Raw genomic sequence first — 144,179 nt, forward strand, 5'->3', positions numbered from 1 at the left:
CCCAGCTACTCATTCTTCCACCATAGTCTGGACACAGAGAAGGGCAACTCCATTTGCAATGTATATCAGTGGTTAAATGTTGTTTCTTAGTACACAGGTTTGATTCATTCGCACCTAAAAAAAATCTGAAGGGATTCACAATTCACATGTTTGACATAGAGCTGCTAGCTGAGCAGAAAAAGTACTTTGACCTGCTCCTGTGCCTTCAACTGCTACTTGTAACAGTAAGTGGAGCTTTTAATAACATGGAAATAAGCAACATCAGATGCTAATGCCTGCAGATCAAGCTATCATGAGATCAAGCTATCAAGAGACAAGAGTTTGCAGGAATAATTCCCGTACCTGAAAAATAAAATAAAACATGCATTAATTGTTTCAAAGAAAAGTACGCCAACTTCTCTGGTTTGTGGATTACAGCCAATAACATAAAACAGGTGAAGTGATGTAACATCAGCCTAGTTACAAATTGATCTTATCAAGTAATGATCTTATCATCGTCAGAAACAGGATGGGAAAAAGTATTTAACATGGGAATCAGTCCAGTGTAAAAGGCATTAGTGATACATCATTTTTTAAAAGCACCTGATAAAGATGATTGATCCCATAATTAGGTTGTTAGTCTATTACTGCAGAGGCGTAAGATGAGAAATATATGACTTTTTCATGTAACCACAAAAATATAGGACATTACACTGAATTGGCAGCTCCCACTGAAAATGGCGGCTGTGTTTAGCTCCCTCTTCCCCCTCCATAACAGAGATGGGAATCTGTGGGCCTTCAAAGGCGGTCGGACTGCAACTTGCATCATCCCTGATCATTGGTCATGCTGTCTGTGGTAGATAGAACTTAGGACAGAATGCCAATTTTCTGATACCACAACATGGTTTATTTCCTTTCCTCAGCTCCATGTTATGATGTCAGGACATTAATACAGTGGTACCTCGGGTTACAGACTCTTCAGGTTACAGACTCCAGTAACCCAGAAATAGTACCTCGGGTTAAAAATTTTGCTTCAGGATGAGAACAGAAATCGTGCTGTGGCAACGCAGCGGCAGTGGGAGGCCCCATTAGCTAAAGTGGTACCTCAGGTTAAGAACAGTTTCAGGTTAAGAACGGACCTCCGGAATGAATTAAGCTCTTAACCTGAAGTACTAACCAGAGACTATGGGAGCGGGAAGCTATGTGATGGTTGGATTTGGTGGCAGTCACAGATATAGAGTAATGTCTACTTTGGTTCCAGTGAGAATCTTTCTTCCTCAGACACGACCTCATGGGAGTATGAACTTAAAGAGTGCAGGATGCAGGGTTGAGTTACATTCTTTCTCTATGAAGCCCATGATCCTGCTCCATTTCAGCCATCCTGCTGTCTGTGTTTATTATCTAATTGCATTATACCCACCTTTCCAACAAGGAGCTCAAGGCTTTGGCCACAGTTGTTCTCCTCCTCCCCACCGCAACCCTGTGTGGTAGAGTGCATGACTGGCTCAAAGTCACCCAGTGAGCTTCATGGCTGAGTGGGACTTTGAACCATGGCCTCCAAGGTCCCTAGTCCAGCACTGTAATCATTGCACATGTTCTGTTGTGTTTTATGTTCCAAAAGGGTGTTCCTGAGTAATCAATTCCCTGCCTGTAGGGATGCCTGATGGCTGGCAGTACTGAGCCTGCTGCTGGCTGGCCCAGTGGCATAACATGGGTTGCCTGCACCCGGGGCTGCACAGAGGGGAGGTGGGGCGAGGGAGGGAAACGGATGGAGTCTGCATATGGATTCAACACCTACTGGCGTTGTCCGTGTCACCCAAATTGCAGCCACAGAGATAAGAAAAAAAAAGAGAAGCTGTTTCCAATTGAGCCCATCAAGGGAAGCGCACAGCTGTATTTAGGCAGCACTGGGTGCTTCCACTAACAATTTTGTGGCTGGAGCACACACACACACACACACACACACACCGTGGCACCCCCCCCCATACTACACCACTGGGCTGGCCCACTGGCGCTGCTGGAGTGGGGGCACAGGAGCACAGTCTTGTGTGTGTGTGGTGTTGCCAGGGGTGTTTTGGGGTCACTTCACTGTTGATGCAGGCCCATTGGCTTCTTTTGTATGTGGGCGGCATGTGGTGGCTGCAGAATTTCCAGGGCAATTGAGTGCATGTATGCTGTTTTTGTAATTCCTGGCAATGAGTGTTTCTTCCTCCTTCCTGACTTCAGAACACATTGAATATGGTGGTCCTTTGGCTGGGGAAGCTGTGGCGTACCCCCCACCCACACAGTGTGAATATTGGATAGCCCTGTTAGTTAAAAGTTAAGCATAGAATTGGGCTATAAATATTATGGCAAGTGAATGAAAATAACTTCTTTCTTCTCTTACTCCCCCCACTTATTGTAAGACAACCCTGACATTTGATAGAAGGGAATACTGAAAGTGAATAAAGGGCAACGTTTCAAGAATATATCATGCCTCATGCAAGGAACTTACTGAACTTAAGAGTAGCTAGACTTCCTTCTAAAATTTAACATGAAATCGAACAATTCAGCTTTCCATATTCTCTCTGTAGGGATTAAGCAAGGGATTTGGCTAAAGACTAAGCTACTCTGGAAATAAAAAAGATATCATTGGATGGTCATAACACTATTATGAGTGAAACTATTATAGCCTATAAAGTCCTGAGAAATTAAATCAATGACCTGGAAAACAAGATCACGTTAAGGAACATTAGATTAGCAGGGTGTCCCTTAGGGCACAGAAGAGAAGAAGCTTAAGAAAAAGAAAAGAAATAAACTCACACAATCTGGTTTCTAGTAAATGCAAGGATGAAAAATTATGCTCCCTTGCACCCAGCAGTATTTAGATATATTTTATATTATAATCTCTGAAGAAACACCATTTCCATCACATTTGGAGACTGGTAAGGGTAGTCTACCAGCATGTGGCTGGGAAACCATGTGAAAATGTATCTTCAGCTGTTATCCTGTAAATTGCATCTGTTTTAGTGCACATGAAACCAAACTGTATCAAGGCATCTTCAAATTGACAAGCCAGGAGCCTGACAGTGACCACTATGTGTGTATGTCTAACCCCCCCCCCCCCCACAACCCTTTCAATCTTGTTGTTGGTGTAGCTATTCTTGAAAAGTATGTCTATTTAGTTCCTTAAAAGCCTTCTTTGCTGGATACTTAAAAGTACCAGAGGCTGAACAAAATACCCACTGTGCTTCAAAACAACTTGTACTTGTCACATTGCTCAAATGTGAAAGCTTTTCATCCTCCCCAACAGATACCCCCGAAAGACAGAATGGGTAGCATTGTAAAAAAATAAATAAATAAAGCATATAATCAGGTAACACTCCCCAAATCTTGCCCCTCTTTAGAGATCTATATCTATCTATCAATCAGCTGAATTTTCCCAGTAGTGGTGTATGGAAGTGAGAGCTGGACCATAAATAAGGCTGACTGCTGAATTGATGCTTTTGAATTATGGTGCTGGAGGAGACTCTTGAGAGTCCCATGGACTGCAGGAAGATCAGACCTATCCATTCTTAAGGAAATCAGCCCTGAGTGCTCACTGGAAGGACAGATCCTGAAGCTGAGGCTCCAATACTTTGGCCACCTCATGAGACGAGAAGACTCCCTGGAAAAGACCCTGATGCTAGGAAAGATGGAGGGCACAATGAGAAGGGGACGACAGAGGACAAGATGGTTGGACAGTGTTCTTGGTCAACATGAGTTTGACCAAACTGTGGGAGGCAGTAGAAGACAGGAGTGCCTGGAGTGCTCTGGTCCATGAAGTCATGAAGAATCGGACACGACTAAACGACTAAACAACAACAACTTGGAATATGCCCAGTTTTAAACACATGGGCCAGTTCAGAAAAAGGTGTACCCTAAATCCTATTGCATTCTTTCTCAGAACAAGCAAGTTCAGCAGGAATTGCTTCCATTGTGTTAGAACTTTATCCATACAGCTCAGTCTGGTGACTGAGTATCTAGAATAACCATGTTTGTCTAACTCTCAAATGTGTGTGCATAGGACTGCGGTTATAGTTGCGCTTACGCCCTGTTGTCACCAAGTTAGTTGCAAATAATGTATGCCCACTGATTTCAATTGGAGAGTGGACTTTATTGTGACCAAACTTCTTGGGAACTGGGCCAAGAGCTAACGTCACCTAGCTGGGTAGGGAATTCCTCTCTCTCGCCTTCTTATAAAACCTTTATTCTGGGAGCTCGGTTCCAGACCCCATCTGTCCCCATTTTAGTTCCTTAACTGGTCATGAGTTTTTATTCCTATATTTCATGGTAGTCTTTTCCAATATAGAAAACATTTCTGTTACATTTATTTTTATCAAATACATTTGCTACTTTCCCAAGACTCCTCCAGGACACCAGAGACCATACTCATAGCCTGACGCCTGTTCTGTTGGTACCTTGTAGAGGACACTCTCCTGCTTGCTTGGGTGCATGATTTGTGCTGGCCCAAAGCATATTTTGCACAGGAGACACACCCAGTTACTTATTTTTTCCTTCATATTTTGGCTATCATTGTCTGCATGGATGCCCTTGACTGTATAGAGGACACTCTGCCATTTGTTTGGCTGCATGATTTGAGCTGAACCAAAGCATGTATCCATTCTTAAGGAAATCAGCCCTGAGTGCTCATTGGAAGGACAGATTGTGAAGCTGAGGCTCCAATACTTTGGCCATCTCATGAGAAGAGAAGACTCCCTGGAAAAGACCCTGATGTTGGGAAAGATGGAGGGCACAAGGAGACGGGGACGACAGAGGATGAGATGGTTGGATAGTGTTCTCGAAGCTACCAGCATGAGTCTGACCAAACTGCGGGAGGCAGTGGAAGACAGGAGTGCCTGTGGTGCTCTGGTCCAGGAGGTCACGAAGAGTCGGACACGACTAAACAACAACAACAACAACAAATAAGCATGTTTGGGGCTGGATGCCACCAGATACTTATTCCCCCCCCTACAGATTTCCACAAACCGACTATGCGCCAGTAGGGCACTTTGGGTTGGCATTTTGTAGAGGACCCTCTCCCATTTGCTCGGGTGTATGATTTATGCTGGCCCAAAGCATGTTTTGGGATGGGCACCCCGTTACTTAAGTTTTTTAATGGTGCTACGTTGTCATCATGCATTTAAGAGTGTTTCCGAAGCATAATTTTGATTGTTGGGATTTTTTTTTAAAAAAGAGCCCACCACCCAATCATGCACATTAATGATATTTATTTGGTGACTCAGGGGCATATGGACTTTAACGTGGGGATACAGGAGCTTCTTAGTTCTTCGAAGTTTTGAGCAAAGTAAGGAACTAGGAACTGAGGATGCAGCTTCGCTGCCATTCAGTAATATTAGCTGATTGGAAGATTACTGGAAAGCCAACCCAAGTATTTGCATTGGAGAAAAAAAAAAGCAATGCCTCATTGCAGCGTGGCCAGCGGCAAACAGAGAACTAGGGAAAGTCATGTGCAGCTGCCTGCTTCGCTCGCATCGCCCGTTATATCGAACCGAAAGGAAGGCGCAGGCGCGGGATGGCGACATTCCTTTACCTCGCCAGGCTCCTGTCACGTGACGCTCACTCCGCCGCACCGCCCTCTTTTTTCACATTTTCGGCGATTTGTGAATGGGCGCGAGCCGACAGCTCCTGCCAATGAGCTTGTAGCCCGGCCTCCCAAGCGGCCCGCCTCCTTGTTCTCCATTGGAGGGAATGGATGTTGACCGCAGGCCCCAGCCAATTGGAAGCCTATGCGCCATCGGGATGGGCGGGCCGTGGGCGGTAGGGGAAGACGGGTTCTGCCAGCGCGTGTGTGGAAGTGCGTGGTCTTTGGTCGGGTCGGTGGGTGAGTGTTGGCCGGGGCTGGTTGTCGAGCCTGGCGTTTTTCGTAGTCTTTTAGAGCGGGGATGGAGCTGTGTGGAAATGGAGGCTGTAGCCGACAGTAATACGCGTACAGACACACATGCACACACACCAACATACACAGAGACATGCGCGCACATATCCACACACTTATAAACACACACACACTTATCCATGGCTAAAGGGAGCTGGAGGGGAATTTGTAGCAGCAGCAGTCTTTTATGCCACCCTGTGTTGGGATGGCACCATGTGTGTTTAGCTCTTGGCTTTTCGACAGGCATGCCCATTGATGTGTGTGTCAGAGAGTAAGTGTGTAAAAGCAGCAGGTTGTACCTTACTGCGGACTCTTGAGTCACTCACCATTTAGAAACATGTTTGCTGTGTTCTCTGTGAAATGGAAGCAGGCTTTATTTGAGGCTCCCTATAGATGTCAGAGGCAGCAATGCCTCTGAATATATCAGTTCCTGGTGTGGGGAAGGGGAGTCGCCAATGGGGAAAGTGATATTGGGTTCATATCCTATTTGTGGAATTCACATAAAAATGTGGCTGGCGATGCTGAGGTAGGTTAGTGGTTCCAAGTTTTTTATTTGCTAAAAGATCTGAAGCACTTTAAAAAAAAAGTAAAGCTCATGTATCCCTGAACTCCCAATTAAAGTTTGTATGCTCTCATTTTGTATTTTTATGTTGTGAACATCCGTGTGATCTTTGGATGAAGGCTGGTGTATAAATTTATTCACTTAATAATAATAATAATAAATATTAGGATATCCCTTGGCTTATATATATGTACATGAACGGGTCTCCTTCCTTTGTCCCAACAATAATGTTATTCAGTTAAAATAATCGTGGTTGTGAAATGCTCATAAATGTGTGATGGCATCATAATACCATAAAAAAGTAACTGGGGGTCTGTACACTAAAATGTGCTTTCAACCAGGGCAAATCATATGCCCAGGCAAATGGGAGAGTGTCATCTGAGATTCCAGTGCATCATATGTGTCTCAGAGCTCCCTGTGGATACGTGGCACAGATGAGGGTATCTGTATACAACAAAAATAAACAAGCTGGGGGGGGGGGGGAGTAACTGTAGGTGTCCACACTGAAATGTGCTTTGGGCCGCCTCAGAGCACCCCCCAGGAATTCCTGTAGAATTGTTGATCTGTTAGGTGGACAGAGGTCTCCTATCAACTCTCTCTCACCACCTTTAACTAAATACAGTTCCCAGGATTCTTTGGGGGAAGCCATGACTCTTTGAAGTGGTGTGATATTGCTTTAAATGTATAGTGCAGATGGGAACTACTATACTAAATGTGCTTGAACACGGGTGTATTGTACTGCTTCCTTTCTTCTTCTAGCTCCACTGTCTCACCAGCTGCTCCAGAGCCTGATTGAACATCTCCAACTCATGAACACTCTTGATAACATCATCTGTTTCTGCAGTGTGCCCTACTTTCCTTCATCTTTGGCAAATAGGCCTGTCATCATAAAATCTATCCTGCGCCCAGTGGCTCTTTCCACTCTGTCATGTGCTGTGACTCCATTCCCTAGGTCTCATAAACTCTTGTTTCATATGTGCTTGAACTTTTGCATCTCCCTCTGTATCTTTTTTTCCAACATACTTTCATTGATTACTCATATCAGTCATGTCAGCATTTTCCATCTAGTGTCTTCTTCAAGGTATTAGCTTCCAATCTTCCCATCCGGAAGGCTGTGATGCAGTCATGCTCATGACAACATTGCTGTGTAAAAGCTGTATTTTGTTTATGATTTCTCAGAAGCTTGATGGCATTCTCCTTAAAACCCTAGGAAAGTGTTTTCCCATTTTGCCAAAGAGGCAATTTTAATTCCCTATGAATAGCAGCATCCTACACTCTTTCCATAGACCTTTTCTTGAGCAACTGCTCTTTGTCCTCAGTCCTACTTACTTCCAGTCATTTAACCGCTCCTAAGCCTCAAAGCATATTCCCTCAAACTTTCAGTAAAGTCCCAAAATCTTGAATAAACCCTTTGCTTTAATTCACACAGGATACACACTTCAAGCATTAACCCCAGCCCATTGAAAGATCTATTCTACCATCTCCTTTTGATCTGATAGTCATTAATGTCTCTGCTTTCTGCCACTTGCACAACTCATGTAACCCAAAAATGGATTGCCAAATAGCTTTACATCTCCCCAAAGTTACTGTTTCCTTGTGTATTTTCCTCTGAAAAGGTAGAGCAGCCTGGGAGGGTGCTCCAAAGACATTGGGTAGTGTTTATGAGATTTGGACCATGATGGCTGGGCCTGTACCATGCTGCTTCATCACCAGCATTATTACAAGTGGTGTTCTTGATGTCTCTGAGATGGTTGCCCTGTGCTTTAGACTCCTCAGGCCTTTTCATGGTGCCAGATATGATGTCTCAGGGTCCTACAATTTTAGGATGAGGGGTGGGCCCCACTGCAGTCACCCTGGAGTCAAAGCGGGGGGGGGGATCTCTCCCTCATAAAATTTACAAAACTATTTCAGACTGCCAGTAAATGGACAATTAGAAAAATTAATTAACAGAAATCCATTTATCATACTCAGGTGTTCATATGTCACTGATATTCTCTTACGTTTGCTCAGATGGTGATTCTTTTATTTCCATGACATAATTTTTCAGGCAGCACCTTTGGCTTGTGAACAGTATTCAGCATGATAACTCCAGCGTTTGAACTGAGTCAGGATCCAGATTTTCTTACAATAACAATCAAAGTACCATATGCACGAGTTTCAGAGTTTGAGGTCTATTTTGAAGGGAAGGAGTTCAAGTTTTATGCGAAACCGTACTTTCTCAGGTAAGTAACATCACTTCATTAGGTTGAGTTTAATTGCTTATGTATTGTTTGTCACATTGTGTTAATAAGCGCTTCCCCACTGTGTTTCTGGGGGCAAGTTTGCTCATTTGTGTGTGAGACAGAAAATCCTTAATATAGGATACATTCTGGAATCACATATTGGCTGAATTCAGTCTGTGGTTTGTTTTGAGAATTATCCTGGGACCCACAGTGGTACAACCCTGGCTTATTAATCTAGCTGCTTTGTGCAAACTACAATAGCCTGTATTCAAATGAGATGAGAAACTGGTTTGTTCCAAACCATTAATGAACACTTCAGATTTCCTCCTTATTTGTGCAGAAGAGGGAGAAATAGAATGTATGAGCCCAAGGCTTGCTGTAGTACGTTGTTTTGTTTCAGCCGTGTGCATACACTTCACCCTGAAGACTTTCTGTGAATGTGTTCTATACACACATTGTAAATGACACCTCTGGCGTTTATATTGTGTTATTTTGAATGTTAAAAACACCTGGCATACATACTCAGTATATTCTTGCAATAGCTCCTTAAGAGGCACCAGTATTATTTCTATTATAGAGGGTAGGGTGAGACTTATCACTTTGTGATTTCATGGCTGAGGTGGGATGTGAACTAGCTCTTGTTTCTGAATTTTATTTTTTTTCTCCTGGGTTTTCTCCTATATTAGATACCAGCATGGGCATCTGGAGTAACACTCATGCTTGTTGAGCAAGTCTTCTCAGTGGACAATTAGTATTTATTAAAATATTGAGAAAGCAGGAAAGACTCTAGGCAGGACTTGAGAGGGGATAGGGCCTTAAGGTCATGCATTCACCATTCTGCAAGGCACACGGCAGTTACTAGTGTGGTGTAGTGGTTAAGAGCGGTAGACTTGTAATCTGTGGAACCGGGTTCGCTTCCCCGCTCCTCCACATGCAGCTGCTGGGTGACCTTGGGCTAGTCACACTTCTCTGAAGTCTCTCAGCCCCACTCACCTCACAGAGTGTTTGTTGTGGGGAAGGAAGGGAAAGGAGAATGTTAGCCGCTTTGAGACTCCTTCAGGTAGTGATAAAGCGGGATATCAAATCCAAACTCCTCTTACCTAATCTGTCCTTTTCTGCCTTACTCAAATCGCACAGCTTCCAATTGGGCTTTCTTTTGCATTGAAGTGTACATGGAAGGAGGTTTTCTAAAGCCTTGAACCAGTCCCTGATTTCCTATTATCCTTACCCCTGCATCAGATATGTAATTAAACGCCTTTAATTCCACCTCTCCCAGATTGGCTCTTCCAGGAAGAATTGTAGAGGATGGGAGAGAGAAAGCATCGTATGATGACACAGGTTTGTAATTCTTTTTAATTAAATATCTTCATTTTGAGGAAAGCGTGATATGCAAGATTCCTCTGCTGTTACATTTGCTTCCACTTCTAGCAGTAGTATAAAATGAAGCTAGCTGTCCTGGTTGTTTCAGAATGTTTTGCTTCGTAGAGATAAGTGGGGTGGTTTAGGTTTGCTAGACGGAAAACACGATGCTTCCCATGTCACAATTTTCTTTGTGCAGAGAGCGTCAAGCACAGCCTTATCTAGTGGAATGTGTTGCATGACAAATTATGAATTTGGGAAGAATGTTTTGTGTCTGTTCCCCATCTTCTTAGCTTGGGTTTTTGGACTGATCGAGCAAGACATGTAGTAGATGTGTTTAATTTGTGCCTCTCTCTTGCAATATGGGAAGTGGTAGAAGAAAGCAAAAGCCACTTGCCCTCGTTCTGTTTGAAGAGGGGCATTTTTGAGATATATGAGGCCTAGATGTGGAACTGCGTCTTGTGTGACTTCCAAATCTTTCCACTGGGAGGGTGTGCAGATCCTCCTTTTGTAAGTTAGGATGGGAGCTGAAAATGAGCTGTAATCACCCGTGCTCCTCTTTTTCTGCTTTATGAATGTGTGAAATCATTAATGAATGGGGGCGCTGCACTTGCAGGCCTCTGTCCCTGGAGTAATGCAAGCAAAAATGAGAGCAGGCAGGGTTTTGTTTTTGGTTTTTTAGTATAGTCTGGCCAGCAGTTTTGCTATTGCTTTTCGAAACACTCTAGTGGTAGCTTATCCGGATAAATGGGGAAATGCCTTTTGTTAACTCAATCCTTTTCTTTCAAGGGGTTTTTACAATCCATCTTCCCAAGGAAGTTCCCGGAGAGAATTTTGATGGGCTAGACATGTTGACAGCTCTGTTAGCGCCAAAGAAATCCAGATCTGCAAAACCTTTAGTCGAAGAACTGGGTTTGTATAATTTTAATTTAAAAAATGGCTCACGGGTTCATTCTCTCTCCCTCCCTCCCTCTCTAAGTTCAGAGAAAGATGAATTTATGTGCTAGATGTTTTACTTGCACTGCTTCCTGCAAATAGGAATTTAATGCTTTACATAGGCTGATAATGCTTCTGGTTGTTCATAGAAACACAGGAAGCTGCCTTTTATGCCTTCTTGGTAATTGCACCTGCCCTGTGGGAACCCGCCCCCGCCATCAGATGTCAAGGAAATAAACAACTTTTTTGACTTTTAGAAGACATCTGAAGGCAGCCCTGTTTAGGGAAGTTTTTAATGTTTGATGTTTTATCATGTTTTTAATATTCTGGTGGGAGCCGCCCAGAGTGGCTGGGGAGGCCCAGTCAGATGGGCAGCATAGAAATAATAAAATTATTATTACAGTGGTACCTCTGGTTAAGAACTTAATTCGTTCCGGAGGTCCGTTCTTAACCTGAAACTATTCTTAACCTGAGGTACCACTTTAGCTAATGGGGCCTCCCGCTGCCGCTGCGTGATTTCTGTTCTCATCCTGAGGCAAAGTTCTCAACCCCAGGTACTATTTCTGGGTATACGGAGTCTGTAATCTGAAGCGTCTGTAACCCGAGGTACCACTGTATTGCCTTCCCCAGTCAAGTGCTGCCCAGATGTTTTGGCTGCTCCCTTTATGCCTATTGGCTATGCTGGCTGGGGGCTGCTGGGAGTTGTAGTCCAACCATGCCTGGAGATCATTGAGATCGAGGGAGCCAGATCAACACTAACACACTAAGGAATGTGTTTAGTGTTAACTCTGGAGTCGTACCTTGGTTCTCAAATTTAATCCATTCTGGGATTCTGTTCAACTCCCGAAATGGTTTGAAAACCAAGGTGCGGCTTCCAATTGGCTGCAGGAGCTTCCTGCAGCCAATTGGAAGCTGTGTAAGCTGCGTCAGATGTTCGGCTTCCAAAAAAACGTTTGCAAACCTGAACACCCACTTGCGACGTTCGGGAGCTGATTTGTTCTACAACTAAGGCGTTCTACTACCAAGGTACCACTGTACTTGACCAAACTCCATCTGAAACCAAAGGGACACATTGGTTGCCGGATGTGAAATGGCATTATTTTCAGCCCCCCTACTCCACTATTAATTTCCCCATATATTGCCCAACACACTCTTTGATCTCGCCATTGAGAACTAACCTCACTTGTCATTTCCGGGCACCACTTCTGGGTCCCCGGTGTGTGTGTGCAGTCGCATGAAAATAGAAGACGCATGAGTGGGGAGTTGGGAGTATATACACATACTTCATCATAAACCTAAAAGTAGAATTCGTTATAGTGAACTGGGCAGAATTATGGGATGTTGGCCAAGTACTAATCCTGTCTTTTGCTCAATATCAGTTTTTCTGGTTCTTAGGTTTATATCTCTTTCTTTTCACACAACAAATGTAGCGTATGTACCCCAAGTGAAGGTGCACATGTTCCCGCAGTATTAAATGACATGGTTAGGGCCTCCACCCCACAGGCCTCATGAATCTTGTCCCTCTTAATCAGAGTGGCTTCCACTGTGTGGATGATCTGGGAGGCAGGGTGAAGCAGCACGATTCCAGTTTCCAAACTGGGGGCTCTGGTGGTGCCTTGTGGAGTTTGAGAAGAAATTTTCTGATAGATTTGTTACCTTTTTGTTCCCCCACCCCCCACCTGACCTCAAAACTTCAGGTGCTGAAAATCAAGAAGAGGAGGAGGAGGAGGAAGAAGAGGAAGAATTTGACTGGGAAATTGAACAGACTCCTTATGTGGAAAGGAAAGACAGCCCCTTATGTTCGCCTTGCACCTATGGATTTGGAAATATGAAATCGGGAGTTTTCAGACGTCTTCAGGTATGTTTAAGTATTTAAAAACAAACAACAAACCCCTCAACTCTTCTAATAGGCACAGCTTCTTCCCTCAGTCCCCAATCCAGAATGAAATTTGAAACGCATTACGTATCAGTGTGAAGGAAACCCTCATGGTGTTGCTATTGAAATGGAATAAACCCAACATACAAACATTGATATCTGGGTGGCTTCCACAAATAAATGTGTGATGTCAAGGCAACATAGCTGTTCACATTCATTGGGTAGCATTCAACGAAGTTTTACTCATAGGAGACCCGTTGAAGTTGGGGCCAGCTTAGTCACACTCATTAAAATCAATGGTTTGAAACTTAGTTGAATCCCATCCATTCTTATAAGCAAACAATATGTTCGGAACCACCTTGAGGTTGGGCAGTGGCCCATTTGAAACAACCCATACAATGTGAGCCTTCACCTATAAAGCGAAATCCTCTGTCCTTAACTTTGGCAGTAGGTCCCATGGAATAAGGCAAAGGGAGGCTGCTTCCATTGTTTTCTGCTGCGTTCTCTCCCATAGCCTAGAACCCTGTGGAGCAGCTTTTCAGAGAGCAAGACACCGCAGGAGGCAGTGAAAAATGCCTTCCCACTCTAGTTGTCTAGCAGGAAGACTCTGAGCTGGAGTTCCGTTTGTGAGAACTTTGAATCCGAACGCTTGCAATGATTAAGTGGCAATCATTACAAAAGGTTGTGCGTTCTGATCGTAAGTGCCCATTTTTGCTGACGCCATGGAATTTCTGTATAAAGCCCCACGTGAGTGCCCCTGGGGTTCATGATGCTTAATTGTGCATGATTTTGCATTGCGGAATTGGCCTGATGCAAAATTTTCACATTTAGGGGAAGGTAGCCCATCTAGGTGAAGGAAAACTCTGATCCTAAACCTCCATTGCCTTATAGGCAGGGGGTCCAGCTCCTGGGAGCCGAGCCCTTTTGCATCCCCCAATACCTTTGGGGTGGGAGCCACCCCCACCCCCCCATGGGGAAGGTTGAAGTAGCCTCCTGGTGGTGGCGGCGCTAGCATAAGGAGGCTCCGGCCAGCCAGCAGGCTTGCACCTTGGGGAGGTCGCTTTGGTGCTGATAATGCAGCGATTTGACTTCACCCCCAAATACTCACTCCATTGTCTCTCTAGACAGATGGATGCCAATGTTCAGGGGATTTCCATGGTCTGAGATAGTGTGTCTTCAGTTGAAATTTGTGGAAGATGCTTAGCAGCCTGTAACGATGAAAAATGACAGTTAAATATAAATCTTAGAATTGTGTTGTCTCTTCCTAGGTGCTGCAGGCTTGCTTGTGTGTTTTTTTTTGGGGGGGGGGGAAATACATGATTTGTATGAAGAATACAATACAACAAAGTTCTGTGTGAAGAATACAATGCAGGAAATGGAAGTATTGTGTTAAATGAACTGTTCAGCTTTCTTCATTATGGAAGCAGTGGGGTTCTGTAAATACTTGTTCTCAGGCTCCTGTTTTCAAACTTGTTTAGGAGTATTGTGAAGGTGCTTCTTGCGGGAGCTTGCAATATTTTCAAATAGGCTATAACCACGGGTGGGCAGATACCAGCAGAGGTGGTTCCCTCGGACCTCAAGCTCCTTGACCATTTTCAGTAGCAGCCTCATGTAGAGCTCGTTGCATAAATTCAATCAAAGTTTACTTGGAATGCAAGCGACTGAGGCCAGGCAAACTCAGTCCATAGCTGGGCATAGTGCTATTGCTGGGTGTAGACTCCCTTTACCCCGATACCATCTGAGTCTCCGTTGTCAGCTTTGATTTGAGATGAACCTCGCAAGTTTTCTGCCTAAACCTTTAACAAAGTCAAACCCCCCCCCACCTTTACAGGTTTGCTTATTCTTTTGTGGTTGTCTTTGCAGGATGAACTTAATGATGTTATCGATATAAAAAATCCAGACGTGACCTCTGCAGCTGAACGCAGAGAGAAAAGGCTGGCAGCAGAAGATGCCAAATTCGATCCTGATCATTACCTGTAAGTCCTTGCATATGGCGTGTTTCTGCAATATCTGGTTGACCATCTTGTCATCATTTAATAGAAAGTGGATCGAAGAGGCCTATTTTTTAAATAGGAAATGAGTGGTTTCCGTATCTCCTACTATTTTGCCTTATGCTGCATTTTAGACTCTCTTTATGTATAATTGCCACGGAAGCTGATGACTGATATGATTCAGGTTTGGTTTTTCTGAGACACTGTTAGAGCCAAAGGCCAGCTGAAATTCAAGCTGAGTAGACACAACGACTGCAGAACGTCGTCAACATAAGGAACCCCACGACTCCCTGAAATTACCTTTCTTACTCCACATAATAGAGTATAATAATCTTGAGTATAGTACTCTAAAGTGTAATAGGTGCAATTGATACACTCTGGCCAAGAGAAAGAAACATGGTTTTTGCTGCATATTTAAGCTGTTCGCCCTTGAGAAATGGGATAATAACTTACATAAGGGTTGCCTCTATATCAAGTCCACTGGTCCATTTATTCCAGTATAGTGGTACCTCGGGTTACATACGCGTCAGGTTACATACGCTTCAGGTTACAGACTCCGCTAACCCAGAAATATTACCTTGGGTTAAGAACTTTGCTTCAGGATGAGAACAGAAATAGTGCTCCGGTGGCATGGTGGCAGCAGGAGGCCCCATTAGCTAAAGTGTTAAGAACAGTTTCAGGTTAAGAACAGACCTCCAGAACGAATTAAGTATTTAACTGAGGTACCACTGTATTGTCAAAAATACTGGCAGTAGAGATTGCTTCATTAAGACAAATGAGGCACTGCCCCACCAACCTTAGTCCCTCCCCCTCAGCCAGCTCCCACCTGTCTGCCTTCTTACTTAAAAGCAGCTCAGGGTGACACTGCCTGCTTGTTTCCTCCCCCTTTGTCCCAGTGTACCCGCGCCTTGCATGACATCTTTGGGAGGAGAAAAGGCTGAGGAGTAAACCCTTCCTTAGTGGAGTCCCTAAGACGGTTGGATGGTGCCTGGTATGCCTGCTTCCAGCAACTCCTGCAGCCAAGCTGGTGCCAAACGTATTGCTCTGATTTATTTTGGACCACATCAGTGAGGCCAAGAGGGAAGTCTTGTCATCTGGGCAACCCAGGACCTCCATACAGACCGCCCAGGCTGCACCCAGAGAGTTCACTTCATTGCTGCTAATGCAGCAGAAACAACGCAGGAGGCAGCAGTTATGAATCACAGCCACAGCTGTGATTCTCCAGTGGTTTGACTTCACCCCGTGAGGCACACTCCATTGTGTCTCGCAATAGATGGAGAGTCCCAATGTTGCTCTTGTAGAACTTGGCAGGGAGGATGATGGGGATGAAACTAGGATTAGTGGACTGCATCTGTTCTGTCTGCCTGCATTGTGTCCTACTCGTCTCAATGAACTGCAGTCACCACTGCTACCTGGCGATTGAACCTGGGTCCTTTTCCAGGCAAAGCATGTGGTCTACAGCTACAGCCCTTCTCCCATATCTCACTGTGTTACGCTATTTAGTTGCACGGACAAGGGGTGGGTGGAACAACAGATGTGACTCTCTAACTTTCTAAGGTGGGGTACATTTAAACCTGCACAAAAGTCTATACCTTCCCTTCTCTCCATCCTCCATTCCGGTGAACTCACTTGCATCATCCCTGTATCAAGATACACAAATCTCAGGTGGGTCTGGGAGTCCTGCACCTCTAGGTCTGTAAACCTTTGCATGCTACTGAGAAGCTTAAGGAAATGATGATTACGTATTATGATTATTTGGCAACATACACGAACGCCTAATTTTGGACCGTGATGCAGGAATCCTTTTATCTTTCCAGTGCTGACTTCTTTGAAGATGAGACTATTCACCATCTGTTGAAATATGAGCCTTGGTGGGTTAAAGCCTCTAGAAAGAAGATGGATTCCCAAGAAAGCCATCCTTTGAATGAGAGCGGACAGGCAGTAATTGGTAAGACCCCACTTTCCAGATCTTCTGTCGATGTTGATGGACAGCTGCAGGCCTCTTTAGTGGGTATTTTTCAACCAGGTATTTGGTCTCCTTTGCAAAAAAGGAGGGACCACCCCTTCTTTTTGAAAGGACTGTCAAAAGTTTGCTTGAGATTTTATGGCACAAAAATAACAGAGAAAAGAACCTGCTTTGCTCTTCCTGTTTTCCCAGAACCCTTCCTTTCACTCTCCCAGGCCAAACAAGAAGCCTGAGAACCCTTAGAAAGGATCCTAAATATAGGCAACGTTTTCATGCTTTTTGGTTTCTCAGTCTTGGAGCTGGTCTCATATACTGTGTGGTGTGACTGGCGTTGTTTCTGCACAACACTGGACCAGTCCCACAGTCTGCCTAGCAACAAAGTGAGAATATCGTAAGCGGAGAAGGGTCAGTGCACAACACTCTTAATAGGGGCAAGAACCCATTTTCACTGTATTTTCCTAGTGTGCCCAAGCAGCCTGTTAAGACCACTGCGCATTTATGAACATATAAAGTTAATGAAATCTATTTGCAAATTCAAATTTTTGTTTGACATTTGTCTTAGCGGTTGAGTCAAACAGCGACTGTGGTTTCATTTTGTTGCTGCTGTGCTTTGACTAAAAGCCGTTTTCAGATTGGGTGATACTGATGAATGTGTCTTTTTGATGTCTTCCCTTGGTTATCTGTACTGAACGACAGTGTTAAGGACTGCTTTATCTGCCCTTCTATAGTTGAACCATTGACAGTAGAAGTACTTTCTGTTCTTGCCAGATATCTCGTGGTGAGGAAAATTAAACTTGTACTATTTAAAGAAATCTTAAAAGCAAACCGTTACTAGCTTTTCTTTGTAAAGGCATTTTGGGTTGCAAAATCTGAATAAGAAGCACACATTAGAAAGTTGTTGTTGTTGTTGCTGCTGCTACTGTTGTTAAAATCTGTATATGGCCTATACCTGCAGGTCTCAGGATGGTTCACAAGATAAAATTACAATATAAACACATAAAATACATAATAAAAATAAGAACAAAAACAACCCAATAACATTCCCTCAACGCATTTTGTTAGAGGGAGTGTTTACCAATGGAAGTCATGGATCGTTCTTCCATGGAGACTCTAGAGAGGAAATGGATGAGCGTTTAACTTCTGGCAGTTAAATAAGTTGAAACAGGGCTTGTGAGGTCCCCCATAATTCTTACAGTGTGTAACCTTGATGCAGGTAAAATCTGAAGAAGGGCTGTTAAGAATAAGGGGGCTTTAAAAATGCATGACACCTGTCTTCCCTGCTGTATCGCAGTGCTTCATCATAAAATGAATCTGAGCCTGACTCATTTTATAATAGATGAAATTCTTACTGTAATGCTGTGTGGTGAGATTTACTCTTCAGAAGAGGTATTGCACCCATGTCATGTAATACAGTTGTATAGGTGACATTTTGAATGGTTATCTGCGGTGCTTAAATAAAGCAAATGGCATTTTAAAAAAAATTTGATTGTTTTTGTAAATTCTCTTTATTGACAACAGTCACTGTAACTGCAGAGGCTTTAAAATTTCCAGAAAGAAATGCAAGGGCTGATTATATCAGATTAACAACATCCCCACCCCCCCTTGGAACCTGCAGCCAAAAGCCTGAGGCCACTTGCATTAGATTACAACACTTACAGACTTTTTTATAAGTCATATTCAAAACAAAAATAAAATAGCTTATCTTTGATTTTTTTATTATTATTATTCCCTTTTTTGGTTTGCTTGATTTGCTGTACTTTATGTCCAAGTTCTGGGACAGGGTGTGTGCGTATCACAGCTCTTAGCTGTTCTGCTTTAGCTTTCGTGCAATGCATCTGTTTGCTTTCTTGTCTCTTCTTCCTTTGCTTCTTTCTGCTCCAGCCTTCCTACACCAGGCTGCTGAAAAGACACCCCACCCCTCAAAAAAGTCCGCAGAAATAATAGTGTGGTGCAGGCCGCCATCATTTTTGGCTTTGTGACCAAGTATCCCTCCAGTAGAGGGCGCTTCATTCCTTTCGCTGACAGGCCGAAATTTCCTTTCCTTCCATTATGCAAAGCAAGTCAAACAAATTCTTTACATAAGCTTAACTAATTACTTGGCTTTTCTCATGGGGTTGGGGGAAGGAGATGGTTAGCCTTGCTCCCCAAACTGAAGCCTTGCTCCCCAAACGTCAGGTGAAAGGATTTAACTTCTTTTAAAAGTCACGTTTGGCTTGCCTAACAGCAGTTCATTTTTATTTGGTTTCACAATGCAGAATTCTAAAGCTCTGTTTCAGGCGACAAGCAGTCTTCATAAGCGTAGGCAGCCACATGCATTTAATATATCATTTACATGCTCTTGAGGTAATTTATTTTGTCTCCTGGTAATCTATCATGCTTACTAGCGATCAGTCTCCGATTTCCTTTTATAGGAGAAGAAAAATGATGCTTTTTTTTTCTTTTAAGGCCTCGTCTTTCCCTTTGCATCTATGGCTCCAATCCTCTGCCTGCTTTCCTGGGAGTAAGCTTCCTTGGAACTTAGTGGGAATTACTTTAGAGTAGATATGTGTGGGATTGCCGCCTAAATGAAATGTTCAAAAGACTTATTTATTAGGTCCTTGGATTTAATGAAAGGGTTAGTGTTCTGCATCCCAGACATTCAAATGTCTTTTGTGACAATGATAGGCAAAGGGATTTCGGAAAGGTCCTAAAAAGTTATGGCCACAGATTGACAGGGCCCAGACCAGGTTGCACGTGTGACTATCCTGTAAGGCTGAGGTGGTGGTCCATGTGGTACGAACTAAAGATCTAGGTATGGATTCTGCTACCTTGAGTGCCATGTTTCCACACCATTATGATTGCTTGCCTTTTTGTTGTTGCCCTAAAGTGGAAGTGGGGAAACTCTGCCCCTCCAGATATTGTTTGGACTTCAACTCCTATCACCCCCAACCTTTGGACCATGGTGGTTGAGTCTGATGGGAATTGAAGTTCAGCGGCGCCTGGAGGGAACTGATTCCTCATCCCTGATCTTGAGGAAATAGAGCACCTCATCTTTCATACCAGAGGCACTTGCTACAGTGTAGTATAAGAAAGTATAGGTTTTGTCATTGCCATTCAAGACAATTAGTTTGGGTCATTATAATTGCTTGTCGTAAAGGACAGCAAGATGAGTCTTAAAGATGGACAATTTACTACAGCAGCAGCTTCCATCTCATTTTATCAGATGCATGAATAGCAGTTCTAGGTTGGCACATACGTGGTTTGGAACGAGGCCAGGAGGAATGGAGAGGAATATGTATCTGTAAGAAACATACGAACTGTGTTTCTTCAGAATAATCTCCAAACCTAAGGGAGGAGAAACTCAATTTTTCTACCTCTTCTGGATTGATTTCTTTCTTCTGTAGTATAAATGAATCATAGGCTTGTAGAGTTGGAAGATACCCTGAGGGTCATCTAATTCAAGCCCTGCAATGCAGGAAGCTCAAAGCATCCATCACAGATGGCCATCCAACCTTTGCTTAAAAACTTCAAAAGAAGGATACTCCCACCATCTTCAAAGGGAGCCCATTCCACTGTTGAACAGCACTTGCAGTCGGAAAGTTCTTCCTGCTGTTTTGTTGGAATCTCCTTTCTTGTAACTTGAATTCATTGGTTTGAGTCCTACCCTCTGGTGCAGGAGAAAACAAGCTTCACCATCTACCATGTGACAGCTTTTTAGCTATTTGAACATAGCTATCATATCTCCTCCCAGTCTTCTCATATCCAGGCTAAACATACCCAATACCCAATTCCCTCAACTGTTCCTCACCAGGCTTGGTTTCCAGACCCTTGATCATCTTGGTTGCCTTCCTCTGCACATGTTCCTGCTTGTCAACTTCCTTCTTAAATTGTGGTGCCCAGAACTGGCAGGTGTAGTCTGAGCAAGGCAGAATAGAGTGGTACTATTACTTCCATTGATTTTTATACTATACTTCTGTTGATTCAGTCTAGAATAGCATTTGCTCCCCCCCCCCCTTTTTTCTGGTGTGGACTCATGTTAAGCTTGTGGTCCACTAAGATCCTGAGATCCTTTTCACATGTACCATTGGTAAGCCAAATGTCCCCCATTTTATATTTGTGCAGTTGGTTCTTCCTGCTTAAGTGTAGAATCTTACATTTCTCCCTTCTGAAATTCATTTTTCGTTTTGGCCCAGTTCTCTAATCTGTTAAGGTATTTATTTCATTTCATTTGAGAATGGTTTGATAATATGTTTGGACATATCTCAGTATTACTAGAGTGGCTGGGGCAACCCAGCCAGATAGGTAAAGGTAAAGGGACCCCTGACCATTAGGTCCAGTCGTGTCCGACTCTGGGGTTGTGGCGCTCATCTATCTTTATGGCCGAGGGAGCTGGCGTACAGCTTCCGGGTCATGTGGCCAGCATGACTAAGCCACTTCTGGCAAACTAGAGCAGCACACAGAAACACCGTTTACCTTCCCGCTGGAGCGGTACCTATTTATCTACTTGCACTCTGACGTGCTTTCAAACTGCTAGGTTGGCAGGAGCAGGGACCGAGCAACGGGAGCTCACCCCGTTGTGGGGATTCGAACTGCAGACCTTCTGATCGGCAAATCCTAGGCTCTAATTTTCAGCTTCTTCAGATAATTGCTATGCTGTTTCATACGTCTGTTAAAAAAAAGAAAAGAATCAGAGCTTGGTCTATGTTTTACCCCCCTCCCCCTTCACTCAACTATTGATGCCATTTACATTCAAAGGGATATACCTGAAAGTACTTGCATTGACTGTTTAAAGGGAGCAATCTTTATCCAGTCTAGATTTCAAAATAATTGACAACTACAGTAAGTTTTGAAGCGAGGGTGGAACACGTCTTGAAGGGATGTCTTTAGAATCTAAAACATTTGCATTAGTCATCTATCAAAGGTCTTGCATTAGGGAATCGACTGCTAGCCTGACTTGTTGATCACTAGCAGACTCGGATATGTTTTGTATAATGTGGTTCTGTTTCATTTGATCTAAGGCAAATGACATAGGACAGACTGACGGTCCATCTAGCTTAGTATTTTTCCCATTGACTGGCAGCTGTTTTCCAGGGTTTCAGAAAGGGAGTGCTTTTTCTAGAACTGCTAGAAAGTGCTGGGGTGCTTGAACCTGGGGAGCTTAACATGCTCTGCCATCATTGAGCCACATTCCTTGCCTGACCTAAGTGTTATATCTTCCTTGCTGCCAGAAGCTTTGCTACCACATCCTCTGCTTTTAGGCAAAACTGCCTCTGGTGCGTTCTCTCTCTCAGCTGTCACCTAGGAGCAGCCATTTTACCTGGCAATAGCAGAGGGAGAGATGGGAAGAAGGGACACTCCTTCATCTCTGCTGACCTTCGGTTCCTCCTTTCCCTCAGCTATCTCCATTTGAGCCAGTTCTTTATAAGAGTTTCTTGGGCAGTATCCAGCGAACTTGTTCCCTCAGCACAGGGATTTACCCTTCCACGGTGGGACTTTGCCCCTCTTCTCTGTCTCCCCAGGTGTGCCCTGTTCCCTCCCCAGAACTGCTCCAAAAGGTTGGGGAAACTACATAACTGGTGGGGGGTTTTTTTGGGGTGCATGATGGTGGAGGTTAACGGGAGTTGTGTTACACAAGTGGAAATCCTTGCAGTGATGGAACAAGTTAGTTGGACACCACTCTGTACCTTGAAAAACAGGTACCCGAGTTTGTTTTCAACTTCCTCCCTCCCCGTGCCCTTTTCCTCTAAGTGTTGTGCCTACCAGATTGTAAGCCTGAGTGAAGGAACTGTCTTTTAAAAATTATTATTATTATTATTATTAATTTATTATTATTTATACCCCACCCATTTGGCTGGGTTTCCCCAGCCACTCTGGGCAGCTTACAGCACATTAAAATTGCAAAACACTAGACATAAAAAATTTCCCAATACAGGGTTGCCTTCAGATGTGTTTTAAAAGTCAGATAGTTGTTTATTTCCTTGACATCTGATGGGAGGGAGGGCGCCACTACTGAGAAGACCCACTGCTCAGAGAGCCCTTTTGTCTGAAGAGTGGGTTTATTTTTTTTAAAAATCACACACTTTGAATACCTGAAGAAGTGTCTCCACCCCCATCGTTCTGCCTGGACACTGAGGTCCAGCTCTGAGGGCCTTCTGGTGGTTCTCTCACTGCGAGAAGTGAAATTGCAGGGAACCAAACAGAGGGCCTTTTCCACCAGATGTCAAAGAGTTAAACAACTGTATAAATTTAGTAGACATCTGAAGGCAGCCCTGTTTCAGGAAGCTTTTAATGTTTTATTCTTATTTTATGTTTTGCTTTGTACTTTTGTTGGAAGGCACCCAGAGTGACTGGTGCAACCCAGTCAGGTGGGCGGGGTGTAAGAAATTTATTATTATTATTATTATTATTATTATTATTATTATTATTACTACTACTACTACTACTACTACTACTACTAGATATACTGAACATAAATCAGATTGACATATGTCCCTGTATACAAGAGCAGAATGAAATAGTTGCAGCTTTTTTGACTGCATGTGTTGCAAGTTGAGAGCCAAGTCAGAAGGAAACTTCTGTTAATTCTGAATGGATGCAGGCAAGCAGGTGCTGCAGAAGCCAAATGGTTAATTCTGAACTTAACACAGGAGTAATTCTGGGGCTTGGGAAGAAGTTCTCATCAATACTGCCCTTGTTAATTCAAAGTATGTGGTTTTTAGTGCGGCTATGGATATGGTGTGTTAAAATAACCTCTGTGTGTGTGTGTGTGTGTGGTTTTTTGTGTTTTTTTTTAGTTTCCTTTACGGAAGATGAGAAAGAGCAGCTAAGAAAATTCACCAACAGAACTTTCCTGCTTGATAAAAGAACCTGTCATCAAGTATATCTGAGCTTAGTTGATATACTTCTGGCTTATTGCTATGAAGTCTGTGCCACTGAAGGAGAGAAGAATGTGAGTCCCTCCCCTCTACTCCCCTGTATGAAACTTCAGTGAAGTGGATCCGCTAGAATAGCTACAGGGCATTTCTCTGTCATCTGGGAGGCAGGGCTTTTAAAGCGGACTTTGTTCCTGGCGTTGAAAGCGCAGGACTGAAATGCTATATCACTAGGGTGGTTTGCCAGGCAGCTGTTTGAAATTAACAGTCCAAAGTGTGAGGTATTCTCTTCTCTCACTCTCTCTCTTGGATGCTGCTACGGCAACTCTGCTGAGCTGTATTTAGCAGTAGAGGAAAGGAGGAGGAAATGATTTTACAGCTAACAGCTGAGGGCTCTTCATTGTCCACATGTTGTATTATTTTTTCTTTTTTCTTTTGTGGGAGACAGGTTTTCTTGGATGCTTTCTAGACTCAGGAGCATTATTTTGTTGAAAGCAAAGATTATTTGTTGAGAATTACTGTTCTTGAGGCAAGGCACCAAGTCTTCTGTAGCATATCCTAGTCTAGCGGTTCTGTGCTTAAGAACAACATGGGCATTTCCACTGCCCGTTTGGGGAGATCTGTTGTGGGTTACCTGGGAATACAATCTTTGGAGACGGAGAGCTAGAGGTGCAGGTTTGGGTGGGAGGAGGATTGAGGAAGCACCAGGACCTAGAAAATCTGGATGTGTGTAGACAGGTAAGACTTGGAACAGAGACTCAAGCCAGAGAACTGGCTGATGGGAAATGTTCACAGTGCATAGAGGGTAAGGGGAAATAAAGGTCCAGAAATGGACATGCCTCACATGTTCAGGGAGATAGTACTGACCTAGGTGCTCTAACTCTTAATTACTCCCCCATCATGGTTCTCTAATGTCTAACACCAAAATATACAAAGGGTGGAGGGGAGAGGAATTGAAGTTGGATAGTATCTGCAAATATATGGAGATCATCTAAATGTGCTTTAATTGCAGTTTTCAGTTTCTTAGTTCCTGTGCAAATGGTTTCTTTTTACAAACACATTGTTGTGTTCTAATTTGGTTTCCTGAACCCCTCCTTAGGTTGAGTCTCCATGGAACATACGAAAGCTGAGTTCAACTCTGTGCTGGCTGGAGGTAAGATGAATTATAACAAGTTTATTGATAGGGCAATACATGTTAAACAGAGGCATATCTGGAAAAAGTTTAGCACTACCTTTCACCCTATCCCTTCTGAAGTGGATATTTCTTCTTAGGTGGCCCTTTTACTAGTAGTATTTTATTGGTTCTCCCAATGCCATGTCTACTTGTAACTTCATTTGTATTGTTGTACTATCTTTTAAATCTTTGGGAATACAGCCAGATTGAAAACAGGGATTTCCCTTCTTAAGAGGACCTCCCTAGACCAAAAGTGTTAGATGCCTAGTTATAACATCTATTGCACAGGAGTGAATATCCCCTTTGGGGACAAAGGACTTGAGAGGGCGATTCTGGTTTTAGACCTGGTCATGACACTGAAACTGCCTTGGTTGCCCTGATTGATGGCATTTGCTGGGAGAGAAAGAGTGTGTGTGAGCCTGCTCATTGTCCTTGATCTCTCAGCAGCTTTTGATACCGTTGACAGTGGTACCTTCTGGAGTGGATCTGGAAGTGATAGAATCAGAGAATTGTAGAGTTGGGAGGGACCCCAAGGGCTGTTTGGTCCAACCCTCTGCAATGCAGGAATCTCAGCTAAAGCGTCCATGACAGATGGCCATCCAACCTCTGCTTAAAAACCTCCAAGGAAGGAGAGTCCACAGCCTCCCATAGGTGACCATTCCACCATCGAATAGCTCTTACTGACAGAAAGTTTTTCCTGATGTTTAATCAGAATCTCCTTTCGGGCCACTGTATTACATTGGTTCTACTCCTACCTTCAAGGCTGTTTCAAGAAAGTACTCATCTCACAAACTTCCACCTTGTTTTCTGTACTATTTACCATCTTCACTGAAACTGCTGGGAGCTGTCATCAGGAGATTTGGAGTGGGGTGTCCTCAGTATGCAAATGATACCCAGCTCCATCTATGCATGCCATCCGAATTATGGAAGGCAATTCAGGTGCTAGACTGCTTGGGCTGGACGTGGGCCAATACATTGAAGTGGAATCCTGTTCCTTCTTCCAAGTTCTTGGATTCAAGAGTTCGGGAGATGGCCTGTTCTGGAAGGATTAGCCTCAACTTGAGATAGCTAGCTACAAAACAGTTAAGAAGATTTCTCTTCTTAGGCAGTTTGCCCAGATTTTAATTTTACTCTTAGTGGAGAATGGCAAACATATTTGCTCTTTCAAAAGGACTCTTAAGGTCTATTGCTTGTTAAAGCTGCTCCATTCTCTAATGTGTTATTCTTTTTTAATTTGAAAAGGGTATTAAGGGATAGCTGTGTTCTCTTCGAACAACGTAATTGTAGCATAGGAGTAAGGAAGACAATACCTGTATAAGTTCACCATATGAGTATCGTGCAAATGTGAATTAATCAGAGTCTCTCATAGGAGTGGGCCCATTTATGAATAAATCCCAATTGTAAAACTTAATGGATGGAAGGTATTTCTTTTCCTTTTAGGCTGCGGGGATATATTAATTCCCCGGTTAGATGACAAGAAGCCTGATATTTTAGATTTCAGGCGTATTAGTTAACATAAAATCAATAGAGGTCCTTGTGCTGAGAGCATCAGTCAAGTAAAGCGAAAGTAAGACTCTGCTCAATAAGAGCTTCCGATAATTGCTCTGCCATCGTGGCCAGAACAGAAGGGGCAGATGATTTGCTGCGTTTTACAGGACATTGGCAAATATATTCCTCCTTGACGTTTTTAGAATGTTAACTTAATAGCCGTGCTTATTTCGGTTAATCAGGGTATATGCCCTGTGGCCTGCTGAACTGTGGGGATGATGGTATGGGGCCTGTAGATGAGGCTTAGGGGCTTTCCAATGTGAAACTGAATGGGAATTTCATTGGCAAGACAACACTGCCTGTAATTTCATAGGAAAGTAACAACCTGCTGTTTCCTTTTGTCTTACAACTACTGTTGAAGTACAGTGGTACCTCGGGTTAAGAACTTAAATCGTTCTGGAGCTCCATTCTTAATCTGAAACTGTCCTTAACCTGAGATAATACTATAGCTAATGGGGCCTGCTGTGCCGCCGCCACACGATTTCTGTTCCCATCCTGAAGCAAAGTTCTTAACCCGAGGTACTATTTATGGGTTTATTTATTTTTTATTATTATTATTTTGATATCCCGCTTTATCACTTCCCGAAGGAGTCTCAAAGCGGCTAACATTCTCCTTTCCCTTCCTCCCCCACAACAAACACTCTGTGAGGTGAGTGGGGCTGAGAGACTTCAAAGAAGTGTGACTGGCCCAAGGTCACCCAGTGGCTGCATGTGGAGGAGCGGAGACGCGAACCCGGTTCACCAGATTACGAGTCTACCGCTCTTAACCACTACACCACACTGGCACTGGTTTGGAGAGTATGTAACCTGAAGCGTCTGTAACCTGAAGCGTCTGTAACCCGAGGTACCACTGCAAACATGTTTTCTCCCCTAGTAATTGTGGCCTTTAAAAATGTTTGTTCCATGCAGAGTTTTACTAGCATTTCGGAAGTTCTGATGTCCTTTGGGAGAAGAGTTATGTGTTATCCACTCTACCGACACTTCAGTTTAGTGACTCGGGCCTTAAATGACACCATTACAATATTACAACTTGGTAAGATATTTAAGTTTTATCTTTACAGTTTGGCTATGGCAAATTAGTTGGGTATTTGTGTGTGGTGAACACATTTGTTCACAAAGGCATAGTTTTACATAACTTTACAAGGAGTCTGGGTTTATTCATGGGGCATCTTTTTAGGAATTTAATGTATCATTTTATTTCTGTTTATAAACATTCTTAAGCCTGCAACATTGGCCTAGGACTAAGTTTTTTTTTTGAGTCGACACGAGTACGATTGCAGCGCAAATCTATTTTATACTGAATTGTCATAGTCTAATCAATTTTTTTATGGGGACGTGGGTGGCGCTGTGGTCTAAACCACTGAGCCTAGGTCTTGCCTTTCAGAAGGTTGGAGGTTTAAATCCCAGCGATGGGGTGAGCTCCCGTTGCTCGGTCCCTGCTCCTGCCAACCTAGTGGTTCGAAAGCACGTCAAAGTGCAAGTAGATAAATAGGTACTGCTCCGGAGGGAAGGTAAATGGTGTTTCCATGCACTGCTTTGGTTTCGCCAGAAGCGGCTTAGTCATGCTGGCCACATGACCCGGAAAAGCTGTCTGCAGACAAACGTCAGCTCCCTCGGCCAGTAAAGCGAGATGAGCGCCACAACCCCAGAGTCGTTCGCGACTGGACTTAACTATCAGGGATCCTTTACCTTTAATTGATTTTAAAAGTCAGGTTTAATTCAGTTAGCTGTTACTGTTTTATTTTCAGAAGTTATTTATGAAAATATTTCTAAGCTGCAATTTCATTTAAAAAATCAAAGCACTTTACAACAATTATAATAAAAATGCAACAGTTAAAACAGATCACCATAGTACATGTCATGGTACATGACTTGCTTGTTTAAAAAACAAGAACAAAAGCAAGGCAACCAACCAACTGTTGTCTATGGTGCAGTAGGATTTGTCCCTGTGTTGAGCTTCATGAGATCCTTTGTCTACAGATAATCCTAAATATACAATGAATGGAAATGTCTCGGACCATTTGGCTCGTAGCAAATTCTGACAGTGGGTGATAATCCATTAAGTTTTACTCAGAGTAGACCTATTGAAATTAATAAAGATGACTGTGTGAACTTCATTAATTTCAGTAGGTCTCTTCTGAGTAATGCTTAGTTGAGTGACACCCAATGTGTTGTTGAAAGCCACCTGTAACAATGAGCAAAGCCGTCTGTTGAATGAACTAGGTAGAACCAAAATATCACTGTACCCCTTTGAGTCTCCCAGTCTCTCTACTCTTCATAATGTTCAACTGTGTGTTGTGGGTTTTTTTGTGTTTTTTTTAAGCATTGTAAAAAGTCAAAAAGGAACTGATTTAATTCTTTCCATACTGGCAAATGCTTTCCTTTGATTGTGTAAAGTTACCCAGGAAACCATTGTTAAGATGAAATGTGATTGGCTCAGTTGAATGATTCTTGGAGTTGTGGTTGGAATTTAAATAACTTGGGCTTGAGTGTATAGTTGACAAAAATGAGTTCTTAACCACGTCCACTTGTACTATTTCATTGGAGAAAGGAAGAGTGCGTAGCATGATCGATAATGATTTTCCAGATGCTTTGAGAGAACTTAATGACACGTTATTTGACTAAATAAGTTGGAAGAATAGTCCTAATAATGGTGTGTAAAGATAATTACTACAAATGTAGTATTATGAGTGGAAGTGAGTAATAATTGGCATTAAAATGTCAATACTCGTGCACTGAAAGCCTGTCATATCTATAAGTAATGGGTGTAATCCTGCCCACATTTATCTACAATTAGAGGAATAAACCACTGACATTTGCAATATGCCCTAGAGTGGACAAAAATACTTAAATGAAACCTGCTTTTTAAAAGAAGTTGAGATCCTAAAAAAGATTACAAAAAAGAACCTTTTAGTTTTAACACAGACAGAAAACAATTCATCACAGTCCCAAATACTGATTTTAAAAGCTTGCAATAAGGAGGTCTTCAAAGCTTGTTTTAAAGACAGCATTGTAGGGGCCACGCATACCTTCCTAGGGAGGGTATTCCAGAAACATGGGACCACCATTCTGCAGCTATGTGGGTTAGAACTGATTTTGAATGGGACCCTAGCATTCTTAAGAGTACAAGAAGGCCTCTCTTGCTACTGAAGGTTAGGACTGTAGTGGTGGTCTGGGGTAAGAAGTGCAAGCAAGATGGGATAAATATTTTGCATTAGTCATGTTATAGAAACTGCACTTCAGTATTCTCTGATGAAAAGGCTCAAGTGGTGTCTGTTGTCTATCTGTGCTTTGGCTTAGGATGGGCGTTTGAATTGACTAACCTATGAGAAGCATTCTGGCACGGTATTGAGAGTGGATGACCCTGTAAACTTCAGGCCAAGTAGCAAACATGAGTAGCAAAAGCAGTGGCTATATGGGAGGCAGTATGCCTTTCACAGCAGCTCTAGTGCCAGAGCTCTAAATTACTATTTAAACTTGGAATTTTAAAAGTTTCACTGTTGCTAGGGAAACACTACAAAAGAATCCAGGTCCCTGAGCATGTGGTTGCCTTTGTGTGTGTGTGTGTGTGTGTGTGTGTGTGTGCAGACTTTTGTCTTGGGAACAAAATATGTTAGTGCATTACGGCTCTGTGTCCTTTGATCAGCAGGACATTGACATGTTAACACTTTTACTTCCTCTCATGTCGTGTTAGATCTAATTTTAAAAGGCAGCATGTACAAGCTCGGTTGAATTTGATAAGCATTTGATTAGCGAGTTAGTAGGACATGAAATATTAAAATGGCTTTTGACATAATTAGTAAACTAGAAGAGAGAGATGGTGTAAAAATAGATTAATTAAGTAGCTCAGATGCATTTTGTGAATTTTGCAGATGTTCTTCTGCAACCTGTATAGCTAAAACATGCTTTCAGCTATGGTAGGAAGAACGTATTTAGTTTGTTCTAAGTGTAAGGATTGTGTTTGATCTAGATAGCTAGCAGTGGCAGCTAGACTGGTGACAGGGAACAGCCGCCGAGACCACGTAACACTGGTCCTGAAAGACCTACATTGGCTCCCAGTACGTTTCTGAGCACAATTCAAAGTGTTGGTGCTGTCCTAACATGCCCTAAATGGCCTCGGCCCAATGTACCTGAAGGAGCATCTCCACCCCCATCATTCAGCCCAGACACTGAGGTCCAGCTCTGAGGGCCTTCTGGCAATTCCCTCCCTGCGAGAAGGGAGGTTACAGGGAACTAAGCAGAGGGCCTTCTCGGTGGTGGCGCCCACCCTATGGAACACCTTCCCATCAGATATCAAGGAAATAAATAACTACTGTACCTGACTTTTAGAAGACATCTGAAGGCAGCCCTGTTTAGGGAAGTTTTTAATGACTGATGTTTTAATGTATTTTTTATATTTTGTTGGACGCTGCCCAGAGTGGCTAGGGAAACTCAGCCAGATGGACAGGGTTTAAATAAATTACTACTACTACTACTACTACTACTACTACTACTTTTGATAAAAGTAGGTGATGTATGTGTTCTGGCTCACTTTCCCATTCTCCTTAGGTTCTTTGTATATCTATGCACTAGACCCAAATCCATCTTCTACGAAGCAAATCCCATTTATTTTAAAGGAGCTTGCTGCCTTGAAATACTGATTGGCTTAGGATGCCAGGCCTGGTTCATGAGCTTTCGTAGCAGGAAATGAAATCTTAGGTGTATTTGATTCTATTGTTCAGGCAACAGAATATTAAAATGTGTTTTGAGTTCCAACAGTTTACTAAAAGGGACATACCAACAGCATTTGATCTTGGCTGAACATTTGGTTCAAACTCCTGACCCAGAGATGGAATGTATCCAACCTGAAAACGTACCTCACTTGTTGCATGACTTTGTGTAGCTACCAGCCTGGCGATTCACCTCAAGCGTTTGGTATCTTACTTCTTTAAATGTGTTGATACCAAGATGGTGGTTTTGTCCCGATATCTTTTTAGAATACAGTGGTACCTCGGGTTAAGTACTTAATTCGTTCTGGAGGTCTGTTCTTAACCTGAAACTGTTCTTAACCTGAAGCACCACTTTAGCTAATGGGGCCTCCTGCTGCCGCCGCGCCGCCAAAGCACGATTTCTGTTCTCATCCTGAAGCAAAGTTCTTAACCCGAGGTACTATTTCTGGGTTAGCGGAGTCTGTAACCTGAAGCGTCTGTAACCCGAGGTACCACTGTACATCCTGTCTTGGCATAGCCAACAAGCTCCCAGCAGCACAGCTGGTGGATGAGAATTGTAGGAGTTGTAGCCTAACAACGTTTGGAACATTCATGTTGGTTGCCAATTATGATGGGATAATGAGCTGCTTGTGCGTAAAAGCTTGATCCCGCTGGGGTTTGGCCGGTCATCCAAACCCAGGCACTAACGGAGCCCCCAAAAGCATGACTCCGTCAGTCGCTGGTAGAATCTGACAGTGGGCGTCTACGTAATTTACGCCAACATAAAAGCTGTTTGACGGACATGCGCTTTCGTGACTCTCTGCGTGACAGTTTCCGGCGAAGGGAGGGAATTCCTAAAGGGGGTCTAGTTACCTCTTCACTATTCTCACTAGAAGCGTCTGAGAGCCTCCCCTCCGCTGTAACTCCTGCACTCCCCCTGCTGGTTCCTGCTTCTGCTGCAGAGTCTCTCCTACTCTGCTGGAGCCTGTCCAGCACCTCTAACTCCGATGGCAGTTCCCTGACATCCACCTCCCCCCCAGGCCCCCCTTCACCCCCTCCCGCCTCCTCTCCCACTGGCGGTGAGGGCGGAAAGCCCCTGAAAGAGCAATCCTCGTCATCAGAGGATTCAAACACTTCTAGCCACGGCGTCCCGTCTCTCTCCCCGTCTTCTTCTTCTTCGTCGGAGGCAGCTTCCTCACCCACCCCTGACTCTGGGAACCCTTCAAACTCTCCCTCCTCATCGGTGGTCCCAAAGTGTTCCCTTCTAAATCGTGCCACGGGTTGCGGTTTTCTTGGGAAACGCTGATGAAATGTTTCTATTAAGATCTCGTCATTCACTACCTCTGCTGGCACCCAAGTGTTTTCCGACTCTACTTCCCCCTCCCATTCTACCAGATATTCCACCTGATTCCCCTTCCACCTGGAATCAATGATTCCTGCCACGTTCATGTCGCGCTCTCTCTCTTCTATCACGAGCGTTTGGGTGGCCTCTCTCTCACGCTCCCCCCACTCACGTCCCTCTCGGTACGGCGACAGTAATGACCTGTGAAATACTGGGTGTAATTTCATGTGACTGGGCAGTCTGAGTTTGAATGCTACTGGGTTGACCTGCTGTATGACCTCAAAGGGTCCCAATTTCTTGGGTCTCAATTTCTTACTCCCACCCTTGAACGGTAGTCCTTGGGTGGACAACCACACTCGGTCTCCCACCCTTATGATTTCACCTTCCCTCCTATTTCTGTCTGCTTGCTTCTTATATTCTTCCTTGGCTCTCTCTAAGTTAAGTTGAAGCTGACGGTGGATCGCTTCCATCTCTTCAAAAAAATGTTCCGCTGCCGGCACGCTCCACCTCTCCCCCCCCTCTCCTGGGAATGCCCGGGGATGGCACCCATAGTTTGCCAGGAAAGGACTCATCCCTGTGGACACATTCTCCGCGTTGTTGTAGGCAAATTCGGCCAGCGGTAGCTTATCTACCCAATCATTTTCTCTGTCCTTTACATAACACCTCAGGTATTGTTGCAAAATGCCGTTTGCCCTTTCCGCTTGCCCATTAGTTTCTGGGTGTCGGGCAGTGGAGAAATTGAGTTCTACTTGCAGTAAGCTCATAAGTTTCCTCCAGAACCTGGAAGTAAATTGTTTGCCTCTGTCACTGACCACCCTCAAGGGGGCGCCATGCAACCTGAAAATATGCTCTACAAACAACTTGGCGGTCTCCTCCGCTGTAACCGCATGTGAACAGGCTATAAAATGACACATTTTGGTTAATAGATCTACCACCACCATGACAGCTGTTTTGCCTTTGGATTTTGGCAGGTCCGTCATAAAATCTATGGATACTGCCTCCCAAGGCCTTTCTGGCGTGGGTAAGGGTTGTAATAGCCCCGCTGGCGCCACCCTCTCTCCTTTTGCTCGCTGACACCTGTCGCAACCCCTAACATATTCCCGCACGTCCTCCCTCACCTTGGGCCACCAAAACTCCCTGGTAACCAACCACATGGTTTTGTGCTGTCCAAAATGTCCCGCTGTGGGGCTGTCATGCAACTGCTTGAGTACTCTGCCCCTCAGTTCCCCATCTGGTATGTACAGTGCCCCTTTGTAATACAACGCCCCGTTCTTTTCTTCAAATCCCCCTGTGTTCTCTTCTGTCCTCCTGAGTTCTCTGAGTTTCTCTTGGGCGTATTCATCGTTCTCCGTACCTTCCATCAGTTCCCTTTGCCCCACCAATGCCGCCCCACACACCCAGCGGTCTTCGGAGATTACATGCCTTGCCTCAGGCGCTCCCTCCCCCTCTAAGTACTCAGGTTTCCTGGAAAGGGCATCCGCTCTCACGTTCTCTGAACCTGGCACGTAACGAATCTCAAAGTGGAATTTGGAGAACTCCTGGGCCCATCGCACTTGTCTCTGGTTCAGGACACGGGCTGTTCTCCAATATTCCAGATTTTTGTGGTCAGTTCGGACTTGAACCTTGTGTTGCGCCCCAATCAGCAAGTGCCGCCATTTCCGGAATGCTTCATGAATGGCGAGCAGTTCTCTGTCGTACACTGTGTAGTTCCTCTCGGATTTGTTCAATTTCCGCGAAAAGAATGCACACGGTCTCCATTCCGACGTATCCTTTCCCGGCTGGAGAAGCACGGCCCCCACTGCTCGGTCTGACGCGTCAGTCTCCACTCTCATTGGTTGTTGTAGATCCACGTGCAGAAGCTGTTCTTCCGACGCAAACGCCTGCTTTAGGCGTTCGAACGCCCGCTGCGCTTCTTCCGTCCAAACAAATTTCTTTTTGCTACTAAGACAATCTGTGATGGGCGCGGTCAAATGGGCAAAGTTTTTGATGAACTTCCTATAGAAGTTTCCGAACCCCAGGAACCTTTGCACGTCCTTCTTGGTCTTTGGTGTTTTCCATTCCAGTACCGCTTGAACCTTGCTGGGATCCATGGCCAATCCCTTGTCAGACAACCGGTACCCCAGGAATTCCACCTCCCTAGTATGAAACTGACACTTCTCCAGTTTCACCCACAGCCGGTTTTCTCGCAGTTTGCTCAGTACCTCTCTTACATCTCGCACATGCTGCTCCTCATTCTCTGAGTACACCAGGACGTCATCTAAGAACGCTACGCAGTTCTTGTAGAGCAATGGCCCCAGGACGTGATTCATGAATGATTGAAAACAGGCGGAGCCTCCTTGTAATCCGAAAGGCATAACGAGGTACTCAAACGCCCCCAAGGGGGTGAACATAGTGGTCTTCCACTCATCCCCCTTCCTCACACGTATCAAGTTATATGCCCCCCTAAGGTCCAGCTTGGTAAAAATCTTCCCTTTTCTCACCTGTGTCAGAATGTCATCAATTCTAGGCATAGGGAAAGTCACTGGTTCTGACACTGCATTCAGGGACCTGAAATCACACACAAGTCTGGGCTTGCCCGTGTTTTTTTTGTCCACAAAGAACACTGGACTGCCCCCCACCGCTCGTGACTCTCTGATGAAACCTCTCTTGAGATTCTTGTCAATGAACTCCCTTAACTCCTGCATCTCACTGTCTGACATTGCATACAGCTTCCCCACTGGCAATTGTGCTCCTGGGAGTAAGGTAATTTGACAGTCAAAGGGTCTGTGCGGGGGCAATTTATCCGCTTCCTTTTCGCTGAATACGTCAATCAAGTCAGCGTATTGTGGTGGCACCTTCCCCTTGTCCATCACTTCCACCCCTGCTAGAGTGGCCCTGCTGCCTGCCTGGGCCTCTCCCTCCTTGCAGTGTTCTAGGCAATGTGCTGATCCAAAGGAAACCACGCGCTGATGCCAGCCTACTAGCGGATCATGTAGTGCCAGCCAGCTCATTCCCAAGATAATAGGGGCTCCTCCCAGGGTGGCTACGTTAAACGCTATCAGTTCTGTGTGCCGTGCCACCCTCATTATCATTGGTACAGTCTGTTGGCTCACTTCTCCTCCCAACAGCTCCCTCCCATCAATCGTGGTAACCTGCAAAGGCTTACTTAATGGGATAGTCTGTATCTGGTGTTCAGCTGCAAACTCCTTACTCATGAAATTACATGAGCTACCTGAGTCCAATAGCGCTCTTATCTTTAGTGGGTGTCCGTTTGCCAGTTCCAGCAACACCTCTATCACAAGCGCTGGTCTTGGAGGTTCCGGCGTGGGCACGTTCACTACTCCCTGGCCTGGCTGCTGTGCCCCGATGTTGGCAACCAGGCGTTGGCTTTTACTTGCTCCTTCATTTCATCCTCCTCCTTCCCCCCAACAGTTCCTGCCATCCCTTGCCATTCCTTCCTTTGCGGACAGACTCTGATAAAGTGACCTGGCTGTTGGCAGAGATAGCATCTCTTGCCGCTCTTTCCCTCCTTCTTCCGCCCTTCACTGGTGTTTGAAACTGTGCGCGCGTGCGCTGCTCCAAGTTCCATCGGCTCTGCTGGCGGGAAAGGCTGCTCCGGAATCTCTGGAATGCGGAAGTCCTTCCAACGTTCCCCCTTTCCTTCCCGCTTTTCCAAAGCTCTAGCCTCCTGGCGTGCTCCTATGGACAGCGCTGATTTAGTCAGCTGGTCCATAGACTCCGCCCTAGGCGCCCGGGAAAGTTCATCTTTCACTGCCGGAGAGAGACCTTCTTCAAACAGCATTTGAATAGGTTCACTAGCAAGGTTCCACCCCAGTCTATGAATCAGCATGGTGAACTCAGTCCAGTACTCACGTACAGATCGGCTCCCCTGTTTACAAGCCATCAACTCCCTGCGCACCATCCCCTGCTCAATCTCGCTGGAAAACATCAAGTCCATGGCGCGAAAAAACTTCATTGTGTCCTTTAAGATTTCATTATTGGCTGCCATCAGGGGGCGAACCCAGTCCCTCGCCCCTCCCTCTAGATGGCCAATCACGTACGCCACTCTAGAGTTCTCATCGGGGAAGTCATCAAACAGTAGATTGAGAGCATATTGCATCTCTGTTCTAAAGGCTTGATAGTTCCTGGGATTCCCCCCAAATTTCTGCACCAATCCAGGCACCCTTCTGGCAAGTGGGGTGGTTTTCCCCTTATCTGCATCTTGAGCCCTCCTCTCCTCCAGCCTCGCCGTTTGCAGTGCGAGCTGGACCTCCAACGCCCTGTACCTTTCTTCCAGGCTTGGATCTGCTCCAGCTCCAGCTGCCCCGGTTCCTGCTGGTTCACTCATGATGCCCTCTGCTTGCACAAACAGTTTTCGGAGACTGTCAGATTGCTATGATGGGATAATGAGCTGCTTGTGCGTAAAAGCTTGATCCCGCTGGGGTTTGGCCGGTCATCCAAACCCAGGCACTAACGGAGCCCCCAAAAGCATGACTCCGTCAGTCGCTGGTAGAATCTGACAGTGGGCGTCTACGGAATTTACGCCAACATAAAAGCTGTTTGACGGACATGCGCTTTCGTGACTCTCTGCGTGACAGTTTCCGGCGAAGGGAGGGAATTCCTAAAGGGGGTCTAGTTACCTCTTCACTATTCTCACTAGAAGCGTCTGAGAGCCTCCCCTCCGCTGTAACTCCTGCACTCCCCCTGCTGGTTCCTGCTTCTGCTGCAGAGTCTCTCCTACTCTGCTGGAGCCTGTCCAGCACCTCTAACTCCGATGGCAGTTCCCTGACACCAATCTTCTTAATCGCAAAGTCATTCTCTCTGAATCCTTCTTTAGCTAGAGCAACATCTGCGCACAAGAGGAGTGGATCACCAGGCTTGGATAAACCTTAGTGTTTGCAAAAGTACAAAAATATTTAGAGAGAAAAACATCCAGGGCGAAGGCACACCAAAAGAGAACTGAGTAGGAGAGAGGCCTTTGAGGCGGGGGGGACAGACCCTCTCTGCACACAGTGCTGATTTGGAACCAGGGTGATGGGTGGAGAGATACATTTGCATTTTTGTTAGAGACGTGTGGTAGGTTCTGGCAGCATTTTAAAAACAGCCTGTTTAACTTGCAGTGTGGCCCAGTATCTGTGGCCCAAACTTAGCTAAAGTTTGCTGTAGTGGTGCACTGCATTGCTTTCAACGGGGTTTAATCCCGATGATCTGTATCTTTACTGGGCTAGAAGCTATTTGGACTATCCTCAGCATCACTGCAAAGGCACATGGGGCAATAACTCTGCTTAAGCTGAGCAGTTCTGGGTCTGGCCAGTGCCTGGAAGGGAGGCAGTCTGGGAACCTGTTTTACAGCCTTCAGAAAAGCAGGGTGTTTCTACAAGTAAACAAATAAATCTCCCTGCTGAAAAGGATCTTGCATGAAAGACTAGAGGTTGTGTTCAGCTAACTTCTGCTTGTAGGAGACCCTTTGAAATTGATGGCCCATAATGTTAATTATGACCAATAATTTCAGCTGAGTAAATGAGGGTTGAATGCAGCCCTAGAGCACAAAGTCGTGATCGGCCGTGTTTTTAGTATATCGGTATCTGAATAGTCTTGTTCCTCCAGATTCTGCTAACGGCTGTTTCAGATGCCTCTTTGGCAATGTATCTGAAAAACCATAACTTCAAGCAGTGTGTCTAATTAGGAATAATGCCTGTGGTTCAAACAATTACTTTTTCTCATGTGAAGTATGTAGGTCAAATTTTGATTTCCACAACTTTCCAGCAGTAAGCTTTAGAGTGGAGAAGAGGGCAGGCATAATAGCTCTAACCCAACGGAGAACAAAGTTTTCTCGTTAGTTCTTAGGCCTGTAATTGACTTGCAGCTTTGTGCAGTGTTCTCTCCCTAGCTTGTTTCTTCCCCACGCTGCAGTGAGCAGGGAGCCCTGGACTTTGTTTTATAGCACATTCCTTCTCTGCAAACCTTTTACCTATTCTGTTCCGACTCAATCTCTCCCAGCTGAAGATATTCCAAGTCATGGGATCTTCGACAGCAGAGGGAGTTTTGAGTCGAATACAACCAAGGAGCATTTGATTTGTCACATCGCCCATTACTTATCCCTTTCAGACTCTGATTTGGAGTTACAAGGGAGAACAAGGCTCAAAGTCTTTGAAAGCTGCCACCCTTCCCCTCTTTCATTCAGGTGCTTATGCTGACAAATCGTAGCTTTGTATTCTCCCCACCGGCCCATGAGCATTTCATGATATATTTGAACTTTTAGCATTGTTTTTTGCGGAAGAAAAATCCTCTGGAGAACAGGAAGTGATGGTGGAGAAGTGGGTTGAAGCTGTTCGGTGCAGAGGTCTCATGCTTCAGAAATCAATTTAACGTTGCTGTATAACTGGGCTCTCATTCACTTTAAAAGCTTGCTTCGTTTTTCTGCCCACAGCAGTCTTGAGATGGTGCATTACCTGTAATAGCAGCAGTCCGCCAAATTGCAGGAACTGGTCTTGTTACCTTATGAGAAACTGAGCATTTGATTAATATCTAGGCATCTACGCTGACATGCAAAAAAAACCTCGAAACAAGATGTAGCCTTTACTCTCAATGTGTAATGGCAAAACCAAGTTTCTATTCTCCTGCCACTTTAAGGCAGGACTGGGGAGCTTTTTTCAGACTGACGGCCACATTGTCATCTGGGCAACTTGCTGGGGGACCATCTGCCAATAGTACCAATAGTGGATGTGGCCAGAGGCAAATTTTTCCTTTGTACAGTGGGCTAGTATTGGCACACACTTGCATACGTACACAGCCAAGAATTCAAGGGCATATTCCAGCCAGGCAAAAATACTCAAGGAGGGCAAGAAGTACCGTATTTTTCGCACCATAGGGCGCACCGGACCATAGGACGCACCCAGTTTTTAGGGGGGGAAATCAAGAAAAAAATTCCCCCCCAGCCCCAAAGAGCAGCGTACAGGCTGCATACAACCTCTCCCTGCCAGAGGGGTTGCGCGCAGCTATGGAAGAAGGCAAGGCAGTGAGTGGGATGGATCCCGCTCGCTGTTTTGGCTTCCCCTTTAGCCCCGTGCAGCCTCTCCTTGCCGGGAGACGCTGCGCAGGGCTAAAGAAGCCATAGCCCCGTGCAGCCTCACCCTGCCGGAGGGGTTGCGTGCGGCTATGGCACAAGCCTGCATTCGCTCCATAGGACGCACACATATTTTCCCTCAATTTTTGGAGGGGAAAAACTGCGTCTAATAGAGCGAAAAATACGGTAAGCCTCCTGTGGGAGAACAAATGGATATGAGAAGGGGGTGTGACAAGTGAAGAGTCCTAAGTGCCAGACAGAGACATCTGGGGGGCTGAATTTGCCCCCCTGCCTGGGGGCAGAGGCCTCTCACCCTCCAAGGAATTCCTTCTCTGCTTAACAGTCTCTCCTCTTTGCTAAGAAAAGAAGAGACACATCAGATTTACACATCCCATCTAATTACATTTTTGGCGAAGCCAGCTCTTTGCAGTCAGCTTACCTTCAGCCTCTCACACACACTTTCCACCCTTTTCATTGGCTCCTGTGAACTGCCCCAAGATCTTATGATGAAGGGCACTACATAAATCACATAAATAGTAATAGTAATGTTAATAATAATAATGCTGCTGACCCTTCTTGCTTACACTCCCACTCCTACAAGAACCCAACTTTAAAAGGGGAGATTTGACATGCTTGTGTAACTACTGGGATTGATTCTTATAAGGTTGATAGATTCTTCAGGTAATTCAGAAGCTCCAGGAGGCATGTAGTGCTGCTACCTGCCTCCTTTTTGGAACTGGGAACGTGCCCAGTCGTTTTGCAATTCTGCTGGTTATGCCGGCAGACAAAATTCAGCCTGCTAGTTTCTGCTTTTGCAAAGCCCTTTTTTTGAATGGCACCCACGTTTTAAAAGCTGCCTCTTCCTGTCTGACGCCCCATCACAGCACAGTTGGTCAGCGAGGTAACCCGGAACTAAATCCTCAGTTACATCCAGGGTCTGCTGCAAGTTGCAGGTAATTCTTGAAGCAATTGGGAACAGGTACACACCAGAGAGACGCTGCCTTGACCGGAGAATCTTTTACCATGTAACTTTGAGGAAGGCTTGTTGTTGTTTAGTCGTGTTCAACTCTTCGTGACCCCATGGACCAGAGCACGCCAGGCACTCCTGTCTTCCACTGCCTCCCACAGTTTGGTCAAACTCATGCTGGTAGCTTTGAGAACACTGTCCAACCATCTCGTCCTCTGTCGTCCCCTTCTCCTTGTGCCCTCCATCTTTCCCAACATCAGGGTCTTTTCCAGGGAGTCTTCTCTTCCCATGAGGTGGCCAAAGTATTGGAGCCTCAGCTCCAGGATCTGTCCTTCCAGTGAGCACTCAGGGCTGATTTCCTTAAGAATGGAGAGGTTTGATCTTCTTGCAGTCCATGGGACTCTCAAGAGTCTCCTCCAGCACCATTGAGGAAGGCTATCTTCAACCAAACCACATAGTACATTTAATTGTTTTACACCCCGCAAGGACTATTATTACTGGATGAAGATTTACCTTTGAGTACCATTTTGAGGCTTTGCCTCTTCTTTTGCTTCCTTCAGTTCCTAAACAAGCCACCTTCAAACCAGAGGTTGTTTTAAACCACTATTTCAAGTGTTTTTGCATTCTGTGTGAACCAGCCTGCTAAAGTTCCGCTCTTCTTCCTTAATTCTGACATGTAAACAGGGGTTTTACTATGCTGACAATCTGCAATCTTCTCAGGTTTTCATGAACCACTGATTTATCCTAAAGGGATAATTTGCTGCAACTAATAGCATGTTACTGATAAGGTGTTCAGTCAACTTCCATTCAAATTTTCAAGTAGGAGAGTTTTATAAGGACTGGTTGGTGGGGATAAAAAATGTAAATGTGTTCATATGGTTTCCTCTCTTACAGGCAAAAGTGCAGTTCTGAAGTGTCTGTTAGATATTCACAAGATTTTTCGAGAAAATGATCCTGCATATATTCTTAATGACCTTTATATCACAGATTACTGCGTTTGGATTCAAAAAGCCAAGTAAGTTTTATGTCTTGTCATTCTCTTGATGAAAGCATTTTGGTATGATTGATCCAGTATTCAAATTCCTTATTGCAAATGGCACTGTTTTCTTGGAAGGCAAAGCAGAAACTTTTAATTGAATTCTACATTGATGATAAGATTTGCTTTCTTCAGACAAGTTGTATATATACACACATACCTCACACACAAAGGGGGCTGTGAGTGTTAAAAAGTAGGCTGCGAGTATTAAAAAAATTCCTGTGTTGTGACAATTTTGAGAACCAGGAAAATGGCTTAACTACGTTAAACTAAAATTGCTAAGCAGCGTTTTGCAGAGTACAATACAAACTCATTCAGCTGAGGAGATATATTGTAGGCTTTCATATTGTGTACCAAAGAACTCCCAAATTCTGACCAAAAAAAGATTACACAGTGTCTTTATTTTGCATAAAGGCACCTAATCTGTAGGCATTTATTCCGAATCAAAAATCTTGATTGCTTGCAAATCTGGAAGCAAAAGAGTATTGTGGCAGAAAGGAAAGGCATGGCTAAATATGGATAAGCATATTTGTGCTGAGGGTAAGTAAAAGTGTTTGAAAAAATGATGGAAGGGATATGCTTGAACTATGGGGTCTTTCGCAAGTCTTGTCTCCATGGTTTCAAATATAATTGCCACCACTGGGCTTTGAATCTTTTTCTCACTGAGAATAATGAATTGTTGTTGTTGTTATTAAAATTTGTATACCACCCTTCATCCGAAGATCACAGGGCTGTTCACAACATAAAAATACAAAATGAGAATGCGAAATATATAATCTACATCCAATCTCTCTTATTGAGTAGTGTTCTCACTTTCTAGTTTACTGTCCAAATAGTTGCAATCAACAAATAATAATAAGTTGGTTGTCCTTCCTCCTGATTTCATCTAAATCACACTAAGGCAAACATCAGATTATATAAAGTTTAATTCATGTTATAAAATGTAGAACCATACCTTAGAAAGCTTGTGCCTTAGAGCAGTGGTTCCCAACTGGGATAGAGATATCAACATTTCCAAAAGTAAAGGGTCCATGGCTTGGCTTTCGAAAAACAGGAGGTCTGCAGCACTTAGCTTACTGGAAACCACTGCCTTAGAGCATGCCCAGCAGAGGTGTAATAAACCAGCTTTAACTAAATTGCATTCCAAATGTAAGCATTTAGAAGAAATAGTCTCTGAAGAGTTGAGTACTATTGATGGATTAGTTGCAGTTGAGTGCCCCAAGTTTTGGTGTAAAGAGAACTTACACTTCAAGTTTTCTAATATGAGATGTTTTCTGATAATAGAAATAGTCATCTGGTCTACTGACTGACTTCTGTACCTGCTAACCAGCCGAAATGGTGGTATTAGATGGTGCTTTTTGCCACCACTACAAGATTTGTCAAAAGTCCCTGTACATTTGGAATGACTCCATGTGGCAAGATTAGAGGTGTGGAGATAAGAGTAATTGCCTGTGTAGAGAAACTTTGTTTTAATGTTATGGTGGTGGAAAACCAGTTAGAAGTTTTATTTACAATTAAGCAATATATAAATTTTGTTAAATAATTTATAGAAAAATACTGTTTGGAATACATATTTAACTGCGTGAAGAAGAAAACCCTTGTCTTTTGCTCCTGGCTAGAGTCAAATAATATATACATGGTACGTAGCATATGAATTCTGCTGGCAACCTGCCATTTGGCAGTCAAACCCTCACAGTTGCCCACTGTTTATAAGGTTACAGCAATGTGCAGGCAAGGTTTCAACTTTTATGCATGGGGCAGTAGCATCTAAGTATTCAGTTTTGTAGTTTAGTTGTTTAGTCGTATCTGACTCTTCGTAACCCCATGGACCAGAGCACGCCAGGCACTTCTGTCTTCCACTACCTCCCGCAGTTTGGTCATACACATGTAGGTAGCTTCGAGAACACCGTCCAACTATCTCGTCCTCTGTCGTCCCCTTCTCCTTGTGCCCTCAATCCTTCCCAACATCAGGGCCTTTTCCAGGAAGTCTTCTCTTCTCATGAGGTGGCCAAAGTACTGGAGCCTCAGCTTCACAATCTGTCCTTCCAGTGAGCACTCAGGGCTGATTTCCTTAAGAATGGAGAGGTTTGATCTTCTTGCAGTCCATGGGACTCTCAAGTGTCTCCTCCAGCACCATAATTCAAAAGCATCAATTCTTCGGTGATCAGCCTTCTTTATGGTCCAACTCTCACTTCCATAGCGGACATTCCATTCAGATCTATTGGCCCTTAATTATAGGTTTTGAATCTAGCAGAAACATGTTGATTGGTTGGAGGTCCTGGCTGAAGGGTATATAAAGCTAAGCTCAGTGCTGTTTCAGAGCCAGTTGGGCAGTCTGAGGAAACGATCAGGAAGCCTGGAGTGAGAACCTGAACCAGCAGCATACCTCAAGAGTATGGGATCAGCCTAGAGGCTGAAATCATGGAAGACAGAAGCGAGGAAGCTCTGCAAGAGAGGAGTTGGAAGGCTCCCAGCAACAGCTTTGGGGTATAACTGAGGACAGTGTGGCTGTAGCTGTCAGTTGACTGCAGGAAGCAGCGAGTTCCTGACTGTGTAAGGCTGTGAACCCTGTCCAGAAGGAAGATGTCAAGTAAAGCCTGTTGAACAAGCCTGTGAGTTTACTGAGGTGGACTTACGAAGGGCAGCTGGTTATGGTTATCTGTGTGGCCGCAGAAACTAAAACAAGCATCCAGACATCTTAAATCAACACCATTAAGCAACAATAACATCAACTACTGAACCAAGTCTAATAAACTAGCTGTAAGGAAACATATTATAAGTAACATTTATTAATTATCTTACCTTCAGCTTTTAACTACAAATCTCTGTTTGTTCCATGCCAATACCCAGCTACGATATGTTTGAAGGATAAAAGGTGAATGAAAGTATTGAAATACATGGTATTATTGGAACTAAAAAGGAGATTAAGAGGGCAGGTAATTTATCATGGTGACACAACTGGTGGAATGAGAAAACGCCAGGACTACAGTTTCTGGCTAAGTGGAGAGGGTGGTGGGAAACTAAATAGTAGTGGGGTGCTTTTTTTAATAATTAAAAAACCCAGTTGGATCCAGTAAATTTTTGTCCCCTGTGTGCTAAGTTGTATCCCTGTAGCAGTACTAATTCATATCCTTTCCAGTTACTTCGGGTATTGCTTGCTGTGGTAAAACATGAGCAAAGATTACCGTATTTACGCCAATCTAATGCTCCATTGAATCTAACACGCACCTCAGTTTTCAAAACCAAATAACTATTTCCTGGCAAATGTAAATGCGCCATCAAATCTACTAATGTGCACCCTAATTTTCATGACGTGATTTGGCCCCCAAAAAAGTGTGCATTACTATCCCCCCTGGAAAACATCCTTAAGTCTGAGACACGGCATGTGGCTAATCTCTTCTCTTCTCTTCTCTTCTCTTCTCTTTTCTTATCTTCTCTTCTCTTCTCTTCCCTTCTCTTCTCTTCTCGGCTCCTCCCTTCAACTTATTTCAAGAAAGCATTTGGCAGTATCAGACTCAGCATATGCTGCACCATAAAGCAAATACTGCATGCCCAGTAATTTTCTAATAGTTATTGCTTTAATTATTCCCTTATATGCATTCCACATAAACCATTCTATTTGTATGCAGTGCAGCAATTAGGGGTGGGTGAGCCATATTGCACAAATCTGCAAAACACGAAAGGGGGGAGCTGTTAATAGGCTCTCCCAGGTTGCAGCGGATACGTAGAGAGCAGCCGAGGCAGCTCATACAGGCATCTCGGCAGGTGTCGTCAACATTTTATGTTGAAAAGCCAGATGCGGCCAGATGGAAAATTGCATCTTTAACCCCTGAGGTCATGCAGCGTGTCACCACTTTGCTTGATCCTCCTGCTAAGCGAGCTTATAACATCCCCTGCTGTCAACCTTGTTACTGCTTTAGTTTTCACAATAGAATTAAAATTAATTTGTCAGGGGTTTTCCCCTCCCTTTTTCTTTTTGGTCAAGTATTTAGGAAGTGGCACTAAATGCTGCTTTGGGAATGCTGGACATCTGTCATAGATAAAGAAAATCCAGCCCTTCCGTTAAGTGCTTGGTTTTTATTCCCCCTCTCCCTTCTCATTACTTACATAAATTTGTTGGGCCTCTGGAATCCCTCTTGAGTTATGAAAATCTTTGAAAGGCGGCAGGTATGCTATATAATAGACGAGCTGCAAAAAAATCGAGGTGAGGGTGCAGAGGCTGGCTTTTCATTTGCTTTGGATCAAGAAGACCACCAAAGCTGGTGCAGTGAAAGCCTTCCAGTTTCTTTCCCTCAGGAGTGATTTAAGATGACCTGGTCCCTCACTGAAGGAAAACCGTATTCCTTAGTCTAGCTCTCATGCTCCGGGGAGAAACATATCTCTCTTTTCCTGATCAGTGAGAAGAGTGCACTGACTTAAACCTTCAAAGTGGCTTTCTCTCTCTTTATGGTAGTAACGAAATTCTAATATGGCGTGGAACTAGTCTTTCCTTTCATGACGGCTGGTTACATCAATCCAGTGCATGTGTCATGTTTATTGTTCATAGACCATAGACCAGCCTGGGACCGTGTCCTTCCTCTCTTCCCTTCCCTTCCTTGCCTTCACTATTATTTAGCAGTATATGTCTCTGTTGTTAATCTAGGGTGAAATGGGACATCGAACCCTGTTTGAGAGGAAACACAACTAGTGTTTTCCATGGTTAGCTTTGGGGTCCATGTAATACTAAAATTCAGGCAGGGAAGGGAATGGGCCGTTGGATTTTCTCTTGGCAGAGGCGGAAGAAACATGTCTTCCCAAGGCTGGCTCCGTGTTTTTCCTTGGCTAGATCTGGACCTTTTCACTTTCAGTCTAGGTTTGTCTGCGTAAAACTACATAGCTTTCAGTATAAGTTGTTTCACTCAAAATAACAGCGATGTAGTAACTCTCTTATTTGAAGTCATGAATGTAGACTTAGAATCTTTTCTTCACATGTGTCTTCATGCACAGTATATTTTGTGAATGTGTGCACCAAAGGCGATTTAGTGATTTGCATGAAATCCTTTTGAGTATGCCCTTGGTGATGCCTCTGACTGTGTCACTTTTGCAGCAGCCCCAGAGTGTTGGTTTGCCTCTGAGTGACAGATATGCTTCGGATATAGTGCAATCCACGAAGGCCTCAGCTTTATCCCGTGATGGCTTTGCAGCGGCAGCTCAGCCCTCCATGACCCAAAGGCTCAATTATTGTAATTCCCTCTTAGCGCAGCTTACAAGCAGAACATCGCTGGAGCTGGCAGCACTTTCAGGACGTCGCATCACATCTGCTTATGCCTTGGAGAAGACATGCTGCGTTAAGCTTGTCCTTTATTTATTGCTTGGGTGGCCTTTAGTCATGGATAGGGTAGTTTTCAAAGCCCCTGGCTGATAGAAGGCATTGTTGCTTTTTCATCTGCCTAGCAATTGTCCTTAAGAGTGTGTTGTTAAGCTTGTGTTCTACCTGACTTGCTAGTGTACAAAGGGGCCTAGGTAAGTGCATTTCTAGGTTTTTGTGGTAGGGTTTCTCTAAACCTATCTATGAGAGCCAGTGGCCAGAGCCAGAGGAAGAGCCAGGTTCAAAACCCTTCTCAACCATGAAGTTAACTGAGTGACTTTTGGCCAGTCTGTTGACATGATCTGATCGGGCCTGTTATCAGCAGAGTCCAGGAGGATTTGGAAAGAATCCCATCTGAAAGAGAAGGAAAGCTGGCCACACCCACATGTCACAATAAGCCGGAGTTTGTAGTTTATCCTGATTTATTGTTCATGAGCAGAATGTATGCTGCCCAGTTTGCTCTTGCTTTACTCCTCCCTGAGGCATACAGAAGAAATGAACAATGAAGTTGTGGTTAAGCTCAGCCTCCCACTAGTTCTGAGCCTGGGGTTCTAAACAAGCCAGCCACAAACCATGGTTTTAAGGTTGAATAGTGATCAGGATAGGGAGAAACAAACCACAGTCGTGGATTCTGATGAAATGGCAAATCAAGGGTGAATAATGTTCTTGGTTGTTATTTTTCTACTCCTTAGTGGGCCAAATGCAGGCCTGCGAAGAGGGAGGGGCAGGAGGTATACTGGCCCTTGGGCCTCAGAGGGCTAAGCCAGCTGGGGGACCCTGCCAGGGGCATGCCAGACTTATGCTGTCATGCCAAGAACAAGACTCCTGCCCTGAGCCTCAGACAAGCTCTGCGTGGGCCTGTCCCAAATATGAGAGGTTAGTGGGACAGCTTGCCTAACTTGATGCCATAATGTATGAGATCAGGTGTTGGCTGGGTGGGAATGGCTTCCTTGAAACAGCCTTGCAGGCCACATTGGGAGGTGTGGCTGGCCAGGTTTGGTTCGTGAACCAGAAGTCCACTCACACATCCATACATAATTTTATTTGTCTGCCTCCTTTCCATAATTCAAACCGTGCTCAAGACGGCTTACGACATGAAAAAATACAAAATAACGGTGTAACAAAAGTAGTTGCAAACAATAAACAAAACATAAAAATGCACAACCAAATGGAACAATTTCCACATATTCACAACAAGATCTCAAATAAAGATACAAAAAACCAACAGCATCAACCACCCCATTACACCCAAACAGCACACTAGCCCAAGAGCAGCCTCAGCTTTTGTAGCTGGAGTCAGTCAAGGCCCCACTCTCCCAGGCCAGGTGGAAAAGGCTTGCAAGGCAGGGAGAAGGTCCCACAGGACTCACAGCCAAGATGGTCCAAATTTCACTCTGGCTTTCTGGAATGTTTATCATCTACCTCTAGACCAACCCTTGGAACAACTTAAGCACTATAGGGTTGCAGCCAGTGTTGGTCCTACTCAGAGCAGACCCATTGAAATGAATGGTCATGACTAACTTAGTTCCATTAATTGTTACGCGTCTACTGTAGGTACTGTATAACTTCACTGAATATAATACCCGCCCCCTTTTTTTAATGCCCTATCCTGACCTATCCATATTCCAACCACATTTCTTTCCCTTTTTAGTTTCCCTTTCTATCCTGAAGTACAACGCACCATATCTACACCCTGTCACCATAATATATCTGTAAAAGCAGCAACTGCACCAAGAGCATTTTGTGAGTAACGGAGGCTGTGTACAACAGCGCACAGGCTTTGAACAACAATAGAGTTTGCCCTGCAGGCTGGAAGGAGCGACAGACGAGTCTAGGATGCCAGAAAGTGCCCTTTATTATGTGCTTTAGCAACCCTGTATGACATGGCTTTTAAAGGGGGTAGATGGGAGGATTTAAGCTCCCTTCCCAGCTGTTGGCTCACATTTTCCTTTTGATGCTCCATCTCTCTCCTCTTCCTTCCCCGCTGCTCATTCCATCATCTTTCCCCCTCCCCACAGTTCCTCTTCCTTGCGGCTGTGTCTGAGCGATGCACCTTGCCACAGGTAGAGAGAGGGGATGCAAGCAAAGCTCCCTTTGGGTTCTCGCTTTGATTTCTCTGAAGTTGCGGGGCAGGCAGCCGTTTGCTATCAGCTTGCAGAAAGGGGGGTCAGCGATTTGTGTCATCTCTCTTCAGTCAGCACTTCTCCGCTGTTTCCTTCTGTTTTGACTACAGGGACGACATGTACCCTGTGTAGCTGCTGCCTTTTTAAGCAGGTGCGGCTTGCAGCTGTGATCAAAGAGGGGAAGCTTCTCTCCATGCAAATAGCATCTTTCTGTTCTGTTCGCAGCCTTGTCAGTAGCTGACACCCTTTGGCAGCGATTCTACTATCAGCCGCTTAACTGGGGTGAGCAGAAACGGAAAGGAAGGGCAAATGTTCCTTTCTCACGGTCCTTTTGATGTTATATTGAAATGATAATCTTCTAGTGGGGAACGGGGATTTTGTGCCTCCACTGTCAGCTCTTTCTGCAAGGATTCCCCATGCTGCCACGAGTCGCTGTAAGCTAATGCCCGGGACTTGAGACAGCCTGCGGATGCCCAGAGGAACGACCGTGCGATAATATATTACGATAGACAGGTTTGTGTCATTGGATGAGAGAGAACGGGGAAGAACCTCCTGCCATTTGTCATTTTGTAGGACTCCGTTTTGTAAACCCAAAAAGATCAAGATTATGCCAGGTTCGTGGAACAGAAAAAATACGTTTTTTGTTGTGGCTTCTCCCCCACCCTTCCCAGTTACCTACCATGAATGTCAGGGCATCAGTTACGGGAGCACAGCTACAATTTAAATCATGGTCAGTCTTAGAAAGGAAATAGTTTTCTTATATTTCATCAGCTGACATGCAAGCCCCAATCTTGTGTGTCATTTTGACATGATTCTTTGTCCAGAATCTACTTCAGTGCCCCTGCTGGCCAGTATTTTTTCTGGAAAGGAATTTGCAAAAGTCTCAATGGCATGATGGTGGCAATTTGAACTTCCCCTCTGTCTGAACAGAATCAGTGCCTCCTGCTCATTTCTCCTGACCTCTCCACTTAAAAGGGAGCATAAGTCAGATGATGAGTTAGCTCTTACTGCTTAGTGTCGTGACACATACCTGTGAACATATGCCTGAGAATTTAGCGCTTGTTCTCATACATGTGCTGATAGGAAAGATGTGGAATATGCTTGGGAAGTTCATGTATCTTACAAGGGGGGTATTGTCTGCACACATGCGCATAGAACCTACATGCACACTTAAGGGTCATGCTGGATGTGATGCTCAATCCAGTTTAAAGTAGAGAGTGGGATTTAAAGTGCAGCACTTTAAAACTGGAAGAGGCTGAAAGTGACTCTCACTTGGAGGAAAAGAACAGCTTTAGTAGTGTTGCTCTTTAAATCTCTCCCCACCTTTCCACTTTCCTAGGGAATTGGTGGGACCTGGCTTAGGCCTTGCCGCTGTCACAACTTAATTGCACCCTTGGTTGGATGGAACACTATTCCAAAACAAAATTTATTCCCGAAACCAATGCTCATAACTGCAGTTTAATTAGAGTTTGTACTTTTTTTGTGTCCATGTGCGCTGAATGAGTCATCTGTTTCGTTATTAATATTTTTCTGCTGCAATGCTGAAGCGTGAGACATGCTTTTTCTGGCTCAGGTGGAGGGTCCGTCTAGTCCAGCACTCCTTCCAGCAGTGGCCAGCCCACTGCCAGGAAACAGCATCACTGCCGCTGCATCCTTTGATTGGCTGCCAGGCTTTGGACTTCGTTGACATTTTTTGGGGGGGAGGGGAGGCAATATCAAGCCATTTCCAAAGCTCAAGTAAAAGCTTGCCTCTCTCTCAAAACTGGAGTGGTATGGTTTCTTTATTTAAAAAATCATTTAATATTCCAGGTCCCTCTCCCACTCCGCTCCTCTTCATAGCACACATCTGTGTGGACTATAAATTCTCAGCGGGTGTGTTTTCTTTCAGAGATTTCCTGTCCAGATTATGAAAATAAATGCCACACCTTAGCATTTTATCCTCCTTTAGCATCTTGTGTGGATGCTTTACTCGAAGCGAGCCTCTGAAGTTCTGCACATTCGGAGTTAATGGAGGAAGAGATGACGTTCAATGCCTAATCAGACTTTTGGCACCACTACCTGCATGGATACATCCCTTCCCTCTCCCTTCCTCCTCCCCATTCATTCATTCATTCATTCTCTTTTTTATATTCAGGTCCTTCCCCTCCCCCCAGCTAGCCAGTCTCCCTCTGGGTCCTCCAGCCTTTTCACTCCTCCCTTCATTCATCCATGCATCCATCTCGCCCTGTACGCAAAGGCTGCTTCAGCCAGTCAGCCTGCTGCACTCCAGCCTTCCTCCTGCCTTGTTGCAAGGAGAAAAGCCAGCTGTACCAAAGCCCTACCATATCTGCAGCTGCAGAGAGAGCCAGCGCTACTGAATGGAGGGAAATGGCAGAGAGGCAGGTATTCCTCTGTCCATGGGCTCACACCCCGGGGGGGTGAATCATGAAGGGCTGCTCAGTTTACTGTTGTTGTAGCTCTCGCAGCAAGACTCCCGCCCCCTTTAAATCTGCAAAACGTGGGGGTGATAGACTGTATTTGGCTTTGGAATTGGCATTTTAAACATTTTAAAAAAACATGTTTCACGTGTTTCATTTGAAGTAAGATCTGCCTTGGAAAGAGTGTGATGTCCTGTTGTTTTCTGCTGCCCTTTGTGAGGGGTGGGAGGGGTGTCCCTGTCACAGTATGCTGAAGAAAACTAGATTTTTCCTCTTCCATGGGCTGCTGTCACTTTAGCTCGCAGAGAAGGAGAAAATTGGCTTCCAGTGTGAACCCAGACATTTCATTTTCAGACCATAACGATAGGTTCCTCTGAAATATTCTCATTCCTGTTTACACACCTAAGTTCACTTCTAGCATTCATTTGCACCTTGTCCTTTCCTGCTATCAGTTTCTCTTCACCTTACCAACTCAAGGAAAGGAGGGGGGGAACTATAATTGGGATAAATGTCGTTTATTCATAGTCCGGACAGGAGTCTTGTATGTTCAGCTACCTCCTTGGGCGCTCTGCTCTGTTACTGCTTCTTTCTTCCTTGCAAGACCTCTTGTGTACAGTGTGGAATGGGCCGTGTCATTGTTTTGACAGCTGATAACCACCAGAGGAGGTTTCGCATCTACTGTGTTGCTTGTTATCCTGCCCTGTTGAGGAACTGTCATTTGCCCCAAGATGTGCTAGTAATTTAATTCCGGCTTCCTGTATGTAAGTAATGCTATTTGCAATTCACTGCCGTAGCCTGCACCCCCCCCCCTTCTGCTTCTGATAAGGCTGTGAATGTTCTTTTTTTAAAAAAAAAAACAAAACCATTTCCCAGAACCGGAAGAGCCAGGTCCATTAATTGGGCCATTTCAATATCCGTACCTTCTGTTTCCTGCTACTCTTTCCACTTGCTGATTAGCTTCTGTCGAAAGGAATGTTTGGTGGGTCTCTCTCTCTCTCTCTCTCTCTCTCTCTCTCTCTCTTGTACTGGCTTTGACAAACACTAGAAAGTGAATGTGCATATTTGATGGATGCATCTTTTGCGTCGGATGTCAAATACTTGGAGCTCTGCATCACTTGAACTGCAGCCTTTCCAGCACTCTCCAGTTGAACAGCCTCATGATGAGCCTCTTGGTGTGAGGAGAGCTCTCCAGGGAATGTCCTTGGTGCGTGAGGCGCACAGTGGCGTGTGGGGAAGCCGCTGGCCACGTGTTCTCTCCAGGGGTGCCTTGACAGGTGTTTTCAAGAAGCGTTGCAGCCAAGCTGCTTTGCCACATTGGAGATGGGAAGTGGGTCCCGACAGCCAGGCTGATTCAAATCGCCGATAGCATTTGGTGCAAGGCTTTCAGGATCCCCTGCTTTCTGTTGTGCCTCAATTAAAATGGCAATGTTCTAGTGACTAAATAGCAAGCATTTGTTGTTGTTGTTCTGGAAAGGTAAAAAGGTAAAGGTAAAGGGACCCCTGATAATTAGGTCCAGTTGTGACCGCCTCTGGGGTTGCGGCACTCATCTCGCTTTACTGGCCAAGGGAGCTGGCATACAGCTTCCGGGTCATGTGGCCAGCATGACTAAGCCGCTTCTGGCGAACCAGAGCAGTGCACGGAAACGCCATTTACATTCCCACCGGATTGGTACCTATTTATCTACTTGCACTTTGACGTTCTTTCGAACTGCTAGGTTGGCAGGAGCACGGACCGAGCAACGGGAGCTCACCCCATCGCAGGGATTCGAAATGCCGACCTTCTGATCGGCAAGTCCTAGGCTCTGTGGTTTAACCCACAGCGCCACCCGCGTCCCTGGAAAGGTAGTGCCGTTTAAGTGCAGCTATCAAGCTTCAGCACAGAAGTGACACTGCTAGCTTCTCCCTGTTTCCCAAAATGCTGTGGAATTCTCAGGAAAAAGAGAGAACCCATCTGCATATCCATGCATATCTCCTACCATCCGCCTTCGGCGCGCAGAGTGCCTCAGCACAGTTGTGAAGATGCTATCCTGCCCCCTTTCCCAGCTTCAGTCTCAGGAGGACGACTTTCCATGCTTCACGCAGGGTGGTAGAGCACTCATCGTGACTCATGTGGCAAGTGGAACTGTGGACCCTTGCTCGCAGAATCCAGCTTTTTTCTTGGGGCAGGAGCTCAGTATGGCTTTTTACATAGGTCTGAATGTGAGGGCCTTATGCTCACGACTGTTTGTGGCAAGGGTTGTGCCCCTGGTTTGTCACTTCTGTCATAAATCTGGTTTGCAATATAGATGGACAAATGAAGCTGCGCCACGGTTGCAGTTTATTCCCAGCACCTAAGAAGACAGGTGGCGTCAGGGCCACAGAAAGCCTGAAACAGGAGTTCTCTAGTGTTGAGAGTCTGAGGTGAGGGATGTTTCAGTAATGGGAAGGGATCAATGACACTTCTTTTTCTCACTGTGACAGTTCGCCTTCTGCTGTAAAGCTGAAGTGAGGGAGAGACAGTTCTGGATCATTTCTTTTTCTGAAACATCCCTGTATAATGCAAGACAGTTATATTCTTTACCTCCCGCCTCTCAAATTCACCCGGATGTGAGATGTCAGGGTCATGAACACATATTTTCTCTCACACCCTCCCATGATCCTTTAAAAAAATACCAATGTTCGTTACTGCCACCCTAACATTCACTGTCTTAACTGCTCTCAAATGTAGACTTAATAAGTATACCTCAAACAGTCTGCCCAACTTTTGTTTCTGTAGAGATCCACCAGTCTCCTCCTCTTCTTCTTCTTCTTCTCTCTCTCTTTCTCTCTTGGCTCAGCTGCTGTCAGCAGTACCCCAAGGGAACTCATATTGGAGTTTTCTGGATCTTTAAACTTAAAAAAAAACAAAAACATAAATGTAGGCATTTCTACAGAGTACCCAAGTATGTAGGAAACAGTACTGTATTTTTGGACGGCCCCAGTGCTTTTTTTCTGGGGGGGTACGCATACCCCTAAACATTTTTTGAATCTTTGAACTTTTGTCTATTTACTGTATTTATTTTTCCCAATTTTAACAATAAAATGGTGATTTTCTTGAGTCAAAATGAGAGTACCCCTAAACATTTTTTTTAAAGAAAAAAAAGCACTGGGTGGCCCCATTTCACCCAAGTTTGCTACTAGAGGAAATGATGTACTGTTCAGAAGTAGCTTTGCAGTGCTTGGGGGAAGCTCCCTGTGGTAAATGGCATCTGTATACCATTGACGACAGCAACGCAGCGCAGTCTGGTTTTTTGCTGATTGATCACTGCTGTTGGCATCCCCTTTAGACCAAGCCGGCATGTAGTGAGAGGGCATTGCATCACTGCGCCGAGCATAATGAACAGATGCAGGAGCCCTCCTTTCCAAGATTCCGCAGCTATGATATTTACACAGCCACTTAGCAAAAGCTGCAATTATAAAACCAGTGGTATTCAGATGGTGTATAATTTGTGTACACAATACCATGAAAGACTAATCCACCCTTTAGGCGAAGTTCCTGTTGAGTCTAGCTAATTACCATGGGACACATCATGTTGCATGTGTTCACAAGGAAGCCGGAGCCGGGTCTCAGTGCTTTTGCAGTGTGTAGTAGCCCTTGGTATTAACTGTGATTCTGACTTGTGAAATTGTAGAACAGACGGCCACACACATCTGCATTTGGGACAGAAGCATAGCTGTCAACTTTCAGATTAGAAAATAAGGGATCAGCAGCCTCAAAAATAAGGGATCAGCAGCCTCACCTGTCCCGGGGACAGTCTACGGGATATCTAACAATCCGGGATAGCAGCGGGAAACGGTGCTGGAATAAGGGAATTTCCCGCAAAAAAAGGGACGGTTGACAGCTATGGACAGAAAATCGATTTTGTTTGTGTCTTAAGTCTTCTACACTGAGCGTGCTTTCAGTTCCTAATAAGTATAGCAGAGCATACTCACACATACATGTGCATGCACACAGAGAAATGGCACATACATGTATGATCAAATTTACATCTATTATTTTTGAAGCTTGTTAATGGCAACCTCAGATGTTAATTAGAAATAACCTTGAAGCTGTGAGGAAGCACATTGAAATACAGCATATCTGCTAAGACATCTATGTTAAAAATGCAGTCACTGAAGATCTGTCTCTCCAGGCACACCTTTCAAGGCTTTTACCTTTTGAGAAGAAATGCTTCAGTAACATAGGGAGTTTTGAAGCCTGAGATATACTTACACACACACTCTCTCTCTCTCTGTGTGTGTGTGTGTTTGTCGGAACGCAGTTAAATACTCAATTGTAAAGCATTTTTGTCTTTCAAGTGCTGCTCATCAAATGGTTCTGTTGGTTCATTTATGGAGTTCTTCCCTTTAAAAAGTGGCTGAATTTTCTGTTTCATTATCTGTTATGTTGTTGACCCTGGCTGCTCCTGGATGAGAGGGGCTGCTTCAACACTCCATCTGTGGTATCGTCTATATTTTATTGAAGCATAATTGAGCTTTTCATGTATTTTAGTTCTGCACCTTCTGTAGTTAAATTGATGTCGGTCCTTGTCATCTGTCTGCAATTGCTGCCCCTAAATTATATAGAAATTTTTATTTCCAAGGTGTGTGGTCTTAACTCCCTCACCACTTAAATGTTTTCGAACTTTAGTGCAGAAATGAACACCTTGGCTCTGTCTGGATGTAAAAATGAGCTTTAATATTATTATTTTTTATCATTGGTAGCTCTTTACTTGTTCCAACAAGAGAGATTTCCCCTTCCTTGAGATCTGAAAACACTCTTTGGCGATCACTCGTAGCCAAGTAAGATTGTCTTCCATAAACACGGTTTTAACAATGAGTCCGTAAGTGACAGTGGAGGCCAATTCTGGATCCACACATCCTTCCACAGTGGGGACATTGGTTTCCAGGCAGGAGTTGATCACGGTGTGGATTTGCCAAGCGTGCCTTCCTCTTGGCAGGGTTCTCCATATGACAGCAACAATTGCAGATAACAATGGCTCTCAAAGTGAACCATTCACAGTGAGATCAGGTGTTAAACAGGGTTGTGTTATTGCCCCAATTCTATTCATTATTTTCATTGCCATGATCCTACACTTTGTCGAAGGGAAAATCCCTACTGGGGTAGAAATCATATATCAAACAGATGGAAAGCTCTTCAATCTGAGCAGGCTGAAAGCAAAGAGTAAGGTTACCATAACTTCTGTCATAGAGCTTCAGTATGCTGATGACAACGTAGTGTGTGCAAGCTGAGAGGATGACCTCCAAACCATCCTAAATATTTTCGCAGAAGCTTACAAAAACACTAGGGAAGCCTTTAACAATGGCAACTCTCAGTTTTGAAAGAGAAAGGGGTGCCTCTGTAATAATGTGTTTGATGGGAGTTGTGGTCCAAAAAGTTCAGGAGAGCACCAGGTTGAGGAAAGCTGGTTTAAATTGTGAGAGGGCAGCAAGATGCTGATGCAACAGCATTAAAACCCGAGAAGGCAGAAGACTTGCAGGCACATCCAGAAATATTGAGCAAGCATGATCTTTGCACCCAGGTGGTAAGCAGGCCAGATTCCAGGTAGATTTATTCTTCTGACATCCTTCACTGTGTATGCAAAATAATCTGTCTAGCCAGCTTTCTCTTTGTAGGTGAAGCAATTATGCTGAATTTTAAGCATCCAGCTCTGCAATTCTGATGGGTCACTTTCCAACCCTTTGTTCTGCTAAAAGCTGTTAAGTCTTTTTTGGCAGAGTAGTTAATGGAGAAGCAAAGTGATCAGGCACACCCTACAGTTCAGCATGCCAACCTTCCCTCTCTTGCTAATGCAGGAACTCCTTGGCTGGTCACCTGCAGGGTACATAGAAATTAAATAACACTTCCTTGTAAAAACCAGTGTGCTGTGCAGATGACCACAGTGTGTTGTCATTTTGTATGTGAATGCATGCTAGCCCCTGGTATACATTGAAAGGGAATAGTGTTTGTTGTCTGCTTAATCGTATGATGGCCTGAGAGTTTTGAAGAGTTTACGTGCTTTTTGGACTAAGGCTCTTTTTATTCACAGAGATTATGCACATTCTGCTAAAGACAGCAAAATCTATCCCCGTTCTCTCCTCCACCTACACAGCCCCAGTACAGTGAATCTCCAAAGGGTATCTTCCAGCTCCAGCATGGAGACTGGATACCCTTGGATTAAGTTATATCCATTTTGCAAGTGACCTTAGAAGTCAATTTAGTTGGAAGGTGAGTTAGAGTGTTTAGGATCTTGGCCTCAGCCATACCTGCAATTCAACAGGGTACAGTAATAGGAATCTTTTGCTCTGTAGGTGAATCCTGCCAATTTGTTTAACTACAGTGGAAAATGAATTTAATAGTTGTCTTTCAGTGGCATGTTACTTGGGTCTTACAATATGTATTGTTGTGTGCAGTTACATCAGTGCATGATATTAGCAGAAGTTGCCTACACTTACACACACACAAACTTTACAGATAAGGCATGATATATGTGCATAAGAAACCTTCCTAAGTAGAAGAAGAAGAAGAGTTTGGACTTGATATCCTGTCTTTCACTCCCCTTAAGGAGTCTCAAAGCGGCTAACAATCTCCTTTCCCTTCCACCCCCACAATGAACACTCTGTGAGGTGAGTGAGGCTTAGAGACTTCAGAGAAGTGTGACTGGCCCAAGGTCACCCAGCAGCTGCATGTGGAGGAGCGGGGAAGCGAATCTGGTTCACCAGATTAAGAGTCCACTGCTCTTAAACACTACACCACGCTGGGTTGCCATGATGTTGCATTCCTGTGATTAGTTTTGTAAGGAAACTTCACTTTAGTAGGATTTGCACAGCCCATCGTTGAATGCAAGGTTGTGTCTCTGGTCTGTATGTGCAAGTAACCTCTGTCTTAGACCATGCTTCTTCAGCTACACTTAAAAATAAAATTTAAAAAACTAACTCCTACAGAAATCGAGGCAATGAACCAGTATATAATACTAGGTTATCTTTCTATACAGGCAGATTCAAACATGATACTTTTTCATGCCAAACCCCCCCCCCCCAAGCTTGGGAATGGTAGCAAATGGAAAATGTTACCTGCGCATATATCTGCATTGTGACATCATTATTTGCACTTGCACTTCTTCACGGGCATCCTTCCCAAACACCACTGTGCAGTGAAGAATGTTAGATCAAAATCTGCCCTGCCTCTTTAGATGAGCTGTGCTGGGATTGTATAAAATAAGAAGAGGCACTAAATTGTTTTGCCACCTGATGTTCAAAGACTATGCAAATTATGGGGGATTAAGAACTTCTTGGACAAAATTTAGCAGAAACAACAGAAAGAAAGCAGGGTGACTACTAGGCCCGCCAGCAAAGGAACGTAGCATTCCCTATCAGTTGTCACTCCAGGTGTGTGGGCAACTTCTGAGATGCTGCCTCGCTTGCTTTGTCTGTTCCCCGAAGCTGTGTGTTAAATAAAAACATGCATACGATCAATTTAGCTTGCAATTAAACATTTTCCTTAAGCAGTTGGCACTACGACAACTGATAATTACCATGCACAACACTTTGAAAAAGCCTTATTATGCTTGTTTATGTAGGATCACTCTTGGCATAATAATAAGCTATCATTACTACAAATGTACTTACTGTACGAGCACACCTTAATGTAATCGCAAGGCTCAATTAATCACACGGGAGAATTAAAATGAGTGACTTTAATCTTCCTAAATTAAATGCTTATCAAAAGAGCTTTGAAACTTCAGGGCACGTTTACCTATGTTTTGCTTTATAGGTATCATATATATATATATATGCACGCTAAACTGCCCAGGGTCACATTCTCACTTCCCATCTTCTTGCCTTTTTTCTTCTGTGCATAATGGTTATCAAGCTGTGGTCCCGTCCCCCCCATGTCTCTCTTGGGAAGTAGCTTCCATTGTGCTTGGCTCCTTTGGCAAAGATCACAAAGGGCTTTCCTTCTAAGTTGGCAAGTATATTCCCGACACTTGGTTCATCATGCTACACAGTCAGTTTACTTAAAGGAAATAGGCGGGGGCAGGTGTGCAATAACAACACAAAAAGGCTAGATTGGCGATTCCTGTGAAACTGATCTCTGACAGCTTTGGCAGAGCCTTGGAGTGGCTGCAGCTGAATGACAGAGCATGTGCTTTGCATATAGAAAGGCCAAGGTTCCATTCTGGGAATTTCTAGTTAAAATTGTCCTTGATTAGCAGAGCTGGGGAATACACCCCCCCCCCCCACACACACTCCCTGTATGAAACCATGAAGGTGATATTAGCCACTAGGTGATAGTTATTCAACACTTCTATGTCCTGGGAGGTTATCTTAAGGAAGGGAAGACCTGATTTTTGCAGTGGTACTGAAGCTAGTAATTCTCCACTTAGTTGGACTAGCCCATTCTCTCAAAAAGCCATCAATTTCCAGAGGCAGAACTATATGTTACCAATAACATGAATTTCCACTGGAACTCCCTATGGAGGTCTCCCTTTCATGATAGATCAAAATAGATTTGCCCCTTTGCAAAGATGATGAGTAACTTGGTTTTCCAGCTGTTGGGCGAGATACTAAGCAGGGAAAGTTAGCAGTGCACAACAAACTTTTTTGAACTATGTTTTGCATATGTAAGTATTAGATCCAGAGGAAGTGGAACAAGTTTATGGGAGACTTAAGGTGTTTTCTGTTGGAGGTGAGCTTTGATATCTGTCAAGGTGGTCAGGCTTTGGCTGGGTATACGACTCAGGCTTGGGCTGAAAGCAGGGTATAGTAGGGTCTAGGCTGTGCTATGGGAGACCAGAAATCTGATGTTGCTTCAGCATGTACCAAACAGACTGAGCTCTATATAGCCGTTGCTGCTGCGGCAGGAGCAGCAGCAGCAACATCCCTGCTGTAAGCCCCAGTTCCCCAGGAAGGTGCCCTGTCAGTTAAAGGACCTCAGCTAGCTCCTTCACTCACTAACAGAGTAAGGGAGACTCTGGTCTCACTGGGTCTCCTGTGATGATGATTATCCTGTGACGCAGTCCTCCAGTTCTAAGGATGGCAGTGCTGTATCCTCAGACCATGGCACAGACACAAATGGCTCATGGGGGGGGAGGTGTTTTTGGGAATCTTCATCCCCTGAAAACCAGGAATCAGGGTCATGACATCTTATGACACAGGAGATATTTGAACAAGACTTAAGTTTCTTTATTACCACCTACTTTTTGTAAAATATCAATGTGTCTCTCCCACCCCACCCCCCAGCTACAACCACCCCTTTCTGTGAATTTACAGTATCTTAATGGACGCCAACATAAGAGCTTGTTGTCCTAAAGCAAGTATATCCAACCTTTGGCCCTCCAGATGTTTTGAACTATAATTCCCATCATCCGAGACCATTGGTCCTGTTAGCTAGGGATCATGGGAGTTGTAGGCCAAAACATCTGGAGGGCCAAAGGTTGGGGGTGCCTGTCCCTAAAGCCTTCCCCCACCCCAGAATATAGCAAAATTCTAACCATATTGTCAGGAAAGCAGTGTTCAATGTCTGGATAAAATATAAAGACTTATTGGAGAATAAGACCCCAAGGTGGTTGTCACCAATGGAGGCTAAGGCCCGGAAAAGACTCAATATGGAGACCAAATGGCCGAAATATTGGGAAATAATAGAAAAAGATGGAGATAATTGGAGGTTGCAGAGTTTGGAGAAACTAAAAGATAAAGTGCGAGATTGGTTACATTATGCTCAGATCAAAGAGGTTTTTAAGATGGATAAAAAGATAGGATTCCAGGTGGAAAAATCAAACTTGGAAACGGAATTGTTAGAACCTAAGACTAAGGTACTTTCAAGAATGTATAATTTGCTACTAAAATGGAATACACAAGATGAAACGGTTAAATCGGCTATGATAAAATGGGCAAAGGACATTGGGTACAATATCATGTTTGCTGACTGGGAAAGGTTATGGACCACCGGGTTGAAATTCACGGCATGTAATGCCTTGAAAGAAAATATTATGAAAATGATATATAGGTGGTACATGACCCCAGTCAAGCTTGCAAAAATATACCATTTGTTTGATAATAAATGTTGGAAATGTAAAGAAACTGAAGGAACGTTCTTTCACCTCTGGTGGACCTACCCTAGAGTTAAGGCTTTCTGGGAAATGATATATAATGAGTTGAAAAAGGTATTTAAGTATACCTTCCCTAAGAAACCAGAGGCCTTCCTTTTGGGCATTGCCGGCCAGAGGGTGTTAAAGAAGGATCGGACATTTTTTATGTATGCAACAACAGCAGCAAGGATACTTATCGCCAAGCATTGGAAAACCCAAGATTTGCCCACACTGGAAGAATGGCAGATGCAACTGATAGACTATATGGAATTAGCAGAAATGACTGGCAGAATCCGAGACCTGGGAGAAGAGGCTGTGGAGGAGGACTGGAAGAAATTTAAGGACTATTTACAAAAATACTGTAAATTGTATGAGTGTTAAGAAAGATGTAAGATTATTAATAATATGGCACCATTAAGATAGTTAAAAGGAGTATGAAGATAAATGAAAATATAAGAAAAGACAAATTTTGGATAAATATTATGCTAAAATTAAGCTTTTAAGGTTTGGGTAAAACTATCTAAAATTAGGGACACAATACTGGAAATTATAATATAAGAATTGAAACAAGGTGATAAATTGCTGGGTAAAGTTCGAAAAACTTAGAACGCAGGAACGAGAGATGTGAGGAAGTCCAAAGAAGTGAAGAAAATGTGGATATTGAAAAAATTATATGTTATTTTGTTTGCTTTTTTTGTTGTATTGAGAAAACCTTTAATAAAAAATTAAAAAAAAAGAATATAGCAAAATTCTGTTAATTGGTGAACAGATTTAAAGCATTTCCAAGCTGTAAGTGTTTGTTTCTCAAAGGGAGTTTGGTTGTTGGTACTTCTCTGTGGAGAGAGCAATTAAATCACTGGGGGGGGGGAGGGGGAGACAGAACTGCTTATCTTGAGAAAATTTCTAATCTTATTCAAAAGGGATGGGGGGGGGACACAGAGGAGGATTGTGGGAAGAGATATGGCAGAGGGAAGATCTCTCCAGAGGGTGCAGCTAACTAGTAGACCGGGGGCAGGGTGGGGGGAACTGAGAGTGCAGGTGCCAGTGGGAGCAGGATATGAACCCTTTTAAGCAAGAAATAAAAGGAGTTAAAAGTTTGGTGTGGGGTGTGGATGTGTGAGAGAGAAAATCAGCAGTGGTACAATTAGAGCTGAAGATTTGCCTGTAAGGGGACGAACGCTCTCGCTGTCACTGCGGGTGACTGTTTTCACTGAAGCTTTAGAAAAACAGGTACCATGAAACTGGAACAGGGAAACTTTTTCTTTGCCTGGGGAACATATTTGCTGGAAAGCATGCCCGACATCAAGAAACTCCCAGAACGTCAAGAAGCTTGTTCTGACAAGGATTCTTCTTTCCAGGGACTGCAGCCTAAAGAACAGTTCTTGACAATGTCTAACTGCCTTTGTCAGAATGTTTACTCCAGCCACTTGGCTCTGTAGTTGCACTTTTATTCTTTTTTAAACGGCAGCAGTTTCGCTTGCAGGGAAACGGATCCTTGTAGGGGATTCTTGCGCGATGAGAAGCGCTGGCTTTTTTTTTGCGTGGGCTGCACGATGCATCTCTACTTCAAATACAGCCTCGGAACTATCTCCTTCAGCCCAGTTGGGAGACAAGGAATGACTTCCATATCTTTGAAAATAAATGCCAGCGTCCTTTTTTGACTGAGTAATTTGTGTGCCTGGCTGGAAGCCAAGGCTGTGAACTGCTCTAATGCTTTGGAGTTCTGAAGCTTGTCGATCTGGCTGGTAGCCAAACACATGTAATATTCATTCTGATAACACGACTGCTTGCCTTTGAAATGTGTGGGTGTTGCTCTGTGGTTTCTTTGCGCACGCCAGAGTTTGCACCCTCTCCCACTTCGATGCCCAAGTTGCATCATCTGAGAGCTACTCTGTCAGTGGTGTGTTCGGTGTTTCTGGTGCATACAGATTGGATTTCTTTTCCTTAGATTTACGCCTAAGCTCCTATTTGAACAGAAGGTTTCTTGTCTTGGGCACAGTGGGTGGATTAACACATAACGCCAAGCAGTGGTTTGGTGCTCCTGGATGACAAGCTCTGTGCAAGCAGGCTACCACCATTCCTTGCATGCTCAGCTTAATTAGTCACTCCTAGTTTGCAGGCGAAGCACAAACGATAATTTGCCAATGTGGGGGTCACAAAATAATTAAGCGGAGCAGCAGAGTGTGCAGATGCAGGATTCATTCCCGTAGTGCTGGACCATGGCAAGATGGTCCAAGGTTTGCATTGCTTGGATCAGAGAGTGGGCTGAAGAATTAAGTGATGGTAAATGGGAATGTACCACAAGGTTTATTGCCCCTGCAACAGGCATGGCCACCCTTTTTAGGCCAGAGGGCCACATTGAGGATTGGTCAATCTTTTCAAAACCACATGCCAGTGGTGGCATGGCCAGAGCATGCACATGCATACTCTCCACACAAACAAGCCATGCACAGAGAGTACGCTTTCATCGTGTGGCTCCAACATTGTCAGTGGAGGCACAGGTGTGGCCTTAGTTGCTAGAGATGTCTGTTTTCAGCTCCAGCTAGATGAGCAGCTTACACCCCCTTTTGCAGTAAAATTACTTGGCCTTTGCACTCCATGCTCCAGTAAGTTCCAGACTGGACTATTTTAACATGCTCTTCATGGGACCTGTCCTTAACTATGACTCAGAAACTTTAACTGGTCCAAAGTGCAGCAGGGTACTGGGCAGGGTTCATTTTATAACTCATGCAATCCCTGTTTTAAAATGGCTACATTGGTTGACAGTCTGCTTCCAGGCCTGATTTGAAGGTCCTATGTCCTCCTAAAGCCCTAAACAGCTTAGGCCCCAAATATCTGGAAGACTATCTCCTTCCCTACAGTTCCTCTCAGGTGTCAAGAGATCCCTCTTGGTAGCTCCATCACCCTCAGAGCTTTGGGGCATGGTGTCCCTGGAGAGGGCACCCTCTGATGAAGCCCCCAAGCTGTGGAATTTCGTCCTCACAGGTGTGTTTAGCATCTTCATTGTATAGCTTTCATCATACCTCTTTGCCTTGTCCTTTGACACCTGAGAGAGATATTTAAGGATCCGCCCTATTCTTCTGATTGTACATTGTTTTAACTGATACAGGGTCTGTATTTTTATATCATTGTAACCTGCCCAGGGACCTTATGGTGAAGGGTGGTTAGGAAATCCAATAAAGAATAGTAACACACACACACACGCACATATATTCAGACAGCCTCTCCATTCTGTTGCTGATCAGCAGAGGGACCTCTCCTCCCAGCTCAGGACTGGGATGGAGAGGAAAGCCATCCACTTCACCTTGCAAAGGTGGCATGACACCATTGGAAGAAGGCCTTAGTGCTCAGGCAACAGGAAGGCTCTGTCCCTGTTTAATAATTATTTTTATTTTATACCCTGCCCATCTGAGCACCAAGACTTTCTTGCAGGATGCCCTGCCAGAGGGGAAAGAGGTGCCTTTGCCAGGAATAGCAGGGATGAGCTGCCTGATTTTTTTGAGGGTTGGTGAACCAATAGAAGTGGCTTGACAAGCTAGATGCAGCCTATGCTACCCATAACATATGAACACCGTCTCTCCAAATTGTCAAGAAAGAAGGCGTACAGCTACTAAAACACAGCTACTTTAAACCACAGTGCTAAAAGGTCGTAGAATTACATAGAGCTGTAGAGTTGGAAGGGACCACAAGGGTCATCTAGTCCAACCCCCTGCAATGAAGGAATCTTTTGCCCAATGTGCAACTTCAACTCATTACCTTAAGGTTTAAGAATCTGCTCCTCTACCGACGGAGCTATCATTTTGCCTGAATGCTTCCTGTTTTGAGGAAGACGGATTATTGACAGCCTCGTGCACATGTGGTTCCAACTGTCTCCAAAAGCAGGTGCTATGCCCAAATATGCCAAAGCGCCTGTGATTTAAAGGATTTGGGTCGTACTCCTTGTGGCTTTGAGGATGGCCTTCGCCAGCCAAGTGTCTTCAAGATGTTAATGGGAGTTGCATTCCAAAACATCTGGAGGGCAGCAGGTTGTCAAAGGCATCTGTATATTTCTGCCGTGAGGGTTTTGATTTTTTAAAATAACTTTGCTATGGGACAATAATTAGGAGATGTCACCTCTCCTGGGAGTTATAAATGGGGAGGTCTGAAGCTTTGCTAGAATGCCAAAAATACATCCTTTCCTAGAAGGCTCCCCCTCTTTTCTTTTTACACAATGAAGAGAACAACAAAGCAACAGAGTTGTATGAAATATGGATCAAGGAGGGAGAGAGGAAGAAAGGGAAGCCAGGTATAAATAGCAGACGTGCATCCTGTTTTTTTGGTGTGGTTTTTTTTTTTTTGCAGTAGAGCTTTGTCTCAGGCTATCAATCAACTTTTCACCACTTCCTGCAACAGCAGGTCTGCTATAAATCCTGCCGTAACTGACTGGGTTTCATTTCCTCTGCCAAACCCTGCTAACCTGCGAGGCATGACACAATGACACCAGAGCAAGCAGCTGATAATGTAATACACAACTCCTGTGAGGCAAAAGTTAAAGTGCTTGTTCTCTCAGCTGAATGATTTTAAAGATCTTTATATTCTGGTTCCCAGGGGGGATAATTACTCAGTATAACACACAGTGCATGCCTTAAAAAAAAATCCCCTATAGGAATTTTATTTTAAAGTGTGTGGTAAGGATGGGGACAAGCAGTTGCCTTAAAAAAATGCTCTAACCCTTTCCCAAATTGCTTCCATTCCAAGAAGCAAAGCAACATCTCCCCCCCCTTTTTTTAAAAGGTTCCAGGAGAATGTTTTAGCTCAACCCCAATTATAAGGCTATTAAAGGCAAGGTTGTAACTCAGCAGCAGAGCACATCCAAAAGGTCCTAGGTTCAGCTCCTGGTGCTTTGAGTTACAGAATCTCAGGTAGCAAAGCAGAGACAAACTAGTGTCTGACACCCTGGAGAGATGCTCTGCTGTGAGATGGGGAAGACTGTAACTGAATGAGCACAGCTCCGGTTCTGCGGAAAGCGGATAGTTGCATTCTGTGAAGGCCAAAATTGCAGCTCAGTTTTGCTCCGTTTGACCTCTGTAAAAGTATTGAAAAGCACTCAGCCAGCATAGAGAGCACCCTTCTCTGTTAAAAGGAAATAACACATGCAAGCGTAGCAGTAAGGTTCCCTTAATTCAAGTGTTACAGATTAGTTACTGTGCCATCATTAAATGCTTATTGAAGCCATTAATTTGTTTAAATTAATCCCCATCATTCTTTTTTCTTTTTTAAAAAGTCACATGAAACAAAGCGTCCTCCGTTTGTGGTGCAGGATTAAAGTGTTCTGACGCATTGTCTTGTTTTCTTATACGCACAGCTCACCCCGCACAAACATGCACCTGTTTCATGCCATTGATCTGCGCACTGAAAAGGATGCTAATCACTGTGTCCATAGAGGTGGGCAGGCAGCTCCTAATTCTTAATTTAACAGTATTAACTCTTATTAGTGGCCTTCGACAGTTCAGTAGCGCTATTGCAATGATATTAACGGTAATATTTATTACCGTTTCTTGAGTTATTGTTTGATTCATTAACAACAATTTACGTAAACACCAACATCTGTTACGTTATGGTGTCCCGGAGCGTATAGTTGAGATTCCGTTGCAACCTTTGAAACTTGCTTTGTCAAATGCAGCTTATTGGAGGAGTGAGAATTTACCTTTCAGACTCCCCCTTTTGCAATCTCCTAACCAAGGGGAACAAAACCATTCACCAGGCTGTACAAATTATTGCTTATTGTGATTTATTTGCATGAGGTTTACCACAGAACTGTACCAGGTTGCCTTATCCTATCATAGGCGGTGGTGGTAAAAATACATAATACAAGCACGAGAAGGTATGGGACACATTTTCCTATCCAATTAAAAATAGAGCCCACAGATATTTGTTTCCAAGCCCAAGTCACTGGCGACATACACACTTGCAAATTAATAGTTCCTACCCCACCCCAGTCTGATATTAAGCTCAAAACCAGTTTTAATAGTGGTAGGAACTCAGCAGAAGGAAGTGATCTTCTCTTTAAGCTATTTCCTTCTGTTCCATCTTCTGACATAACTTTTGCACTTTGCTAAAGTGTTGTGAATGCTCTAGGCTAGAGAGATGTACAGCTTCATGTTGTCCCAGTGACTTGAGAGATATCAGCTAATCAAATCTTCAGATAGAAGTGTTCTTTCATAATGTGGTCTGAGGGTCTGGAAAGAGTTAAATGGAACGCATGGTGAGTTTCTGCATGTTCTGGGAATTTGGGCAACCCCAGTTACAGTTTTGTCATCACTGAGGTTTGTTGGTTTTGATAATCTTTGTATCTGTCAGCCGCACAGAGTGTAACCAAAATGTATGTGCGCTCTCTCTCTCTCTCTCTCTCTCTCTCTCTCTCTCTCTCTCTTCCTTTGAAAGGTCAAAGAAGTTGGCAGCCCTTGCCGAATGCGTGCGGAAAGCAGAGCTGAGCAAGGCCAATTTAGGTTTTGAGCTTGAAGAGCTGGAAGCAGCGGCCCTTCTCGTGCAAGAGGAAGAAAAGGAGTTAAAAGCTGCTGGCACAGACGTCTCCAAGCCGCAGCAGCTGCCTCCCTCCAAAGGAGCTGCTGCGAGTGACTCTGAAGACTCAAGCAGCACTTCATCATATGAGACAGGAGACTCCGATTCAGATGAACAAGAGTCCTCAGCCAGCGAAGATGGGGAAATAAATCCTTTACAAAGCACACTCCAAGAGGAGAGGACAGCCCTGCTTATTGACTGTAATGGATTAAGGCGAGACATAGGCACTTTGACGCTAGATGCTAGTAATGAAAAATCAAAGGCTCCTTTGCAATCTACATCTGTTCCCAGGAAACTGATAGAGGAATTAGGGAAGCAAATGCAGGCGGCAATTAGGCTTACGGAGCAGCCTGAAGGTTTGCCTTCTGTAAGTGGCGGCAGCAGCAGCACTTCAGAAGAGACAGGAACAAGCTGCACGGCTCAGCCTCAAGGACTTTCGCCGGATTGTAATGGAAAGAGACATTTCTTAGAGGTGACTCCAAAGCCCAGCGCTCTTCTGCTTCTTGGCAGCACAAATGAAGCTTCTTAAGGAAATGTGGACGGGGTGGGCTAGGGGGTTGTGGGTTTTTGCAGTGCTAGCTGTTGTGGTTCATTTTAACAGCCAAAGGCCACTTCAGCAAATATTCCTCTGTCAAATACCAGTGATGCATGCAAATAAAACAAGACTGCCTAGTCTCTGGAGTTAGTTTTGAAGTGGCATCATTCAAGGTTAGTAGTATTACAAAAGGTATGATCAAACATCAGTGAAGCTTGCTGATTTGTATTCTGCAGATTGCTTATAGTTCAAATCTATATTTAAATATTGTATTTCATTATCATGGTTTCCTAGCTCCTAAATTTTCCACCCAGGATATTACTGTCCTCCTTATTTCAATTTAACCATTTTGAAGTGTCCATTGTACAGTGACTAGCAGTAGGCTTGGTCATCACAGGCACTCACATCTAATAAGTTGTGCTTCCGTAGTAGTTGCATGTGCGATATCGTCAATGCCAGTGCTGCCTGATCCTGTACTTTCTCACAAATTATGGGACTTATTGCCAGGTAAGAGTACATAGGATTGCTCTCTTCTTTTCTTTTCTTTTCAATCTGCGATACATGGCTGTATATGGTGTTTTTTCTTTCTTTTTTGAACATGTACATGGTCAGAATATATTTTGCCTTTTAAGTATGAACAACTGATTTCAGGTTATCTGTACTCCAGCTGCGCTGCTAATACGTGATTGGGATGGAGGAAAGGTGGGTTTAGTGGTTGGTGCTGGTCCAAAAGGAACAAAACATTCTTTGTAGCTGTTACTCTTAACAGTAGCTCACCAAAAGATGCACCACCATTCAGCGATGGAGCTGAGTATATTTTGTGTTTTTCTGCCTTTTAGACTTTTGCCTGAACTACCAATTTATCCTCTTGCTTTGCTCTTGGGTAGCTAAGCTTCATTAACTAACTGTAGGCAGAGCTGTATGTGTCTTCTGCATCCCTCTCCGAACGGTATGCACATCTCTTGAACTCGGCATCCTGAATTCCACTGAATCCTGTCTTTGACAATATGTTGCCACTGTGGTGGGCAGAGGCAGAATAAATTCTCCAGACTATGCCAGCACATTTTCACATGCTTGATTTGTTGTGCAGATTTGAAAAGAAGTACGTGTCTGTGTATATGATACATACATCCCAACACTGCAGCGCTCCAAAGAAACCTATATTGCAAAAGTTTATAGTGTCCCATTCTTCACACTTGCACTTCCGTTTTGTGGCTGCCAGCTGGGGAAGGGAGCCTGCCTGTTCTGTTCTCAGAACAGCTCTGTTTCTCTCTGAGAACTGACAGCTTCTGTGTTTGTGAAAGCAATCTCTTTATTCTGTCCAAAGCGTTGTCTTGCCTCCTGTGTAGGTTACTCCATTCTAACTTCGTTCTGGCAGAGTTGGAGCCTGACCTCTCCACCTTTTCTTCTCTCCGCCCTGCCCACCAAACGCTCAGGAAATTTCAGTAAGCGGAGATAAAATCCCACTTCCCCTTTAAGTGTTGGGAATATGTGGAATGCAAGAACTAGTGTGCAATGATACCCTTCAATTCAGCCTAGGTGATACGCCTGGGTGATGCATGACATAAGGTTGCCTCTAAATGGCACCCACTGTCAGGTGTGTTCCCCCACAACAATGACCAGCATGTAACCCTGTGCTGTGACATCATTGTGCGCATTCCTCCATCCCTGTCAGTGGCAGCCAACTATGTGGAGTGGGAGAAGACTGTGGTGATGTCACAACACAGCCAAGTGTTTCTAAATGTTGTGAGAGGAAAGGGAGGAACCTCTGTGTGGGGATGCAGCTTTCAGTGGCACAGGATGCCTGTAGCATGTGTTTCAACCTTCTGACGTTGTTAAGAAAGAGGAAATGCCTCCCTACACCTCACCAGCAGCTAGAAGCCAGTGCCTCACATTTGCCTCCTCCCCCCACCATTGGGAAGTCTGTATTCCTGATCTTTTTGTTCCCGGCATTCTAATCTTGCAGATATCTGTTCCTGCCCTGCTGTAGCCCCTGTTCTGTTCAGCCATCTTTATACCTGTCAAATGAACAAGCAAGGTTGGCTGTGGTGCTTTCACCAGCCAAAGCCAACAGGGGAAAAGACCAAACTGTTTCCAAAACGGTGGCTACAATAATCTATTGCAGATGTGTTTTGAGTTCAGTCGTCTGTATTTTTTTTATCATTATTATTTTATGGTTAGCTAGCCACCCTCTCTCCCAGTGCTTTAACTGTCGCACTTGAAAGCTGTTGCACTTTTGTATTTGCACTCGTAAGCGGTGTATAAATTTGTTAAACGAAAAGGGTCCCCCTCACGCATCTTCCTCACACTGTCATTCCCCATGCTTCGCTTTGTGAGGGAGGGAGTACGCTATTTCAGATCACTTCTCCTACGATAGATAAATCATATCCATTCAGGTACTCAAATTCGTATATACACTTCGGACAGCTGCATACTTTCCATAGCTGACGCATGACAGTATGTTCCTCTGTTGTTTACCTTAGTAAAACTTGTAACCTTTGAAGGAGGATGCACGCACCCAAACCTGTGTCTTCCTGATACATCTCCTCTTCATGCTGCTTTGTGGAGAAGCCAGCTCTGCTGCGACCTGTGTTTGAAGTGTGAAGCTGCTCTGTTCTGTTCCTTATGGAAAGTGACCGCCTTCTGTGTGTCCCGTTACAGTATCTGGACCTATTTTAACCATGCTGTCCATATTCTAACAGCAAAGTTTGTTTGGAGAGGTTTTTCCTTTACTTGGAACTCTGTCCAACTGAAGGCTTTTCAGAACCTCAACATCTTTTGCAAACATTGCAAGAACTTTTCTCTTTGAGATGTCGTATAGGAGCCCAGGTTAAGTCGGTGGTTAGGGCTTCCGCCTCATTTTTAATAAATGCTAACTGACGATTGATACCATTCTTTATTTCATAGCTCTTTACCCCAAACCTAAGTGATGAGGTGACCAAATAAACATTAAAATAAATGAATGTTTCCGAATTTGCATTAAGAAAAAAACTTTCGGGGAGTGTGGTTAGCCACTTCAGAATGCTGTGGGTTAATTTTAATCCGAATAATTGGAGGTTTCCCATTCCTTGCTTGGCTTGAATGTTGTAAACTGTCAATCATCTACCCGAAGCAAAAAAAATGGTACAGTTTGTCTTAGCCCTGGTTGGTGATCTTTGTACGTGTTAGCTGATTCACATAATTAGTTCACATACCTGCTTGATCTGTGCAGAAAATAGAAAAAAATAGTCAGACTGAACAGGAAGCCCCCAAAAGGATCAAATTTATGAATCCTCAAAAGGGCGATATCTTAGCAACTGTATATCAGTGTGACACAATGTAAACAGAATACTTGTTTTCAGTATTCTGATTATCAACATGTTAATCAACAGGTTTTTCACTAAATGCGCTCAGTGTGTTTATGACAGAACTGAAATTCTGAAAGAAAGTTTTCTGCCTGGTAACTCTTGAAGAGCTATACAAGGGTAATGCTGTAGATTGGCCAAAGCTTTATCTTTTATTTAAAAAAAGACAACTTCCCACCTTTGACTCCTCTCCCTGAAATATATGTAGAGTTCATTTCATATCAGATGAAGAAAGCACTGATGAACCTCTATTTACTCCAGTATATGATGAATGTACCAAAGAATTTGATTCATACCTCTGGAGTGAGTGGGCTCAGCAGCCTGCCACAGTTGACACAGCTAAATATTGTCAAAGCTGGTGTCTCAAGGCTAGAGAAAACAAACAGGGAAACACATGTCAGGCAGATAAATGGCTCTGCTGCTTAAAGCTGTCCTGGACGCCATTTGTTTCTGAGATAAGGCAGAAGGCTCTCCAGAGCAGCGAAAAGATAAGACAGAAGAGTGGAACGAATGTGGAATTGTGTCATTAGCTGGATGCTTTGCTGTCAGAAGGAAAAGGAATCTGCACCAGGAAAAGTTTGGGTTATGTGTCTACAAAATAGTATACACCTTTGGCACACTGTCTGAAACATGCCTAGACTACCCTTTTCAAACTTCACATGCGGATGTTGTGGGGTGCTTGCTTCCTCTCCACATATTCATGGAAGCAATGTGCGTGTGAGCACCCTAGACCAGGGGTCAGCAAACTTTTTCAGCTGTGGGTTGACCCACCATCCCTCAGACCATGTGGTGGGCTGGACTATTTTTTTTTGGGGGGGGGATGAATGAATTCCTATGCCCCACAAATAACCCAGAGATTCATTTTAAATAAAAGCACACATTCTACTCATGGAAAAACATGCTGATTCCTAGACCATCCGCAGGCCAGATTTAGAAGGCGATTGGGCTGGATCAGGCCCCCGGGCCTTAGTTTGCCTATCCATGCCAACTTGACTGAGTTGGGATATTCCCATCAGGTTTTTCTTTCGGCTGTCTGAGATTTGTAGTATATAATAAGCTCATTAAACCTTACTATGCATAGGTCAGGGGCTATTGTAAAAACTTAAATGTCTGTAAAAGTCTAAAGTTAACTAACCTGTAGGTTGTACTACTCTTAAGCAGGAGAAATTAACCTAAGCCCCCGTAAGATGTATCTAGAGGAGCCCAGAAGTTTGTGAGAGTCAGCGTGCAACAAACATTTTTTTGCCCTTTCTGCCCATTCCAACCAATAGCTAGAAAATATGATGGTAATGACTGTTTAAGCCTCAGACACCACTGGATGCCTAATTTTTTAAAAAGCCACTGCGCATTGTTTGAAATCTCGCAGTATCTTGAAAGCTTGTTTTTCAGTTTTGCAGTCACCAACACAGGTTACCAACACAGGCCTTTGGGCACCTTTGGATTTTTGAGCAAGTACTGCAGATATGATCTCCTCTGGTACTACTCTCTTCTCCTCGACCCCCCCCCCCCCCAGCGAGACAGAAAGAAAGCACACACATGCTGCTTTTGCAGGGGATGTAGGTAAAAATTGGATCCGGTAGTTTTAATATGGGCCTTGAAAAACATATAGAGCTGAAGTGGGGAAGAGAGTCGCTCTTGTAACTTCCAGCTTCAGCTCTATGTACTTTTCCAGGGAGGAAAGGGTAACCACGTTCACCATCTCACAACCAATCGGCAGTGTGCAAGAGGACTCAGAGGCTTTGTTAAGACCTCTGGGTATAGGGCGGTATTCAATCCTATTCAATAAATAATAATAATTGTTGGTGCCAGGGGAAGGCCTTAAGGGTAATACTGTGTCACATGATGGCAGTGATCATCATACTGCAGGCAGTAACCTGCAGTAACATATATTTTTATGCCATTTGCACATCCATGTTAGCATTCAGTTAAGTTCAGCCTTTATAAGCGAAGCCTTTAGTCACAGTAGGAAAGAAGAGGCAAGACACAAATCTAACAAGAAGCTGATCAGAATCAGCTCTGGCATACAGCAAGTGGCCCCATGAGAGGAGAGGAGGTGAAATCAGGACCTGGTGTCTGTAAAACATTTAAGACGTTAGCAAGGTGCTATGCACCATCTGGACTCCATTTCAGACTATGACCTATCTTAGGTGGGTGCTGGACTTCCAGGCAGCTTCCATTTCAAAATGTGAGAGAGTGATTTGTGGTTTTGTCATGGCACCTCCAAAACAGGAAATTCTAATATTACAGGACTGACATTTCTGCCAAGCATCCTTTGTGCTCGTATCGGAGCTGTGCAAAAACACCACTATTTATATGACCTTCAGCTAATGTAGTTTCCAGAATACTGAGCATGCTTCTCCCCAACCCAACCCCAATTCTCTGCCGTCTGAAGGAAGCTAATTGCTTTCTACTTTCCTCATTTCCCTAGTCCCGAGTTCATGTCCCTGATTTTAGGAAAACACCTTTTCACAACCACAATACTCGCCCCACATTTTTATTCTCCCACAGAACAGTGTTCTCATGGTCATAGGAAGTGGGGCTCGGAGAGAGAGAGAGAGAATAAAAGAGATCTGCAAAGCTTCAAAACCTATTGCCTCTGTGTGTGTGTGTGTGTGTGTGTGTGTGTGTGTGTGTACACCTGCTGTGGATGGGTGCTTATATTTTTGTTGAGGCACAGAGATGGGCACTGGAAGCAGGAAAGTAGCACAGCCTGAACCTTTGGAATTTCACATTGCATGACAGAACACACTCTGCTCTGTGGAAGCACTCCTGTGCTTTGGATTTATTTCCTAGCACCATTCACCCACTTCACCAATTTTAGCCTAGTATATTATGATCTATTATCTAATATTGCTCTTGTCTGTCTTGCTGTATAGACATTGACCCCCGGACCCTCCAGGACTGTAGGTTTCACAGCTTTGCAGAAAGAAAGGAGAGACGCATTCACAGCAGCAGCAAAATTGCAGCCGTGCAGAAAAGGAGATGGGTGTCCATCATCCAATGATTTACAGCTCAAGGCCTTGGCTGTCCCGGCTTCTACACTTGGACTCCAGGAAACACCAAGAGCTCAAAGTGCCAGGGGCAGCCCAATCAGATGGGTGGGGCCCAAATAATAAACGTATTGTTATAAAATTATTAAGAAGTCGGCACATAGTCTCAGCATCAGCCATGGCTCAAAAGTCCATAAGCAGAATTCTAGGATACTTGGCAAGAAGACTGAGCTTGCAAGCAAGCACTTCTATGGGGATTTGGGGACGGGGAGTGCTGGGTTCGTTTGCGCTGGCACAGGTGATAATGTGTCCTTGGCAATGGGACCTGATCCCACCCCTCCATCTCCAGTTCAGCTGGCTCCACTTATTGGCCAGCCAGCTCTTTGGCTACTCCTTGAAGCTCGTTCTCTGGAGGTGGGGTAGGGACTGACTCAACCAACTCCTCTCTCGCCAGGATGTCTGGCAACTGTGGGGCATAGCCCTATTCGCCATCACTGCCTGAACTTTCCCCACCTCCAGTGCCAGGGTCCTCCTCCTCTGTCAGATCCAGCCATTCCTATCATGTCTTGGCTGGTGTCGCAGAGCCTGTGACACCAGTGTCTGGACGTGTGAACCCCATTGAGAAGCACTGAACCATTGAATATTGAAAAGCACTGCATTTGAGAGGGTGTCAGGCTGCCCTTTTGTGTGTTCTGGGCCGTCGTGTTTCAGCCAAGCAAGCCACTGCTCTTGATGCTGCAGTTCTTGCGCGTCCATTGACTCCCAAGACGTAGCCTTCCTGGAAAGGCTGATGTTGCCCCCAGGAAGGCAGGAGCTGTGCAGTGCAACCTGTAACCGGGATAAGACGGAACAACGTGCCATCTAATTACGCAGGAGCAGCAAGACGGTTCCAGTGAGTGAGTCATAAATGTTAATGGGACTTGTAAGCATAAATCACCGGTGACCCAAGCGAGGAACTAATCCCATAAATTCCACTCTTAAATATTTCCTTGGCAGTGGCCAAGGCTGGAGAAAGACACCCTCCTGCCCCTGCTTAAGAGTGGCATAATTGGTTTCTGCCTCCTGTCCACACTCCCCCCCCCCCAGTAATTTGAGAGGAAACTGTCCCATTCACTACAGTAAATAAATTGGCCTGCCTGCTTTGCTGGCTGCAGCTCCGCCCTCTAATCTGCTGCACTGGCCATTGACTTGCCTAATTATGTGTATTACAACTGCAGAAGGCTTACAGGCAGCAGCAGGGGGGCAAACTGTGGAATGAGTGCAATGATTGTTCCATCTGTTCCTGCAGAGCTGGAAGAGGGTGGGCTCTGAGGCCAGGCGAGAGGATAGTATCCAGCACAGGTGCCGGCGGGAAGGGGAAGTCCCTCCAGCGAGGGCTTTACCAGCAAAAGAAGAAGGAGGAAGTCAGCTTTTCTCTTTGAGCATAATTACAGCATATTGAAGCATCGTAAGTTGAATTAGCACAGCCGGGATACAATGGCAGCGTTGAAATGAAACCAGGGGTTTTAATAGGGTTTTTGAGACTTGATGCTTTGTTGCGGGGTGCGGGATTCTTCAGCAAAGGGTGGGAGAGCGTTACTTACCTGCTGCTTTTCTCAGGTGCGTCCAGATGTACCTTGTCAGATGCATCTCGGGAAGCAAAGAGAAGCAGCTGCCATGCAGTAACATCAGGAAAGCCTGCTGGATCAGGCCAATGGCCCATCTCATCCAGCATCCTGTTCTCACAGTGGCCACCCAGGTGCCCTTGGGAAAACCCACAAGCAGGACCCAAACACAATGGCACTTTCCTCTCCTGGGGTTTCCAGCAACTGTTATTGTCATGGACTGGCTGGATGCAGAGGAGAGGTGGGTGGTTCCAGCTGAGGAACCCGAAAGGGAAGCCCAAGGGAAGAAGGCTCAGAGCCAGGGGATGGGTGGTGGGACGATGATGAGTGGTCAGAGGGAGAAGAGGGAGTAGACTGGGAGGAGGAGGTGTCAGAAGCTGAAGAGGCAACAGGGTTTTGTGAGTAGGAAGAGGCTGTGGCAGACAGCAGTCCAGAACCAGGAGGAGGAGAGGAGGGGGCAGGCTGCTGAAGAAGCTAGGGAGTCTCCCCCTCTTGCTGCAACCAGCTTCTCTCCCCCCCCCTTCTGTGCACTGACACAGTCTATGACTGTTGGGGGGGGGACATGGACAAGAGCACTAGCAGACAGGCTGCCGGTGAGGAATGGGTGAAGCAGCCCTCCCCTTGTCCCCTTCCCCACTGAAAATCACCTGCTCCCCAGATACCTTTCACAATATTAAATGCTGGTGTTTAAATTACTGTGCATGACATGCACCTTGAGGTGCAGTTGACTCCCAGTTTGGTGTCATCTGCATATTTGATGAGCATCCCCTCAATTCCTTCATCCAAGTTGTTTATGAAGGCACTGAATAACAATGGGCCCAGGACAGAACCCTGCAGCACCCCACTTGTCATTTTTTTCCAGGATGACAAGGAACCATTAGTGCATCCTCTTTGGGTGTGGGAACCTATCACCTACCTCATCTAGCCCACACTTTGCCAGTTCTCCACAATAATATCATGGGGGACTTTGTCAAAAGCCTTACTGAAATCAAGATACACTAAGTTTGTAACTCTGTCAAAAAAGAAAGACATGAGATTTGTCTGGCATGACTTCTTTTTGAGAAACCCATGCTGTGTCTTAGTAATCACATTCTGTCATTTGGAATACACAGTTCGAATGCTGTGTTACAGTATTCTAGATAATATTAATGATTGCAAGTCTGGAGCCACAGTGCAGTAGTGGTTACAAATTAATTAAGGAGGAGTGGGCAAGGGTATCTGCCTTTAAAAAACCTAATGTAAGTTATCTTAGGGTAAGCAAGCTCTCAGGTTACATTTATACATCTGAGCCTTGGGATTCACAGGGTCCAAGAGGAACCCAAGTGCTGATATCAGGCAACAGAACATAAAACACCTCTAATGCTAGCCAATCAATCAACCAACCACTGTATCCAATGGTATCTTCCTGTTAGTGAAAGAACATTTGTCTGCAGTGGGAATACCTCCTTCTGCACACTCGCATACACCACCAATCTCCCAAGGGTTGAGGGAGCCCAAGCACAAATTGGGGGAGGGAAGTCCCGTTGCACAGGTGGAAGTCCTTGGATTAATGGGGTGACTTCATCAGACACAATCCTATACATTTTCATATTTTGTCTTATGAACCACTTTAGGCCTGATTCACACATGCAGATACTGGTACAGTCACTGCTTGAAAACTTAACTGAAGGGAGGTTGGCACAGCAGAAAAACTCTTGTGTTATGAAGCTCCCTGTGCGATTGCATGGGGCAAGGGCAGCCCTTGAAATAATATTCATCAGTCTGCTCTGCCACCTTATGCATACCTAAAGGTAAAGGGACTCCTGACCATTAGGTCCAGTCATGGACGACTCTGGAGTTGCAGCGCTCATCTCACTTTACTGGCTGAGAGAGCCAGCGTACAGCTTCCGGGTCATGTGGCCAGCAGGACTAAGCCGCTTCTGGCGAACCAGAGCAGTGCATGGAAATGCCGTTTACCTTCCCGCCGGAGCTGTCCCTATTTCTCTACTTGCACTTTGACGTGCTTTTGAACTGCTAGGTTGGCAGGAGCAGGGACTGAGCAACAGGAGCTCACCCTGTTGTGGGATTCGGACCTTCTGATCGGCAAGTCCTAGGCTCTGTGGTTTAACCCACAGCGCCAACCGCGTCCCTAGTGCTACCCACGTCCCTATTCAGAAGTAAATCCCACTAAGTTCAGCTGGACTTGCATCACAGTAAGTGACTTCAGGATTTCAGTTAAAACTAGCCCACTTTAAGATAATGCCTTTCAAAGTAAACATAAAGGCTATGGGGGGGGGGGGGGACTTAGAAGCACTATACAGTTAAACAAACTCAAAATTATCTTAAAACCACAACAGAATATCTCTCTCTCTCTCTCTCTCTCTCTCTCTCTCTCTCTCTCTCTCTCGGTTTCTAAATAAAACAACAGTCACACTCAGTTTTAGACGGATAAATCTTGGGAGGGTGGGTTATTTCCACAGTTTTGTGTGCCAGTACCAAGAAGTCCCCTTTTTACATCTTGATGTCGTAACTTGGCGCCCACATGCGGTATCTTTGAGCAGCTGTTCCCAGTCAGCACCCAACCAAAGCAGGGGTAGTTTATCTGCATATGTGTTTGAATCACTTGAAATGGCTCCTCCGAGTGGCATGAAAACAAGAAATCTGCAGAGCCTCCACACTGTGAGGTGATTTCCCTTGGTACTGCTCAGTTCACAGTCTCAGTGCTAACTGCTTATTGTGCTAATGGCCTCCTCTCGCCAGAGAAAACATTATACTTCACATCTGAAGTGGTTGGCAGAAGCTGTAATTGAGGTGTGAAGTGACTTTCCACAGAAGAACATGGCGTTCATACTCTTCAGTGTCAGGTTCCTTGCTTGCGTTGCCACACAGAATTCTGTTATCGGAGACTCCAAATCCATTAGAGTTTATGAGATGGTCTGGTGGGGTTTTCTCTTGGGGGTGTTATTACTCCCTGCGGGTGATGTTCTAAAACCCGCATTTACAAAGGGGAATCGATACTTCCAAACATTATTTATTGTATTTAACCAAAACCACCTATAATAATTTAACATGAAAACCAGCAACATTTTGGCAGGGATGAACTCTTGCCTAAAACAGTTTAAGGTTAACATTTTTAAAAAGAAACAAACAGGGTCAAGCATGTTTGTTTTTATTGCCTTTGTCCTTACAGGCCTGGATGTAGTGTGGAAAACATCAGGATCAGGATAATGTCTCCAACTTTCTCAAGAGCAGGTAAAACTGGGTGTGGTGTGGGCACCTTTTCATCACTACTAGCACCACCATGAAAGTCAGGTTCTTATAGTGATTAGAGTGGCCTAGGACTGGGGAGAGCCTGGTTCAAGTTGTGATCTGCCATGGAGCTCATTGAATGACCTTTCGCCAGTCACTATAGGCTGCATTCAGACAGCGCTTTGTTCCTCCCCCCCCCCCCGATGTTTCATTAACTGACCATTTTCGTATCTTATGTGATCTTTCACACAACACAAAAGCCACTTCTGCATAATTCTTGATTGTTTTAATATATATTTTTCTAACTTCTCTGAGATTTTATTACGGTCAAGCATTATATAAACTCTGTGAAAGAAATAAAAACAATTTTTTTCACCCATTGCAAGGAACTAAATATCAGTATGGAGTTGGTGCATATATTCCATATCTAAAATCGTACATATTGTAGATTTGGAAATGATGGGCCAAATCCTCGCTTGTTCATCGTGTGAAATCTTGGGTAACTTGCCATATTCCTAAAAAAGGAGGTTGGGTAGTGGCCTCCTTTGTTGTGATGGTAGCTGGATTCAGTGAGTTAAGGATCACAAAACAAGCAGACGTTGCAATCCATATCAGAGAGTGAGGCAGTTATGCTAAACAATAATATAGTGGATGATGCATACTTTATGATGGCCTTTACTGATGATCAATTATCAACTGCCCGCCCTACACAACAGGACAAAGAACTATTCACTCTTCAAGGCCTTACGATGTAGATACAAGGAAGGAAAAAGTGAAGGACGGACCAAGGATGGGGCTGAGATTGGTTAACTATGAGCAGCCATTGCATAAGAACTAAACAAGAAGAGTCCCGATGGGACAGACCAAGTGTGGACAACCTTGCAAACCCCCCCCCCCACGCGCTAATGGTTCCAGCCAACATGGCTAATGGTCAGGGGTAAAGAGCACTGTCCAGCAAAATCTGCTTGATACTCTAGGATACACATTAAGTCCATACTATGTTTTCTATGTGCCCCTAAAAATGTCAGCTATGAATGCCACAAACGTGTTTGCAAATGTCAGGGTCTACTCATAGATGAAGAAACCACCCAACGGTCCCAGCAGTCCTAAGGTATTTCCTTGTGGTTGGGTTCCTCTATTCCCCACTGCTTTTAAATAATTTTTATTAACAGACCAATCAAATCAATTCACATAAATTACAAAGCCAAATTTTATTTTTGTTGTTGGGGGTACCCATATTTCAAGTTCCGAAAGGGATCCAATCCTCTTGTTGCTGCTGCTTTAATGTCCACAAATCTGTCCAAATAATGTCCACAATTCTATCCAATCCTTTCTTGCTGTTTTCCACATCTCATCTTGTTATTTTCATATATTTTTCCTTTCTCTTTATCTTTGTGACCTCTGACAGTCTCCACAGGCGGGTTGAAACAAATTTGTAATCCTGTAATCCTATTCCCCACTGTTTGTGGTAATCTATACCCAGAGCAAAAGGACTCCCTGGGCATCTAATTTATTTAATTTATCAGATTTGTATACCACCCTGTACTTATAGATCTCAGGGCAGTTCACAACATAAAATTACAATATAAAAATCTCAGAATATGTGATAAGAACAGAAACAAACCAATAATCCCACCTTCCACAACACATTTAAAAGGGCATCAGATATCAATAAGCCAAAGGCCTGGTTGAAGAGGAGCGTATTTGCCTGACGCCTAAAGGTGTATAATGAAGGCGCCAGGCGAACTTCTCTGGGGAGAGCATTCCACAGACGGTGAGCCACTGCAGAAAAAACCTGTCCTCGTTTTCCACCCTCCAGACCTCTTGTGGAGGAAACTCGTTCTCGTTTTCCACCCTCCAGACCTCTTGTGGAGGAAACTCACAAAGAAGGGCCTCGGGTCATGATCTCGGGTTCCAGGTAGGTTCATATGGAGAAAAGCGGTCCTTGAGCCATTTAAGGCTTTAAGGTTTTATATTTTATAGGTTACTGCAAGCCTTCAATGTGTGAGCTGAGTGACGGCAAGGAAAATTTTGGCATAGCGGGCCGGATTCAACTAAGCTGTTCCCCTTGAGCCAGTGTAACGTAATGGATAAGAGTGTTGGACAATGACCTGGGTGAGAAGGGTTCAAATCCCTGCTCAGCCACGAAGCTCATGAGGTGACCTTGGGCCAGTCACCATCTCTTAGCCTAGCCTGCCTCACAGGGTTGTTGTGAGGAGGAAGACTATGTACACCACCTTGAGTTCCTTGGAAGGTACAGGCAATATATAAACGTAATGAATAAATAATTATCAACAAAAGAGAGAGCCAGCACAATTCCAGCTAGCACCATGGGACTTACCCCCAATTGGCTCAGAGAAGGGGTGTTAGGGCATGTGGGGGAGGAGAGAGGAAGTCAGTCTCCTGGGCAAGAAGAAATGCTTGTGCTGATGGACTTGCTTGTTTTTGCCATAAGGTTCAATTTCTCTCATAGTCCTGATGAAAGATCGAGCTGACTCTTGTTTATCTCAAATACTGAACAGGAGAAGCAGCTGTGAGGCCTTGCATTTGCGAGCCCTGCCAGTAGGAAATTGGAAGCACTGCTGAATACTTTTCGTTACTATACTGGCATTGTCTGAATAATTAGTTAACTTTACACCGGAACCCCAGTTTGATTCTTCTGTAATATGACTCAAGCTGTGTGCGCGAACCTCCCGATTTAGAAGCACTCAGTATAAAGATATGCAAAATCTTTATATATACATACACATATATATTAGACAGCTGCAGCTATTATTTTACTGGTAAGGGAAGATGAGTCCCAGAGAAGTCTTTGGCAAACATCTGGCACACAGAAGATGATTACAAGAAGCAGGCAAGCAGCTTTCCGTGAGACTACTGGCCCTCCTTTAGTTCTAGGACAGGGGTTGGCAAGGTTTACCTTGCCTGGGTCAGTTCACTCCAGCAGAGATCCCTTCATGGGTCAGATTTTGCGCGTGAGTGCGCACGCGATTTCCGGCGCCTGCTTCTTTGCAGATGCAATTTCCAGCACCGCGGAAGCAAGTCCCCGTGCCACACTGTGCCGTGCTGGTTTAGCACAATGCGTGGGGACTCGCTGAGGGGGCGGCTCGGGGGCCGGTTAAACAACCCCCGTGGGCCACTTATGTTCTAGGACATATTGCTACACACACCCCAATTCTTCCAGTGGATAAAAACACCAGGAGTGCAGAGTTTACCTAAGCCGCTTACTTTTGAAATGAGATCCCCAGCATTTTAGTGGTGTTTTATCATATATGATTTATTTACACAGGTATAGCAATTGATCATAGATGGAGATTCACCAGATTAAGCACCCCAAGAGATGTCCCAGAGTTGGCTGATTTCTTTGGGGGAAGGGGCATGGCCAGCACCTTTTCCTACAAGGAGGAACTTGGTGCTCTGTGTCTTTCTGGTGTGTATTTTTGGTCTTTGTTGGAATCCACCCAGAGTGGCTGGGGAAACTCAGCCATATTATTATTATTATTATTATTATTATTATTATTATTATTATTATTTCTCTCACCCATCCAGGTGCTCAGGCGGAGGATGAATGAATGGATGAGTCATCTTCTTAGCTTTCTAGCCCATTCAAATCTCTTCCTGCTATTGGAAAAGACAGCCACCACTGCCATCTCCCTAACGTGAGAAAACCTGCCAGGATAAACCGGTCCAACCAGCCTGACCATTTTAGCGAGCTCACCTTACCATCGAAATGGCTGGGCTAGAGGAGTCCCCATAAGATCTTTTAGACCCACCCCAACAATACAAATAATGTGCCCACGAGGACTTCATCACCGAAGGACGGCAGGTAGCTTCCAAAAACCTAAGTATAGGAGACGGGACTCCCCAGAGGCTTCTATTTCAGATATTTAGGTGCTTCTGATAATCACAGACAAACACAAGCATTCCAGCAGCAAATCTGTAGATTGCATCAAATATTCCTGCTAGCGTGGAAGAGGCGTGTGTGTGTGTGTGTGTGTGTGTGTGTGTGTGTGTGTGTGTGCTAGCACTAAAGTTACTGGGATATTGGTCTTCCTTGTACTGAACAGCCCCTGGTTTTCTTTGCAAAACGTTGATCTGCAGTTAAAAACCAGAAGGCGCCTGCGATTGATTGGCCAAGTCCTGAAGACTAAGAGCATAGGGGTTGTATTAGCCTATGTTCTCCTCAGAGTAAACCCACTGAAATAAATTGAATCTAAGCTAGTTGTGTCCTTTACTTTCAACAGAGCTGAGCAAGACTAGCAGTGGATGCAACTCGCAACAGCCTTCTGTCCTTCTCTGTCCTGATATTAAATCCAAACTCTTCTTCTTCTTCTTCTTCTGATTGTGGGGGCAATAGAAGAAGAAGAGTTTGGATTTGATATCCCGCTTTATCACTACCCTAAGGAGTCTCAAAGAGGCTAACATTCTCCTTTCCCTTCCTCCCCCACAACAAACACTGTGAGGTGAGTGGGGCTGAGAGACTTCAGAGAAGGGTGACTAGCCCAAGGTCACCCAGCAGCTGCATGTGGAGGAGCAGGGAAGCGAACCCAGTTCACCAGATTACGAGTCCACCTTTCTTAACCACCACACCATACTAGGTTGGAGTATGCGCGTGCACACACGCACATGTACACACACACACACCCCGGGTTAGTTCTAGGTATTTTTGCCCATGGCCATAGCCTGGCCCTAAATGATACAGGGATTACTTGGCACTTTACATGTTCGGAAGGCCTCTGCCAATAATTAGCAACAATTATTTGCATTTATTATTTGCTGCTTGATATTCTCCGGGGAGAATCTCTAAACGCATTTCAAATTGATAGAGGGGGGATTTCAGCATCCACAAACTTGTCCAGAGTTATAGGAAGCAAATTCTGGTTATTATTTTTTCCTGTGTTCCTTTTGCCCTATTACTAGAACAATTAATTAAAAATGGTAGCACTGAGCCCTATTGATTCATTTAGCACTTGGAAGCTTAATGAGGTGTAAATCCTACAGGCAGCTGCATGGTGGAGCTGACAAAGTAATTTATATCAATTGATGTGATTAGTAGAGGCTCTCAATCACTCCATTGTTGCTCCCTGCAATCTGTCATATTCTGAACAGGGAAAACTTAACTTTTGAATTTCTGTTAGCCTGAATATAGTATTCTCAGTGCTGTGCTAATAAGACTGAAAATGGGATGCTCTGCATAGACAAATAGATACACATTGCTCTTTGTCGCAAAGGGAATGATTCAGGGCCCCAGCCTTTTTGCTGGCTCCTAATTGCCGGCTGTAAAACCTGAATCTACAGTTCTACAAACTGCATGCAATATGTCAGTAGATTCCTTGAAAGGTTGGTTATCCTTTAAAGCTATAAACCTCTTTGAGTGTAGCACCAGAGCCCCAGCCTAGATGGCAAAACTCTGTTCATTATGCAGGTGCCGGTTGCTAGGCTGCCTTTTCTGCGAAGCCTTGGACTTAAGCCAGCAGTTGCCAACTCAGTGCCCTGCAGAATGTAGGCGGAGTCCATCTCTCACCTTTTCTGACCGTTGGCTATGCCATCTGGGGCTGCTGGAAGTTGCTGTGCAGCAATCACCTGGAGGAAACCATGTTGACTCTTCTGTCAAACCTCCTCCCCAGAGGAAACAAAGCCTACATGCATACAATGGACTTAGCTCAGATTCATACTTTCCCCTGACCATTGGTCTTGCTAGCTAGGGATGATGGGAGTTGTAGTCCAACAGCAGCTGGAGACCTAAGTTTGGGAAACCCTGCTATAGATTTAAAATATCAGGGACATCAAAGAAGCACATGCATTGGTACATTTATTACCCCCCCCCCCAAACAGTATATTCTGTGTTGCATAAAACTGTCTGTTAAATAGGAGCCACTGCAGGGGTCAAATACAGCAAGTTTTTAGCCCGAAAAAGACCCAGTATGGAGGCCAAATGGCCAAAATATTGGGAAATATTAGAAAAAGATGGAGACAATTGGAAATTGCAGAGTTTGGAGAAAATGAAGGATAAAGTGCGAGACTGGTTACATTACGCTCAGATTAAAGAAGTCTTTAAAAATGATAAAAAGTTAGGGTTCCAGGTGGAGAAATCGAAGTTGGAAACAGAATTGTTAGAACCAAAGACTAAGGTATTATCAAGAATGTATAACCTGCTGTTAAAATGGAATACACAAGACGAAATGGTTAAATCGGCTATGATAAAGTGGGCACAGGACATTGGGCATAACATTATGTTTGAGGACTGGGAAAGGTTGTGGACCACTGGGCTGAACTTCACTGCATGTAATGCTCTGAAGGAAAATGTAATGAAAATGATATATAGATGGTACATGACCCCAGTTAAACTTGCCAAAATATACCATTTGTCTGATAATAAATGTTGGAAATGTAAAGAAAATGAAGGAACATTCTTTCACCTCTGGTGGACCTGCCCTAAAGTGAAGGCCTTCTGGGAAATGATATATAATGAGTTGAAAAAGGTGTTTAAGTATACCTTTACTAAGAAACCAGAGGCCTTCCTTCTGGGCATTGTCGGCCAGAAGGTGTTAAAGAAGGACCGAACATTCTTTATGTATGCAACAACGGCAGCAAGGATACTCATCGCTAAGAGTTGGAAAACTCAAGAACTACCCACACTGGAAGAGTGGCAGATGCAGCTGATGGACTATATGCAACTGGCCGAGATGACTGGCAGAATCCGGGACCTGGGAGAAGAGAGGGTTGAAGAAGACTGGAAGAAATTCAAGATTTATTTACAAAAATATTGTAATTTGGTTGAATGTTAAGAAGGATGCTAGATCACAAATAATTGCCCACCACTGAATTAGATTCGAATTTGACGATAAGTGAGATTAAGGAAAATATAAATCTTTTGGAGAACTGCTAGATCCTATTTAAATGAGCGGATATAAGATTGTAAACAAGATGGTAATTTGCTTGGAAAAACCTTTTTTAATGATGTAAGTGAGAGCAGGAGACGTGAGGGAGTCCAAAGAAGTGATTAAATTATGTTATGATATAAATAATGTTGTTTATTATTTATGCATTTGTACTCAAAAACCTTAATAAATATTTATTTAAAAAAAAACAAATACAGCAAGTTTTTAGCAGCCATTAAGAGTACAAATAATAATAATAATAATAATAATAATAATAATAATAATAATAGGTGTAGCAGCCATTAAGAGTGCAAATAATAATAATAATAATAATAATAATAATAATAATAATAATGGGTGGGGTAAATAATCACAATCATAATCAAAATTATTAAGAGTACAAAAATGCCATCAACATCTACAAAGCAAGCAGTTGTCCTTGGCTTGAGACATCCTATTCTCAAAGCAAACAAGTTATTATCTGCTTTGCACAAACAGCTTACTTCATTTTCTTTATTGGTTTTGCATAATTTTATACAATTTAACTTCAACCATTTCAAAACATTAAAATAAAAAGGTTCTTTCGAACCTTTGGACTTCCTTCCCTCCCTCCCTGGGTTCCATTTCCAGATAAAATATTTTCTTTTTTCTTTTTCTGCATCTTTTACTGTTATCTATCTGTTATATATTCACAGTTTCCAAAGTTCATTTCACATTACAAGTGTCATTGTATCCCTGCCAATGATTTTAACCAGGCATCCCCAAACTCGGCCCTCCAGCTGTTTTGGGACTACAGCTCCCATCATCCCTAGCTAACAGGACCAGTGGTCAGGGATGATGGGAATTGTAGTCCCAAAACAGCTGGAGGGCCAAGTTTGGGGATGCTGCCTGATTTTAACTGTTTACAGTGGTCTTTTAAGTATGTTAAAAAATTATTCCAGTCTTTTAGAAATACTTGATCTTCCTGGTTCCTGATCTTTCCCGTCAGTCTCGCCATCTCGGCACTTCTCCCTCCTTCCATCTCTTCTCGCAGCCGTCGTTACAAGCAGCATACTTCAAGCCAGCAGAAGCAAGTTCAAATTTTCAGGACCCTTTTAGTTCACAGCAGCTGTCTTACCCTGGTTGGAGGCCAGCCCATTTTGAGGCAGCAAGGCCAAAGATAAGCATCAACTCATGGCAGCAAGGCACAACATTAGGGGAGTTGTAGTAGCTCAGTGGTACAGCATCTGCTTCATGTGCAGAAGCTCCTGGGTTCGATCCCCAGCATCATCTTCTGAAACCCTGGTGAGCTGCTGCCAGTATGGAGCAAGGTGGAGCAATGTACTGATTCTGCATGAGGCAGCTTCCTGTGTTCTTACAACACTGAAAACTGACCAGCCTGATCAGGCTTTCCAGATTCAAAGCTGGAGAACACATAGCTTTAAATCTCCCAGGCAACTGTTGCTTCTGCTGCCTCTTCCTGCCGCAACCCTGTCATCTACTAATCTCCCCAACCTACTGCAATCGATCAGGTATGTCAGGCGGAAAGGAGAACAGGGTGGTGGAGAAAAAAGGCCAGGGAGGGAACAGACAGGAGAAGGCATAGGCTGCCTTGGCTCCCACTGAACTGGGAGATTTATAGCTGCTCTCAAGCTTTGAAGCTGACATTCCTAAGCTTGAATGGCTGGAAGTTGGGGGACTTAATTCAGTCTGGTAATAGGGAACTGGTTGGACGTGTATACAATGGGGATAAAGACGCCTGCTGTTTGTATCTCTGGACAAAAACCTTTTACAGCCCTTCCCTTAAACCCCACAGCCGTCACCAGATTCGTTTTCAAGGCAGACATAGACAAGATAAATCTTTCAGGTTCGTAAGACTTAAATGAATGAACTTGGTTAACATTGTGAATGATTGTTTATTTATTTATTAAATGTGCAGACCGCCCTTCATCCACGGAGTTCAGGGCACTTCACAACATAAAAACACAATACCAGAAACACAAAATACATCATAAAAACAAGAACAAAGACCAATAAGTCCACCATGCGACAACACATTTAAAAGGGAATTGGATGTTAATCAGCCAAAGGCTTGGTTGAAGAGGATTGTTTTTGCCTGGTGCCTAATAATGGGGGTGCCAGCCAAACCTCGGCGAAGAGCTTTCCACAAATGGGGAGCCACTGAAGAAAAGACTGCTTCTCATATTGCCACCCTCTGGACCTCTCATGGAGGCAGCTCAAGAAGAATGATGATCTCAGGGTCCAGGTAGGTTCATATGACAAGAATAAATCCTTGAGGTATTGCGGTCCTGAGCCGTTTAAGGCTTTGTAGGTCAAAATTAACACTTTGGTTAGATTTGTTAAGAATTCAGCTGAAGGGCCAATGGGCACACAGTATTTTTGGCTCTAAAAGACACACTTTTCCCCTCCTAAAAAAGTAAGGGGAAATGTGTGTGTGTCTTATGGAGCGAATGCAGGTGGGAGGCTCTGCTCAACGCTCCCTTTAAAGAGCCGTGTGGAGCGTGTGTGCAGTTCCTCCTTGGGGAAAAGCCCCCAAGACACACACTCCACGTGATCTTTAAAGGGAGCGTGGCTCTTGGGGGAGCCTTAGCCGCGTGCAGCCTCTCCCGAGCAGGGGATGAAGGCTCCCTTGCTCGAGAGAGGCTGCGCGCGGCCAAGCAAGAAGCCAGGACAGCCAGCGGGATCGCTGCGCAGTGAATCCTCTTGCTGTTCTGGCTTCTGGGATTCAGAATAATTTTTTTCTTGTTTTCCTCTTCCAAAAACTAGGTGCATCTTATGGTCTGGTGCATCTTATAGAGTGAAAAATATGGTACATGTTCATCAGTAGTGCAACATATTTGCAGAATGGAGCACATTGTATTGGATCAAAGCACATCTCTCCATAAAAGCCAAAACAGTGTGATGTTGTAGCAATTGTAGAGTAAACTGGACCATTAAAGAAAGGGAGGGCATGGCTGGGGCACCCCTGTGAGAATTCATGTGGATTTCACAGGCCTTCTAGCAGAACCAGGCAGGGGTAAATTATGCTGGTGAGGGCATCTGAAGAAAATACGTATGTTGCAGTTAACATTCACTAGCATTTGCTGTCTTGCTTTGTGATCACACCTTCTGTTCACGTGAAGGAATCTATATGCAGCACTGGAGCTTATCTACTTCTTTGTGTCTGGCACATTCCTTTCCCATTTTCCTTGGGATCTGGATCAAAGATGACTTCAATAGCCTGCACTGAAATCTGAACCACAATCTCCCAAGGCTTAGTCGGAAGGTGCGGCATTTGCTGTTGTCTTCACCCACTTAAAAAAAAATGTGTCTAGAGATTCACAAAGATGGAGAAGCCATGAAAATGGAACAGGGACAGGGGCAGTTACACATTGTGCAATCAGAGCTGCTGAAAGCCATGCAGATAGATCTCAGGAGGCCATGCTTCTTGTCCATAGCAGGAAGACATCACAAATAAGAAAGGAACCGGTGAGCGGAGTTGGAAGCTTAAAATGTCAAAAGTTCTAGAATATGGATGGAGACAGTCAGACAGAATCCGTCGCAGAGCTATGAGAGCAGTCCCCATGGCACCATATTGTTTCCTGTATCCAGACAGTTATGTGCCCTAAACATGCATGTGTATTGGTACACTGGAGCTAAGCACAACAATCAGAGCCAGCCAAAGACATGTTGGTCCTAGAGGCTACGTGACAAATAACGCCCCTCTCCAACCCAAATCAGGGCACAGTACCCAAGGCCAGCCAAGTTCTTTTGGTGCCTGATGCAGAAAATCCCGCAAGCACCTCTTCCCCTTCCCTGGCAGTAAACATGCAATAGTGACGCATGAAACAGAAACCAGCTTTCTTCTCATTCACATGACATCGACGTAAGAGCATTAGAAGATCCTCCTATTGTCTAGCATCCTTTTCTTGCCTTGCTTTGTCTCGTGGTTGGGCCAGGACACACAAGAATTGTGCAGATGTGTGGGCTACAGTTTTTACAGCGTGCCTAAGTGTAAATGACAGTGATGGCAGATTTCAAAAATCTGGCTTTACTCAGAAATGTCACAGCCAGGCCAGTTGTCTGGCATTTAAAATAAACTAAATTCCTGGCAATTGGCCCAGATACTTTTTTTTCTCTTTAAAGCCCACAACCCTCTGGCCAGGCCAGTTTTTCATGGACAGTTTGCAACTGTACTCCAAATTTTTCATTCTCTGGTGCTGCGGCATCTATTCAGTCATTTGACACTCTTTGGGGTGGGCCTGGGTGGCGATCGTACACCTGATGTAGCTTTCTTGCTGCTCTTCATTGTTCTCTGTTTCTAAATGTCTAGTGTTCAGTTCCTCAGCGAGTCAGCCTGCCAAGTGATTTGCTGTTAAACAGAGAAGATCCTCATGGCATCAGAGGAGCAACTGGTTTGTGGCATAAACTTTCATGGACCAGAATCCGCTTTGGTCAGATTCATATCGTAGTAACCTACCAGTAAAGAGGTACACAGATAATAAAAACAGAACTGAAGAGACAGGGGAATTTTTTTATTATGAAAAATAATAAGAAAGAAATGGGTTCAGAAACCAAACCATGCAGAAGATTAGGATGTGGCACTAATGAAAGTTTGATCCCGGCTAAAGAGTAAAAGGTCCAAACTGAGTGGGTGTAGCTCACTCCCAGCTACTGATGAAGAGTCAAAGCAAGATGAATAGTGCCTAGAGAAAGAAAAGTGGCTTCTGAAGTGAGCTAGCCACTTCTAGTTGCTGTTGAGCCCAAGTCTGATACTGTCAAATTTGCAAATGAAACAGGAGCAAGGTTACTTCAGCCCCACATGCAATGTCCCTAGTGAGTTGTCAACATGCAGCCCGGAGATCATTTCAGGCTGATGCTTCCTGTATGGCTGACCCACGTCAGTTCTGGTGTGGCAAACGTAAGCTGAGGAACACACAAGGAGGCTTTTGTGTGTTGTGGGTCACAGCCTGGATCCGGCTGAGCTGAGCTGATTGACTGCAGCCTGGGTGAAAACACTCTGAATCGATCACGGGGAGCCATTTGCACCCCCTTCAGATATGAGACTATTTCAGCAGGAAGAGTTGTATGCTAGCAGGGTGAGTCTGCGCTGAGGGGATGAAAGATTGCAGCGATCAGCTGGGTGAGGAGAAGAGATTTTTCTCCATCTGTCCACCCTCAAGGTCCTATTTCCTCATAAACTATTCCCTGAGACATGGAGAAAATTGAAGCTGCTCAGAAATGAAAAAGATATTTAGCGCCCAAAATGAATGAATATCTGACACACTGGCTGACTTCCATGGAACATATGGGGAGCAGCCAGCTGAACTGATGGATTTTCTGCAGCTTGCTCTATTCTTTTTCTTTTTTAAAATGAGAGTCTGCCCCCCCCCCACTTCCGCCTTCTCCACCAAAATGACTCTTCTCACAAAATAAGAAAAAAGTTTCCAAGAATATACTTGGGAAATCTAAAAACTAATAGGAGCCACAGCCATACTGTTAGCTGCTTGTTTCCTAGCTCCAAAACAAAAGACTGCATATGGGTCAATATTAAGATCTCTCTCTTTTTAACCATATCATTTTCCAGAGAAGGTGTTGATCCTTTTCACCTGCCCTAGGAAGGTGGGGAAGCTCAGGCCTGGGGGCAAAGTGCTTTTACCTGGCTGGAATGTGTCCTTGGACTCTGATAATGTGATTGTAAAACCATAAAGAGCTACATTAGTATCTGCTGCCTCTGTGGATCCTGCCCCTGAGGCAGTTGCCTTGCCTTGCCTTGCCTTGTAGGTGGGCTGGCCCTGGGGTCAGAGGGGCAGTGAGGAGAAAGAAAAAGTGCTATTCTTGGCTACGCAGGTGTGGTAGCAGTGGGATTGGTACCTGCTTCTCTTGGCCCTCAGTGGTGGGCAGTGATGAAGGCAGGAGAGGGGACACACTGAATGGAAACCAAGCCTTATGAGGAACACTTGAAGGAGCTGGGTATGTTTAGCCTAGAAAAAGAGAGACTGAGAGGAGATATGATAGCCATCTTCAAATATCTCAAGGGCTGTCATATGGAAGGGGGAACAAGCTTGTTTTCTCCTGCTCTGGAGAGTAGGACTCGAACCAATGACTTCAACTTACAAAAAAAGAGAGATTCTAACTAAACCTCAGAAATAACTTTCTGACAGTAAGAGCTGTTTGGCAGTGGAACAGATGCCTTCGGGAGGTTGTGGACTCTCCTTCCTTGGAAGTTTTAAAGCAGAGGTTGGATGGGCATCTGTCATGGATGTTTCAGCTGAGATTCCCGGGGGTCCCTTCCAACTCTAAAATTCTATGATTCTATAGTTTATATGGTCCAGCACCACCACAATAAATGCAAAGGCCTTCGCTCTCCCTCATCTCCCAGCAGTGGCGCATAGCCATGCAGACCTCTATTCTGTGGACTTTTCCTTATAAAATAATGCGGCCCTTCAGCTGCATATTACCACATGAGAGCCTGCTTGCCCCTTTCCCAGGGTGGACTATGACCTCTCCAAAATGCAGAGCAGATAATTCTGGGATATCCTCATGTGACTTCAGTGAACACAGAGTGAGAAATGAGGAATGTGTGGAAGACAAAGCTTCCGGAGTAGAGCTGCTTTACATTTCCAACATTTGCCCTTTCCTACGGGGAGAAATTTTAACTTCATTAATGTCCTGGTTTTTTTGGTTTTTTTTTTTAAATGATCACTCTTTGAAATCATTGGGCACCACTTTCTGCAGTTAGATGTGAGATTCAGGGAAAGACTCGGACAGTGGGCCATGGATGGTGTCAACTCCTCTACACAAAAGGAATCTGAGGCACAGAGGCTCTTGCTGCTGGTTCTCTGCTGCTGGTTTCTGCAAACAAGATCTTACGGATATGTTTATACAGCCCACCAGGCACCGTGTAGCCAGTGGTGCAACATTTCATGAGGATGCAACAACAACAGCAACAATAACAATAAACAGTTTACAGTTATACCCAAATTAAAATAACCGCCAACCCCAATTAAATATTTAACCAACACCAACCTGACAAAAACGAAACAGAGGAGCCAAATTTAGAACTGTTTAAAACATTTTAAAACATTTTATCCAGTTGCCCCAACCCAAGAGTTGTTCCAGCAATGTCCCAGTGGCCTCCCAGGAGCCTCTTTTAGCTGCTCAAAGTGAGTAGGCCTCAACCCCTAGGCCAGGTTGAAATGGGCCTTGCAGCAGGGAGCAGGGCTTCCAGCACTCAGGCAGTAGCAATGTCCCTCCGGCCTCCCAGGAGCCTTTTTAAAAAATGCAAGGGCCCTTTCTTTTTTGCTCTGCCCTGCTCCTGAATCATCCCTATCAGATAAAAGACTCTGACTTCTATTTTAAAGTGGCAAGCAGTGAATAGCATATGTATTGTCTCTTAACTACTGGCTCTACACAAGTGTTGGGCAAAGAAACATGGTTATTAACATGGTTATATACAGCTGTATACAAGGGGCTCCAAAGACCTTGGGAGCGGGGCTGAAGTGCGCAAGCTGGCTTGCACTTAAAGAGATAACATAGAATTAATTCACTGTGCCTGAACATGCCACATGCATACCCTTTGCAACCGAGGTGGCATCTGATGCATGCATGTTTTGTGCTCAGGGGCTTGTACACAAGTGAGCACAGTTGTGCGAGAGGCAAGTGCTGTGGTTCTTAGTGTTAAGCGTGACTGCCTTTTTAAATTAGCACCTTCAGAATGGAGACCACAGCATTGATGTGGGAGTTATGTGTCAGAAGGTGGAGAGACAGGAAATACTAGCCTTAACTAAGAAGCCATGAGCTTGCAGGTTTCTGAAATTATCAGTAGTCACAGCCCACTAACTAGTTTGTTTTATCTCCGACTTCTCGCACCACAGTCAATACTTTTACACTTTTACATGTTGTGTGCAGATGAATCCAATACGATCTCAGACCGTGGAGATTTCTTTTTTTATTTCTCACAGCATCTTACTTTGCATCCCTTGCCTTCTGCCTTATTCTCCAGATGAATCCAGGCTGAACCCAGATTTGAGGGGTCCTGAGCAAAGTCTCTCTGGTGGCTCCTTACCCCCTCCCTGCGTCTGACAGTGGCAGAGGCTGAGAGCTGCCATTTTAATTTCCCACAAAGCCCGAAAGTGCCCCATGTCTTTTCTCTCTGGGGCCATTGTGTGAAATTAAAGCAGAAGCTTCCAGGCTTAGCTACCCAATGTAGCTGGGGCCTGGGGCAGAGGTAAGCACTGGTAGGCCCTGCTGGGGTCCTGGCCACCATCTTAGGGTGCCAGGTCTCCTCCTGTGTTGCATTGTTGTCTCTGCAGAATGAGACCATTCCTCTTGCTTTTCAAAGTCACGTAATACAAATTGGTGGCTGATGGGAAACAGCTTGGATGAACCTAAAACCCCATTCAAATTTAGACCCATAACAGATTTCTTCCCCCTTCAGGAGAATTTTCACATCCTTAATACAATTTTCCGTGTTTCAGAAAGTGTTAAACAACTGAGACTTTGCCCTAATGTGATGTAAACGTGATCCCCCGTCCCTTATGGGGGATTTCTTCGTGTTTTCCCATTGGCGCAAACCAGTATGCCTTCTATGCCATGTATCACATTACAGCAACTTGGAGGAAATTAAATCCTTAGCATTATATTTTGCTTGCTGCTGGACAATTAGGTATAGCAGCTGCAGACAAAAGTTACCCCACCCTTAGGCATTCTGCATGCTGTCAACGCAGGAGAACAACTGAGCGAGAAAGAAGGTGGGGGGAAATGTGGGCCTTGTTGGTAAACTAGGAAGGATTCTGGTGGCAGTTGCTTCTTTCTGCCACCCAAAGCACACCAGCTCCTGCTCTTAATGACAGTTCGGTTGGAGGGGGCATTTTCTGCTGTAAACTGTGCTTTTCCCAGTTATTTTAATGTGATGCATCATGTTTCTTGCTCCACATAAGAATATTCACTGTGCCATAGTAATTGACTCTGGTTCTATACCCACAGGATTGAATTCAACTTGTTGTTGTTGTTGTTGTTTGTATACCTGTCTAAATTAATAAACCTTAGTCATGTCCACTACTTTCAGTGGGTCTCCTCCAAGTAGGCTAGTGTTGAATTGCACCCATAATTAGACATATGTGAATATGTGAACCTTTGCTGGTGGAATTTGATTTTTAATTCTGTTTACTTTGCCCCCCATGGCAAATGTGTCTGTCTATTCAGATTAGAAGATAGATATAGATAGATAGATAGATAATAGATAGACAGATAGATAGATAAGCCCACTGATACCTAGTGAACTCTGTGGCTGAATCAGGATTTGAAATTGGGTCCTCCCAGTTCTAATTTGACACTTTAACCACAACACCACACTGCCCCGGGACATTTAAACAGTCAGAATTACAAAGACTAAGAGTGTGTTCACTTTACTGTTCACAGTGACTTCAGTGAACTCCCACCACTAGTTTTCTAAGCTGGGTTCAAACAGCATTAGCTGCAAAACAGATGATGACTTATTTGCAGGTGAAAGAACTGGAATTCATCACGGGGAAAGAAATCACCAGGGGAAGACATCCTTGTCCTCAATCTGTTGTGTGGACAGCAGTGGAGGAACGTGATTTAGAAGGACAGCACTTGGATTGGGGAGAGGGGGACCAACCTTTCGTGGTTCAAGCTATGTGAAAATACTCTTATGGCCACAATCCTGTACACACACAGACACACAGACAGACACACACACACACACACACACACACACGGATGTTATCTAATTGAGCTCAATGGGCTTTATTTCTAGGTAGGCTTGCCCAGCAAGCTTCTCTGAAAGTCTACAAAGCCGAAACATAACAGAAACATTAACATTTTGCAGTGCTCAGACCAAATAGCTCTCCCGTTTCCGTTCTGCAAACAAAATTACTCATTTTCAACTTGATTTAGGGCCATTCAGTTTAAACGCAGAGCCAGATTTTTTCTTTTCTTTGAGTACCAGTCTTGTTCTCTCTTGTTTGGCTTGGCTACATTTGGTATCGCCAACTGATGGGGAATGTGTACACGGCAGCAGGCAAGCGACCACTGCAAGATGGACTCATGCCCAGCCTAGCTGGCAAAAGCCATCCGGCAAGCTCTGGCTTCCTTATTGGCTGGGATGATACTCAGGGAGGGCAGACTGACAGATGGTATTTAATCTGCAGTTGTTCACCCCCGCTCAATCTGCCCACCCCGCTGAAACCTGGAAATTCTACACTAGCTGTTGCCCCATTTTAGAAGGTCCTTGAGAAACTAACCATCCTCTTGGTTTAGATGCACCTGGCTTCTGTAGGATATTGTTCCCACTGCTCCCACTTTCAGCATACGCATGTCCTCAACACTGCAAGCGAAGCTTTGTTTGAGGATTCCTCCCAAGATTATGACAATGTCAGGAACTGGCAGGACAAAGAGGAGTGGTGGGAGGCACCAGCCGGGGAACCCTCAAAGCAAACCTCACAAGAGGAAGGCTCCGAGCCAGGGGATTGGTGGTGGGACAATGAGGAGAGGTCAGAGGGAGAAGATGGGGAGGAGGGGCTGGATGCTGAAGGGGCAATAAGGTTTAGTGAGCAGGAAGAGCCTGTGACAGAGAGCAGTTCAGACTCTAAGGTGGAAGCAGAGGCTGCTGAAGAATCTGCTGCCGTGACAAGCTCCCTCCCCTCCTGGTCTCCAAGAATGTGCAGAATAATGAGGAGAGCAGAACAGAGGCCAGAGGTGCACAGGTGCAGTTTGAGACTGCTTGGGAAACATCTGGTAGAGGAGGAGTCTTAGAAAAGGTGGAAGGCAGGGTCCTTCAGTCCTGGCCACTGCTCCATAGGGACAAGACCTACTGGGTAGTGTTGCAGAGTTGTATGCCATTTCCTTGAATTAAAGAGTTAACTTCACTGACAACAAAGCCTGTGTCTTTTGTGCTGACTAGTGTCTGACTCTAGCCCTGACAGGCAATTACACCCTGTTGTTGCTGTTAACATCTTTCGGTATTGGATGCAACTATGGGACTTGGCTGGCAGACTTTCCTAGGACTGCTCTTGTGCGGCCAGCAAGCCATGCCTGCTCCCTTCCTTGCAGTTCATTGGCTCATTCGCCAGAGAAATTCTGATGCTGGGCAAGGAAGAGGACAGTGATGAATCCAAGAAGATGCATTGCTTCCCATGACGCTGTATGTCATTCTGAATGTCTTCCCCTCAAATAAATACTCCCTTCTTAAATGTGGAGCTGCCATTTCTGTGGCTCTCAAAGCAGGCTGTTTAGGCTCTCCGGGCATCCACAGTGAAGGAGAGGGAGCAGGAATATGGGTCAGAGGATACACAATGACAGAGTAAGGTCCATGACAGGTAAAGGGGAGAATGCCTTTTTCACAGGTAGAAATACGAAGAGGGAAGATGAGGTAAGGCGGACACACACACACACACACACACACACACACACACCAGGCACGTGAGCAACTAAAGGCTGCCAGGGCCATCCACTCATGTCAATCCGAACCGCTGGCGCATGGTTTCTGGCAGCAGGAAGAATTCCCTTTGAGCCGAAGCATTTCTCATGCCATAGATGGGAGCTTTATATTCAACCCTCAAAGGCTAAATTGTCCCTGTCAGCTAGACTGCTTTTGGGTTCAGTGTAATTAGTTCTTATTTGTACTGCTGTAAAATACCAAGAGGAAAAAATAGCCCAGCCCCTTAGCAATTACTCCATAGTATATGTGAATGCTCATGTGCTTTCCTGACAGACACGACTTCAGGGTTTAGGCACTTCTCCTAAGATTTCATTGCCAGCATATTGGAACGAGGAAGCGTTGCTCCGAGTTGCTCTTTGCTTTCTGCTTGCAGGAAACAGGGGGTTCCTTTTCGGTTTAATCTCGGAGACACATACCCAGAGTCTCTGGGTGCATGAGCGCATGCTCCCTCTCCGCCTCTCCTAGCATCAAGCTACTAAGCCAAATTGTGGTAACGAAAATATGAGTTTAGAGGAGGAGCAGGCAGGGCCATAGCACAGAGGTAGCAAAAGGTCCCAGGTTCAACCTCTGGCTTCTTCAGGTAGTTCTGGGAGAGACCCCTGCCTGAAACTCTGCTGAGCCACTGTCAGGCTGTGTAGATGAACTAAAAGGTCTGACTCCGCATAAGGCAGCTTCTAACATTCCTAGCAAAGGGTCAAATGGTCTTGTGATGGACAAAACATGCAGGGAGCAAGCAATTCCAACCACATTTACACACCTGGGCAGAGTGGATCTGGCGGCAAAGTTGGAAGGGCTCCAGAATACATGCAGCCCTGTGTTTTAGGGACTCTAGTGAGCAAAAGACAGTCATTGAAAATGAAACTTTTGGAAGCATATCTAGTTGCTACTAACTTATGCCTGCTCCATTTAAAAACAAAAACAAAACAATAGTGAACATTATCATATGCACATCCTATCAGTGAATTTCATGGGTTAATGATTTTTGTGTATACAAATTTTTCTTCTTGAACCTCTGATCTTTCAATGGTTCTGTTCAGTAACACAAGAATGAGCCTAGCCTTAAGCATATCTGCTTCCCACTTCCCCTTTTTCCTCTGACGTAGCCATGATAAGATTGATTACATTTTAGATTAACCTTGGTTTGGTGTATTGTCTAAAACCTAATCTGTGGCATGTGTTAACTATGGTTAGCTCAAAACAGTCTCTCGCATACTGAATGGGGTGCAAATAAATGCACTTCTTCTTCTCTGTATGCTCTGTCTGCACTATCGGCTACTTCTTCTCTGTATGGATAAAGATCCCTATGTTTCACTTTCAGGTCCTCTAAAACCATAGGAATACAGCTGGAAGAGCTCTCTTTGGTCAACCTTGCTGTGCACCCAAGTGCAGACAAAGAATTAAAGTACATCCAAGAGTGCAAGACAAAAATGTATGACCCATAAAGGCTGGCTTAAAAAGAACAATCGCCATGTCCTACAATAAAGGCTGAGTGCAGATGTGGGCGCATATAACTTTTTGCGGCTGGAAACATTTCAGGTTTTGGAAGAGTCTCATTAGATGTGTCTCTTTCTAGAAAAAGAAGTAGCCTAGAATACTTGCAGCCCTTAGAAATTGTCTCTGGTGAATAGTTCGTTCTGTCTGCAACAGATAGATTTTTTTTGGGGGGGGGGGAGCAAGAGTGAAATTGACAGCTGTGAAGCAGCAAGGCCAACTGTGTTTTAGTGACTGCACAATCTCTTATTTTATACAGTGGTTTTCATGCTAAATTAGTAAATAGTAAGCGAGACACTTCTTTATGGCAGTAGGGATACCATTACCTCATTCTAGACAGACTCTCATTGGGAACCCCAGCAAGTGACCACACAATCTGCTCAAAAGAAACGTGCAACACTCATATTTACAAAATTAGCTGGCCTGGGGTGCCTTTGAACTGATATGCCAACAGAGGCAACACAGCCAACCAAAGGTCCTTTTAATCACAGCAGACTTCAATAGGCAGAGAAAAGGATCTATGGATCTTATCAAGCGGATTTCATCTTCCACTCCAGGCTCACTTGCACTCCATCTCCTTCAGCAACCTTGGGTAGAAGGAAAAGCTGGGGCAAAGAGGTACAGACACCATATCACCACAAGTTTCACACAGTACACTGAGGCCAATCTGGGTTTGCCTCCAAGTCCTGCCTGTGGGCTTTGCAGGTACATTTGACTGGTCCCAATGCAAAAGAAGACGCTGGACTAGATGGAGGTTCAGCCTCACCTGTCAGGGCTGCTATTGGGTTATATATTGGGCACCTTGTGGGTGGCTTCCCTCCTTGATGGGTTTTGCAATATTCATGGCGATAGGCAGAACTATTCCTTACTGAGAGTAAAAAATGTAAAGGGAATGAGGGGAATATATTGCTCATAAAAATACATACTGTTCATGTGTTCCATGCGCAAGCTACTCTTGTGGTAAAAGGTCCCACAGCTGCAGGATTAATAAATCCACATATACTCGTGCTTCCTCTGTAAAGGTCAGTGCATTTGCTGCTCTCCCTTTCTCTTGAGCTAACAAATGGGATGCAAACATGTTGGCAGTTGGGTCATCCTATGTAAACCTTATTTCTGCACTCTGCAATGGGGTTTAAACCTCATTTCCCCAGTCAGCACCCTGCCATCACCCTGTTCTTTTCTACCCAACACTCACCAATTAAAAAACAGTCTTTAAAACAGAGGGATGCCAGTAACTTTAGCAGTTCCCTGCCCAAAAGACTTGAGACATTTAGATATTTACAACTCTCTCATGTTGAGTCTAGAAAGATTTGCAGTTCCTTTGTGTCCCAGATGTTAATAAACAATAATTCAGCACCATCACCATGCCGTGCCATGACCATCGTCAAATGACCTTTGGGAAAGTTTGCTTTTCCCAAATAGTTTTTCCATGGTCAAGCTGTAAGGTGAACAGGTTACCTCTTACTAGATACAATCCTTGTTGACTCAGTGTACTAGTTTAAGCAAACATTTGACATTGTCCATTATCCTAGCCATTGTTCTACTGGCTCCTGTCTGTTATCAGGTAGTGTGGAGGGGGTGAAGAATCGTGCTCCTTTAGGCTGGAAGACTTTGTCATTGGAGACAAGCACAAAGCAGTCACTGTCACAATTGGTCAGTGTCACAATCCCACACAACATCTGCATCCTGGCTTTTGTTAGCAAAACACCTGGAACTGGACAGAAGGCAGGCAGGTGCTGAACAGCCTGCACAGGAACACCCCCATGTCTTACTCATGTTTGCAGAACGAGACTGGCATGGCAAAATGCACCCATTTGCAGTTTTTTCCCATGGGTTTTGCTCTGTGTGCAGCCTGCCCTGGGCTGACATGGGCCCATGGGAAATACATGACAGAAATGCTGCCAACCTGCATAATACTGCAGAAAGGCATTTGAACTGGAGGCAAACCTATTATGTGACAACGGTGCTAATTTGTTGAACGTGCAAGGTTATAGCAACTGTTTTGTGCTTCTACTTCCTTTTGGATGAAAGAGCACTGGAGATTTATGGCAATTTGTATGCTAGCACACTGTTTACTTACAGATATACAGGCTCAGCAGGCCCAGGGGGCATCAGTCCCCACAAGCAGCAGCACCTATGGAGTTCAAAGTTCAAAAATTTGATTTCTCTGGCCCAGTTCTCCTTTCCAGATGTCATGGCCCACAGCTAAGACGGAGTAAACAAGTTTCTCAGCCTCTTGTGACCTGATGGCTGAGGTGGCCTGTTGCTTTGAGCAACTGTAAATTAACATCTTTTATGATCAAAGCACACCAAGAACTTGTTCATGCTTCCACTTGACCCATGCCGGAAAAAGCACAGGGTTGAGAGGTTTTCCACTTGTCTCGTGCTTTCTAGGCACAGGTCCATGCAGTTTCTTGTTTGCTCTGCAGCTTTCTTTGGGAAAACCCGGTCTTTACCGCTGAATCGGAACAAACAGCAATCTGCGGAAAACCCAATTGCTGTTTGTTCCGATTCAGCAGTAAAGAGCAGGTTTTCCTGGGGGAATGTGGCAAGGCAAATGGAAGGATGGACGAGCCCTAAGCTGATCTCAGGAGAGCACAGCTGGTAACTGTGTGCAAGAAGGAATTCCTCTGGCAAAGTCGTGCTCCTACCCAGTGCAGCAGTAATAAATACACAACACATATTTTGGAAAGGATTGTACAAGCATTCGGGAACTATCGCCAGAGGAAGGTTTAACAAAGGAATGCTTTGCAGTTCTGTTTACTCTACTATCACAGAGTGATATTCCCTACTGTGCAGAGGGGCCAGAATGGGGCCTGTGTTCCACTTAAACTCTTGACAGCATGAACTCCCTACAGGATTTGTTCAGCAGCTCGAGGATTCCATAACAACAGCTTGCAAACTCTCTGCACCACTGCCTGGCTGCATCCTCACATGAACAAAGGCAAACAGCATCAGCTTCTCCGGTGGGATGTGTTGTATATATTTTTTCTATGCTCTCTCTCTCTCTCTCTCTCTCTCTCACACACACACACACACACACACACACACTTATAGGAGTACATTCCTTCAGCTAGAGATGAAATCCTATGCCTTTTTACTTGGAAGTAAGTTTCATTAAGGAAAAGGGGACGACAGAGGACGAGATGGTTGGATAGTGTTCTTGAAGCTACCAGCATGAGTTTGACTCTGGTCCATGGGGTCATGAAGAGTCGGACACAACTAAACGACTAAACAACAACAACAACAAGTTTCATTAAAATCAAGTTCTGATATAATGCAGCAATCTTGCTGAAACCTGGGGTACATTCATATTAGTGACTTGAAATGCAGCCCCCTCCCCAACATTTTCACAGAGCTGTTCACATCAGAGAGGGGGCAGGGATTTCTTCACTTGATATGCATGGCCTTTTTGGTTTCCCTGCCGTGGCAAAGTTGTGTGTGTGTGCGCTCATCTGCGCCTGCACAACCGCTGTTAGGGTACGTCCACATTACTGCTGATACATCAAACAGTTGTATTTGTCAAGAAACTCCTGGTCATTATGGATTGTGGCCAACGTGATGTGATTGCAGCTTCAAAAAATTGCAGTGGAAGCACACTGGATGCAGAGTAAGCAGTCATGTAAACATACCCTAAAACATACCCTAAAATGTTTGGGGTTGGATAGGAGACCAGGGATGCCCGAAGGTTTGGCTTCTTCAGTACTTTGAAGCAAAATGGTCTGATTCACGCTTCCTGTAACTAATTTGTGGATTGGAATGCAGTTATTTTTCAGCTTTCATGCTTCTTCAAATTTTGTAATGTAGTTCTCCGTTCAAAAGAAGAACCAAAATGCATATAAAATGTGCATTTTTAAGTACGTGCAAGAATGCATGTTTTTTATTGAAATGCAAACAATGGGGTGTATTTTATAGTAAAACACAACCCAGAAATGTGAATTTCTGCACTTAAAAAAAGGGGGGGGGCAGAACATGGAAATAGGATGGAAAGGATTTCTAAATTAGCACATGCAGAACTGGCATGGATTGATGGATCTGTCCATCCCAGTGGGAGACCATCTGAGAAGCTTATGTGTATGTCACATTGAGTTCCATCATGGAATAAAGGCAGAATGTAAAGCTAATGGGTGATACTCAATAATAGTTAAGACTAGACCCACTGAAATCAATAGACTTAAGTAACTTAGTCGATAGCGTGAGTGGCCATGTGTGAGAGAGGTGCTTCTCAATGATGGCTCCATGGCTAGGGAATTCCCTTCCATCAGATCCACATCACATTTCTGTGCTGCAGGCTTTGCAAGGTTTTGGAGGGCCCCAAAGAAATGATGTTTCTAGGCGTGATGTTTATTAGCTGGGTACTGGCTGTGCTGAATCATATTTTATCTAGCCCTGTTAAAAAAAATTCTGAGCTGCTGAGCTGCAGTTTTTAAGTTTAAATTTTTATATCCTTGTCTTTCTCTTTTGTTGTTTTGACCGCAAGGCACACTGAACAGGTTTCTGTCCTGAAAAATATCTTAAATAAAAATATAACAAACCCACTTAGGTCCATTAATAGGTCTGCTCTGAGTATGACTTAGTTGGAAATCACCCGGTGTAATAATAAATCAAATACTTGAGAGTTTCTTCTGTGTATACATTGAGGTCACGCAGCTGACCAAACTAGCTTGGGGTGAGCACTCTGGCATGCGTCTTCTTAGTTATCCCTGTCGCCTTGCCAAGTGGTTAGGCAGTTCAGGTGTGTGGAGCAACAGAAATTAGAATTTGTAGTCAACGTGGCTGCTTGTAAAAGGCCCATAGCTTGTGAAAGGATTATGCCCCAAGATGTCAGGAGAGGTTATCCCAGTATTGTCCTCTGCTTTTCTTTCTGGGAAGGATGCGATCCCACATCCCATGCTGAGCAAAAGAATTGTGGGAAAGAATGAAGTAGGCCTCATCCAGGGCATTACATACCCTTTCAAATTCTCTGGAAAAAAGGGACATCACGCTTTTTTGTGTGAGATCTCAGCGGCCATTTGGGGTGCCATGATCTTGCACTTTTGCCTTGAAAATGTGTTTTTTTTGGGGGGGGGTGAGGTGCATGTGACTTGCCCGGGAGCGTACCCCAGAATATGCGCTTCCCAGTTTGGGGTCGGAAAAAGTTGGACTTGGGATACGCTAACAGTGCCGAAACTGAGCAAGTCTGGGGATGACGTTCCTCAGCCCAGCTCAGCTGCTATTTCCTCCTGTTAGTGAATTCAGACACAAGCCTTCTCAGAGGTCTAGAGGCCCTAGGCATCATAAAAGCAAGGCCCTCAAGTTTTGACGCCCCTAAGCAATTTAAAAAAAAATAATGAAGACGCATAAAAACAAAATATGGCACAATGGGGCAGTGGGGAGGTGAGAAATTATCTGAATTTATTAAAACACACACACACACGTTTTCTAGCATTTTTGAGGGCAAATGCACCAATTTGCTGCCCCAAGCTAAGAGAGCGACACATTCTGGTCTGACAGGCATAAAAGCAAGTTGCAAAACTTATCAAACACAAAAACAAGACAAGACAGCAAGTGCCTAAATTTGAGGCTCCCTTTGAGCTTTAGGCCCCCTAGCCCAAATGGCCCTGTACTGCCCCACCCACCACAAATGGCCCTGATCAACTGGCCAAATTGCAGCAATGGGGCAGGTAGGTGAGAAGAAATCTCAGTGTGGAAATAGTTATCCCGCTGTACCAATGAAATATACTCAGAGTCGCAAGGTGATTTCATGCTCTTTATTCAGCTCATAGTGGTGAGGAGGAATGAATGAAAGTCCCCTCAAAGTATCTGCTTTATATACATTATTTATACAATGGGCTGCACATGATTGGCTAATTCCAGAATTCTACTGTAAGCCAATCAGGTTGTGGATTCACTTCTATCTGGAGCATGATTGGGTGGTTCCTACCAACCAATCATACTGCTGCATTGTTCTAGGACCAATCAGACTACTGCATTCTGAATCCTATTGTTCTAGGACAAATCAGACTTCTGCCTTTTGGATCCTATTGTTCTAGGACCAATCAGACTGCTGCAGTTTGGATTCTATTCAATTCAGTACATAACAACCAAGGTACCGATCCAGCTCACCAAGAGAGAATTGCTGCAAATTTAAGGGTGGATTGGTAGGGAGAATCCAAATCACAGGAGATATTTCCAGTCGCTGGTAAGGCATAGAAATAAACATCAGACTGCTGAGAGAGTAGCAAAAGGAAAAAACGGGGAACGCTGGGAAATTGAAGCAAGAATACCACAAGCAAATGAGGTATATTGTTTACCGTCTCTCACACAAAGCCCACAAAACAAAACACGCCTTTTTCCCTCACGGTGACTTTACTCCCTGCAATAACCTTGATTGTTCTTCGGGCCCGTCTTCCATTCCTCCCGGGCAGCGCTTAATCATTTCATTTCTAGGCTCAAGGTTCACTGTTTGTCATTTATCTGCATTGGCTTTTTGGCATCTGCTAGCCCAAGGTATGGGACTAATCTGAGCCACTCTCCACCTGCCCATATTATTCTTTATTATTGACTGTTCCCCTCCATTTGGCACAGGCTGCACTGGAAAAACCTCGCTTTTCTGTATAGGCACCCGGCAGAGTGGAGTCGTCCCCTCTTCCTTCTGAGGCCCTCCTGGCTTTAGGCTCACAATATTATGCTTTCCAGAACCCTCCCTTTTTCATAATCTCCGATAGCTCCTTAATAAACTACTTAGCTGTATAAAGTATTTAACTGGTCTGTAATTTCCTGGTAAGCCAGCAGGTTCCCTAATAAATATACTAGTGTTTTGCTGGCAGCAAGCCAGGATTCAGGAATCTCTCATGAACTCCACTTGAAGGGAGCTTGTAAAAACATTTGCTCAAGCTTCTCCAGTTTCCAGCCTTCCTTCCTTTGCCATTCTCAGCTGTACATTAACCAAAAACCTCTCTCACTTATCAGGCTTTATTTTATATTTTTTTAAAAAAAGAAGTCTACATTGTGAATTATGTTCCATCCCCCTTTAAAGCACCTCTGCACGTATCATTTGCAACAAAAGGCTTGGGGTGTGTACTTCTTTAAGCACAGGGGCAAAAGTTTTATGTTGCATGAGCATCTCAATCCATAGTGAAATTTCAGAACTCTTAATTTCAGCTGCCCTTCATTGCTTACCCCAACAACCCCACAGTTCCCTGCACCACAATGTCTTGAGGTCAGGCAGGGAAAAAGTTCAGCTATGACATCTTGTCCATACCTGGAATACTGTGTCCAGTTCTGGGTGCCACCACTTAAGGAGGACATAGACAAGCTGGAACGGGTGCAGAGGAGGGTGACCAAGATGATAAAAGGTTTGGAAACCAAGTCTTATGGGGAACGTTTGAAGGAGCTGGGTATGTTTAGCCTGGAAAAAAGGAGACTGAGAGGAGATATGATAGCCATTTTAAAATCTCTAAAGGGCTGTCACATGGAAGAGGGAACAAGCTTGTTTTCTCTTGTTCCAGAGGGTAGGACCAAAACCAATGGCTTCAAGTTACAAGGAAGGAGATTTTGACTAAACATTCGGAAAAACAGTAAGAGCTGTTTGACAGTGGCACGGTCTCCCACGAGAGTTGGTGGACTCCCCTTTCTTGGACGTTTTAAAGCAGAGGTTGGACATCCATCTTTCATGAATTCTTGAGATTCCTGCCTTGCAGGGGGTTGGACTAGATGACCCTCTGGGTCCCTTCCAACTCTACAATTCTACGATTCCATGACTCTATGACAATCCATTTGGCACCAGGCTAAACATGTTTTATTATCTCCCTGGCCATTTTAAGTGTTGGGTATTGACTGTATTGTTGCATTTTATCTCAGTATGATTATTTTAGTTTCCTTCCGTTATAAGGCTGAAGGGTGATTTTGAAAAATCTTTTGATTTAATAAAATACAATTTTCCCAGCAGCAGCAGCAGCAGCAGCACTGCAGTAATAATAGTTGTTGTTGTTGATACCCTGCCCATCTGGCTGGGTTTCCCTAGCTACTCTGGGCGGCTCCCAACAGAATTAAAAACACAATAAAACATTAGACATTAAAAACTTCCCTAAACAGGGCTGCCTTCAGATGTCTTCTAAAAGTCAGATAGTTGTTTATTTCCTTGTCATCTGATCGGAGGGTGTTCTTTGCCTAGCAAAGGCAAGATGAGAGCAACACCAATATGGCAGTGATGCAGACATTTCCTTCCCTGTCAGGAAGCCTGAAGATGGTCAGCAGCTGTAGAAGTAGAGAAGTAGAACCATATCCAGGCTTCAGTGGGGCTCTGCTTAGCTGCAAAGAGGGGGAAAAGAGGGGAAATAACAACAAAAAGTTGAAGATTGGCATCTAGATTTCGGATTTCATAGCCAAATCTGAATAAAATCTTCAATGTTCTATTGTATTTTTGTTCTGAAGCAGATGTTGTTTGGTTTATCTTCAACAAGAATTGCTTCATTTTTTAATTAAAAATATTTTGCATGTATTCTGTATATCTTGGGGGAAAGTGTGTGTGTGTGTGTGTGTACATGCTGGCTGTTTGCCTTCTGAAAAGCATTTGTGCTGCACTCCAGGTTCCCTCTACAATATGATAGCTTGGTTGAAAGCCTGGCCTGTTCCCCTAGAGTGCGTTGTAAATTGTGCATTAGAAACAAAGGAAGTAAGGAGGGGCCGGATGCCATTTTGTTTGAAGTTAAACCATATGGCAAAAGCAATATAAGACTGAATTGCAGACTCCCTAAAATGCCAAGCGTTATAGCTTGCTCCCCAAAGGACAGGTGTTACCTTAGAAATGAGTTGATCCTTGAAACAACTCAATCCTCTTAGACATATGCCCATCTGTTCTGCAACTAACTTCTCTAAAAGGGTTGCATTTTTAACAAAAAAAGAGAGTATTTTTCGGCTACAGCTGGGAGTGGCGAGTTTTTACCTTCTCCCCACAACTGCCTGCAAACTTTTTTCAAAATAAAAAGTCACAATTTCCCCATTTGAAAACAAACCAACACAATGTTCATTTGAGCTAAACCTGCTGCTGTTTTATTGTTAATATCCCAACCCCATTTTGCCAACTGCTTTCTGGTGCATTTAATAGGTACAGTACAGTGGTACCTCGGGTTACATACACTTCAGGTTACATACGCTTCAGGTTACAGACTCCGCTAACCCAGAAATAGTACCTCGGGTTAAGAACTTTGCTTCAGGATGAGAACAGAAATCGTGCTCTGGCGGCACAGTGGCAGCAGGAGACCCCATTAGCTAAAGTGGTGCTTCAGGTTAAGAACAGTTTCAGGTTAAGAACGGACCTCCGGAACGAATTAAGTACTTAACCTGAGGTACCACTGTATAAGGCAACAGAGAGAGAAGGCTCACAAACACTTTTTGTTTTTCCTGTGTTTTCTTCCATTTGTCCTGTGATTTGTAGGCACGGGACTGATAGATTTTTCTTTTCCCTGCCGCAAAAGAAAACTCCTAGCTTCCATAATCCCTGACCGTGTTAGTTGAGGGCGGCTGAGGGGAGCTGGGGCTCAACCATATCTTGATGGTGCTGCTTGGCCACCCCTCCCATATTCAACATTCAAATGTTGTGCCCCTGTAGGGACCTCAGGGGATGCCAGAGGCAGCTCAGGAGGTCAAGGTAGACTGGGGTGAGGTACCGCTGAATTGGAACACGCATCAATCCACAGAGAAACTGAAATATACTCAGAGTCGCAAAGTGATTTCATGCTCTTTATTCAGCTCATAGTGGTGAGGAGGAATGAATCAAAGTCCCCTCAAAGTATCTGCTTTATATACATTATTTACACAATGGGCTGCACATGATTGGCTAATTCTGGAATTCTACTGTAAGCCAATCAGGTTGTGGATTCACTTCTATCTGGAGCATGATTGGGTGGTTCCTACCAACCAATCATACTGCTGCATTGTTCTGAGACCAATCAGACTGCTGCATTCTGAATACTATTGTTCTAGGACCAATCAGACTGCTGCAGTTTGGATCCTATTCAATTCAGTACATAACAGAAACACATGAACATTTGTTCTGGTAAACAGCGGGATTTCCTGAGGGAAAGGAGTGGAACAAGAAGTGTGGACAAGCCCTTCGTCTGAGAGTAAGATCCTTTGAACTCAGTGCAACTTATTTCTGAGTGGACACGTATAGAATCGTATGGACTCCCAAATGAATAGCTCCATGTACCTAAATGAGAAGGTAGCCTTCCTTTGGTTTTGTTAAAGGGGGGGGGGCGGACCTAAATAAGTATAGTAACCAGACTGCTAATGGAGTTAAAGGGAGCCATCCGTAAAAGGAGAATTTCTGTCTAAAACAAAAACACCCGTCACCATCTAACAGAGGAACTATAGCCTGCCAATGCTCTAAAAGGCAGTCGCGAGAGCTAATTATCCGCAGCAGTATAAGACCAGCAATTCCATCTTGTCAGGCTGAGTAGCAAATCCAAATTGACCCATTTATCTGCCATGCTCTCGCACACTAATGACCCCCCTTGTACCTGCGCTGACCAAATAACCTCCCCTTCTGCCACTCACCATATCCCAGGAAGACATTGAACTGTAATCATTTAGAGGTGCGTGAGCATAACTCTTGGCCCTGTCTCTCCAGCAGCACTTCTAAAGATTTACTGTCTCGGTACTTTGGAGCAGCAAAGTGGAAATACAGTGAAGGACAGTTTTGAGGTTTGCCACTTATCTGAGGGAGAGTAACAGACAAGAGGCAAGGGAAGTATTAATAATAAGAATAATAATAATTTCTATTCTGTTCTCTCTCTCTCTCTGTGTGTGTGTGTGTGTGTGTGAGAGAGAGAGAGAGAGAGAGAGAGAGAGATCCCACTTTCTTGCCCCAAGCTTGAACAGGATACAAATATAATTGAATGGTTTAAATGCAGCCTGGTTGTGATTTGGGTTGCTGGCTTATCAGAAAAACACGCCTGGCCTGCAGTGTCCTGTTCAGCACAGTGGGTTAAACTTTTCCTAGCATGGAAGGAAGCATTATCACCTGCTAATGTCTGTACAGTAGGTTTTTTTCAAAGTTTCAGCTATAGTGGCATGTTGAAAAAGGTTGTCTCCCCAGCTGTGATTTGCCCATTTCGTGAATTTCACACGAATACTCTCCATTCATAGGCTTACAACTGGAACAAAACGGATTACGTGAGCGTGGTTCACATGTAAAGTTCAGTGTGTGTACGGCCTGTGTACCTGTTGGTTTGCAAATAGTTGAGCTGTAAAAATCAAGAAGTATGCACACAAACACTTGCAGGTACATGTCCAGAGACAATTTGTGCCCTGTGTTCAGTGTACAAGCCTATTCTCTAACACCCACCCACCCACCCACCCACCCAACAAAGTAGGTCCAAGTGTCATCCAAAGCCTGTAGGTCAATATATAGATGGACTTACTGTATCTTTCAGTTTTGGTTCTCTCAGCTTCTCATTTTTCCAATCTTTAATGCAGCTCTCCACATTTCTGCAGCAATTTGCGATTCAAAGAAATCCTCATGAAAATTGGTCAGAAATTTTCCCCAATAAACAATTATTTTATGCAGTCTTGAGTAATGGGCACATGCTTGCTCACAATTCCCCCTATTACAATGCATGTTTGTATGTCATTTTCACTAACATATTCATTTTTACGCACACTTTCTTCCTAATACAGTGGTACCTCGGGTTACATACTCTTCAGGTTACATACGCTTCAGGTTACACACTTCGTTAACCCAGAAATAGTGCTTCAGGTTAAGAACTTTGCTTCAGGATGAGAACAGAAATCGGGCTCTGGCGGTGCGGCAGCAGCAGGAGGCCCCATTAGCTTAAGTGGTGCTTCAGGTTAAGAACGGACCTCTGGAACAAATTAAGTACTTAACCTGAGGTACCACTGTATATGGATTTTTTGGTTGGAGAATTGCTTCATAAAATCTGGATGAGTGACGTTCTGAAGGGCAGGTGTTTCGGTTCACTTATTGGAAAGAAGTGTGAATTAGGTTGTTTCTCAATAAGATCCAAAACTGAATTTCTCCCCTTCCCTAGATCAACAGGCATAATGAAGTCCAGAGTACCAAAAACAGGGAGCCGATCCACTGCCGAAAGCTGCCAGCTGAAAAAAGAGATCCTGGTGGCATGAACAAACCAAGTGACATGTGAACCTCCCATACTCTCTAGGGCAAGAGTAATGAACCTTCGGCCTTCCAGATGTTGTTGAACTACAGGTCCCATCATCCTTGGCCATTGGCCATGCTTGCCATCGTTCTGATCACATGGAACACTGGGTAGATTGACTAGATGTTGCCTGCAAGCTATCTATAATTATGATTTCACGCGCTTTGGATTGTATGCCTTGGAGGTTATGTCTCCAAGGTAGCCTCAGGACAGTCCTATAAGGTTAAATTAAAAATTGTCGTGTGTCTCTGTGTGTGTGTGTGTGTAATGAACTTCATGGCTGAGCTAGAATACGAGCCCAGGTTTTCCTGGTCCAAACCCAACATCTCACCCAGCACCACAACTTGGACTCAAGAAAGCAAGATGGTTGTGATATGAGGACTATTTCTGTGCTGACTGTGACCCCAAATCTATTATACTTTTCTAGTAAAAACCAACAAGAATGTCTCTGTTTATTTGTACAAACGACCCCATTGTTAACATTCTGATTTGGAGCTTCTGTTCCCCTTTCTGCCTTTCGGCTGAAGGCTGCTAGTTAACTGCACTTCCTCATTTTCATTTAACTGTCCAGCAAGCCCTAATTATAGCCTCTCCTTATTAAAAAAAAAAAAAAGCCTACATCCAACTCTACACAATTTACAGTCTAATGGCCCTTACCTTGTTTGTTCAGCAGAGCTTATATAATGATTCTTGTGATTTTGATTTTATTTTTTGTGTGAAGCATAACTCTGGGATTTTACGTTTCCACTTTAAACTGTGAGTTTTACATTAATGTTTTATAACCTTGGGGTTCTAATCATAAAGTCATAAGGACTTTAATTGATTTGAAACTAGCCAGGCCCTGAAGTGTGTACATGTCAAATTGATTCAAATTGATCCAATGTGTTTAAATACAGCCCGTGTTAAGAAACTCATAGCATCTTGTGCTACCAGACAGAGGCCTACAGCGCTGTGCTAACATAATTATGTTGCCACCTAGGTACGCTAAATTATTGACTGGAACATATTTTTCTGTGTTTTGTTCTGGGAAGCCAGGAAAATTCACCTGGATGGCTAAGAAGATTGGAACACAATGCAGACAACAATTTCTGTGAACCGCGCTGAGACCTGCGGCTATAGGACAGTATATTATTATTATTATTATTATTATTATTATTATTATTTCAGCAAGTGACAACTTCCCACAGTGCACATGCAGAGGCAGCTGTTAGGCAGATCATTCATCCATAATATCCATAACCAAGAGCCTGGATAGCTCAGTTGGTTAGAGCGTGGTGCTGATATTGCCAAGGTTACAGGTTTGATCCGCGTATGGGACAGCTGCATATTTCTGCATTGCAGGGGGTTGGACTAGATGATCCTCAGAACCCCTTCCAACGATCCAATTCTATGATCCTGGCAATTAGTGAGGCTACGTTTGTGCCACTTCCACACCTGATCAGAAATTTGAGAATGGTACCATTCTCCCCACCACTTGGTAGAGCAATGTGCTGTTTAGAGATAGTGAACCTGCGGCACTCTGGATGTTGTTGGACTACAGCACCCATCACCCTTAACCAACGGCCATGCTGACTGGGGCTGATGGGTGTAGGAGTCCAACAACATCTGGAAGGTGAGCCACAGGATCCGTGCCGTTGATGTGATTGACCAGCAGTATAAACTGTATTTGTGGCTGCTCTCCTTCACCACTATTGTCATCTCTTTATGGCAGGGGTAATTTACTTGTGGCCCTCCAGGTGTTGTTGGACTAAATCTCCCATCATCCTCGGCAATTGGCCATGCTGGCTGAGGCTGCAGGTCAGCCACCTATGCTTTAAGGTAACAATGAAGGTGTATACCTAGCCAAGTACTGTATTTTTTGCTCTATAAGACACACTTTTCCCCTCCTAAAAAGTTAGGGGAAATGTGTGTGTGTCTTATGTAGTGAATGCAGGCGGGAGGCTCTGCTCAGCGCTCCCTTTAAAAAGCCGCGTGAAGCGTGTGTGCGGCTCTTGGGGGCTTTTCCCCGAGGAGGGAGAAGGAATGCCCTTCTCCCTCCTCGGGGAAAAGCCCCCAAGAGCCGCACACACTCTCTGCACGCTTTTTAAAGGGAGCGCGGCTCGTGGGGGAGCCTTCCTCCCGCTGCCCGGGAGTGGCTGTGCACGGCTATCCCATAAGCCAGGACAGCAAGAGGGATCACTGTGCAGCGTTCCGGCTTGCTGTCCTGGCTTCTGGCTTAGCCCCGCGCAGCCTCTTCCGGGCAGGGGGAGCCTTCATCCCCCTGCCCGGGAGAAGCTGTGTGCAGCTATCCCATAAGCCGGGACAGCAAGAGGCTATCCCAGAAGCCAGATCCCTCTTGCTGTTCTGGCTTCTGGGATTCAGAATATTTTTTTTCTTGTTTTCCTCCTCCAAAAACTAAGTGCGTCTTATGATCTGGTGCATCTTATAGAGCGAAAAATACGGTAATAATATTTCAATATGATGCTATGATCTGAAAAACAGGGCTTAAGTTGGCATAACTTTCAGGTGTGAACACCAGAGTAGCTAAAGAGATGTACCCCTAAAATTTTACCATTTCCCAGCCATGTGTCATGTTCCACCACCTTTTTTCCCCCAGGGACCACCCTAGAGCTGGAACCGGAAAACAGCTTCCCAGAGGAGGAGGACCTTGCTTTCAGCCTCATAAGAACATAAGAAGAGCCTGCTGAATCTGGCCAATGGTCCGTCTAGTCCTGCCTCCTGTCCTCACAGCGGCCAACCAGATGCTCTGGAAGCATGCAAGAGGAACACAAGCAGTGTCTTCAGTTTTAAGATGGGAGTGGGAAACCTCCAGCCCATGCGGTCTGTATTGTAGCTCTCAGTTTGAGTAAATGGCAGTCCAGGTTTTCTCCAGATTGACGTTTGCTCTGATTGAGCACTAAAGAACGGGTTTTCCATGGGAAAGGAGTCCCATGGATCCTCCATGCTTTCTAGGTGGGGAAAGCAGAACTGTGGATGAGACCCCAGTCTCTCTTTCTCAGCCTACTCCAACCTCACAGGTGGGAAGAACAATGTAGTCAACAGGAGCTTTTTTTGGAGGAAAGTGGAATTAAAAAAATACAACAGCCTTGGATTAGTTTTTTGTAGCTTAGCAAGTGCCAGATATTTTGGACTCGCATCTGTCCCAGCCCGCGGAGTTAATGATTAGGGAGGATGGCATCTGTCATCCAAAAACATCTGGGGAAAACCAGGTTAGGAAAGGCTGCCTTAGATGAGCAGAGCTTTCCTCGCCTCCTGACACCCCTGCCCCCAATTCCTGGAACTACTAATCTATGATCCCCAAGGACCCAGGCTTTGAAAAACCTTATTTCAAGAGTCGGCAACTTTGTACGTGTGTTATCGCGGAAATAATGCATATGCATTCCTTGCTGATGAATTGGTCTCTGAAGGTTGCGATAATCATGATATATTATGAGCATGCTCTGCGCCTTGAAAAAGAACCTTGCTTGGGATCCGGGAGACCTGAACCCCACACTTTTCCTTCCCAGGCTCATCTCATGTTTCCTTCCCACCTGCCTTGGCTCTCTCTGTGTGTGCAGGTGTAGGATTGCCTCGCATTAAAAGCTGCATAGGCCCATTTATAATGGGGCTACCTTGCTCTTCAAAGCTAAGCAGCTGCTTTTTCTCTCCCCCCTCCACTTTTTTTTTTTTGCTTGCAGTAATGGCTGGAGAAACTTGAGAAAGGCGCAGATGCTTTGCTCATTTGTTTTGGCTCTTGCAGCGAAATTGTCTAACAATTGGAGAGGGCCAAGCAGAGGTTAGGCGTAATGGCGCAGAGGAGACAGGATGATTTATCCGCAAAGTCAGCGCCGGGCAGAGGGATAGCTTTATCTCTGCAAGGCCCCACAGCTGGCTGATGGAGAGTTGCTCTTGTAGCCCCTGATAAGCATGCACACACGGCCTGCATAATTCTTTGGGAAAGCTCCTTTGTGGCTGAGCAGCCGATTTCTGCAAACTTTCTGCATGAGTAAGATAAAAGATAATGAGACTCCATACATTTCCTGGCAGGGTTTCCTTCCCAAATGGCCCCCTGTAACCTCCACATTGGAAACAGATTAGAGGTCTTAATATTCCCCCTTATCACAAGCAACACCCTGGGGGGAAAGAGTTGTGCCTGCTGCCGCCGCTGCCACCACCATTTAAGATTTGCTTGTAAGTGTGCACAGAGCTGCTTTAGGGATGCAAACTTTGTGTTGGTCGTGCATTCTACTGGGTAGTGTGGAAAAGTAAGTATTTCCATACTGTTTTTAAGCGTGCGACTTGAACCGTAAGGGAATTTAATTCCAAATCCATTAGCAACACAGGAAATTGTCTTTCAATACGGCATTTTTCCAAGGAAGAAGTTGTTATTAACATCAGCTATGAATCTGGGCTTAACAATTTAGCACCAAGAAGGTATTACTCATTGCAGGCAATAGGATGATCCTCTGGTGTTGACGTTGGCGTTCGTTCTTTGGCACTCTTTTCTAAGCCTAAAAAAGAAGAAGAATAAAGGACGTGCCATATATCAGGAATGGGCAGACTTCAGGCTTGATGGATCTTCTTTCTTTTTTACTAGAACTCCAAGATATAACCCAAGAGCTACCAACTAGAACCCCAAGCTCCACCAACCAGAGTGAGGTATAAAACAGCTATAGTTAGGCTGGATCTAGACACATCAAAGAAGCAATTTATTTAAACGCGTTGTAAACTTATACAGGGAAATCTGGTAGGCAAAGATGGGACTCCACAGAGCCTTCTGGTGTCACAGTGTTATTTTTTAAAATCGCATCTACAACACATATAAAATGCTTTTTCTTTACCAATCTAGCTGAGTCCTTAGACACAAAGTTTAAACAAAAGACTAGGAAGCCCCTGAGCATACTCTCATCCAGAAAAAGGACTGAACTGAGCTTGCAGTCGTTTCACAGAAAAGTTCACTCCTGGTTGGCCTTCCACATCTCAGTAGCCTGATTTAGGTGCATTAATTTCAATTGTCCTGTTCTCAGGGGAATAGTATTAGCTGTCAGGGCTGCGTAATTTACCACCAGCGACACATTTTGCCCTTCTTAGCTGATTAACAGTACCCCATGTTTTGAGAATTCCAGGCAAGCAGTAAAAATATGGCATTTATTTATTAAGCCTGTGGTTCATGAGCTGCATTTGGCTTGGGTGGGTCATAATTTTTTCAGGTCTACTTTATTTATTTATAAGATTTCTTATCTTCCCTTTGCCATAAGGCAGGTTACACCAACAGAATATACAATTCTAAAAACACAGTATTAATAAATAAAAATACAGCGGTACCTCAGGTTACAGACGCTTCAGGTTACAGACTCCACTAACCCAGAAATAGTACCTCGGGTTAAGAACTTAGTTTCAGGATGAGAACAGAAATTGCGCGGTGGCGGCGCGGTGGCAGTGGGAGGCCCCATTAGCTAAAGTGGTATCTCAGGTTGAGAACAGTTGAGAACAGTTTCAGGTTAAGAACGGACCTCTGGAACGAATTAAGTTCTTACCCGAGGTACCACTGTACCCCGATAAACTGCAAGAAATTAACTTGGAATAATTTCTCAGCCTGCCCAACACCAACATGTGTGACTGTCAGCAAAAGCTGCTTTAACTTTTGCAGGGCTTTGGGTTAAGGGGGGAAAAGAGCGAATCGGACCAGAGAGCAGGACCAGAATTGGCTGAGGACTCTTCAGGTCTTGAGGTGTTTTTTTGTTAATGTGCTTTTTTGATTTTGCCACGTGGAACTAAAAGCTGCTTCTCCGGAGACTTTGCAATATGGCTGGTTCACTGCCAGGAGGCTGCCAAATGACTATTGATTTTCTAGCAGGGACTCTGAGTTGCAGGCAGGGAGAATTGCTCTTTAGCCCAACTGCCTGCGGTGAGTAAGAGAAAGTCAGCACTGTGTAATTTAAGGACGCCAACTTGCCTTGCCAAATGAGTGTGCGTTACACACTTGCAGGATGCTTTCAGTCACAAGCGCACAGGTAGCAAGGTTGCATTGTTTCCCTGCTTATTTCCCTGATTATTTCACTACTCGGGCATGAATGAGCTTGGATAGGTGTGGGGAGGGAGAAACATGAAAGTTTGAGCCTGGAGAGAGAAAAAAGCTAGACGCTTGCGCCAAAACAAAACAAAAACCACACACACACAATAAATTATTGCAGAGACCAATCAAAGGAGGGCAGGCCATCTCAAAAGGATTTCTTCCCTGCCAGCAGCAATTTTTGCCTTGCCCTTTTCCAGAGTTTTCTGTCACCTTGCTGGTCGTATACTTTCTCCAGCGCATTCCCTTTTCTTCATGTGAAGCTGGCGGTTGTGTAACTGTCTCACAGAGCTCTCTTGCATAAACTCAAGCGCCTGTTGCTATAACTACAATGCTTGTAAATCCAGCCTCGGCCTCGTGCAATTCTTCTTCTTTTTTAGGCAGCTCTTGTGGGGAAGATGCAGACAGCTTTGTTTTGCTGCATGTTAATAAGCGGGGAAGGGGGAACCCTCATGCAAAAATCCAAGTTTACCTGCATGCTTCAGAGGTATGCAGGGAGGTGCTGGTGCTGAATTTGCTTCCCTCTTTGCCCTTCTGAACCTGGAAGCGTTACTCCTGCAATGCAAGGGTGATGGTGGCCAATCCACAGCAGAGTGACTTTAGCAACCTGCACAAAACGACACCAGGATAAATCTGAGCCATTGGAAAGGACTCTACCAATGATGCTTGGCACTGCACACAATTGTTTAGCCAACCGTGGAAGACAAGAGCAACCTCAAGAAAGTTATGTTCCCAGCGTAGATCAATCCTGCTCTGTTTGCGTAAGAGCTAGGGTGCCACAATGGGTAGGGCTCTGAAGATGCAAGGAACTCAAATTCACATCTCGCCTCGGCCACAAAGCTCACTTGCCCTTGGGAAGCTAACCTACCTCCATAATTGAACTGTGGAACTCGCTCCTGCAGGAGCCACCAACCTGGACAGCTTTAAAAGAGGATTAGGCACATTTGTGGAGGAGAAGGCCACTAACCATGTTGGCTATGGTGAAACCTCCAGAGCTGGAGGCAGTATACTTCTGAATATCAGGGGCTGGTAACCACAAGAGGTGCAAGTGTTGCGCTCTGGCCCTGCTCACAGGCTTCCCATAGGCATCTGGATTCCTGCCATCGCAAGCATATGCTCTGAGCCATGATCTATCCCCGGGATAAAATGCTTCAGCCAGTCACAAAGGATCCAATTTCTCCAACTTTCTCCATATTTATCCTGTCTCATTTGGCACATTCCTTTCAATATAGTCAAAAGTGTAGAATTATGACAGCTTTTGTTGGGGGGGGGGGCAGAAGCTGCTGGGATATTCTTCGGAGCGATTTTATGACATTTCCCCTACTTTCCACTCTGAGTTTCTGTAGAGCTTGCTTTCCATATTTCCCTGAAATATACATGTGCAATTTAAGCTGTGCAATTTATCTAGAAAAAGGTCTGGAACTCGCCACAAACATCTCTCTCATTCTCTTAGAATGATATTGGCACCCACCTGAGAGGTGCTTGCAAGTTCTATTTGAAGAAAAGCCCTGGATATAAGGACATCCCCGCATGGGTACAGGGACCTTGGAGCTTAGATCATATTTGTCATTGACTTGATACTTCCATATCTGCTACCGCCTGCTTCCATTTCCTAGCAAGTGCATGTGTGATGGGCAAACCCTGCTGTTAGTTTAATGCTGAGACTCACCTATCTTTACATTAAAACCAAGCCCCTACTTGGGAAGAAAACTAGCCAGCTTAGGATGACAGTTAGTTTATGATGTGGGAAATCCCAGAGGAGTTGGGGTGTGTGTGTCTATATATATATATATAAAATTCAGAATCCATATAACCTTGTGTAAAAAGTAGACAACCAAGCCTACTCAAGTGAACAGGTTTGTGACTTTGGGGAGGGCAATAAGATCTGAAAGTTTTGCACAATCCACTTGGTCCAAGTGGAGTAGATTGTAAGAGATACCAGAGAAAACAGCATGAAATGAGTGCACTGTTCGTTGTTAAAGAAGACAGGGATGCAGTTCGCAGTCAAGGTTATATCCGACAGAGGTGCCCCATTAGTATCCGACAGAGGTGCCCCATTAGTACATGGACTTCTGCCTGTGCTACAGGACTTCCTCACCTCCATAAAAAAAAAAATCTGTTTTGGGCGTCCTCCCCCAACTTTCCAGAACAGATTTGGGAGGGAGATCACAGAGAGAGGAGAGAAAATCTTGTTCCACGTTAGAAGCCCTTGCCCTAACCGTGGTAATAACATCCTGCTCCAAATTTGATGCCTGCTGAGTACAGTGGTACCTTGGGTTACATACGCTTCAGGTTACAGACTCCGCTGACCCAGAAATAGTGCATCAGGTTAAGAACTTTGCTTCAAGATGAGAACAGAAATCGTGCTCCGGCGGCGCGGCAGCAGCAGGAGGCCCCATTAACTAAAGTGGTGCTTCAGGTTAAGAACAGTTTCAGGTTAAGTATGGACCTCCGGAATGAATTAAGTACTTAACCTGAGGTACCGCTGTGCATCCAGATTCTCTTCAGCAGGGAGGTTTCATAGGATACAAACATAAACACAATTTTAAAACATTATTTCTGAAAGGTAGAACAAATAACATGGCATCCAGCATGTTGGAAGCACATGCTGCTGAACACAGAAAGGAAAGAACTTGAAAGCAAACGCAGAGAGAAGGATCTCAACCTTTCAGGATGGAGCACAGCTGAGCTGCTTGGTGTAAGAGCATGACGGGAGGGTGGCCCTGTCTGTGCAGAAGGCTGGGAGAAACCTTGCGGGCAAAAGCTGAGTAACGAGCAAGCGAAATGCTCCTTTGCCAGGTGGCAGAGAGCCAGAGCTGTGGGCGCACGTGAGAATGTGGAAGGAGGCAGGCAGCAACCCACGCTGTCTGCACTTCAGATCTCTGAAAGGATCTCCCTGTGCCGACTGTTACACAGAGAAAAAAACAAGGGGAGGATGTGAGAGAAAGAGCAGCAAAGAACATATGAGCACTGGCTGGAGCTTCACTGCCTGACAGCAAAGAAGTTGGCGGCAGTAGAGCATCTCCATCTGCAGCCAGGGCCTGCTGAGGGCACCCGGGTCCCCCGTATTTTTATTTCTGATATTGACAGGCCGCTTTTCACCATGCAAGGCCACCACAAAGTGTTTTGCAGAGCAATCAATGAAACAACCCAGCGATCAAATAATGTGGCGTCTAAAACAATAATAAAAAGAAACCACTGACAAAGAACGGAAGAGAAACATAATACAGCCTACTTGAAATGCCTGCTGGAAAAGAAAGGCTACCATCTGTGGGGAGATGAGACCACCTAAAGAGCATTAGGAGTATAAATGGCAGCTAATTCACTCTAGAGAAAATTTCAGAGGACTTTTTAGTTCTCCGGCAAGAACTAAACTAAACTTAGTACCTGCAAGATACTGAGTAAAAGCAGGGGATATTCAGGTGACCGGATTCATCTTGAGAGCATGGACCTAGAGATGGCAGCTGTACCTAGAACCGTGGAAGGTGGCAGTGGACAGAAAACAGATCCCGATCTCTGAGGCTCCTTTATAAACAGAGGCATAGCAAGACAGTTCTAACTTATGTGATTGTGTGCTGTTATTTCAGGGCTCTGTGTCCTCAATGGTCTATCCGTAGATGCTTTGGATTACAACTCTCATAAGCCACAGCCAGCTCAACCTCTCTGAGGTAGATGGACATTGTAGTCCTAAACACCTGGAGGGTTGGGGAAAACTGGCCTAAGAGGAGACTCCACACAGGAACTTGCAGTCAGGTTAAAGTGGACTGTGCAGTCCACCTTGCTGGATTTCTGTGGTGGAGATGGCTCAGAATGAATGGGACTTTCCTTCTCCCCAAAATGTTCCTCTAGTTGCTTCCTCTAGTTATCCTTGGTGTATGTATTGGGTGCAGCTTTGAAATCTGTTTCATTTAAAAGCAAAAGCACATTCTGGGCTTTGATGCAAATAGATGTGAACAACATGGAGGTCAGAATTCCAGATAAATTTGACTAGGTCTGTAGAAAATTGTGTGTGGGGGGGGGGGGAGAGATTGGCAAAATGTGTGGGGAAACCCAGACATAAGGCAACCCATGTCGGAATTGAAGTCTTTCCTTTAAAATAGCTTACAAACTTCAGTAGCTCAACAACTTTGCCCTCACCCACAAAGCTCAACAACGTTTTGAAATATGGCAACCCTAAACTAGTCCAATTACCACAAAAGGTGCTGCCAAGACAAAAACGAGATAGAGGTTTCTTAATATAGTGGTGGAACTTTTTATATTTGTATCTATTCTTTTAGTAAACCATTGTTTACTGGACCATTGTTTACTGGACATTTACCCACAGAGTCTCCATCTTAATCAGGGTTCTGTCTCGGTTTCTTTACTTTGCTCCAGCCCCTCATTGCATTCAGGCACTGGTTCAGGTCATGCGTAGCCTCTCCTGATTTAGATGTTACTGAGAAACAGAGGTGGGTGTCAACACCGTACTGCAGACAGCTCATCTCAGATCTCCTAATGACCACTCCCAGTGGCTCAGTCTAGATGTTAAATGTTTATATCTGGTAAACTGCTGTAATATGTGTCCTATGATCAAGGGCACCTCTGATTTAGGACAGTAATTGCGATGAAAGACAACTGCAACAATAAGTACAGGCTTATTACGGCCTATTTCCTCAGCAAGGACAAACTGGCATAATGTTGCTGAAATCCCTGGTATCAATTTACACTGGAAAAGAATCCACTTTGTAATTTACAGCAGGGTACAGAGCTTGATTCTCAATCTGTTCTCTTGTGCCAAAATCCATTTACTTTGATGGGCCTTACATGAGGGCGTTTTGGGGGTGGTTGTGAGTACTTTGAGAGTGGCACTAAAACCCCGTAGTCCCTTAATTTGGCTATAGACTAACTGTAAATAATCACATCCCAAAGCCTTGCTCCTACTTAATCTTTTAAATGATTCCTCTGGAGAAGGCCACGCTCAATTTAAATGCTAAATCTGTGAACTTCTAAGAGTCTTTCCATGGCTGAGTCCAGAGTGAGTTGCCAATAAATAATGCTGCAACAAATGTGAAAGTCTTTGCAGCCCCCTCTTCACTGTATCTAGAGGGTAAGTGTTTTGGGTATTGAATCATGTGCTCTGGGTATGAACTGCTTCACTTTGGCTGGTTTGTGACATGGGGGAAGACAGAAAAGGACAACCATAAGGTATCATGAGTCCTACATACTGAACTAAGTCATGTTTGTGCATGCAATGGTGAAGTAGTGGTGATTTTGGTTCTGTTAATGTGAATTGTTGTTGTTAATGTGAATTGCTGCTGCTGCTGTAGTTGTAATTAACCTATTAGTAAAGCTCTGTTTATCAGATATGGGGACCATTTACCCACAAAGTCTCTAGTTTAGTGAGGCAGGCAGCCATGCCCAGTTCCATGGTACTCCATCTCCCCCCCCCCCAGTCAGTCAGCATTCCATGTCCACTGAGCATGTTAATTCCTCACTGGGCAAATTTTTGGTTCCCTCCCTTTAGAGCGCTCTCTCTCTCTCTCTTTCTCGTTTTCTACAACCTCATGAGTTCTCCCAAGGCTGCTGATACCTCCCCTCTTGTATTAGGGTTATAAAAGGACCTACACTCACCTCCGGCCATTGACAATACAGTGATACCTCGGGTTAAGAACTTAATTCATTCTGGAGGTCCGTTCTTAAGCTGAAACTGTTCTTAACCTGAGACACCACTTTAGCTAATGGGGCCTCCCGCTGCCACCACAGCACGATTTCTATCCTTATCCTGAAGCAAAGTTCTTAACCTGAAGTACTATTTCTGGGTTAGCGGAATCTGTAACCTGAAGCGTCTGTAACCTGCAGTACCACTGTGGAGGGCGTTATGATGATGACGAATTTCTAAAATGCTAGGTTTAGGCAACACATGTGTGCTCTAATTCTTCCCTCCTCCCACTCTTCTACACGCACCCGTACACACATACACACCCCATAAAGTTTTTCCCAGGCCATCCCAACTTTTAAAACGGATTCACAATCTTTGAACTCCACAGGGGTCTTGCGGCTAACAAAAATATATATGTTTCTATGAGTCCCTGTACTTGCCACCTGTGAGATGCTGCAACTACTTTCCCCTAAGTATTAAACGTTATCAATGGAGATGGGAGTTCCATACATACTACTTATAAACATATGGAGCTCACTTATACTGAGTCAGCTCACTAGCCCTTGTAGCCCAGTACTGCCTACTTGGACTGACTGTAGTTCTCCAGGATCCCAGGCAAGTTTTGCAGGAAACCACAAATAAAGTGGGCACAGTGGCCTCTTGAGATCCACAGCTTTGTTTGCTGTCCATCTTCACCGATGACAATTCTGCTTGTCGCCACTCGACTAACCGCGGCCCAGGGACAGAAAACTAACTTGACCTTTTCTCTCGATACCTGTTTTGAGCAAGTATTACCTATTGTAATATCTGCACTCATTCTTTATGGGTTTCCAGGGGTAAAGCCAAGGGACGCGGGTGGCGCTGTGGGTTAAACCACAGAGCCTAGGACTTGCCGATCAGAAAGTAGGCGGTTCGAATCCCCATGACGGGGTGAGCTCCCGTTTCTCGGTCCCTGCTCCTGCCAACCTAGCAGTTCAAAAGCACGTCAAAGTGCAAGTAGATAAATAGGCACCGCTCCGGCGGGAAGGTAAATGGCGTTTCCATGCACTGCTCTGGTTTGCCAGAAGCGGCTTAGTCATGCTGGCCACATGACCCGGAAGCTGTACGCCGGCTCCCTCGGCCAATAAAGTGAGATGAGTGCCGCAACCCCAGAGTTGGCCATGACTGGACCTAATGGTCAGGTGTCCCTTTACCTTTACCTAGGGGTAAAGCCAAACCTATGGTCTGTGCAGCTACATGGTGACCATCCGTATGGTCAAAAGACAAACATGTGGCTGGCAGGGTTAGGGTTAATTTTTTGTTTGTTTCTGGATTTAATTCATTCCAGAGCTTATTACTGAACACTCCATTGTGGTTCCGTGGAATCATGATCTTCTTATTCGTAGCATTGTTTCTATCTCTCTGCAATAACCATTTCTCCACTCTGCATCATTTTACTTCTTCTTAAGTTGTGAACCATATAATGCCAAATAGGCAAGCCATCGTTCGTTTCTGTTTCTCAAATGTCTGTTATTTTTTTTATTTTTATTTAAAGCAACTTTGGGTGCGCTGTTTGTGCCCTCCTGGTTTGGAGCTTTGATGTAAGTCGAGACAGCGTGTTACGAGATTGAGTGAAGCTTCACACCAGTAAAAAAAAATTCCTGGTGTCAGCCGATGTATGACACATTGACGTCTGGGTTGCATATGCTGATGTGTGGGAATGTGGCAACAAGATTCCCTTCACTTGCAGCAGAGGGTTGAATTGGGGCTGGGTCTTCAGAGTCTTCCAGCTCTTTCTTCTTGCCACCCAGGCAGCCTTCTAAAACATCTTTTTCTGTATAGCGGCAGCCCAAGACAATTTGCTGCCTGAAGCAGAATTCAGATGTGCTTCCTACCCTGACCAACACTTTGTTGTATCATTCAGATATGAATTCCTTTTTTTTTAAAAACATTTTTTTATTGCTTTTTTAAAAGTACAGAAATACAGAAAAAAGAATAAAGAGTGGTTATAAGAAAGAAAGATATAAATAACAAATTTCCATATTCTTTTTCCATCTAACCTATAGGACTTCCCCACATCCTCCGAACCCTGCGTTCTCTGTCTTATAAAGCATCAGCAATTTGTTAACTTATTTCAAAACTTATTGTAACTTCCATTTTATCATGTTCCCTATTTTCAATTTTACTGTCGCTCAATTCTTATATGTTTTATATTAAACACAATAAAGTTATTTCATTATTTTACCTCTGAATTCTTGTGTCTTAATTTTCATTCCAATAACTTACATTTGCTGAAGCTAGAATTTCCTGAAAGGTGCATTTTTTTTTTAACATTCATACAACTTATAGTGTTTTTTCAAATAGTCCTTAAACTTTTCCCAATCCTCCTCAGTTGTTTCTTCTCCCGCGTCTCGGATTCTGCCAGTCATTTCAGCCAGTTCCATATAGTCCATCAACTGCGATTGCCATTCCTCCAGCGTGGGTAAATCTTGTGTCTTCCAGTATTTTGCAATCAGGATCCTTGCTGCTGTGGTAGCATACATAAAAAAGGTTCTGTCCTTCTTAAGCACTCTCTGGTCCACCATGCCCAGGAGGAAGGCCTCTGGTTTTTTAGGTAAGGTAAATCTCAATACCTTTTTTAGTTCATTATGGATCATTTCCCAGAAGGCCTTCACTTTCGGGCAGGTCCACCAGAGATGAAAGAATGTCCCTTCCGCCTCTCCACATTTCCAACATTTGTTGTCAGACAGATGATATATCTTGGCTAACTTGACTGGGGTCATGTACCACCGGTATACCATTTTCATAATATTTTCCTTCAAGGCAGTACATGCCGTGAATTTCAAACCGGTGTTCCATAACCTTTCCCAGTCTGCAAACATAATGTTATGCCCCACATCCTGAGCCCATTCAGATATGAATTCCAACCCTCGTCTGCTATATGTGTATGTAATTTGTGGGGGGTTGTAGAAATGAGCAAGGACAAGAGAGGTTTCCCTCTGAGGCAGGGGAAACCCCAGTTGGGAAGAGGTTCTACAGGGTCTGACACATTCTGCTCGACGCTCCATTAAATTAAGGTCCCTGATGTTTAATTAATATGCTTAGACAAATGTCCTCAGTCTTAATAACTCAGGTAACAGATTGCATTGGGATTGCTTGGGATGTTGTTTTCCCTCCGCCCGCTGTCCTACTTTTGCTTTATACATTATTTGCTAAGAAAGGGCCAAGGGGGTCATTCTCAGAGCTGGTCCTTCTGGTTGAGGTGTCCAGGAGGATGCCTGTGCCACACCACTGTAATTTGCTTTGAGGTTCTAGAAAGTGCTTTTAAACTAAGCTTTTTTATTTTTAAAAAATGCTTTAGTGTATTACATGAAATGATTTACTTTTGGTGGATATCAAGATAGTGGCCACAACTGTGGTTGCCTATCAAGTTGGCAAGGTAAGAGGGGGCCCAGGACATCATCCTGTCACGGGCTCCAAAACACTGTCCCAGGTCCATCAACAAATGCCGGGTACAGAATAATGACTGCAGGATTTGTGCATACGCAGAAAATACATTTAAAATTAAGAAGCAGCATGCCTCCGAGCTTATGCTCTGCTGAGATTTTCAACACCAGAACAATGATGGCCAGTTAAGCGTTGCCAAAAAAAGAGGATTTGCATCACCAAAACGAAAAGATGACATCAATTGCTGTAACCATTTGCAAACGGCAATTTATATACAGACAAGCAAATTTTAAAATTTTAAAATGATTTTAAAGAAGGTAAAGGTAAAGGACCAGTCGTGAACGACTCTGGGGTTGCACCACTCATCTTGCTTTACAGGCCGAGGGAGCCGACGTTTGCCCGCAGACAGTTTTTCCGCATCATGTGGCCAGCATGACTAAGCTGCTTCTGGTACAACGGAACACTGAAACCAGAGCAGCGCACTGAAATGCTGTTTACCTTCCTGCCAGAGCAGTACCTACAGTGGTACCTTGGGTTACATACGCTTCAGGTTACATACGCTTCAGGTTACAGACTCCGCTAACCTCGAAATAGTGCTTCAGGTTAAGAACTTTGCTTCAGGATAAGAACAGAAATCGGGTTCTGGTGGCGCGGCGGCAGCAGGAGGCCCCGTTAGCTAAAGTGGTGCTTCAGGTTAAGAACAGTTTCAGGTTAAGAACGGACCTCCAGAACAAATTAAGTACTTAACCCGAGGTACCACTGTATTTATCTACTTGCACTTTTTGGTGTGCTTTCGAACTGCTAGGTTGGCAGGAGCTGGGACTGAGCAATGGGAGCTCACCCCATTGCGGGGATCGGCAAGCCTAAGAGGCTCAGTGGTTTAGACCACAGCGCCACTTGCGTCCCTTAAAAATAAATAAATGATTACTATAATTTAAATACAGTGGTACCTTGGGTTAAGTACTTAATTCGTTCCGGAGGTCCGTTCTTAACCTGAAACTGTTCTTAACCTGAAGCACCACTTTAGCTAATGGGGCCTCCTGCTGCTGCCTCGCCGCCAGAGCACGATTTCTGTTCTCAACCTGAAGCAAAGTTCTTAACCCGAGGTACTATTTCTGGGTTAGCGGAGTCTGTAACCTGAAGCGTCTGTAACCTAAAACGTATGTAACCCGGGGTACCTCTGTACAATAAACACAATACACCTTGTTTACTGGGGAAGACACTGGGTGACTTGTGCATTGGCTCAGTCTGCTGGCCAGGTGCTGCTAACAAGGCGAACAACTTCAAGGCTCCTGCTCTCCCTTGTTATTGTTCCTTATCTTCAAACAGGACTTCAAATAGAGGTCACCTTCAAAAGGGGACTGGCAGTCCTTCAAAAAATAGAAGACTGCCTTCTTTTCTATAAAGTAGGACACATGGCCACCCTAATCAGAAAGGAGCTCATATTCCTGGTTTCTTGCCAAGCTCTTTTGTTTTAGCAGCCCAATTTAGAGAAGAAGAAGAACCTTTGTATGCTTACTATTGTTAAATGACTGGGATCTGAGAAGGCCTTGCTGATCCACTGTAAATGGAAATCACTCAGAGACATGCCAGCTAATCCTCATCTGCACTCTGCTCATCTCTGATTCTGTCTTGGCTTAAGATTACCCTGCATATTAAGCTAGAAAATAGGTTTCCTTAGATGGGTCCATGCCACAACAAGGCTGCAAACCTGTGAGCTGGCACCTGAAGCTGACTCTTTAACAGCAGTAAAGAGCGGGTGACCCAAGCCCTATGCAGGTGTTCTCCACGTGTAGACTGTGTGTGCAGAAGGGGCAGCAGCTCACACTACTGGCCTCAGCTCCTAAGTGGGATAGACAAATGCATCAATTTCGGTTTCTCTCAGTTTCTCATTTTTCCCAATCTTAAATTCAGTTCTCCACTTTTTCACATCAGTTTGTGATTATTATTATTATTATTATTATTTAAATCCTCTGGGAAATTCATCTGTGAATTTCTCCTAATGTACACACAATTTTGCCTGGTGTACACATCACTGCAAAGCAATTTCCCCAATATGTTGCCTTTTTGCGTATTATTTTCATTAATATGTGCATTTGTATGGACACATGCATTTTGTACACATCACCTGGATGGAGAGCTGCAATGGCAGAATTCGGAGAAGTGCAAATAGCAAAGGGTGGCTGTGTTTGGGTTCCCGTAATGTTTCAGAAAGTGCAAATTTGGTACATTCACCTTTGAATGTGAACTGAATCGAATTTCTTTCCCCTCCCTACCTCCTAGATGTCCATGAATCTGCACAGGAAAAGTCTATATGTGGGCAGCTGCTTATTACCCTTCCCTGATCAAGGATTCTTCTCCCATGGAAGTCTCTATGTGAGTAGCTGCTCATGCACAAGCTTTCCATTTGCAGGCAGTACATGTGAACACACAGGAGGCATGGCCAATGCCACACAGTGTGGTCCCCTGCTACCTTCTCCATTGCTTAGCCTCTACACTAAGCCTCTATGCCAGTGTGGTGTAGTGGTTAAGAGCCAGTGTGGTGTAGTGGTTAAGAGTGGTAGACTCGTAATCTGGTGAACTGGGTTCGCTTCCCCGCTCCTCCACATACAGCTGCTGGGTGACCTTGGGCTAGTCACACTTCTTTGAAGTCTCTCAGCCTCACTCACTTCACAGAGTGTTTGTTGTGGGGGAGGAAGAGAAAGGAGAATGTTAGCCTCTTTGAGACTCCTTAGGGTTTGATAAAGCGGGATATCAAATCCAAAACTTTTCTTGTACACGTGGAAAATGTCCAAATGGGGCTACTGTTTAGCACTGAGCTACAGCAAGCTTAGCCTGCTAATTGCTGCGCTTCCAACTTCTTTTATAGGGACAGGCAAGCCTATTAATTTTATTTTATTGGCCCTTTGGCAACCCTACATTTCAGGAAGTTGTGGAAGAGGCTGCGTGCTGACTGCCCTGTGCACGGACATTGTACACACATTTCAAAACGTGACACATGAAATGGATTGACGAATGCAAAACAGCCATCCCAAACGAGCGTGTGTGAACCAGAGGCAAGTTGATGTTAAATATAGCAGCTGTTAGTTTTATTCTTTTCTGTCTCCTTACACTTTGGAGATCATCTCCTCAATCAGAGGCACTTAAAGCAATCTTTGACAATTCATTCACATTCTACTCTTCGCTCGAGGGAAAATAGAATTACTAATAAAAAGGCTTCGCGTGATTGCATTTGTAATAGGATACAATTTGGATCCCACTTTCTGGAGTGGGGGGTAAAGACTAAGAAAAGTACATAGCGCATAAAGTTGCATTTTATGCAGAGAAATGCACAACGGCAGCGAGCCCATAAAGCATTGAGTTTTGTGATTCATTAAACGTTTATTCCATATCTCTAAAAACACCCTTTGAATACATAATTGCAGACAGATTTGATGTGGTAAATGATGGGGGTGTTAGATAGGAAACTGCCTTGCAGCAAGTCAAGACTGCCATTCCTTCCAGCTCAGTACTGTCAACGTTGGCCGTGTCTGTTTGTAATGATAAGCCAAACTTTCTGGTTTACCATGTTTTGTCAGGAACAAGGAGCGTGCTGTTGCACACTAGCCAGACACTTCCACAACTGGTGTGAGCTAGGAAAACAAACCAGGAAACCTTGGCTTCCTGTTACATCCAAACCAGGTTTCCGTTCCCTAACAAGGGGGTGTCATTGGTGTTGTTCATGATTATGGTAGGTAATCATGTGTTTTTGTATAGTAAACTGCCCTGTGATCTTCGGGCAAAGGGTGGTATAGAAATGTAATGAAAAAGAGGAAGAGGAAGATCACCACCAAGGCAACAACAAACCATGGCTTCTGTTGGCTAGCAAGCATGGCTTGTTAGGAAACAAAAGAGCACAACCCGTGGTTTGAATGTAACGCCAGGAATCTAACACTAGGAAGCCAGAGCTTTCTGGCTTGTTTCTCCCATTTTCTCCAGTGGAAGGGCAAACCTTTCTCTCTCCAGCTGTTACATCCCCTCAGACTCACTCCTCCCTCCACCCCCAGATCTGGCCCTCCTCAAGGTCCATCAACCAGTTGTTGTTGTTGTTTAGTCGTTTAGTTGTGTCCGACTCTTCGTGACCCCATGGACCAGAGCACACCAAGCACTCCTGTCTTCCATTGCCTCCCGCAGTTTGGTCAAACTCATGCTGGTAGCTTTGAGAACACTGTCCAACCATCTCGTCCTCTGTTGTCCCCTTTTCCTTGTGCCCTCAATCTTTCCCAACATCAGTGTCTTTTCTAGGGAGTCTTCTTGTGAGGTGGCCAAAGTATTGGAGCCTCAGCTTCAGGATCTGTCCTTCCAGTGAGCACTCAGGACTGATTTCCTTCAGAATGGATACGTTTGTTCTTCTTGCAGTCCATGGGACTCTCAAGAGTCTCCTCCAGCACCATAATTCAAAAGCATCAATTCTTCGGCGATCAGCCTTCTTTATGGTCCAGCTTTCACTTCCGTATATCACTACTGGGAAAACCATAGCTTTAACTATATCAACCAGAGCCAGGCACAAAAAATTGGCTAGGCCGCAGATGGTGACAAGAGACAGAGACAGTCTCTCTGACCTTATGCATAGCTCAGGATTTGTTTTCAGGATCACAACCAGGGTAGCCAGTTATGCACTGTCAAAATTGAGGAGTTGCAGCACTCAACTCTAAGGTCTGCACTAGGAGAGAGGAAGATCCATGCCTCCAGGAGGAAAGCTGAACCTGCAGGTTCCTATCTATATCTAAAGGTATATATGTTCATCATGCTGCAATCTGCTCTTTTAAACTGGGAATGCCAGGAATTGATACTGGGACCTTTTGCAGGCAAAGCAGCTGCTTTATCACTCAGCTATGGTTCCTCCCCAGTCAGGATTACTATGGTCTGTGCAGCATTTAGGGCATATCACACACTACCAGTTACGTACTGCACTTGGAAATATTGCAGGATTGACCTTTATGGTGGCGAAAACATAAACTCACTAGCAAGCTAAACAAGCCTACATCCTTTCCAATATTCAGTAAACGTTCAGATTGAACCTTGAAAAACAACAGGGCTGTTGTTGTTCTACTGTCCAGCAGTCAGCTGAGTGATAGTTGTAGAAAGCTAGATAATTGGAAATAGAATCCCACATTTACTCAATGTGAGTAATTATTCAATGGAAAATTATAAAAGATAGCAAGAATGTAGCAAACAGCTTGGATGATTTTCCAAGGAAAGCTGGAAGAATGAATACGCCCTTCCTTGCTACACTATATATTGTTATGTGCTGCAGTGGGAAGCTATAAGCCTACTGTAATTCCTGGATCCAGATAGTGTTAAAATCTAAGGAAGGACTTTCATGTTGTCGAATAGCCAGACGAGCTTCTTGATAATGGCCTTCTAAATTTGGGTTGTTAAGGTAACAAAGGAAGTGGTTGTGTGCCAGATGGCAAATGGATGGGCCCCTCAACTCGTTGGTGGGGATTTAGAAAAGAGCTGAGTTGTGTGTGTGGAAGCTAGAAGCTGGAGGAAGAAACAGGCTGAAGCCTGTGATGGAAAGACATGCCTGATTTTTGCTTACATCCAAGGCTCTGGGTAAAGCAATATCCCATAGGGGTGTTAATGCTGTGAGCCCCTCCATCGTAGGCTCAGGTTGTATGCACATGCAAATAAACCATATATCATAGACACCACAGTCTCTGCTACTATTCCTAATTCCAAAGGAAACACGAACCCTGGGTAAAGTGTCTGAAACCCCTGGGATCTTGCACCACTTGAAGATTGGAGTGGTGTGCAACAATATACTCTTGTGAGATTACCTTAACTTTTGCAGAATGGTAAAAGCAATGCCCTCTGGTCAAATCCACCTGGGCACCTTGTTAGTTGAAAGCACTGCTTGCCACGCAGGCAGCTAAAAGCTTATTATTGTTATTATTTAAAAAGCATGCAGCTAAAGTCACTCACAGAGGCTTTGCCGTGTGTTTGCACACTTTGTACTTCTTCCTTGGTGGCTGACAAAACACTTCTGGCAACAGCTTTGTTCAGACGCGCTTTCTGCCAGCTGGCCTGCGTACAAGGCCCGATCCTGTCCCCGTTGAACTCACAGCGAGCACCGTCTTCTCGGATGCGATGGAGCCAGAGTCAGGCTCTTTGTTTGCCACTTGGATTTACGAGAGTGCAGGTCAAGTGAAAAGGCCACAGTTCGAAGGTCAAGAGGAACACTAAGAGCTACATTGTGTACTCATTTCACAAACAGAATGGGCCCTCGACGTGATAAGCAGCGAAATGTCTCCTGCTGTGGTGCTTTGTTCCTAAAGTAAATGTGCCATAGTAATAACTCCACACACACCCAAGACATTTTTAGATAGTAGTTGCCACTTAGGATTTTTCTTTCCCTGTTCCTGTATTTAGATTAAGATATGCAAAAGAGATGAAGCGAAGTAGGTTTGAGTCTGGTCAGTGGCTTGACAGCGAACCAGCTGGGAATCCCATGTATTCTGCCTCAAGTTCCATTATGGGAGAAAGGCAGGATGTAGGTGGACAAAAGAAGTAGGGTTGCCATAAGCCCTGAATTTCCTAGACATAACCAGGATTAGACCGTCAGAAACAGTGTCCGGATGGAAATTGCTGAAACATCCAGGAAAAATCAGATGTATGATGTATAGCAACTCATGTCAGCAGTGCAGATTTTGATGAAGTTCCCTAAAAATAGCTCAAGAACTTTTCTTTTAGATTTTGCAAAAAAAAGCTCTCCCCCACAAAAAAAACCCCAACTTTGCAAAAAAGAGAGAAAAAAGCTCAACAACTTTTGTGTATTTTCACTTTTTGAAATACGGCAACCCTAAAATAAGTCTTACGTTTTGGATTGTTTTCCACAGGCAGAAAGGACTTCTGCTTGTGGAACTGGGCTTTCCTCACCTGCAGGATTGTCAAGAGAGAGACCCTGGAACAGTGCATGGTGGGATGAGAGGCTGATCACTTTGTTTGGCAAGCCAAAATGATTGCCCTGGTGGAACAATCCCTTTGTGCCGCTTTGAATTCCACCCTTTGCCAGCCAGGCAGCGCTTGAGAACTCAGCGGCAAACAGTCCCTGAGTCAGACACCACTGGACCAACAAGCGATGGTGCAAAGCAAGCAGGATCACTAGTGCCCCTGCTTATATGGCAGCAGCTGTCCCTGCCTGGTTGACTAGGGGCAGGGGGCCAGCCATGTGTGGCTATTTCAGACCACAAAACTGCTCCTACAAAGTTGGTGTTTCAGATTTTAGCCAAAAATAAATGGACAGTGGTTTTAGTGCATTTTTACTACATTCCTGGAACCATGCAATTGCACACAGGGCTTGTTGGCCTAACACCCCCCCCAACCCCCACAATATTAATACAAAAGAAAAACAATGTAAAAAAGTACAATAAATATAAGAAATGAAAACAATATAAAACAACAAAAAACGCATGCAGCTGCCATTCAGTTAATACAGACATCCTGGCACTGGAAACCTAAGTCGTGTGATATTTTTAAAATCACCTTTATCTTGATTCAAAGCATCGTAATTCAGAGCTGTAATTCAGCAGTGTTACGTTTCAGTCTCCCTTTCAAGGTCTCAATTCATTCTGTGCAACTTGTCCTCCAAGGATAACCAAGTATGCCAAAGATAGATGCATGTTTATAGAATTATTTTCCCCCAGTGGTTTCTGTTGCTGGTTTCCCCCAAAGAAGTTTGTTTGAAACACACGAGGAACTAATATTTTCTCCAAGAAACTGATGCACACCCAAAGGTGGTTGTTGCCAATGGCCTTGTCAGCATATGAGGGTGTTGCCCTTTTGTGGCTGCTGGTATGTGAACAACCGAGTATGTTCATGGAGCACATATGATGATGACTGTGCTTGTGGTTGACCTTTATCTTCCATGGAGAAAGGAGAATGATGATGCACTGGCAACATACTCACACATAACCTCCTGAGCGAAGGTAAAGATTGGCAGCTCAGCCACAAGTTGGTTAGAGCAAAATGGGAACAACCTGCTGAGAATTGTCTAAGGAATGGGAGTGGCAGAGCTTCAAGGAGATCTGCACAAAAGGAATTCCTACAAGACTAGGAAGCTGCCTTGAAGTCAAGCCTTGTAGAGGCAGCTCTTTAGGGTGTCAAAAGAGGGAGCATTTCCATCTCTACCTGGGGATGCTGTGGTTGAACCTTGGATTTTCTGCATGCAAGGCAGATGCTCTACCAATGATGTGGTTTGGCTCAGTCAGCCGAATGCTGAATTAGGGCCGTGATCAGATTCGGTGTTATGGTGCACACACCAGAAGAGATTATTTATTTGCAAGATGCTGCTACTTAGACTGATGCATTTTCTGTCTGGGTTCCTGGACTCTTTTCACGGCTGCATAGCAACAAGTGAAACCTTTCACATCACTGCAACTTTGTGCTGAGCAAAGCAGCGCCCACAGATGGTTTGCCTGTCGTGCAATTGCCAAAGGCACAGGGTTCTGCTAAACAGAAAGGCGGTAGCCTCACACTTTTGCCATGTTAATGTCCACAGGTGGGGGTTTGGGGTTGTTTGGTTTGTTTTTGATGCAGATGGCACTTTGCCAGGCTGGTTGTGATTTCTTGGTACTCTTTGTTTGTTTTGAGTCTTGCAAAAGTCCCTTCAGAGCTAGAGAAGAGGTGGAGACACATTGGCTGAAAGTGCGCAGAATTTGGAAGACAAACGGACAGCACCTCCACCGTGACCTCATGCCCAGAGTAAATGAGTTAAGTGTCAGTAAATGTCAATAAAATGGAGAAGGTGTGAGAAAGTAGTAGCCAGAATCCATTGTACTTATTACAGCTGCATACAACTTAATATTGACATAGCCTCTGCTCAACTGTATGTACAATAATTCCCAAGTAAATATTGCTTTTTGACAAATCAAATAGTGCTATCAGTAGGGCTTGATTTGGAGTTGGAGCTTGTCAGGGGTGAGCCCTGGAACCTGCTTCGAATTTTTGATTCCCAGAGACTGAGCATGTGGCCTAAGAACAGAGAACTAAAAGCTGCTGGGCATGTTGTAAACTCCTTTCCTTTACCACTGAGTGCCCACAGGTGAGTCTTCAGGATTACAGGCTTTTTGACCTATCAGAGCATCAGCATACAGCTACAAGTATGGGTTCCCTTTCAACCTTGCAGGTGTCATGTTTTAATAGACTCAGAATCATTGGAGTTGGAAGGAACCACAAAGGCAATCTAGCCCAACCCCTTGCAATTCAGGAATCTTTTGCCCAACGAGGGGCTTGAACCCATGACCCTGAGATTAAGACTCTCATGGTCCACCAACTACTGGTAAATCATCCTAGAATAATTGCTTCCCTCCTGTTTCCGATGTTCAGAGGTGAGTGCCATGGCTTGAGCAGCAAAATTATTATTTTTTAATTATTATTTATTAAATGTGTATAACCGCCCTTCGTCTGTAGATCACAGGGTGGTTCAAACATGAAATTCCAAAATGATACACAACATTCATAATAAAACAAACACAGAAACAAACCAAGAACCCGCCCCCTCCTCCCACAAACACATTTAAAAGGCCATCGATGGTTTTTCATCAGCCAAAAGCCTGGCTATAGAGAGGCTGCAGTATCCACACACAAGTTATCCACAAAGTACCAACATGCACTCAGTGAAAAGAAAGGGAGGGAGGGAGGGAGGGAGGGAGGGAGGGAGAGAGAAGCAGTTCCAGGTTTATTAGGGTGCCAAGAATTTGTACGAAAGTTTGCTCCATTTCCCACCACAAGGACTCCAAAGCTATCAGGTTCTTTTTGAGGGCTTCCTATAGGCTGCCGGTTAGCCACCGTGAGGATTATAAGAAGAGGATGATGAACTAAAAGGACCTTTGGTCTGATCCAATAAGGCTCTGCTTATTTATTACATGTAGGGCTGCAACATTTAACTGCCAAATCATTTAAATACATTATATAAAAAAGAAGTATTTATAAATACCACAAGTGTCAAGTGTGTAAAGGATAATGAGGAATACCTCTTCAAAGGTGGTGCTGCTGAAATGGGCAAAGATTGAACCAATTAATTGACCAGGACATTTAATCAGGCAATAGTTCTACTTATATTAATTTACTTCTCTTTGTTTATGAACAGTGTGAGGTTCCGAGGAGTCTCTCATTGGGACATTAATCAAGGCTACATCTGCCTGCTGTCAAACCTGTTACAGCAACAGGTCCTCCAGACTGCGCTCCTTCTGCCACCATTCGTACCCAGTGGAGCAAGAAGAGTTGCAATGCTTTGCAGCTCAATTCTAACCCTGTCTGCTCAGAGGTAAGCTGCATTGAATCCAGTGCGGGTTCACTTCCAAGTAGAGTTAGGGGAGAGAGTCACTTTTGTTGCATTTTAATGAGAAACAGCCTAATTTTCATTTCTTGAAACAATACAAGAACCCAAACACAATTATCCTTCAAAATTCACAATTCTCTGAATTTTGCGAAGCAGTTCTGCAACCAAGCAGTGTGTACAATATATATAATAGGGGGAAATGTGCACAGAAATGCATACATTAGTAAGAATAATAAACCACTTTGAGGTTTTTCCCTACAATCAAGCAGTGTATAATTTTTACAAAACAAAAAAAATGTGTTATATTAAGGGGAATTGCTTGCAAAAATAGGCCTATTACTCAAAACAACATACAAAAAGTGTGTATATTAAAAGAAAGACACACTAAAATCCTGGTGAACTTTCAAGGGGATTTGGGGGGGGGGGGTTAGTTGCAATTTGCTCCAGGAACATGGAGAACTGAATTTAAGACCGGGAAGCTGAAGTAAACTGAAACTGACAGAATTGCCTGTTGCCACTCCCAAGTAAGTGGGGTTGCAGCCTTAGGGAGTGTAAACGGGCGAGCACAAAATTAAAGTTGAGCGTCACCAGCTGTGCACTCCAATGAAAAGGGCCAGGAAGGCAAAGGAAAGAGCAAGGAAAGAAAGAAAAGCCTCTGTCTCTCTTGCAGCCAATGGAAAGATCCAGCCAAGTCAAAGAAGATGCACGCAAGCAGAGTGGAGCACTGCTGTGAATGTCTCTTATGCGAGAGTGGTTACCATGGCAAAATTTGCTTGTTGACTGAAAAGAAAACGGGGAAAGAAATAGCATGAAGCCTGCCTGTGTGGCACATTCACAGGGCAACTGCCACAGCATCGAAGAGGCAGCTCTCAAACTGTCCCTCCAGCGCCTCAGGCCAACTTAGAGATGTTACATTTAATAAACGAAAGGATCACACGATGCTACCTTTTTCGGACCCAGCTTTTCGGGCCCAGCAACATTAAGGCAAATCTGTCCGGCTGCATTTTCTGAATGAGCTCCCGTAAACACACTGCGGTAAACCTTGGTGGAGGGTCTGCTGAGAAAGCACCTCCTTGCTAACACATGGAGGAAACAAATCATAGTGCCTGTCTTAGGGGCAACTTGGGGAATATGGTTTGTTTTGCCTCAACAAACCATCATCGGTAAGCTGAGAATAAACCTTAGCTGCAGATCCTGGCTTGTTAGGAGCAAAGCTACAGTTTCCTTAGTTTGTACATGATGCTTTTAGTTAAAAGCTTAGGGAAGCAGAACGGAAGGGCCCGTGGCAAAAATGATGGTGCCAAATGAAGCAGGGAGGGAATTTCAAAGCTGGGGCGCCCTCTTCCCATTAATCACCTGCCTATGTATGTGGGGGTTAAAGTCTTTTTCTGTTTTCTGAACTTCTAGGGTGTCACTCACAACATACCATTATGTCCATAGGAATGGTGGTAAAGAGAGGAACGTGAGCAGGAGAGGAGCTGAGAATGAAAGAGGCAGGGAACAGGCCTTGCCTTCCGAGAGGCATCTGATTGGAATTAGCATGCTTGAGTTAATGGACCTCTAGCCCAGGCATAGGCAAACTTGGTCCTCCAGATGTTTTGGGACTACAACTCCCATCATTCCTAGCTAACAGGACCAGTGGTCAGGGATGATGGGAACTGTAGTCTCAAAACATCTGGATGGCTGAGTTGGCCTATGTCTCCTCTAGCCTGATCCAGCAGGCCTCTTCTTGTTCGCTCTTTTTTATAGAAGGCATTTTTATACTTCACCCGTTTTTCATGATTAGAATTTTAGCAGAAGTCATCAAACCAGAATGTGTCAATATGCGGCGCCCATTCATTGATTATTTTGAAAGCTAAATTCTAACAAGCAGGCCAAGGGGGAGCAGTTGTGAAGAAAGAGTCATCCACAGCAATAAGAGGAAGGCCAAGAGGAGGAATCTGAGTGGGGTTATTTGTGGTCAGACCACAAATTCAAATCTCTTACACTGAATTGTGGCAAGTTGCCTAGCTGGAATGTCATCCCTCTTCCTAGTAGAGCCATAATTCAGCCCCTCATTTAACAGAACAGACCCGGTTAATTAACTCACTGCCAGTAAGCACAGCACACTGACCAGCACACAACATGGTTAACTCCTCAGCTTAGCCTTTACTAATGCTGTGTCTCAAATTCCATCTCACTTCCCACCCACCCCCAACCATTCTCCAATGGTTAATGGGATGAGAAATTGTTTCTGAACATCATCAAAGAGTAAATAACATTTCAATGAAATCCTTAAGGATGGGGTGCAGAGTTTTTACTTCTGAGATGGCCGAGGAGCCTTGTGAGAGTACACACTACAAGTCCTCTCTCTGGTGATTTGCATTCTGCAGCCTTCCCAGGTGTCAACTCTTCCTGAGAGATCTATAACATCCTAGGCTGCGCATTTTTCTGGAAACAGGAAAGCAAGGTGGCTGCCTATGTGTGCTTGACTGTTTGTTGTTATTTTTTAAGGTTTTTTTTTAAGGTAAAAGGAAACACTTCCTTTTAAAATAAAATTAGAAAGCAAAATGATTTCAGGTGCTTGGTTGCCAGCCTCCCCAGATTTGTGTGCTCCAGGGAAGACATCCTGACCAGGTAAGTTCTCCCACATCCCCCCCCAGATCAGAAAGTGCAGGCAGCCAGGAGTGCTGGGTAAATGTTTGATGGAAGTGAAAACACAAACCACCCATGGCTATCTTGCCATGATAAGGTAAGCTCAGCCTCACACCCACCAAAACGATAAAAGAAATTGCCCTGAGAATGAGGCAGAAAAACAGGAGCTTTTTTTTTTCTTGCAGGGAAGGAAAACTTTCTTGCAATTGGAGGAGGAGTTTGAAGTGCAGTACCAGCCTGTTTACAGGAGAACACCTCAGAGCAAAATGCAGGTCTGAGTGGAGTCATTTTCAGGGTGCTTCAAACATCCACAAACAACTCCCAGGCTTTGAGTTTGAGTGCAGATTCTTATTGCACATGGGAGGCGGCGATGGCTGTTTGAAATTGCTGCCCATTATCCTGGTTCTATCATTGCCCGTGGCCAGCCTGATATGTGCAGTCATCCCTTACATTTATCACTTTTTGAAAGCCACTCCACCATCGCAAGCCTTTTGCCTTTGGCACATAATCTCCTGACCATGGAGAGCGAGCCATTGTTTGTTGGAATCTGAAGTGGTCCTCACAAGCCCAAGGAGCAGGCCAGCTTCACCCTCTGAGCTCTCTTTATCAGCTGTAGAGGATCTTAGGCTATGTCTCTAGTCCTGAAATGGTACTTTGGGAAAGGTGCTTATTGAAACGTGGGAATATTACTGGGTCCTGCTGCAGGATTCCCAGGACTACGGCTGTGTGTGCATGTCTGTGTGGGAATACAGCAGACAATCATTCAGAAGTAAATTAAATCGATACATTAAAGAACTTGAGCCACATCAAACTAATATTTAGATTATTGCAGGTTCATGTTGATTTACATGACGACTCCCCTCCCCGTGTACCCTTAAGTGTCCTCAACATTTGCGTGCATGTCCCTTTATCACACTTACAGTATGCAAGATTTGTAAAGACAGCTGATAATATTTTCTACAAAAGCTGGTTGCAGTTTCCCATAGAGAATTGTTACTCCCGGCTTACATAACTCTCACATTTTATAGCTGGAAAAAGTAAGTTGGGCAAGCATACCATAGAAACCTAAGTCTCCTCTATTTGAACCTGTAGATCTATACCAAGAAACAGGGTGCATAATCCCATATTTGCTTTGGGAGATATTGCACAATGAGATATAGAAATCAAAATCGCAACAGGTTGTGGATATTTACTCAGTCCTGGTAGATATTTACTCTGTCCTCAAGACAGATAGAGCAAGTCCAGAACACTGCACGTTCCATCTGTACTGGATCGCTTTCTATCATTGTGGCCTGAGGAGATGGATAAGCTAGTTTGAAGAACCGTGGTTGGCCACCTGCCCCCTTAACCCCTGCCCATGTTTTCTTCTTATAGCTAGCCATAGGGGTCTGACTAGGTGGGTCCAGGGAGTGATCAACGCTTCACTGGGGGAGGAAAAAGCTCCATCGGCCTTGAAGGAGGTGGTGGTGCCTCTGCTGAAGAAGACCTCCCTAGACCCAGAAGTGTTAAACAGCTATCGTTCCGTGGGGAAAATTCCCTTTGGGGGCAAGGTGTTCAAGAAGTTCTAGCTTCAGGCATGCTTGGAGGAAACTGATTACTTGAATGTATTCCAGACTGGCTTCAGTCCTGGTCAGGGCACTGAAAATGCCTTGGTCACCCTGGTATTTTTCTGGAGCATCTTGGGAAGCTGCATTGTAGCTCACTGATTCTGCTCCTACCTCCAGGGCTGCTCCCAGAAAGTAGTTGTGGGAGCCTACGGTTCTGCACAATTGGAATCGTCCTGTGGAACCCCCATCAGGGTTCCATTTTGTCCTCCATGCTATTGAACATCTATGTTTATTGGATACATTTGTATTAATGTCTTTCATAAGTCTTCTCAATGCAGTTTACAGTCTATACTTCGGGTTACAGACGCTTCAGGTTGCGTTTTTTTGGGTTGTGGACTGCCAAAACCCGGAAGTACCGGAACGGGTTACTTCCGGGTTTTGACAGTCGTGCATGCGCAGAACTGCTAAAATGCGCTTTGTGCATGCGCAGAAGCATCAAATCGCAACCCACGTGTGCGCAGACTACCTCTGGGGCATAATTAACTGCTATAGGCCATAATGAGGGGAGGGTCTTTAAGGCACACCACATTGTCCATGGATGAGGCCTGCTGAATATCAAGTCGTAATGCATTCCACAGTTTTGAGTCCACTGCCGAAAATGCCCTGGTCCATGTACCTGCAAGTCGGATTTCCTTTACATCTAAGGACCTCAGTAGGGCTCCAGAAGAGAATCTTAAGGTATGGGAGCAGGTGGTCCTTTAGCTAACCTGGTCCACAACCACAGGAGAGCCAGTGTGATGTAGTGGTTAAGAGCAGTAGACTCCTAATCTGGTGAACCAGGTTCGCATCTCCGCTCCTCCACATGCAGCTGCTGGGTGACCTTGGGCCAGTCACACTTCTCTGAAGTCTCTCAGCCTCACTCACCTGACAGAGTGTTTGTTGTGGGGAGGAAGGGAAAGGAGAATGGGAGCCGCTTTGAGACTCCTTCGGGTAGTGATAAAGTGGGATATCAAATCCAAACTCGTCTTCTTCTCTTCTTCTTTACAGGTGACCAGCATAACTTTAAATTGGGCCCAGAAATGCACTGGCAAACAGAACAACTGATATAATATTGGTGTAATATGTTCTGACTGGAGCTGAGTGTATGGGGTAGAAAAGATGGAGGTAGTCATCTGGGGCAACCCATTGCTTGCAAATGGAATTTTTCCCAACTTAAGCCATCTTGTCTACAGGCGTTATTAACAGCATACCCAACAGAAGCCAGCACAGCTTCCAGACCACTAGGTGTTGGGTAGGGCTGTGCAAATTCTGGCCAAAGAGAAAGAGGACTAAGGCAAAGGGGGAAACAACCTTTGCTTCTTATCACAACAGCCATTCCTCTGGGGTATTGTGGGAGGTAAATAAGGATAATGTGGTGGACCCAACAGTTCACTCAGATGAGTGCAGGGCACAGTAGGCTACACATTGTGGCACCTCCGGCATACCGAAAATGTAACAACAACAACAACAGCAACAATTTCATTATTTATACCCCGCTCATTCGGCTGGGTTTCCCCAGCCACTCTGGGTAGCTTACAGCATATATAAGAAAATAATAAAACATCAAACATTAAAAAAATTCTGATACAGGGCTGCCTTCAGATGTCTTCTAAAAGTTGTGTAGTTCTTTATCTCCTTGACATCTGAAGGGAGGGCATTCCACAGGGAGGGCGCTCTACTCAGAACGTAATAACATAAGAGCCTGCAGGATCAGGCCAATGGCCCCATCTAATCCAGCACCCTGTTCTCACTGCGGCCACCCAGACCTAATGTTATAATGCTGAATTTTATCTTTGGCTCTCTCCACATCCAGAGCCTTTTACATGCATTTGGGATTTTGTGGGGTGTGCTGCTTATATTTGAATTTGGGAAGTCCTTGCAGTTCCTCTCCCTCCCCCAATTGTCACTTTCAGTCTTGTTGCCTTTGGAATTCTTTCAGGCTGCTTTGGCACAGGCGTGAGTGGCAGGTGTGTTGCCACCTGGGTCACATTGGCACTGCTGGAAACAAAGGAGACAATAGACTTCCAGCCATAAAAAATAAAAAAGGCAGCTGCTTAGCAACTCCGGCTTGCACAATCTCAACCCCCACCCCTCCTGCTTCTCCAAGCAAACAAGCAGACACGAGCAGCGCAATAAAGGGAATGACAGGGGAAGAAAGAGACAAGAACTGGCTCCGACCTAGAGTTCTCTTTCTCTCTCTTAGGGTGTGTGAGGCGAAGGGACATGGGAGAGAAGAGATTGGAGGGAATTGAAGATGGTGGCACTCCAGGGCAAAGTAGGCCAGCGTTTTCTGGGAGAATTTTTTTCAGGAAAAGGGAAGCAACATTATATGAATTACAGTGGTACCTCAGGTTAAGAAAATTCATTCTGGAGGTCTCTTGTTAACCTGAAATTGTTCTTAACCTGAGGTACCACTTTAACTAATGGGGCCTCCTGCTGCCGCCACATGATTTCTCTTCTCATCCTGAAGCAAAGTTCTTAACCTGAAGTACTATTTCTGGGTTAGCGGAGTCTGTAACCTGAGTGTCTGTAACCTGAAGCGAGGTACCACTGTAGTAGCAAGAGTATATGGAGTAACACTATATGAATTAGTGCTGTATTGAAATCCACAACCAATATAAGAACATAAATCATAAGAAGAGCCTGTTGAATCAGGCCAATGGCCCATCTAGCTCAGCACCCAGTTCTCACAGTGGCCAAACTGTGGGAAACCTGCAAGTAGGATTTTGAGCACAAGAGCACTGTCTCCTCCTGTGGTTTCCAGCAACTAGCGTTCAGAAACATGTTCTCAATTTCATTCTGATGGCGCTTTAGAATTTCCTCAGAATTTCGGTGACTGTGAGGTTTTGA

At 44.4% G+C, this 144,179-nt stretch overlaps 1 protein-coding gene and 2 long non-coding RNA genes across 5 annotated transcripts; 2 read left to right on the forward strand and 1 right to left on the reverse strand.

The window, feature by feature from the left end:
- The first annotated feature begins 5,705 nt into the window (after positions 1 to 5,705).
- Positions 5,706 to 71,486, forward strand: SHQ1 (SHQ1, H/ACA ribonucleoprotein assembly factor). 3 transcript variants are annotated; one of them, XM_083724149.1, is made up of 12 exons: positions 5,706 to 5,842; positions 8,503 to 8,677; positions 9,954 to 10,015; positions 10,826 to 10,948; positions 12,670 to 12,830; positions 14,712 to 14,824; positions 16,657 to 16,787; positions 23,579 to 23,733; positions 24,756 to 24,809; positions 27,288 to 27,411; positions 41,315 to 41,435; positions 67,855 to 71,486. In XM_083724149.1, the coding sequence occupies exons 2-12, from the start codon at positions 8,535 to 8,537 to the stop codon at positions 68,519 to 68,521; spliced, it is 1,854 nt and encodes a 617-aa protein (XP_083580275.1). In that variant the 5' UTR covers positions 5,706 to 5,842; positions 8,503 to 8,534; the 3' UTR covers positions 68,522 to 71,486. The 3 variants fall into 3 exon arrangements, with proteins under 3 accessions (XP_083580275.1, XP_083580277.1, XP_083580276.1); XM_083724151.1 differs by having other exon boundaries at positions 5,768 to 5,842; positions 9,815 to 10,015; XM_083724150.1 differs by having other exon boundaries at positions 5,815 to 5,846.
- A 38,868-nt stretch (positions 71,487 to 110,354) lies between these two features.
- On the forward strand, positions 110,355 to 116,607 carry LOC310838172. Its single transcript, XR_014560761.1, has 5 exons — positions 110,355 to 111,891; positions 112,701 to 112,792; positions 114,266 to 114,489; positions 116,246 to 116,307; positions 116,498 to 116,607. It is a non-coding gene; the product is annotated as an uncharacterized lncRNA (long non-coding RNA).
- On the reverse strand, positions 115,814 to 133,226 carry LOC310838243. The gene is made up of 3 exons (XR_014560843.1): positions 132,753 to 133,226; positions 118,194 to 118,328; positions 115,814 to 116,159 (listed from the first exon to the last, which is right to left on the reverse strand). It is a non-coding gene; the product is annotated as an uncharacterized lncRNA (long non-coding RNA).
- Positions 133,227 to 144,179: the final 10,953 nt, after the last annotated feature.

The sequence above is a fragment of the Podarcis gaigeae genome (genome assembly GCF_964106915.1).
Source record: "Podarcis gaigeae genome assembly, chromosome: 2".
Classification (NCBI taxonomy): domain Eukaryota; kingdom Metazoa; phylum Chordata; class Lepidosauria; order Squamata; family Lacertidae; genus Podarcis; species Podarcis gaigeae.

What these genes read in the sequence shown, in the direction of transcription:
- SHQ1 (XM_083724149.1), top strand. Translation starts at nt 8,535, where the DNA reads ATGATAACTCCAGCGTTTGAACTGAGTCAGGATCCAGATTTTCTTACA. An exon ending in GCGAAACCGTACTTTCTCAG is followed by an intron (nt 8,678 to 9,953) that starts GTAAGTAACATC and finishes CACCTCTCCCAG; the next exon opens with ATTGGCTCTTCCAGGAAGAA. An exon ending in CATTACAATATTACAACTTG is followed by an intron (nt 27,412 to 41,314) that starts GTAAGATATTTA and finishes CCTCTCTTACAG; the next exon opens with GCAAAAGTGCAGTTCTGAAG.